This window comes from Lepisma saccharinum, chromosome 7 (assembly GCF_977018435.1).
Source record: "Lepisma saccharinum chromosome 7, izLepSacc3.1, whole genome shotgun sequence".
NCBI classification, from domain to species: Eukaryota; Metazoa; Arthropoda; class Insecta; order Zygentoma; family Lepismatidae; genus Lepisma; species Lepisma saccharinum.
The window spans coordinates 84791491-84905722 of NC_139235.1; the positions used below are offsets into that span (position 1 = coordinate 84791491).

Sequence of the window (114232 nt, forward strand, 5' to 3'; positions counted from 1 at the left end):
ACGTCTTGCCCAATGCATCCAGATAAACATTGCACTTTGTATGAAATTTGGAACATGTACAAGTCGATTAAGTGCGAAGATGAAAATAGTTTGAGAGTTAATTAATGTCTTTAATCAAAAAAGGTAACCAGGAAAAGAAAATCGAGATCTTAATGTTGCAGTTTCATTCAGTAAGTCCTTTCTCAGTGAAGATAGCCTCGATGAAATTGTGAATTCTATTATTATTATCCTGTGTTGTTATTAAACCAGCCTACCTCTTTGGGGGAAGAACAGTGACATACCGTCCTGCCCAAGCTTTGCAAATACAGGTTAACTGCTTTATTTTCAGATCATTTCTGAAAGCCCCAGTTACAACCATGCACATGAAACAGCACTGCTTTGAAGAACCAGTGCGTATACATTAGTCTGCGTTTTCCGTGTTATTTTTGTGTCATAATTAAAAGCTTCGCTCTCAGCACAGCTTCACCTTCGTGATTGTTCCTGGAATTCACACGCATTCGCAATGTTTAAGAATATCGCGTAAATTTAAACGTTTCCTTCCAATCATACCAGCAATAACAACACGCTGTTATTACGTACTACTACTGAATGTAATCAAAGATTTATCCTATATAGAGCGGCCATATTGGAAGCGACACTAGCGCTCATGTGGTAATTTTAATCGCGAATACACTTACGGTACGTTTGGCAACACACGATGTATCCGGCACTCACTTGTTTTTCTCGCGAGCAGCGTTCCGCTCCTTGAGACACGAACGTAAACGATGTTGGCCGAACACAACCGAACAGATCGCTGATTCGTTGCCTTTCAGCAACCAGTGAAAAGGCGGCCAGTACAAGTTTACGAGTAGTTGTCATACATTAGAAAGACAAGAATAATCATTATGTATCTTTATTAGGCATTGGTAGATAGAATATTCACAACTGAGTAGATGCAAATGGCCGAAAGATCAGGACTGTCTTGATTCACGTATGGCTAGTTGCTGCTATACCTGTTGTCATCGTTGGGATGGTAGTGGCCACGGGATAGCTGGGCGTACATGTGGACTCTGGAATTTACTATCTTGCTAAGTGGAGGTAGAAGGGCTGTCGAAAGTCTCTGACGTCATCTCAGAACTCGGCATTATGGAGAACCGTCCAGCAGTGGGAGAAAAGGGTAACGAGTAGTCGAAGTCATTTGCCCCAGAGGAGAAGATAGAGCAGTTGCCAGCTGTTGGTCGTGGATAAATTGAGCTATCAGGAAAATTAGAACTGTTGAGGATCGGCGACGAGCTGAATCCCGTAAGTCTTGGAGCGCCAGACGGGGTTACGATGAAACTCACGGTTCCCTGGGGAGTAGGAGCTGGCAACAGCTGCGGTGTGCTGGAGAAGTTCGTGTCAGTGAGGGGCATGATGGGAGGACCCACTATCCCAGCCGATCTGCTGCCATTGACGACGTAGTACCTGTAGATTGGAAAGTCGTAGGAAGGTGGTGGACTGTAGCGCGGTACATAGTGGAAGTTATTGTAGATTGGGGTTGATGCCATGGGGGGTGAGATCACTGTCCTCGTTGAAGGGGATAGGAGCGATAAATCTGTGAAATGCCTTTGGGGAGCACGGGAGGAGGCCAAGAAGCAGACGGAACATAAGTGGCTGCCTGAAAGAGAGACGTGGATTAAACCATCAACTAAATTCATTCATTTTTTTTTAATTCTCGTTAATTTTAGTAAGTTTTCTACTTCTATAGGTTAATAACAACAATGTGTACTATAGTGTTTTCATATTTTGCATTGGGGTTCTCCGATTTTGTAGTGATAAGCATGGACGTCCGAAAGGGAGGCAAGGGGGGCCCGTGCCCCCTGGAAAATGAAAGTCAACCAAACATTATATATTTTTGACATATAATTCCATTTCAGCCACAATAATATGGGTTAATTATTGCATGAATATGATAAATTCAAATTTAAGAAATGCTTTCTAAGGGAACAACACTATTATTTGGGAAAATATGTCTTGTTTGCCACCCCCTGGAAAAAAAATACAATCCTTACCCCTCCCTGAAAAAAAAATCCTACGGACGTCCATGCTGATAACACGGTCGCCTTGTAATCAAAGGGTATCGGGCCCGATTTCTGGCACTGCACAGTTGGTTTGGATTTAAACTGTATGCTCAGTCTCATTCTCAGAATAGCGTGGGCTTAAAAAATAAACTTCGGATATATTTTGCGTCGCCTCTCTATCTCTCCAGATTAACGAGGATGAAAGGTTAATTGATGAAGAAAAGAGGAAGAAAGAAGAAAAACGAACTGTTCATACCCAGGATTCGAAACTGGGATCCCTGGCTTCGTAGCGTGCTATGGTAGAGTTGGATCCATGAGTATTACCGTGCAAATTGTCCACCACCATGTTCGTGCACTTTATTCGATCCAATAAGAGCTTCAAGAATTAAAAATTAAAAGAAAACTCAAAACACGCCGTTGACAACTTCTGCGCCAGCATACATAAAAATCCATCGCTTAAAAACAAACAGGATGTAGCTAAGAGAAAAATTAATGAAAATAGTCATGGACAATTTGCACGGTAATACTAGTGGATCCCCGAGACTGAACCGAAATGGGGTCTGTCTTGTCGCACAACAGTTTTGATACCTTGTGTTTTGACGTCAGATGAGGAATACCTACGAGGTTAGGTTAGGTTCCATTAGCATAAATACAATGAAAAATTATGCTAAGAGAACTAAACATAGCTAGCCTATCCTAACAACGTAGGAATTTAGCCTAAAATTAAAAAAGCGCTTTCTCCCGTGACGTCAGAACACAAGGTTGCTCGAGTGTTGTGCGATAAGTGAGACCCCTAACCGATATGCAACACTCTCACTGAGAATTAAATTCGTGAGGTTGGGAGTCACCAAGAATTTATCTGGTGTTGGCGTGTCTTGATATAAAATTAAGTAATAGTAATTATTAATGCTCTTTCACCTGAACAGAAGCAAATGTAGTTTGCGGGACATAATATATATAACTTCCAAGAGAGGGTACTGGGAAGACTATTTAGATAAATCATGGATGCAACTGGTCACACACCTTATCCAACGCAAGCCGTCTTCTGACATCAGGGTCAAACATGGACGTCCGCAGGATTTTTGCAGGGAGGGGCAAGGAAGGTATTTTTTTCCAGGGGGGCAAACAAGGCACATTTTCCCCAGTAATAGTATTGTTCCCTCAAAAAACATTGCTTAAATTTGAATTTATCAAATTCATACAATAATTAATAAATATTGTTGTAGATACTTTTTATCCCACAAATAGCTATATCCATTAAACTGACTCATCCTATTTACAATATCTATATCAATTTATTTTCTATTCATAATTATTAACTACTATAATTGTAATAAATTATTAAACACTAACAATTTCAAAATAAAAAATAAATCAAAATGAAATTATATGTCAAAAATATATAATTTTTGGTTGAGTTTCATTTTCCAAGGGAGGGGGCACGGCCCCCCCCTTGCCCCCTTCCTGACGCCCATGGCCAGTCAAATGCAATCTTTGCGTTGTTAGGTTAGGCCAGGGATCGTCAAACCGTCGATCGCGAGCTACCGTTTTTTTTAAAAGAAATACTGTGTTTTGAACTCTCTTTTAGAAATGACATCAGAGAAATTAAGAATAATAATTTGATGAGATTTGATTTGATTTAAATTCTGTTATTCAGCTTCGCTTTTCTACATCTTTTGGCTAACGGGAACGATGAGAATGAGCGATGATATAATGAAATTGATGAAGGGACACTCACAAAAAACATTTGTTGATGCCGGGATTCGAACCCGGGCTCCCTGGCGTCTTAGTGCTATAAAAATGATTACATATCTTAAAAAGGTTTTATAAACCAACAAAAGATCGTAAAAAACCAAACCACACTTGGTAGCTCGTCATGTACTTGCGAATGTGGGAAGTAGCTGAGGGGCTCGGTGAGTTTGGAGACCTCTGGGTTAGGCACTGTAATTTTTATGACGTCATAAGTTGAAGGAGCAAGGCGGGGTTTAATAGTGTGTGTTAAGAGTGAGACCCGATAAATCATAGTCATATTGCTATGTTTTACTATACTCTTCACAGACTACTTCCTCACTTATGTTAGGCATCACAATCTTGCAGTCGCATGGTGGCCATTTGGCTGCAACTATAGTACTGATTAAACAGTAGTAGGCCCTATTTTCAGGGAAGAAAAGATTATAAGATGATATTGCAGAGCTATAATTCGTAGTTTTGCAATGCTCGCCATGTTAATCTGTGGTTTGTCACCGGTGGAGGCCATGCGCAGGAAATGTAGATGGGTTGAGAAATAGCGATTTTATGGCCAAAATTAAAGAAAGGTGCCATTTTAGTGTTTAAGAGTCCTGGTTGGCAACACTAACAGAACAAAATTTTGAGGCAACATCTAATTTAAGCTTATGAAGTAACTCACCAGCTGATCTAATGTCTGGTCTGGGAAGCCAATAGAATGGCAAGTCCAGAGGGCGTTGCAGTGTGTCATATTCTCTCAGGAAGGAGGCCAAAGCAATCTGAAATAAATAAACAAACAATAATGATTACAGTAATCAGTGATTGATCCACACATCCATAATAAATACATCTAGCAACACTTCTCAATTTTTCTTAATGTCTTCGGCCTGGAAATGTTTCACAAAGACAGTTTGTGATTACAATTTAGCACTAAATTGACCTTCACACCTTCCTTCCATGTATCTAACCTGGAATGAGAATTCTGGATAAAACTCTGAGTGGCATATATTAAGGAAGGTGCAGCGGACTAATGTTTCTCAACGCCGACCTCCGTGGCATAGTGGTTAGCATATCGCTCTACGACGGTAGGGGTCACGAGCATGGGCGTAACTTGAGACCTAACTTTGAGGGGGCAGAATCAAATTGGGCCTAATTTTGAGGGGGCAGAATTAAAGGCAGCCTAATTTTGAGGGTGCAGAATAATACTGGGCCTAATTTTTAGGGGGCAGATTTAAACGTGGTCCTAATTTTGAGGGGGCAGAATTAAACTGGGCCTAATTTTGAGGGGGGCAGAATTAAACGAAGCTTAATTTTCAGGGGGCCGTTAAAGTAGGACCTAATTTTGAGGCGGTAGAATCAAACCTGGAGCTTAATTTGGGGGAAGAAACTCGAAAACTTTTCCATTCCATATAAACAGCGTCCATGATTATTTGCTTAAAAACTGGGACGGTTGCGAATTTACAAATATTACTCTTTATTACTTTGCTCCCCAGGTCCCCTAACTTGTAAATTTTAATAAACCCGAAAATTGCTCCCGACAATTTACATCTATGGTCCCGGGTTCGAATTACGGCCTGGATATGGGTGTTCTTTGCGAGTTTCCCTTCATCAAGTTCATGACTCATCATCATCTTTGATTAGCCAAAAAAAGCGAAGTAAAATTAATCAACTCAATCAAGCAAGCAACTGGAGGGGAATAACCCTACAACTTCTCTTCTGATACTATTTGCATAGCATGCTACTTTTTTATTTAGTACGTTATCAAGCATGCAAAATTAACCCTGTACCAGCTAACTGTAGACCAGGCGAACGAGAACAAGTCTCTGCGCAAGTAGTGACGCGAGACGGCTCCACCAATGAACAGTGAGAGAAATGGATTGTGTAATGGGCGACGGGAGTTACCCGATTTCCCATGCTTCGCTCTGCAGCGTTGCAAACTTTTGAAAACGATAATACCGTACGCACGTGGCAAACGGACCGTATTTTTGCCTCCAGGTCCATACGCTTGGTATAGGGAAATATTAGGTATAAAATGGCAAGTGCAAATTATGACAAGCCGTACATTTAGCGTCAGGACAAGGTCGGTACCGTAAGTCCCTACATGCCATGAAATTTCCGTACGGTTGGCAACGCTACGCTTTCACCACTCGATTTCCCCCTTCTCCTCTGCCGCTATGCGCAGCCCTGCTCCACAGTTAGCTTGGACAGGGTATAGCTGTCGGTGCGACGTGAATTTATGACGCTTGGTTGCACACGTCCAGGATAAAACAAATATTTCCAAGGTTTTTAGCGCCGAAACAAGATCACAACTAGCAACGCGTTTTTGTCAGTTTTCTGCCAAGACATATCCTGTATGAAAAGTTGACTACGTTTAGTATAAGTCCACTCAAGGCACAGATAGATTAATCGGGACTGGATATACAGCTTAAAGTGGGATCCGAACCGTACTTCCGTCGGGAATCGAACCCAAAACCTCTTCCTTAACTATACACTTACCAAGATGCTGATGGTGACAACGATTAACAGAAGGAACAGCATCCTTCAGGCCTTTGGTGGACTAAGGCCCCTTTAGTTCTGCCGACAGCTCCATGGGAGGACTTCCCCTGCCTCCCCCTGTGGTTACGAGGAACATAGTTCCCTCTGCGGTTGCTTGAAACCGGCAGATCTGAGGAAGAGAAAACAGGGTGTCATCTGATGAAGTTGAAAACCACAACATGCTTTCCTAGAACTGTTATGGGCGAATTAGGTTTTCTTTATGGATTGAAGTAAAATTTATTGCGTGCGTCAACACTTGGGTTATTTGCGCTCCGTCCCTTATCGTAAATAAGATCAACATCTGTCTCCGAGGATTGAAATCTCCTTACTTGATTATAAGCTGAGGCTGTAAAGAGGCACTCAGCACCAGTGGCGAAGCGTGACAGTTTTACGTAGTCATCGCAAGACTTGCCAAACGTCAGGGTCAATCTTTCAACCGGGCGGGGGGCATTCCTACATTGGTAATGATGATAACAGTGTTCGTACATGACGTGTGCAGTAGAGATGGCCAAATCCATTTTTATTCTAGAGTATATGATCGTTAAAGAAAGGAAGACGAAACTTTATTAATAAATTGAAGACTAAAATTGGTAAATGCTGTAAATGCCACACTAATTCAAACACCGTCTTCCACGTTAAACTGTGAAATGTGTCATGCTTTATAATGTGGTAAACGTGAAATGTGGCTGGTAGCCCTCTAAGCAGTTCAAATGGCGTGTAAAGAGGTCACTAGTGTGCACGTTCTTGCGGGTTGATGTGCGGAACGATGCCATTTCCAACACTTTCGCTTTTGGCACTTACAACGTTTACCACTTTCAGTCCTCAATTCTACTCGAAAAAATGAAAAAAAAATGTTAAACCTCTCTCTCCGAAAGCCTGATTGCTTCCGAAATCCGGGTAGTAGAATTTGAGCATCGAGATTTTTAAATATCCGGAATCCTGATATTTTTGGCCATCCCTAGTGTGAAGGTAAGATGTGCTAGGAAAAAGGTTCTGTCTGAGTATGTATGTCTGTCACCTCGAGAACAAAAATCTTGATCAATCTTGATCAAAACGACAGGAAGTACTTCGTGTCTTGTAAAGCAAGAACAATTCTTTCCGAAATCAATATTTGAACCGCGGGATCCAAAAAAAAAAAAATAATAATAAATAAATAAAAGAAGAAATACTATGAAGATCCTAAAGTGTGATTTCAAAACATTCGATTCCAGTCCTATAATCTGGAAATGGTTGAACTACAGATTTACATCCCATGGGAAAAAATTGAACACCACCATTTTAAAAACATAATTTTAATATATTTGATTCCAGCGCCATCATCGGGAAATTGTTGAACTACAGATAATTTGCCTCCTTTTGGGAAATATAGTATACGTCATGTTAAAACCGTGATTTTAGGATAGTTGATTCCAGCGCCAACATCGTGAAATTGCTGAACTACACATTACTTACCTACGAGCGGCTAGGGACAGCATTAGCACCTTGGGAAATACATGCAAACATCACCAAACCTGGCCTGCCTAACCCATCCACGTATGCATATAATAGCTTAAATAGACAAAATTTAAACTGCCTAACATATTTACATGCTTATTTCAGCTATTGCATGCATGCGTGGATAGGTTAGGCAGGTCAGGTTTGGTTCTGTTAGCATGTATTTCCCAAGGTTCTAATGCTTATCCTAGCCGCTCGTTACTTACCTCCCTTGGAAAAAGATCGAATGCCTCCATGTTAAAAACGTAATTTTAATGTAGTTGATTCCAGCGGCACTATCGGGAAATAGCTGAACTATAGATTATTTACCTCTCTTTGGGAAAGGTCCATACCTCGAAAGGATGGTAGATCCAATGGCAGAATACAATCTTTTCCAAAGGGAGGTAAATTATCTGTAGTTCAGCCATTTCCCGATTATGACACTGGAATCAAATACATTAAAATCAAGCATTTAAAATGGGGGCATGCAATCTTTCCCAAAAGTAGTTAAATTTTCTGTAGTTCAGCAATTTCCCGATGATGGCGCTGAAATCAACTATATAAAAATCACGCTTTAAACATGAAGGTATCCAATCCTTTCTCAAGGGAAGTAAATAATCATTGGCGAAGCGTGACATTTTTAAGTAGTCATCGAAAGAGTTGCCAAACGTCAGGGTTAATCTTCCAACCGAACCGGGGGCGGGGGTGGGGAAGCATTACTACATTGGTAATAATGCTCGTCCATTTTTTTCTACAGAGTATATGATCGTAAAAAAGGAAGACGAAACTTCATTAATAAATTCTACTCGAAAAAATGAAAAAAAATGTTAAACCTCTTTCTCCGAAATTCTGATTGCCTCCGAAATCCGGGTAGTAAAATTTGAGAATCGAGATTTTTAAGATATCCGGAATCCTGATATTTTTGGCCATTCCTAGTGTGAAGGTAAGACGTGCTAGGAAAAAGATTATTTCTGAGTAAGTATGTCTGTCACCTCGAGAACAAAAATCTTGATCAGTCTTTCATTTGTAAGCATAGTAAACACAAAACAACAGGAAGTACGGTATGCGCCAAAATATACAGTACTGAAACTCGCGCATCTCGAACACGTGGTTGCGTTTGTCGACGGGGCATAGCTCCAGCTGCACGTGTTCGCAGTAGTGAAAAGGAAGTTGTGTTGTGCAGTTGTTGTTGGAAATGGGTCTCTCGACGGAGGAAAAAGTATTCATAGTTGAGCATTATTTCCGCTCATACGGAAGCGGTCGTGAAGGTGGACCGAGTTTGAAAAAGGTGACTGGTCTATATGCAACCCAAATGACAATCGCCCACTCCATATGCCCTAACCTAACCTTAGGTTTCCTGACAGTTATGCAACCCAAAAGGCACGATTGTTATTTGGGTTGCATATAGACCAGTCTCTATATTGTAACATGTCTTATACTTTTGTTCATCTTTTCATTTCAGTACTGTATATTTTGGCGCATACTGTACTTCGTGTTTTGTGAAGCAAGAACATTTTTTTTTAAATCAATATTTGAACCGCAGGATCCCAAAAAATTAAAAGAAGAAAATACAATCGATTCAGAACTGCTCTTTTTTTTCAGTTCTTTCCAGCACTAACCGTGGGGAAATTTATGCTTTTGCTTACTTGTATTTTTTTTATGCACCATTACTTTCATGTACGTATTCTGTGCAAGTTGTGTTGCGATGCTCTTCAATATGTATTTTTCTCTAAAAAGCAACAGCGTTGCATGATTTACAGTGCTGGACGTTCTGAGAAGTTTCATCTTGATGACGTCACAGAGACCCTGCCGTGTTTGTAAACAAGGGGGCTGAAAAAAGGACTCTTATGACCAGACCTTCAATAGCAGGGGAAAAGCGGTCGAAGGACCTTGGATTCAGAGACCTGCTGCGATGACCTGGGCCGCCTGACACCATTGCACTCAACAGAAAACGTAGCGGGACGGTTGGGCACGGGGGGTAGGACTTGGCTCTCCTTTCGATGCGCTAAGCTTAGCGAATCTATTGCATATTTCTAGCTGTTTCGTGGTGTCACGTGACTAATTTCGCGCAAATATGCGAATAGTCTGACTTATTAACCTCTTCTCTAAAATTAAAATATTTAAAAAGCAATATATTTAAAAAAAAAAATTGCTTTGTCATCGCCGCATCTCTCGATGATCGGACGCCTCGCCTCTGCTCAGCACATAGCCCTATAGAGGATCATACTGGCAGTAGGTTCAGATGCCAGAGCTTCGTTAGCCTGCTTTTTTTATAAGCAAAAAACAAAACAGAGTCCCCAACAGTACCGGCGATTGGTTGCCAACAGAGGCAAAAAGTGGGCTTCTCAGGACGGGAAGTTTTCAAGCGCGCAATTTTCAAACTTGCCACGATGTTCAGAAAAAAAAGTAACAAGAGAACTAATTGTCGTAGAAATATAATTTTGTTCTTCTTTTCAGAACAACAGAACCATTAAGCTACCCGTACATATACCGTGCCATGAAGGCACAATTTTAGCGGATGGGGGGAGGGCTCACACATTCTCGATCTAGGACACTTTGGACGTGATGTTATCAGCTCCGGCAGCCTTTACCCACCAGGGTTGCCCCCCAGTATCCACGGATTTGAGGCTGTGAGAGCCCCAGAGCCGCTTTATGCGAGGACAAGGCCGGAAAAATTCCGACCTTAGATCACCTTCATTTCTTGCTCTCTGATTGGCTGTTGGAAAGTTACTGTGCTCTGATTGTGAGAATATCTTATTTCCTATTTTCAGCGCAAATTTGTTGCTTTCTAATGTAACCTAACCTAACGTAACGTACAGCGCAAATAAGATATTCTCACAATCAGAGCACCGTAACTTTCCAACAGCCAATCAGAGAGCAGGAAATGAACCCACATTCACAAGTTGACTGGTAAAAGAAAAAGCGCCCCCTGGGTTTCTCGTGTGGCAGTCAGACGCCCTACCGACAATGATCACATCTTCTGCTCTTTATTTTGAAACGTCTGCTGCTGTATATAAAGTACTATACAAGTGTATAACACGCTTCTTATATTTATGAACAGATACAAATGCAGTAACTTGCAAAAAACAATAATTTTACATGACCACAAGAAAAAGCAATTCACTTTACCTTAGCAATGGATGAGTAACTATGCAAACGGTTGCAAACAATGGACTCTAATTATCGTAGAAATGTGGCTATTGCGAATAATGAGGAGTATGAAATGGACAGACAAAGTGAGAAATAAAATGGTGAAATGGCCAAGAAAACAAAAACAAAATTTCTGGAACACTGACGAAGAAGGAACTCAGGCCGTGTCCGAAAGGTGTAAGACCATACTTGAAGCAAGCATCCTCCGAGTATGGTCTTGAAGTTGTGGTCAGCGCCCACCCAAAAATTCCTCTGCCCACCCGAACAAATTCAAGACACGTTTAGGACAATATGAATGCTTCAATAAGAAAAAAAGTATATTCTTGTCTTGACTCCATGCACATTTCTCTCATGAATATTGTCGGTACTTGAAAGTGTCACAAATTATCATGTAAGAAGTTTCCCCTCATTCGCTGTTTTTCGATTTACATTACTTTACTGAGTTCGATAAGGAAAATCGTTAGAAATATGTTGATGAAAATTACCTGTCAAATTTTTCTCTTATTTAAAACTTGAAACATGATCCAGTTCATACTTCTGTAGCTAGAAGTAGTGCAATACAGTGTATCTGGCTAAGCCACAGTGCACGTTTACCGAGGTGGGGACTACAAAATCATATATAATGGAACAAATATCTTAAGAACAACCAAACACGTAAATAAAACACATTCTTCGCGTTACTTCCATTGGTATGAAAAATAATTTCAATTTATGGCAAGGCTTCCTTATCCTAGTGTTTTGGATCATGGATATCTCATTTCGATAGTCCGATAATCAGAAGGTGCCAGCTTCATATAAATATTGCCGGGGTGGGGGGACATAATTTTTGAGGAGTTTGGGAGAAGGCAGAAAGTCTCCCCGCAAAGTCGGCGACAATGGTGATAACTGAGTAAATGAAATTTTTCCAAGAGTTTTAAAGCGCTATGATCAAAAGAGAAGAATTGCTAGGTAACTACCATGATCAAATTTGATGACTTCTTTGGTGTAAATTAGGCTACTTTTCAAAATATAGTATGTAAAAATATTTGTTTTTCCAAGCGCTATGCATCAAAAGAGATAAATTATATAATATATTAGTAGAGTTTGGAATACCTAAGAAGCTTGTTAGTATGATAAAAATATGCACCAGTGAAACAAAAAGTAAAATTCGTGTGGGTATTAATGTGTCTGACAAATTTACAATTCATGATGGGTTAAAACAAGGAGATGCATTATATCCATTGCTCTTTAATTTTGCCTTAGAATATGCTGTTAGGAAGGTAAAAGAAACTAAAGAAGGACTAAAATTAAATGGTATGACTCAGTTGTTAGCATATGCAGATGATGTAGACTTACTGGGGATGAAGTGAATACAATTAAGAATAATGCTAAAATATTTTTCAAAACTGGTAAAGAGATAGGTTTGGAAGTTAACAAAGAGAAAACTAAATATATGCTTATAGGCCGAAACCAAGTGTTAGGTAATAATCAAAATCTAATTATTGATAACAACTCGTTTGAACCAGTTTCCAAATTCAAATACTTAGGAGTAATATTAACAAGTGAAAATTATATTAAGAGGAAATAAAAAGTAGGCTTAATTCAGGAAATGCATGTTACTTCTCTCTTCATAAACTTTTGTCTTCTCGTTTAATATCTAAGAAACTAAAAGTTAAAATATACGAAACAGTAATTTTGCCTGTAGTATTATATGGGTGTGAAACATGGTCCCTTACATTGAAATAGGAACATAAATTGAGAGTATTTGAAAATAAGATCCTTAGGAAAATCTTTGGACCTAAAAGGGATGAGGAGACAGGTGAGTGGAGAAGGTTACATAATTTGTATTCATGTCCAGATATTATTAGAATAATGAAATCAAGAAGACTTAGGTGGGCAGGCCAATGTGGCACGAATGGGAGAGGAAAGAGGAGTTTACAGGATTCTTGCTGGGAAACCTGATGGTAGGGGACCTGTAGGAAGGTCAAGACGAAGATGGAGGGAAAACGTTGAAATGGACCTAAAGGAAATCGGTAGGGATGGAAAAGAGTATATAGAACTTGCTCAAGATAGGGAAAGATGGAAGGCCTGTGTTGCTGCAGCCATGAACCTTCGGGTTTAAGAAGGCTAGGGAGTTAGTTAGTTAAGTGCTATGCATATTTTTATTGAAACCTATCGAGAAATCCCTTTTTCTGCATTGACCAGATGAAGATTTACAACAGTAAGTGATCACTTTTGTAATAGCATCAATTTTTCGATATTCATTTTACTCAAATTCCTTTACGATTAACATTTCTCAGTGACATCTTGTGTGAAAATTCTAGTTTTTATGCTGAGAAAGTTCATGCAGACTGAACAAAAAATGTGCGTTCCTTGCGTGTTTTAAAATATTCACAATAAGACATTAATTAAATGCAAAGATATATATGCGCTTAAAAGTAAAGTGTTCCCCTGTGCTTAGCACCACGCCATGAAGGCGTATAGGGGGTGTGGGGGTAACGCCCCACACTTTCTTGATCCGGCCGTGAGTGGGGGTGATGTGATCAGCACCACGCCCCTGACCGCCTTTACCCCCCAGGTTTCCCCAGGTACCCATGTTATTCGACGCTGGGTAGCCGCTTTCAACGTTAGAAAAGTTCCCGGATTTGAACCGGCCGGGGATCGAACCCGGGACCTTTAGCATGGTAGTCAGACGCGTTACCGACTGAGCCACCGCGGCCTATGCGCTTAACAATTTGGAAAACCCCAGTGAGCCAAGTAAATGGATAATTCATTAACTCTCATCCAGGAAGCAGAACTCTTTCCAGTTATAAAGTCATAATATTCTTCTAACTGGATATTCTAGAGCCTTTTCAATTGTGGAGAAAAAAAAATTACTGTTGTCGGTGTTTACATACCTTCTGTATTCTGTATGTACACGCAGCATAGCATGTGTCTTGTATTGAAAGAAGAAACAAGGTATTTCGTTTTGTAAAGGACGTTAATTGTGGCAAATAAAGGAAGGCTGTTGAAACTTGCGCAAATGTCAAATTTTGGCATATCCTGCTTTCTAAAACGCTGAAATTACAGTTTTTTGAGTTTTTGTTTTAAGTAATGGGGACTAACCTAACCGCTATGCATCTCCACCGGGTATGCTAAAATTACATTTAAAATATTTTTGTTGCTAGGTGACTTCCCTCCATGTAGTGCGAAGCCTTGACAATCTCCTACGGCGGCGCTGATGTCACAAGATGAATACTTCTTGTAACCTAATAACTTTTGCTGCCTTTTGCAGTGGTAAAGAATTTCTTCCATACTTTTCGTATGGATTAAACAGTACAGCCCGACTGTTATTTGCTACGTACAGTGGGATCCATGAGTATTACCGTGCAAATTGTCCATCACCATGTTCGTGCACTTTATTTGACCCAATAAGAGCGTCAAGAATTAAATAAAAACTCAAAAGAAGCTGTTGACAACTTCTGCATCAGCATACATAAAAATCCATCGCTTAAAAACACACAGGATGTAAGAAAAAAATAATGAAAATAGTCATGGACAATTTGCACGGTAATACTCATGTACACCTAATAAAGTAGAATGCGGAAATTTCCTTCGTAACTTGAAGGGACAATACAATATATCCAGTATGCAAAACCAAGTGCACAGTGAGAATTGAAATGAGGGAGAAGTAGGAGATTGACTCACACAGGAAGACAGAAGAAACGATAGAGAGGAGAAAACTCCGAGCAGTAGCAGATCTTTGAGTGATCAAGACAGGCACATAGCCAGAGGGAAGGCTATGGGGCTGAAGCCCCCCCCCTGAAATCCTACAAATAGCTATATAATTTAAATAGTAAACAGTGCATATTAATTTTACTTCTTTAGCAGGATTAAAGATCTCGTAGTTGTAATATACTGAGAAAATCCATCTTCAGGGCTTCTACCCAAGCACCTATCCAAGGGGGGGCTTAGGGGGCTCGAGCCCCCCCCGAAAGTTTTCATTTTACACTAGATAAAATGTGGTTTTTGGTTCCTTGTGGTGTGAAATAAAATAAAATGAGGATAATTTAAGGAGAGAAATAATTATCGAGAAAAGGCGAAGAATGTTCTGTATCCCTATTTTTGATAATAGCACGTATCCAAGTTGGGAATCAGGGGAATCGAGCCCCCTCCCCCAGGAAATTTTTCAGTTTACACTAGATAAAATTAGGTTTTTGGCTTCTTGCAGAATGTGACAATTATTTAAGGAGAGAAAGAATTATCGAGGCAAAACGGGGAATGTTCTATAGCCCTGTTATTGTTAATAGCGCGAGTAGAATCAAAAATACTTAGTGCCTAACAATGGACCTTTTAATTGACATTAATGGGTTTTTTATTCATTTTCGAGGGGTGACGCTATTGTTATTTAATCTTGCGCCACGTGTCGTGGGTGGAGGAGGAGATGAGTCATCGATGACTCATGCACACGTGTGAGTTTGAAATTAATGGTTTTCCATTAGTGCACAAAAGACACTATTATGTATTCCGTTTTCGGCCTAAGCTAACCTTTTGTTGTATATTATTAATGCGTTTCTGCCGGATATGAGTCACAGATGATTTATACTGACGTTGGAGTTTGGAATTAATGGTTTCTCCATTAAGGTACAAAAGACACTATTATGGAGTTCGTTTTCGGACTATTCTAACACTATTGTTGTATTTTATTAATGCGTTTCTCCCGGATATGAGTCACGGGTGCTTTAGGCACACGTGGGAACTTGGAATTAATGGTTTTTCCATTAATGTACAAAAGACATTTTCGACCTATTCTAAGGCGTCACGTCCGGCCATTTTGGCGTCGATGGTGAGTCATATTAGCTATAATTAAGGATCCGGATTTACCCGTATTCAACCGGTGCCGACGCGTTCGATCGGAGGTAGAAGGTATTATAACACATGTTCGCTTTAAAGGCGAAGAAATTGAACGATGTATCCTATATGAAAACGAAGTATGCGAGCAGAATCCATGTTATTAATATTAACCTGTTACGGAAGAACCTGTTATGTGGTTGCATTCATCGGCACCCCCAAACCGCGCGCGTTCATGGACACGGGAGGGGGAAGAAAAGTTCTCTATTGTTACGGCCCCCATCGCTTGGTCTTCTTCCGAAGTTGAATGGAAGTCAAGTGTCGCCAAATTTTTACACACGAGTATTGATTTTCTTTGAGGTTCCAATTTTATTTGGTGGAAGTAATCTACGCGGTATTTCTGCCGCCTTTCGTAACATTGCAAAGACTATTTAACCAAATCCGTAAGGAATTTGGCTGAACTAGGAACATTCAGTTCCAGTATCTACAAGTTAAAGTGGATGCGATCCACTATTTGCCCTTATTTCGGGGTTGCGAACCACAGTCCATTTGATTATTGCCTTATAAACATCAGGATTCACGTAAAATTGACCAGATGTTTTTACTGTTAGAGACAATATTTCGCATTTTTTGTGTATTTTTACTCAGAAAACGCTATTTGAACGATTCAAGCAAGAGTTCGCATGGGAATTTAGACACACAAACTGTGTTTCTTCAACTTTAGCTGAAATTTAGGTTTATTTTTTTACTCTAATATCACAATTTCTTCTATTCAGGCAACATTTTTTATTAAATTTTGGACTAACAAAGACATTTTTCAACTTTTAACTTGCTATTTTAAAAGTTTATTTCCATTTTTTACTCTAATATCACAATTTCATCTATTCTTGCAGAAGTGTTTATTGCCATTTTGACTTGCAAAGATAATTTTTTCAACTTCTTTTATTATTTTTTCTATTTATTGCCTTTTGTATCTTATATTTTTAATTCTTAACTTTGAGTTTTGTTCTTTATTTAAAAAAATTCTCTAATCACTAAGGAAGAGGTACTTTTAAGTAAAACTGTACCCACAAAGTTTATTATTACTATTATTATTAGTATTATTATTATTATTGTTGTTGTTTTTGTTTTGATGTAGTTGTTGAATCTTGTTGTTGTTGTTAGGGTTTATTGACTTCCACTACGCTATTTTTTGTTTGCTTCGTAGGAAAGTTTGTTTATTTTAGAGTTTCCTCGGTATTTTCTTACTGTTAGGGTAGGTAAAGTTTCCTAAATATATGAGTAGGGTTCCATATATTCTTGTTCTTGCATGTTTTTCATAGGATGTGATCACCACAACTCTCCAAGTGCTTTTACTGCATGTTTCCATTTTTATTGAGGCTTAGTGATTCCTAGAGCCACTTTATGCATGAGCTGAAAATTTCGATCTCAGATAGCCGTCAACCTTATGTCAGAGTATTTTCGAGTATATTTTAGTCTTATTATGGCCCACTAGAATATCATGGCTTGCTTATTTTTTAAGTATGTTGCGCAGTTATTGTATTTTTGCTTTTGCTTTCTAGATAAACTGTATGAAATGTTTAATATTTGTACTTTTTTGCACTTATAAGAGGCCAAACCTTTACTGTAACTAAAATTATTATGTCTCTAAGCACTGAAACCCCTTTACCAAGAGTACTATAACTGAATGTTTATTAATATTGTTTCTTTCATCCCTTAAATATAACAATTTAACAATATAATGACAAATCACAGGACAAGTCGATGTTAGCAGATGACTACGTGGCTCTTAAGTCCACCTGCCAAACTTTTCTTACCATGCTATTTACCTTTATAGTCTTTTATTCGGGTACGTTTCAAGTACTATTGACTTTTTGAGTGTTTGATTAATACCAGGGGTTATTTGTATCTGTTATGCTGTATTATTTGAGGCTTCTATTTTTTATTCTACATTCACTATATGTCCCTGAGAACTAAATTCCACTGACTGAAGCTTAAAGCTTAGGCTCTACAGCATGTTGAATGGTTAAGCACTGGTCAATATGAATTTTACAGAGGCTAGTAGGAGGCATAGGAACACACGCCAGAGCCTTATTAGCGTGCAAGAAGCACTTTCAGAGAGTACTACGAGGAAACGAAGTTGATTTTTTGAGGGCTTTACCAGTTACACAGCCAATATTTGCTATTTCAAGTAACTACATGTACCAGAACATTTTACAGCCCAACACTAACTAGACTTCAATTTATACTTTATTAGGTGCTAAATGTAGCAAGAACACTGATTGTACATACTTTTGAGAATCCAACTATTTCAGGATTTTTTCTATGTAAGCATATTTTTATTGATTACTAACTTTAACAGACCAATCAGGAAGACGCCAAAATTCACTAAACTTAGTACTATAGTGTATGTGATTGCATGAAAAGTAGAAATTATAACATCCACAAGATTTCGCTTTTTTTTGCTTTTGTGACTAATCGTGACGCTGAGGATGAATGGATGGCCAAAAATCTTAAGGACTGGATGTATTTTACCACTACAGACGCCTATGTAGAAACACTAGAGTACTGTTAGCTTTCAAAATTGAGGTTATACTGTACTGTTTTTTAAATATTTCGTATTTGGCACGTTACAGTTATATCCATTTCAGGACAAATATTGCTAAAACTCTCAAATTTACTGGTACAAGTTGATATTTCTGCTATCAGAGGAATTAACAACCCTATTTTACAAACAAATGGTATTGTTTACACTTTATTTACTTCAATCTGAGACTAATATTTTACAGTAATTGAATCATTCAGCCCTAGTCAATACTTTACTGCATCAGAAAGTTTGTTATTAATCTAATAAATATGCTATTTTGTGATATTCTAATGCAAACGTTGTTTAATTCACTGGTTATAATGCAAACTTTTGCACAAATTCGATATATTCACTACCTTCAAACCAAACAATTCTACTTATTTAGCGCATTTCATTTATATTTCTTGTAATTAACTTATGTTTCTTATAATTAACAAACTAAACTAATTACTTTGGCATGTTAAAAACCTTATTTTTTACTATTTCCTATTCTATCAGGTTCTATATTGCTGTTTTTATCAATTATGTAAGACCACACTCTGGTAAATGCACATATATTCTCTTTTATACACACACACACACACACACACACACACACACACACACACACACACACACACACACACACATTTACACACTTATACGAACATACATCTGACGTTTTTCAATATTTTGCTATGAAGTTTGCATCCACGCTATTCAAACAAGGGCAGGCAATGTAGTATTTATGAGTATTAGTAATCCCAAAGTGGTGTTTTTGGTGTCCAAGTTCAGATGAGAGGTTGTTATGTGCCTTTTGCAGGGGATTGCATGTGAAGTGTATGCATATTGAGCATTATTGAGTGTGTAGGCTTCCAAGTTTTGCTGTTATTTTCCTATAATTCTGTGAGACTGTAGAGAGTTCTCCCTTTTCAACCAGTTTTCTTTCATTGATTGGATACTTTTTGGGAACTTAGCAGTTTTTTATGTTATGAAGCAGATTGTTGTAGAATATTTTGCATGGTCTTTTGTGATATTGAGTGCCTGCTGTAACGGAAGTAAGTATCTTTCCTTCTTGTGTTGATGTTCTCGTGTAGGTTTCCTATTTTCGGTCAAGTTGCAGTAGGGAACTTAGCAGTTTTTATGTTATGAAGCAGATTGTTGTAGAATATTTTGCATGGTCTTTTGTGATATTGAGTGGGTGCTGTAATGGTAGTAAGTATCTTTCCTTTTTGTGTTGATGTTCTTGTGTAGGTTTCCTATTTTCTGTCAAGTTGCAGTACTTAGAATAATCGCTACTGTCTTATTGATCTACGAAGCTCCTTTGAATAATCATTTGCATGTGACCCTATACTCCACGCTGTACTTTGTTCTGGGAGCTATCTTTTGAAGCCTTGGCATTCTGCTAGTACAGTATTATTATCGTAGAGGTAAATTAGTTCGTGAAAATATGTATTTTTCTGATTAACTATAGTCGCTTAGTTGTTCTAGCAGGTATAAGTAGTTACTGCTGATGTTGTTAATTTTCTATTCGCAGGGGCTATGTATGATGTAGCGTATTTGTGTTGGCTGTCCCTTTTATTCCTATGTTGTTGAGTTTCTCCATAAGCATGTCCTGTTTTACTCTATTCTATGCCTTGTTGCTGCTAGATATCTGAGGTATGTTGCTGGTTCATATCTGAGGTAGCTTGTTTGACTATCTATTATTTTTGCTATGGCTGTGGCTATTGATGTCCCTTTCTGAATTCCATGTTGGTTTCTGTTTATCCTTGTTGCTGCTTGTTATCTGAGTTAGGTTGTTTGACTTCAGGACTATCCTTTTTTAACTTTATTGTTGATTGCTGTTTTGTTTATTTCCTTATTTGTTTTTATTTGTTTACTGAATCTATTTGTTTTGTGTCTTGTAATATTATTTACTATAGTAACAAAATTATTTTTAAAGATTGTTATTTATCACCATACTTGTATATTTCTTGTTCAGTATTTGTCAAAGTTTAATTTATTTTGTCCGCTATCTTTAGCAAATAACACTATTTTGAAATTTAATATATAAATTCCTGAAAATTTACTGTAATTTTATATCAACTAACATATTTATTTTAACAAAAATAACAAAATTGTACAAAAGTTCAAATAGCAGAAGAATTGTACTCTTAAATTATTAACTTTGAAAGAATAGTATTTTTAAAACATTAACTTTGTAAAAATTGTACTTTTAAACATTAACTTTGTAAAAATTGTACTTTTAAAACATTAACTTTGTAAAAATTGTACTTTTAAAACATTAACTTTGTAAAAATTGTACTTTTAAAACATTAACTTTGTAAAAATTGTACTTTTAAAACATTCACTTTGAAAAAAATGTACTTTACACCAGAAATAATCAAATATATGGGAAAGAAGGAGAAGTTCTGTTGCTCAGAATAATAAATGTGGGATGGAAGGAAAATAATTTTGTTACTATAGTAAATAATATTACAAGACACAAAACAAATAGATTCAGTAAACAAATAAAAACAAATAAGGAAATAAACAAAACAGCAATCAACAATAAAGTTAAAAAAGGATAGTCCTGAAGTCAAACAACCTAACTCAGATAACAAGCAGCAACAAGGATAAACAGAAACCAACATGGAATTCAGAAAGGGACATCAATAGCCACAGCCATAGCAAAAATAATAGATAGTCAAACAAGCTACCTCAGATATGAACCAGCAACATACCTCAGATATCTAGCAGCAACAAGGCATAGAATAGAGTAAAACAGGACATGCTTATGGAGAAACTCAACAACATAGGAATAAAAGGGACAGCCAACACAAATACGCTACATCATACATAGCCCCTGCGAATAGAAAATTAACAACATCAGCAGTAACTACTTATACCTGCTAGAACAACTAAGCGACTATAGTTAATCAGAAAAATACATATTTTCACGAACTAATTTACCTCTACGATAATAATACTGTACTAGCAGAATGCCAAGGCTTCAAAAGATAGCTCCCAGAACAAAGTACAGCGTGGAGTATAGGGTCACATGCAAATGATTATTCAAAGGAGCTTCGTAGATCAATAAGACAGTAGCGATTATTCTAAGTACTGCAACTTGACAGAAAATAGGAAACCTACACAAGAACATCAACACAAAAAGGAAAGATACTTACTACCATTACAGCACCCACTCAATATCACAAAAGACCATGCAAAATATTCTACAACAATCTGCTTCATAACATAAAAACTGCTAAGTTCCCTACTGCAACTTGACCGAAAATAGGAAACCTACACGAGAACATCAACACAAGAAGGAAAGATACTTACTTCCGTTACAGCAGGCACTCAATATCACAAAAGACCATGCAAAATATTCTACAACAATCTGCTTCATAACATAAAAAACTGCTAAGTTCCCAAAAAGTATCCAATCAATGAAAGAAAACTGGTTGAAAAGGGAGAACTCTCTACAGTCTCACAGAATTATAGGAAAATAACAGCAAAACTTGGAAGCCTACACACTCAATAATGCTCAATATGCATACACTTCACATGCAATCCCCTGCAAAAGGCACATAACAACCTCTCATCTGAACTTGGACACCAAAAACACCACTTTGGGATTACTAATACTCATAAATACTACATTGCCTGCCCTTGTTTGAATAGCGTGGATGCAAACTTCATAGCAAAATATTGAAAAACGTCAGATGTATGTTCGTATAAGTGTGTAAATGTGTGTGTGTGTGTGTGTGTGTGTGTGTGTGTGTGTGTGTGTGTATAAAAGAGAATATATGTGCATTTACCAGAGTGTGGTCTTACATAATTGATAAAAACAGCAATATAGAACCTGATAGAATAGGAAATAGTAAAAAATAATGTTTTTAACATGCCAAAGTAATTAGTTTAGTTTGTTAATTATAAGAAACATAAGTTAATTACAAGAAATATAAATGAAATGCGCTAAATAAGTAGAATTGTTTGGTTTGAAGGTAGTGAATATATCGAATTTGTGCAAAAGTTTGCATTATAACCAGTGAATTAAACAACGTTTGCATTAGAATATCACAAAATAGCATACTTATTAGATTAATAACAAACTTTCTGATGCAGTAAAGTATTGACTAGGGCTGAATGATTCAATTACTGTAAAATATTAGTCTCAGATTGAAGTAAATAAAGTGTAAACAATACCATTTGTTTGTAAAATAGGGTTGTTAATTCCTCTGATAGCAGAAATATCAACTTGTACCAGTAAATTTGAGAGTTTTAGCAATATTTGTCCTGAAATGGATATAACTGTAACGTGCCAAATACGAAATATTTAAAAAACAGTACAGTATAACCTCAATTTTGAAAGCTAACAGTACTCTAGTGTTTCTACATAGGCGTCTGTAGTGGTAAAATACATCCAGTCCTTAAGATTTTTGGCCATCCATTCATCCTCAGCGTCACGATTAGTCACAAAAGCAAAAAAAAGCGAAATCTTGTGGATGTTATAATTTCTACTTTTCATGCAATCACATACACTATAGTACTAAGTTTAGTGAATTTTGGCGTCTTCCTGATTGGTCTGTTAAAGTTAGTAATCAATAAAAATATGCTTACATAGAAAAAATCCTGAAATAGTTGGATTCTCAAAAGTATGTACAATCAGTGTTCTTGCTACATTTAGCACCTAATAAAGTATAAATTGAAGTCTAGTTAGTGTTGGGCTGTAAAATGTTCTGGTACATGTAGTTACTTGAAATAGCAAATATTGGCTGTGTAACTGGTAAAGCCCTCAAAAAATCAACTTCGTTTCCTCGTAGTACTCTCTGAAAGTGCTTCTTGCACGCTAATAAGGCTCTGGCGTGTGTTCCTATGCCTCCTACTAGCCTCTGTAAAATTCATATTGACCAGTGCTTAACCATTCAACATGCTGTAGAGCCTAAGCTTTAAGCTTCAGTCAGTGGAATTTAGTTCTCAGGGACATATAGTGAATGTAGAATAAAAAATAGAAGCCTCAAATAATACAGCATAACAGATACAAATAACCCCTGGTATTAATCAAACACTCAAAAAGTCAATAGTACTTGAAACGTACCCGAATAAAAGACTATAAAGGTAAATAGCATGGTAAGAAAAGTTTGGCAGGTGGACTTAAGAGCCACGTAGTCATCTGCTAACATCGACTTGTCCTGTGATTTGTCATTATATTGTTAAATTGTTATATTTAAGGGATGAAAGAAACAATATTAATAAACATTCAGTTATAGTACTCTTGGTAAAGGGGTTTCAGTGCTTAGAGACATAATAATTTTAGTTACAGTAAAGGTTTGGCCTCTTATAAGTGCAAAAAAGTACAAATATTAAACATTTCATACAGTTTATCTAGAAAGCAAAAGCAAAAATACAATAACTGCGCAACATACTTAAAAAATAAGCAAGCCATGATATTCTAGTGGGCCATAATAAGACTAAAATATACTCGAAAATACTCTGACATAAGGTTGACGGCTATCTGAGATCGAAATTTTCAGCTCATGCATAAAGTGGCTCTAGGAATCACTAAGCCTCAATAAAAATGGAAACATGCAGTAAAAGCACTTGGAGAGTTGTGGTGATCACATCCTATGAAAAACATGCAAGAACAAGAATATATGGAACCCTACTCATATATTTAGGAAACTTTACCTACCCTAACAGTAAGAAAATACCGAGGAAACTCTAAAATAAACAAACTTTCCTACGAAGCAAACAAAAAATAGCGTAGTGGAAGTCAATAAACCCTAACAACAACAACAAGATTCAACAACTACATCAAAACAAAAACAACAACAATAATAATAATAATACTAATAATAATAGTAATAATAAACTTTGTGGGTACAGTTTTACTTAAAAGTACCTCTTCCTTAGTGATTAGAGAATTTTTTTAAATAAAGAACAAAACTCAAAGTTAAGAATTAAAAATATAAGATACAAAAGGCAATAAATAGAAAAAATAATAAAAGAAGTTGAAAAAATTATCTTTGCAAGTCAAAATGGCAATAAACACTTCTGCAAGAATAGATGAAATTGTGATATTAGAGTAAAAAATGGAAATAAACTTTTAAAATAGCAAGTTAAAAGTTGAAAAATGTCTTTGTTAGTCCAAAATTTAATAAAAAATGTTGCCTGAATAGAAGAAATTGTGATATTAGAGTAAAAAAATAAACCTAAATTTCAGCTAAAGTTGAAGAAACACAGTTTGTGTGTCTAAATTCCCATGCGAACTCTTGCTTGAATCGTTCAAATAGCGTTTTCTGAGTAAAAATACACAAAAAATGCGAAATATTGTCTCTAACAGTAAAAACATCTGGTCAATTTTACGTGAATCCTGATGTTTATAAGGCAATAATCAAATGGACTGTGGTTCGCAACCCCGAAATAAGGGCAAATAGTGGATCGCATCCACTTTAACTTGTAGATACTGGAACTGAATGTTCCTAGTTCAGCCAAATTCCTTACGGATTTGGTTAAATAGTCTTTGCAATGTTACGAAAGGCGGCAGAAATACCGCGTAGATTACTTCCACCAAATAAAATTGGAACCTCAAAGAAAATCAATACTCGTGTGTAAAAATTTGGCGACACTTGACTTCCATTCAACTTCGGAAGAAGACCAAGCGATGGGGGCCGTAACAATAGAGAACTTTTCTTCCCCCTCCCGTGTCCATGAACGCGCGCGGTTTGGGGGTGCCGATGAATGCAACCACATAACAGGTTCTTCCGTAACAGGTTAATATTAATAACATGGATTCTGCTCGCATACTTCGTTTTCATATAGGATACATCGTTCAATTTCTTCGCCTTTAAAGCGAACATGTGTTATAATACCTTCTACCTCCGATCGAACGCGTCGGCACCGGTTGAATACGGGTAAATCCGGATCCTTAATTATAGCTAATATGACTCACCATCGACGCCAAAATGGCCGGACGTGACGCCTTAGAATAGGTCGAAAATGTCTTTTGTACATTAATGGAAAAACCATTAATTCCAAGTTCCCACGTGTGCCTAAAGCACCCGTGACTCATATCCGGGAGAAACGCATTAATAAAATACAACAATAGTGTTAGAATAGTCCGAAAACGAACTCCATAATAGTGTCTTTTGTACCTTAATGGAGAAACCATTAATTCCAAACTCCAACGTCAGTATAAATCATCTGTGACTCATATCCGGCAGAAACGCATTAATAATATACAACAAAAGGTTAGCTTAGGCCGAAAACGGAATACATAATAGTGTCTTTTGTGCACTAATGGAAAACCATTAATTTCAAACTCACACGTGTGCATGAGTCATCGATGACTCATCTCCTCCTCCACCCACGACACGTGGCGCAAGATTAAATAACAATAGCGTCACCCCTCGAAAATGAATAAAAAACCCATTAATGTCAATTAAAAGGTCCATTGTTAGGCACTAAGTATTTTTGATTCTACTAGCGCGTATCCAAGGTGGGGATCAGGGGCTCGAGCCCCCCCCTCTCCTGGAAATTTTTCAGTTTACACCAGATAAAATTAGGCTATTGGCTTCTTGAATAATGTGACGATAATTTAAGGAGAAAAATAATTATAAAGACAAGACGGAGAATGTTCTATAACCACCCTGTTATTGTCAATAGCATGTATCCAAGGTTGGGATCAGGGTGCTTGAGCTCCCTTCAGGAAATTTTTCAGATTACGTTAGATAAAATTAGGTGCTTGAATAATATGATGTTAATTTGAGAGTAATAATTATAGAGGCAAAACGAAGAATGTTCTATAAATTTATTATTGTTAATAGCATGTATCCAAAATGGGGATCAGTTTACACTGCATAAAATTATGTTTTTGTCTTCTTGAATACTGTGACGATAATTTAAGGAAATTCGTAATTATAAAGACGGAGAATGTTCTATATAACCCTGTTGTTGATAATATTGCACGTAAATCTTTCTTGCGCTTTCGGTGTTGTCGCAGCGAACTTTTTGGAAGCTGCACAACAAAGGTAGTGCCACAAGTAGGACGATTCGCTGTAATTTTTAATCTCTGGAAAGCGCGAAAGAGAACGTTCTTGAATAAGAGAAGGAGTGGAACTACTGGCAATATTAACGAATCGTTTTATCTGCGGAACGTTCTAGAATATAATGAGGATATAAATATGCGGCTTCAATTTACCGGTTGATCTGTACAACAGAATCGGTTAATGAGACTTCAAAATTTTTAGAGTATGGCAATTCATACAGTCGATTAGTGATCTGTGAGTGTCCATTGCTTGCTTTGTAAGATCTAGTGATTCGAAAATAAAAAGGACTGAATATCGTAAAGTAACGAAGTCTACTAGTTTGTGTTCAAAGCTGAAGACAATGACGACAGCGGAAGTTCCGGAGCCTCAGTGTAGTGCAGCTAGTTCAGGTCGAGAGCCGAAGGGATCGAAGGTCTCTCTCTCTAAAGTGAATATTTCAGCGGTTTATTAAAACAGAAATAAGCTTCACAGAGCAACTGAAAATCAAAGGTTTGAGTGATGATTTAGTTGTGCCCGAACAAAATTTCATGTATGCAGTCCGAGAATTTCATGGCATAAAAGAAATAATTTTGTTTAAGCCTACTGGGTTCGCACACACACAAATACGTAACTACCATGAAGGGACAGCCGAAAATTTTATGAATGTCGAGAAGAGAAACAAGAAGATGTTGCATACGTAGTTATTTTAACGGAAATTGCAGGCTCTATCAGGACCCGAATCAGGGCTCTGGCATACCATGCCATTGCTCTACCAACTGAGCCACCGAGCCACCACTGACTTCGACTGAGTTTGCGCTAAAATGTATAGGCTACATAGTACATGTTCTGTGTATGTCAAATTGTAAGATTTTACCAGTTTTATTAACAAGCACAGAAAATAAAGGAGAAAGAAGAGATCTGAAGGGCATTCCCATCGGTTGGGGAGACATTTTTCTTCGGTGGTCAATGCGAGCTACCGCTTCGAGGTGACGATGACAGTGGCCTACTAAGGGAGATTTCACACCGTGTTGCCTGAGGATTTCACAAGTCGAACGTTGGTTTGTGAGGCCTTTTGTGTCGCTACGGTGTGAAACGTTTTTGTTGATTGGCTCGTTCCATACGTCATGTATCGCGTATTCCTTCGGTCTGAAATCTACTTAAGTCTTGAAGATCCAAGTCACAAGGATGGAAAATTAGGGCTTTGTTAAGGTTAGGTGCGAAGACAGGCGAAAGCACCCTAAAGGATAATATCCAAACTTGCAGGAAGAACGCACTTTACCTAAGTCTCGAATACGAAATGATAAAAACTTCTGGTGAGTTGATTTTAAAAAATGTGTTCGAGATAAAGAATGGCGTACCCAGGATTATCGGTAGGGAGACGGGTTACGAAGTCAGTCCTCATTTTGCCATCTTTTCCTGTCTTTGAAGTTCCTTTTTTAAGGAATACTGGATCAAATGGGGTTATGAATCCACCAATCCTCCCTTGGGCACGTCACTAGAAATAAATAAGTAAGCATTTGATCATATTGGGAGACGAAACATTAGATGTGTTGGGAACGGAAGGGTTTTCAGAGGCCTGAATACGAACAATTTAGTGGGTTTCGGCTTTTATTAGAGCTGCAAACATGGGAGGACAAGACACAGTGGTGTTCAGGCTCGAATCAGAGAAATATTCGAGAACTGTCTGCGTCCACCTCGTAGCCGACAGTTTGAGTCTTGCGTTGTCGAGTGTATTGTCCATCCCGTGCATGGTAACGGCTTCGTAAAAACACGCATACATCATAGATGTGTTGATGCCTGATGAGAAGAAATGGACAAACACACACACTCAGATGGTTCTGGCAGACAATGTTAACGCATGGAAACAGGGGAGTCGAGTGGTAAAAAACGTTCCGATTTCATGTTATGATTAAAATGGCAGCCTTAAACAGTGGCAACCATTTAGGGGATAGTTACTCCCCATTTTTTTTGCCTCTTAATCCTAGGCCTTGTCTACCAAGAGAAAGTAAACTTTCCTTGCACTCCCCCCCGGTTTGGAACCCAATCGCCACCACAGACCTTAAACATACAATTGTGAGATTCTATATATACCCCTTAAAAATATGATGTTCAGCCCCCACCCCCCCGAAAGGAATTCCTGGATACGTGCCTGCTTCTACCCTCCCAATTTTTCAATCCACAGGCCGTATAGCGTTAGGCCGTGAAGATGTCAACATGCAAAACACTTCTCAGTTTTACCGAAGAAAATGACAGTTTGCAAAGTTCAAGGGCGGAAAGAACAATAAACACGTTCGCCGGTGCCGCAATCGTATCGACAAACGTTTTGGAATCGTGATTTAGGTCACGCTTTTGATGCACGCGACAGAATGCACGAATCGGAAGTAAATCACTTGCGTTGACTATTTGAAATGGCTGCGTCATTAGGAGCACGGAATGACCAGGACATTGGAACACGTGTGGCAACAAAACTGAATCCTGTTGGATAACATCAAGAAACGTTTGTAGGCAACTGCACAATATCCCAAAGCCGCGTCAACACAGCCATAACTTTATAACCCGATCGCAATTCCAACTGGCGGCTGGGAAACAACGAATCAGCGCTGGAATTCTCTTCATCTGACATCGGGCATTTTCGTGTCAAAAGGCACCGAAAGTTCCTGGCGCAGGGACGTCGTTAGGGAGGGGCCCGGGGGGGTACCGGCCCCCCGAAACGTTCACGTGGCCCCGGCAAACTGTTCTATATTTGCTAAAAAATTTACTTTCCTGACAAATATTTCAAAATAGTGTTTTAGTACATTTTGCTTTCAGTTTGAAACACTATTCTTGAATTTGAGTGGCCAGAACCCCAAACAATACATTTCTTTCTCGTTTTCCTGGTTCTAGCTATAGTGGATGTCAGTGTAGGAGCCTAGTACTTCGATGTTTCTCGGAATTTTTAGGGAGCGGTCTTTCAACCCCTCAGCAACAGGCAGGGTTGGGCGTTGGATGTTGCCGTTGCGTCCAAACAATATTTCGAGCTTGAGTAGTTTGTGACCAGATTGAAGAACAACCGCTTGGCAGCGGTAAACCACATATATGCAATGCAAACAGTTACAAGTGGTCCCGAATCAGAGCGCAATACACGCTAAAATAAGTACCATAATGGTGGCAGGATGCCTATGTAGATTATCATATCTTCGGGCAAGTAGTATTATTTGCACTAAATAACTATTCTACTATTGGGACAGTCTAAAACACACAACGTGTTGAAAGTAATTATCTTCACAAACTGTACGATTTCTTGAGTCGCATATTTTTCTCGATTTCGTGAAGATTTTGAGAATCCTCCTTAACAAACGATGCCTCCCCGATGGCTCAGTGATTGCCTCATTGCCTTGTAATCGAGGGGTCCCGGGTTCGATACATGGGTGGAGGCACATAGTGGTCCGGATCTTACTTCAAACTGTAGGTCCAGTCCCGATTAGCCTTACTGTGCATAAAGTGGACTTAAAACACCAACTCAACTCAACTCCTTAACAAACGTTTCGAAGAATCGAAAATTTAAACAAGAACAAGTAAATACATTTTTGTCATTTTGAAGTCAATTATTATTATTATTGTGGCTATTTTTGGTTCGTATGAATCTGCCACACACAGTAAGTTTATTTCATTGAGTCAAGTACAATACCCAAACCCTTGCAATAAGTCACTGGAAAGACATGTGTGGTTGCACATATATTTAAGCAACTATAAATAAATAAATAATTACCCGTGGTTCAACAGCCCTGGAAGGGCCTTGGCCTATCTCCCAACTGCCAGTCTCCCTCTCACAATCCTACCTAGAGGTGCGGAGGTCTTTAACCAGTAATGGCGTGACGTGGGGTCAGCACGTCGAACCCCCAACCGTTATAGGGGATATCCATAAAGAATAATTATATTCTTGTGGTAAGGAGTCGTTGTCATTTAACAAACTTTATTGATTTATTCCATCAGCATTATTTAAAAGAAAGTGCCATACTAAACTTACCAACTTAGCAAAGGCACATTGAATGCTTAATGAGACATTTTCCTTGTGTTGCAGAGCAGGTTCAGTTTTTGAGGTATTGCAATGTTTTACACAGTCCGTTCGAAGAATTTTAAGAACATTGATGTTTTGTCAGAGGGACCACAGCCGAATAAATATCTTTGGATGTTTTACAGGTTTCATCGTATTTAAGAAGGTAATTTTCAGGTGCAAATTTCCTCCGTACAACATGTATTTTGCCACTCAGACTGAAGAGCCGATTCATAGGTGAAACGACCTTTGCGATATGCACCATGTTGACAACAGACTCAAGAAGTCCCGCAACCGACAGAACTCGAAGCACTCGGATCGTACTGTGACATACACTTTGGTTGAACACAAACAGATGTGTTGTAGGAAATGCAGTGATTTTATGGACCCTCCGTTTCTGGGAAGTTGGGGACCTTTTGAAAACATACTTTCCCTTCATGCACACCAGGGGCCTAAGCCAGGTCACCCCCTCCCACAAAATCTTATCTTCATCTGGCTCTGTTTATCGGCCGCACACAAACAAGAAGATTTAGCTGCAGGTAGCTAGGACTTTCTTGGTTAATTACTTTATGGTTCAGGATGGACATAGGCGTTTCAATTTGCAAAGACAAAATTCTACTGTTTGTCCCCTTTCTGGAGGGAGATGAATGACAAAGATGACGCGGTTCCCACAGGTTCCCACACTCAACCCTTGTGCTCATAACCTGCAATGAAGGGAAATGCCATAATAAGCCTTTGTATTGTACCACTCATTTTCAAAAAAACATCTGCTTCTTTTTGCCCTACTGGGTTGATTGGTAGACAATTGATGATTGTCAGATAGTTCGAAGTACAGTTTGATCCGAGAAGTGGTTTCATAGTTAACTTCTGTAAACGCGAGATTCCGGTAGGATCACGGAGTTCTTGTGATCTCGTTTTCATGCATTGCGAGTGAAATTTCGATTGATTTACTTCGCTCCTCTGTCACATTTGGCTCATTGCGAAGATGGGGATTAGTGACGATATGATGAAATTGATCAATGGACAATCACAAACACCCATGTTCGGTCCGGGATTCGAACCCGGGACACATGGCATCGTAGCACGATGTGCCAACCACTCCACCACGGGGGCCGGCAAAGTGAAATCTCGAGTGTGAAGCTGCCAGCTTGTCGTCCTCCCGAAAAAATGATCGACCAAATGTCCAACATATTTACGTTCTAAATTGGTGTCCGACTACCACACAGGAGCCCGGGTTTGACTCCCAGGGTTGATCTCACATGTGATGAAGAATAAGTCACGTTTCATTTATGGAAGGAAACGAGGTATGAAGTAAACTTTTTATAGTAGTGTGCATGCTCTAGAAATATTACGTTTAAAAATTTTGCATATTTTTATGACTTTTTGTGATTTACCTTCATTTAGCCTCCACCACAGTTGTCAAAGGTCTAGGAACCCATAAATTCTAATGGGTTTTATTGGGTTCCGTTGCAGGACCGGAACATTTTTTCTCGCACAAGTTAAATTCGGTCCAAATAGTGTATTGTTTCATTAAGAAAAGGTTACTGGATCGTATTTAAATTGATCCGGAAAAATATTTCTGCACCCGCAAATGCAGACGCTGTGGCTGCTGCTTAGGCGGGAAAGTTGACTAGACATACAAATAGAATTAATCCGAAGTTATATAACAAATAATTGTTACTTACATAATAATATCATGAAATATGGAGAGCCAAAATACTTATCAAGCATTTCCTGTTATTTACCTCTAGTGGGGGTGAAAATCTTTTGCCCTTGGTGGTGAACTCGGTTCCTGCCAATTCAAGACGGCATTTTCTAATTTTCATTTATATTTGGGCCGACAACTCCGTGGTGGAGTGGCTAGCAGACTACGCCACGAAGCAGTGCGTCCCGGGTTCGAATCCCGGCCTGCGCATGTGTCTTCTTTGTGATGGTCCTTTCATCAATTTAATCTTAACTCATTCTCATCTTCACGAATAGCCAAAAAGTGTCAGAAAAGTGAAGTAAAATGAACCAAGTGAATCAATCATTTCTATTTCGTTATTTTACGCCGCTTTTCTACCTCTTGGGTTAAATGCGACGATGAGATTGAATGATGATTCGAAGGAATAGCGATGCGAGAGACATGTTGCAACCACACCTGTCCAAGGTCCGAACCTTGGACCTGTGGTTTCGTAGCGCGTCATGCTCATGCTTCTGGAGTGGAATCCTTTGAATGAAAAACTATAAAAGTAGGGTGAAAGAAAACAACATTGTACTGTGCAAAAAAGCCATGTTTAGGTCCTCTAAAGAAAACTACAATTATTCAGTAAAATTAATTTTGAAGGACAAAGCCTGCGAAGTGTTTTTCCATGGTCATCACATGGTGACGCGTGGTCATCACATCGAGTCCCATCTAGTTTTAAGAGTGGAATTCGCTTACATATTGATTTCAAGTAGCTTCACAATTGTCCATACGATGTTTGGCCATCACAGAACTTTTGGAGTTCCTACCAGGGATCGGACCTTGAACCTGTCTTACCAAAGACGAGAGCGCAATAACTTTAGAACGCGGGAATTTTGTTATTTCTATTGCCATCATATATTCAGAGAAAAAGAAGATAACTTTTAAGAAATTAGCTGTGTGCATAAAATTTCTTATATATCGTCATCATTCTCCAATGTGTACAGTACGACGCCACAAAAGACTCGGGCATGTTCCATAGAATAGTGGTTAACGGTGTCGCCTTGCACTAAAGGACGCCGGATTCGATTCTGGTATAAACCATATGCATGGGACGCCTATCTTGAACTCATTACACAAACATTTCATTTTCGCACCGTTGTCATACTTGTACACCTGTTTCCAGCACCCTTTCATATCTAAACCCATGGAAGAGAGTTTTCTCTACTTCTCAATTTTCTTTTCAGCAAATTTATAAATCTAAGGCGTAAGGACTAATGACATTGTTCTTGGTGTCTCAAATCTGACATAAGAGTAAATACATGGATTTTTAAAGACTGTCTAGATGCCATTAACTTAATGAGTTCAATCTGCATTTAGATTCCCGAATAATGGCCGTGGATTTCGCGAGTCTATATTCGTAAATTTTGGGGGGCTACAGGAGAAAATAATGTTCTCTTCCAAATAGATTATATATATATATATATATATATATATATATATATATATATATAAAGCAAACACACATACTGTACTTATTTGTAGGGCTATATGGTATATTAATAGTTTGTTAGTTTTTAAAGGTTTGATACAAAAAATCTTAAGCTTTGGGCCCCCCCAAACTGATCAACCTAGCTACGTCCCTGTCCTGGCGGGACGAAACGAAGCGTCGGATACACATCATGTTACTAAATCTATTATATATACGTATAAAAATGGATGTATGTGTGTGGGTGTGTATATATGTTTGTTCCGGCATAACTCTCGAACGCCTGGAGCAATTTCAACCAAACTTAGTACACGTATCACTTGAAATCTGGAAATAATACTTTTGGGGTAAGACACCCCTAGCGGTGGGGTGGAAAGGGGTGACATGTAAAAATAATCCAAAACGACGGATATTAAATTCCGCACAGACAGACATCCGTGACTCTATGCAATCCCGCACAACGATAGTGTTTCTCGGGTTGTCTAACATTCAGGCTGTGTTGCGAATGGAATCCATAGTTTTCGTGACACTCCCAATGCGGTTCAACTTCAACTTCATCACCTATCGGCATGGGGGTGAGATGGGGTGAAAAATAAAATACCACAAATGACCTAGATTAGTGTTGAATCCATAGTTTTCGGAGTCTCTAAGTTAATTGGTGACATTCACGATGAAATAAAATTAGTTACATTTTACACTATAGTTAGAATGCATTATTTTCCTGGCTAATAGAAGATTGGGATAAATAAATACCCGGGCAACGCCGGGTAATCAGCTAGTGTACTATAAAATGAAAGAGAGAGAGAGAGAGAGAGAGAGAGAGAGAGAGAGAGAGAGAGTGAGTTGATCAGAGCCGTTACTGGATAAAAGTTGTATAATATTACACAAAACACCCAAACACTGTACAAAGAGGGTAAATAAAACAACTGACAAAAGCAGACCTACGCTTGGTAACATTTGATGTTACCCCTATAACTTTTACAGCTTAGCACCACTAGCGTATGCAGAATTTTTTTCCGGAGAGGCTAGATTGGCGGAGTATGCGCATGTATTTAAAATGTATGCTGAACATAAACACTCACATGTAAAGCTGCAAGTCCAATAAAGATATATGATGATTGATGATCTAAATTTTCACTATCTCATTGTTGGCAAATGTCTCCATAGTAATGCGATGAGAGTAGACAACAAAATATGAAGTAAAGGAGTGTATTCAGGCATCGGGTATAAATTATAAACATTCAATGAGGTATGCCAGTACATAGTAATGTCATAAAATAACTCTATTGCGATTTTCCAAAGGAAGTACACTATTTTGGATGTATTTAGACGAATGTGATTCTATCAATCAATCATTAGTTGTACAGTAGCGGACACTAGTATTGTGTTGCAAGAGCACCATTGAGTTTACGAAGAACCCCCCACACAGTTGTTTTTGGCATAGCCAGTTCTGTAGCTGTACGTGCGACTGATTTATTTGGGCTATGCGGAAAACTTGTGTGAACGCATTGCACATCTTAGGTAAATAAAATTGGGCTCTAGTATTTCAAGAAAGTGAAACCGAAAACATATGGGAGAAGTTAATGACCATACTAACTTACTTCATAAATCTTGTATGCCCCTTAAAATAAAGCATAACAAAAACAACGACCTCAAAGATATTTATGACAAAATACGCATAACTAAGGAAAACAAACTTTGTGAATCATATAGAACAAAGGAAAAATGAATATAAAAAACTAATAAAATATGAAATACCAAACACCTCAAAGATAATATCAGAAATAATACTAATACATCAAAGGTAATTTGGAATATCATAAATGAGCAAAGAGGCAAAAAACCCAATAAGCGTAATGACAATACCACATTATTTGAAAATGAAGTAGAAATAACTAACCCTAAACACATTATTGCGGATACATTCAATAGGTATTTCTCAAACTCCTATGTAAACTGTCCCATTGACCCCAAAAGTGCCCAAACAACTAAAATTCAATGAAATACTGTACTGAACTCCATTTATTTAGATGAAATAACCTCAAATGAACTAGAAACTACGATAAACAATTTAAATAATAAGAAATCAGCAGGTCCAGATTGTTGTTCAAATTATCTAATTAAAAAATGTTCTCAATACATTACCACTACAGTATGCTATAAATGCCTCTATCAATAGTGGAATTTTCCCAAAAGTACTGAAGAAAAGTATAATCAAACCAATACTCAAAAAAGGAATGGAGACAGAAATATAAAATCTATAGAGCAATAACATAACTAGTCCACTACAACATGGTTTCCAAAAGTGTAAATCGACAAGTACAGCTACTTCTCAATTTATTGAGATAATTGTAGATGCATTAGAAGATAATGAGATACCCTGTGCTATTTTCCTGGATTTGTCCAAAGCCTTTGACTGCTTAGACCACTCTATGCTCATGCAAAAAATATACAATCTTGTCATTGGAGAAAATACATATAAACTGATAAAATCTTTTCTCACGGATAGACCACAGTACACCCAGATACTACATACTAAAAACTCCGTGGTTCACAAAATTGTATGCAAAAATAGGAGTCCCTCAAGGCTCCATACTAGGCCCGCTACTGTTCATACTATATACCAATGTCTTACCCACCCCAGACAATACAAATATTTTAACATACGCAGATGACACAACTATAACTTGCAGTGCAAATACACAAGAACAATTAGAAAGACAAACCTACATATCAGTAAATATAATAACTCGGCACTTAAATTCATATAACTTGAATATAAACTATCAAAAAACAATGTATATGGCTTTCAATCCTGGAAATAAACCCAATTTTGATAATATAAACTTACAAATAGATGATAATCAAATCAATTATGAAAATCCAGTTAAATTTTTAGGTTTAGTTATTGATGACAAATTAAGATGGACATATCATATTGACCATGAATGCAAACTTATATCTCCTGAAACCCCTAACACAATATCATGTGTCTGAAATAAACACAAATCTATACTATGGACTTGCATATCCATACCTAGAATATTCCATAATAGCATGGGGAGGAGCTGCGCAGGAATACACTCAAAGATTGCTTACTCTACAGAAAAGAGCAATACGGTATATGTTCAAAATACCAATTAGAAACTCATGTAGAGAATTGTTTAGAGAAAATAAAATTATGACCATATATTCCATATATATTTATAAAGTAATTGAATATGTACTAAAACACCGTAAATTAGATAAAAATTCGACCGTCCATCAGCACAACACACGTCAAAAAGAGAACTTCCACATGCAAGCACACAGACTTGCTCTTTCAGACAAATCACCTCATGTTGCAGGAATAAAATACCATAACAAACTTCCCACACACATCAAACAAATTACAGAAACTCACAAGAAACTGAAAGCAATTAAACAGTATTTAACAGACATACCTCTATATAATCTCAATGAATTTAAATAGTTAAACTGGATTAGTAAATTGAAGCATTTAAATTATTTTGATATTGTATGTCTCCTATATTTGGATTTTCTCTTTTACAAGTTTAGTATGTGTTTAACACATATGATTTATTTGTATTTTTGTGTTTTGCATTTTGTTCTTTTCATTGTAATCCTACTCCATTTGTAATACAGTAGAGCGTCGATTATCCGAAGTAATTGGGGGACATGGGTGTTCGGAAAACTGGTTTGTTCGGATAATCGAACTGTACATGTTTATTTGCCAAAAAGAAGTACTGTACAGTAAATTTATTCATAAAAACAGGCATCTCTTTAAGTATTACAAAGTAACGTACAAAGGCAACTTTAGTAGGAATATATAGTATGTGGTACAGTTTATTAAACAAAAATATGTACATATTACATACGCATTTTGCATGAACAATACACACAGTACACAAAATTAACGTTTAAAAAAATCCTTTATTTTGGTCTGTGCGAGCGAGTACACAGTTCGGTTAAGCGGTCGTTCGGTTGACCGACGTTCGGATAATCGACGCTCTACTGTATTTAGTATTGTATGACGTTTTCCACACCCATGGATATGGGTCTATGGAAATAAAGAATTTATTATTATTATTCTGAGGTAGTAGACAGGGAACCAGTTGATTTGCACTTACACATGCAACCTGTTTCACTAAACTGTTCATACTGCGCACAAATTGAAGTGGGTCCTTACATAATTTCAAGCAAAATGCACGTTGCATGATAATTGCAGACTTTGTTGCATGTAATTTCAACATGCAAGATGATTTATTGAAAGGTACAGCAGCAATTTTCACGAATGTACTAAAGTAGCTCCCCGTAGTGGCGGGCATGTGAACTACGACATGAGCGATAAAAACTGAGTTCCTGTTTTGATTGGTGCTGGTTTCGTTGCGGTAAGTGCAACACTCTTCTTGTAATAAATTATCCTAAACCCGAAGAACATTATGAAATGCCCTGTATATGCGTGACAATACAAATGAAGATTTCAACCTTTCGACTCAGAACGCTGTGTCCACTGCATTCTTGGAATTAAACTCATAGAGGGGCCAGTGATGGTATAGAGACGAGACTTGGCCCAGTGTCTCGAATTGTAAATATGCGACGTTAGTTGGACATTGTCCATTTCCTCCCGAAGTGAGTTCACCTGAAGACGAGAGAAGATGTGCTCTCTCGAAATGCCTGTTTGAATAAGAATAAGTAGTATAAGAGCTAGGCAATGGATAACATTGCATGCACATAAATATTGACTATTGTACATCACTTTTCTTCCACATTTGGCTAATCGCGACGATGAGGACGGATGGTGATAAGATGAAATGAAATTCCAGGTTACATCTTGGTAGGCACATTGCACGATCGTTCAGATTCCACATTAAACTGTATGCTCTGCCTCGGTTAACCTCTCTGAATATAAACTTTGCAATTTTCTACGGACTGTACCAGAGTGGTGTCATGTTAAGTGGCAAATTATTAAGATTGGCAACACTGAGCCGAAAAATCCCAGCGAAATTGTAATAGAGAAAGTTTGTCGAGACCACTTTATGCTCACACAGGCTAATCGGGACTGTAGCTGAAGTTGAAAATTGTATTAGAGACATTATCACAGGGTTCGAACATGAGATCCTTTGATTACAAGTCAACGAGTTTACCATTACGACATCCAGAAGGCCCTGAAAAGGCATTGCACTCTGCCATAAAGGCACATAGGGGTGTGTAGAGGTTGAGCCCTTACACATTCTCGATCACAGCTAGAGTTGAGGCCAGCGGCGTTACTTGGGGCTTACCTTTCGAAGAGGGCAGAACGTGACCTTCAGGTTGCAGGAGGTTTGCAAAACTGCCCTAATTTTTGGAAGAAGCTAGTGTCTCCTTGGTCCCCCCTCCCCAAAGTTAGGCTGGAGGTGGTGGAGTTCCCAAAGTTTCCCCCAGGTACCCATTGCTCAGAAGCTTGGAGAGACCTGAGAAAACACTCCGGGAATCGAACCCAAGTCTTCCACATGCCAGTCAAGCACCATACAGACTTAGTCACAGCAATTCAGTTGAGTGGAGTTGTTATTTTAAGTCCATTTTATGCACAGCAAGGCTAATCTGGACTGGACCTACAGCTTAAACTGGAATCCGAACCACTATGTGTCTCCACCGGGTATCGAACCTGGGATCCCTTAATCACAAGGCGAAGATGCTGCTACTGTGCCATTGGGGAGACCGTAATAAAAAGGGAAGTACTACAATCGTTGCAATTTTAAGTCAATGCTGACGGGGAACATGATCTGGCCACTAATATTAATAACTTCAAACACGTGGGACCCTAGAAGTTAGTTGTGGGTGCCAACAATGCTTCGACACTGTCCTCTGCGGGTTTGAAGAGACTAATTTCCCTATTTTCTGATTTCCAGACACTTTGGGAAAATGTTGTACCGTCGTTTAGTCTCAGGCAAGATAGATCCAGTTTTTCTGTTCACCATATGCATGGTAAGGCACAACTTTTATTAGACAATTTACCCTGTGTTTGATTCTTTAGATGCCGTATTGGGAGCCATTGCCCCCTCAGCTAACCCTTAACCGGGCAACCAGTGTCTATCAGACACTGTTGCTTATTTTTTTTGTCACATACTCCAAACGATACTTCCTGCGAACATGATATTTTTTGACTTTCTTTGTTTCTCTCTTTTTTCTCATTTCACAATATTTGACTTTGTTTGATAAAGAATGTCAGGCTTAAAAAAAATCCATTTCATTTACGTAAACGGGCAAGCAGTGTCTGTCGGACAAAGTGTGCAATTGCTATGTAAAGAAGTCTACTTGAATATGTATTAACAAATGTTTAATAAAAAATAAAGTATTTAATAAGACATCACATAAAAATATTACTAACGCTAAAATAGAAAAAATGAAAAATATATGAGCAAATAAAACAATTTCCTCACACTACCTTCCGGCCTAATGTTTCATATACTATTCTGCAAAAAATTACATGTAATTACGATGATGATGATGATGAATACAAGAATTATGGACATAACAATGATGATTAGGTAAAATATCATGTTACTCGATTGTTTCCACAGCGATGAAACATAAAAATCTCGCATTAGAAGGGCAAGATCCATTTAAAACAATACAGTGTCCGACAGATACTGCTTGCCCGGACATGTTACAAAAATAGCTTGCCTGGATAAGGGTTGAATCACCCAAGTCAGAAAGAAGCCTTGTGCGTGAACAGAGCATAGTAACAATACTAGAAGTTTTTGGATTTGTGTGTGTGTCCGCGAAATTGTGCACAAACCGCTAGCAGTGAGTCAAGTATTAATATGCCACTAGTTTTCATAAAAATGAGCAAATCAAATGGAATTTATTTGTTTAAAATGCATAGCTATTTGTAAAATATAAAAGATCTTAAACAATTACTTCATTTAATTCATCCGGTGTTGATTAAATATTGCTTTATCAAAAATTTTGAAAGTGAATGGGAAAATTCAATAAATATGCTTTCTTGGAAGTTACATATTTATGTTCATATTTTATAAGTTATTATTATGTACAAGATTCAGGTTTTAGCGAGGGTGCCACAAAAATGTGAGAGGCACATTTAATATGCTACTAAATACCATTAAAAATGCATATTTGGGCTTGAGAGTGCATTTATATATCACGCTTTTCTTGCTAGGATGGTGTCAAATCACCTGGTCCCATAACTGGTTTTAGTAGACAAATGGGATGCATCAAAATGTTCCACAGACCTTTTCAATTTTGTTATTTTTCCTTCTCAAAATTAAATATATAGACCTTACTGAAAAATATAAATATGAGAAAACAGATTATGATAACGTTGAAAAGAATCCATGTGATGGGAACTTGCTTCATTCAACTTTAGTGCACGATACTACTTTTAAGGAAAATAATATGTTTCTTTTAATATTTGAGTTAAAGTTGCATGCTAAGTTATTATTTCCAATTTACATGTGCATAGTTTTTCTTAGCGTTGCTGCTGCCATCTAGGAAACACCCTCACAAACTTTGAAAACTCACATCTGCTTGTACAGTGTCTCTCAAAAGTTTTAGGACAACGACATTTTAAACTAGGCAACCCAATTTACACAAGCCGTTGGTGGGTTGCGTCTAGAGTTAGGCTCAATTTCAGGGTTGCCACGTGCACAATAGATATTTATAAAATACGCGAAAGAAATATAAACAATTATTATTGTATAAAATTATTAAAAATATCACTATTATATCGCAAATGACAAAATTCTTTCTGAAAGAAAAAAAATAGGCGATATGAGACAAAAGCAGAACAGGAAGAGGGGAGAGAAGAAGGAGAAGCAACTGGAGAGAAGAGGTAGTTGCAGAAAATATCGTCTGAGCGTCAAGAATGGATGCATTGGTCAAATTATCGACATGAAACATTCAATAACATTTTGAAATGTATTGGAGAATATATTAGATCGGTGCTAAATGCCTTTTGGCTGAGTTCAGAGCAAATTAAAAATCTTACATGTAAGATATTTGAGTTTACCTGCGATTACACCACTAAACAAATGAACTTAATTTTTAATATTTATAAGAATGATTCAATTTTTCTCCACTTCTCGGTTCGTTGAAATTGAGATTTTGCAATTCAATATTTCCCCTCCCCCCATCATTAATTCCAAACTGAATCATTCCGTTTCACACGGCGTGGACAATGAACACAATGGGATATGTCTAAAACTTACGAAAATTTTCTGCCACCGGAAGGGTTCGAACCTACGACCATCAGATTGACAATCCTGAACGGTAGCCACTACCCTATAAGCTTTCGCTCCTTAAGCCAGGTAGAAGGAGCTGACCAATGTGAAATGTAGATGTAACTCTCCTGCATGTAACGTGCAAACAAGTATTGTTTGTAACAAAGAAAACGAAAGTAGTACGACTCGGCGAAAACATTTAATGGAGAATTGCACATGGTGAGAACTTTTCATTCGATATTTGCGGAGGTATCCTTGCATTGAACTCAAGTGGGAAAAGGGGTAAAATTAGCATGTCCTAAATTGCCACACATATAAATAGTTATTTCATTAATATTTGTCAATGTCTTTGAAGCAGTACACAATTATCGTTAGAGTATCATAATTCACGATCTTATATATAAAAATATCCCGTTGTGTCAATTCATTTATTTGTTTATTTTTTTTTTTTATATAAATTTCATATGCAGAACAATGTAGCCACTATATACTGCTATTACAAATAATGTTACCATGCTCTTGTTTAATGGAAGGGATTCTTTTTTAAGGAGCATCAAGTATGGAGGATCGAACGTGGGACCGCAATGCTTTCAAGAACTCTAACCAATACACTACGCCCTTTGTTTTCTTGGAGCTACAGTTCCTAATTATTCTGTCGCCTCAATATTGTAAACGTTATCTGCAAAAAAAGAAGTTAAATACTCAGATATAGCTCTGTACTTCTAGAATTACTTTATACACATGCATTTGAAACTTAACTCTGAATTTCTTTCTTCGTATTAGTATATCTAAGCTTGTGAATATATTTTATTTGTAATTTTATAACGGTTTCATGAACATCGCAACAGCAAATACATTTCATAAGACTGTTCTGGACACAATACTTGCATCAGTAAACAAGCATTTTGTCTGTTACAGTATCACGGGGAAAGAACATCGTCCTGTAATGTTCAAGCCTCTAGATATTTTCCATTAGTAATGTCTAATCACAATAATAAGTTAGAAGAAATAACTCGCATTTTCACAACTAGCAATATTCTCGTTTTTAATCACTTCGAAAATTATTTCTCGAAGATATCGGTTATACTACAAGAAAGCAAATCAAAATTGAAGTAAAAGTTCAACTACACGTATACCAAACGACATTTACAATATTAAAGGGACAGAATACTTAAAAAAAAATTGTTGTTTCATTCGAAGGTAAAGGCGTGGTGTAGTGGTTCTTCTACCTGGCTTAAGGAACGAAAGCTTGTAGGGTAGCGGCTACAGTTTAGGATTGTCAATCTGATGGTCGTAGGTTCGAACCCTTCCGGTGGCAGAAAATTTTCGTAAGTTTTAGATATATCCTATTGTGTTCATTGTCCACGCCGTGTGAAACGGAATGATTCAGTTTGGAATTAACGATGGGGGGAGGGGAAATATTGAATTGCAAAATCTCAATTTCAACGAACCGAGAAGTGGAGAAAAATTGAATCATTCTTATAAATATTAAAAATTAAGTTCATTTGTTTAGTGGTGTAATCGCAGGTAAACTCAAATATCTTACATGTAAGATTTTTAATTTGCTCTGAACTCAGCCAAAAGGCATTTAGCACCGATCTAATATATTCTCCAATACATTTCAAAATGTTATTGAATGTTTCATGTCGATAATTTGACCAATGCATCCATTCTTGACGCTCAGACGATATTTTCTGCAACTACCTCTTCTCTCTAGTTCCTTCTCCTTCTTCTCTCCCCTCTTTCTGTTCTGCTTTTGTCTCATATCGCCTTTTCTCGCATCTTATCTCCATCCCACTCTTCTCCACTCCTCTTATCTCCTTTCCTGTCTTAGATTTCCGACTCCACTGCACTCTCTTTTTTCGTTCTTCTCTTTTTCTCTCCTTTACTCTACTCTCCACTTCCCTCTTCTCGTCTCCTCCTCTCCTCTCGTTTTCCTCCTCTTTTCTCTTCTTTGTTATTTTTTCCTCATCTCTCCTCGAATCTTTTTCCATTCTCCTCACTACATCTCCTCGTCTATCCTATCTTTCTTCTCTCCTCTACTTTTCCTCATCTCCTTTCGCTTTCTCTTTCTCCTCTCCTTTGAAACCTTTCGTTTCCTCTCACCTCTTTTCCTTACTGTAGACTCATCAGCGATGAAATACTAGAAAACCTATTTTTTTCTTTCAGAAAGAATTTTGTCATTTGCGATATAATAGTGATATTTTTAATAATTTTATACAATAATAATTGTTTATATTTCTTTCGTGTATTTTATAAATATCTATTGTGCACGTGGCAACCCTGAAATTGAGCCTAACTCTGCACGCAACCCACCAACGGCTTGTGTAAATTGGGTTGCCTAGTTTAAAATGTCGTTGTCCTAAAACTTTTGAGAGACACTGTACAAGCAGTACAACAGATTCTAGAGTGAGAGTACCCCTTAGTTCACCACACAGAAGGCGAACACTGTTCTTTTCCCTTTTGAAACGCAGTCACCCATCCAGGAATTAGTTTGAGGGCAGAGTAGTCTTGTATTTACCGGAGTAAGACATATGAGCTCCATCAAACTCTGTGGTAATGTCAGTGAATAAACGTATAAATGAAAAAAAAATCACTTGGGTGTGCACACCCTCTGATTAGCGGGGAGGGGGAGCAAAAGGCATCATGAAAGTCAGTCAGGGAAAGAGAAATTACATTCCTTCTCCTGTTTCACAAACTCTGCATGAAAGCGTACAAAACAGGAGCACATCTAGGGTGGATCCAAACCAGCAGAAAATCCGTTTCTTGTGTATTTAGTGTAATTTGAGACTAAATTATGTAGTCTACATGTTACACCTCTGGTGTGGAAATGAAATTTAATTTCCAAGTAAACAAATACCAATTCTAAACAAAATTCACAGCTCTTTTTAAACTAAAAGTTTCACTACTACACGTGGTTGCAAATTGAATGCACATATATTTACAAATATTGGATAACATATGAAACATTATTGGCCCAACATCAGAATGAATTTGTCAGTCTTATGAAAATATAGAGCAGTTTTAAACACATCCGCTATGTCACAATTAAATCACATAAGAAATAATGTCTGAAAATGCTTAATCTTTTTTAAGAGTACAATGCTGTAATATTAACGGTAATAAAATCCTTCTATACAGAATTCTAAGTTAAAATATTATGGGGGTAACTGCTTCTCTCCCCCTCCCCATGTGCACACTTATGAAAAAAATATATTGACCTCTGTGGCTGAGTGGTCAGCACAAAGTGGGCTGCTATACTACAATTCCCAAGATCAAATCCTGGGTAAGGGATGGGTGTTTGCGTTTGTCTGTCCTAAATGAAAACAAAATAGTATTAAGTCTGAATGACATGCGAAGATGTAAAAAAATATGACGCAGAAGTGCTTTTATCCAGCTATTATACAAAAACAGCACTGGCAAAAAGAAAAAAAAAGTTTTAAAAAAATGATGTTATAGTAACTGCAAAAAGTAACAATGTTACTGGTTTCAGAAAGTAAGGAAGCTATTTGATAAAGTAAATGACCTGCAGTATTAGTTTTAAAAGAAATTTCCAATTGTGTATATTACAAATTACAGAGACTTTTAAATACATCATCTTATTATTTGCAGATAAATGCACTCCTGAGCAGCATAACCATCGAAACTATACAGGAACATCGATGGGGATGGACGGAAAGTGAAAGTTGCCTGCAACCTCTCATCCGAAAATTATTCCCTTTTCTCTTCGTTCCTCCAAGGAGGTTCTTAGGTAGGAATTGTGCTAAACAACATACAGTGTGTCTCACGGTCGACTTGTCTGCGGAGAGCTCGTCTGCCGGATGCAACATCCACGTTAACTGGAATGTAATGAAATAAGCTCATACAATTACATTGGCAGTTACAATTAAAATGAGCACGTATCTTGATACAAGAGTTGTTGGAAATGTTGTCCTGCTTCCACACATTTTCGGCATTTTTTTAAGGAAAGTTTCGCTAACATGCATCAGATTCTCTTCCGATATTGCTTCAATTTCTCTGCTGATGTTTTCTTTCAATTCTTGTAATGTATGGCTTCAGATTTTAAAAAATCTTGGTAGCTCGCCACGCAGACAACTTGGAAATGTCTGTTGCTTGTGCAAGGCTCTGGAGGGTTTTTTGAGGAGTATGCTCCAACGTCGTCTAATTTCTCCCCAGTAACCACATGCTCTTTAACCCTTCACTTCTTATCATCATCATTCCTCACAGATACGACCTAATACCAACTTCCTGTGTAAATTTAGAAATTAACAGTGTGAACTCTAAAATATACAAAGTGTGTAAATCCTCTCCCACAGCAAAAATGCTAAGCGTTAGTGAAATTGGAAGAGATGGCCACACAAACCATGGCCAACATCTGAACGGAAAAGGGAAAACGCTTCTGTGTGATAATCTCTATGCACTATTTACTAATACACAACCCTCGCAGAAATCAGTGTACCCTCTTAAGGAAAAACCAGAAAGTGAAGTGTGTGAAGTGCAGTGTGATACTAACCTCGTAACTCCAACCAAAAATGATGATACGGTAAAAGGTGAAGAAAAAATTAGTGTCAGTGTAGGCAATGTAACCACAATAAAAGGAAATGGTGCATTAAGATCCTCAGAAAGGGTAAAGCGTGTGCCCCAAAAATGGAATGAAGATTTTTTATGGTAAGTCGTAACAAAAATGAAAGAAAAACTACTAAAGAAAGCAAATGCTTCTTCAAACTAAAAGGTAAAACGACAAATCCAGAGTGTCTAACGCAGCCAAGTGGCAATTTTAGCGTCGCTCATTGTAATGTGCGGTCTCTTGTACCAAAAATTGATGAACTACAGTGTGTTACATTACTGCATGATTTTGATATTGTCGCAATCTCTGAAACCTGGACTGATGCCTACACGCCAATGGCATCTATCAACCTACCAGGGTATCAGATCGTGAAAATTGATCGGATGCATAAAACCGGAGGGGGCGTTGCCATTTACATGAAAACAGAACTGAACTTTCGCATTGTAGGTTATAATGACTTGGACAATGGCAGTGATGTTGAATATATCAGTATTATTGTAAATAATAATAGTAATAGAATAGGTGTGTGTATTATATATAGAGCACCAAACATAGCGTACACAAAACTCTCCATTGTAGAAAATCTACTCTCTGAGCTATACCCTTGTGTAGACACCCTCTTGCTGATGGGTGACGCAAACTGTGACTTCTTAAAACGCGAATCAGACACCATGTATTTAAAAGCAATTTTTAACACATTTGGCCTGACTCAAATAATCGACAAACCCACTCGAATCACAGCAAATAGTAGGACACTCTTAGACTTCATAGCAATAGATAATACTGAACTTGTTCACAGGTCGAATGTTGAAAACCCTATAGGCACCTCTGATCACTGTCTCACATATGTATCGTTGGTTTGTGAGAAGCCCATAAAGCAGGTGAAATACATTACATATCGTGACTTTTCTAATTTTGATAGTGATAAATTCGAAAATGATATGAAAGCCGTAGATTGGGAATTGCTGAAACCTATCCATGATATTGAAGACAAAATAAACTATTTTAATTCAAAAATCATCAGCGTCTTTGAAATTCATGCACCTACTAAAACGGCAAGGGTAGGTAAAAAATATACTCCATGGATCACAGATAATGTAAAACTAGTAATGAAACTCAGGGATAATGCCTTACGTAAATTTAAACGAACAAATAACCCACACGACTGGCTACAATACAAGGACCTGCGTAACTTCACAACGTCAATTACAAGGCAGGAAAAGAAAGCATATTTCACATCCCATATAAACAGCAGAAATATGAACACACGTGGTACCTGGCAAAAATTAAAAGATTTAGGTATTGTTGATAAAACTACAAATAATATTGATGCCCTTCCATCTAATCTTAGGGATGCAGATGTTATAAACAACCATTTTGTTAGTGTAACACAGAATCTGAATTTTTCTGAAACACTTATCCAAGAACAGTACAATTACTTCATGACAAACAGGAATGAGAATACCACAGATTTATGTTTCGCAATTAAAACAATAACAGAACTTGACATATATAAGGCAATACATAGTATACACTCAAATGCAGCTGGAGCTGATAAAATCACAGTTAAAATGTTAAAGTTATCGCTTCCCTTTGTACTACCTGCACTAACACAAATCATCAATTTCTCTATTTGCACTGGAGAATTTCCCTCCATATGGAAGGAAGCTCATGTAATCCCACTAGCAAAGAAGAAGAATATTCAAAGTCTTGATGACCTCAGACCAATAAGCTTGTTGCCTGTTGTCTCCAAAATTATTGAAAAAGTAGTGTGTCAGCAACTCACCAAATTTGTTGATGCGAACAATATTTTACCAAAATTACAGTCAGGTTTTCGCAGTAAACATAGTACAGCCACTGCACTCACAAAAGTAGTAGATGACTTCCTTCATTTCATGGATGAACGGTGTGCAGTTATACTAGTCCTCTTAGACCTCAGCAAAGCCTTCGATAGTGTACGGCATGATCTACTTTTAGCTAAACTCAGATATTATAACTTCAGCCCATTAGCAATCAAGTGGTTCAACTCTTATCTTACAGACAGACACCAGAAAGTACAAATGCCTGGCACTCCACTATCATTTTCAAAATCTGTGCCAATAAAAACTGGGGTGCCTCAGGGATCAATATTGGGGCCACTACTGTTTACTTTATACACAGCAGACTTATCGAGAGCAATACAAACATGTACATACCATTTCTATGCTGATGACACACAGATATACCTACCTACCACGCCAATTACAGTTAGACGTGATGTTATGGTCCTCAACGATGAATTAAAAAGAATTTCCACCTGGTGTGACTCCAATGCACTGATATTAAATCCCAAAAAATCCACATACATGTTACTGGGGAACAGACAAACAATTACAAACGACAAGTATAACGACATAGTCTTGAAGATACGTGGGACGTGCATACCGCATAAAACAACATCTAAAAACCTGGGTTTGGTGATTGATAGTTCTCTCACTTGGACAGAACACATCAATGGACTGTGTAGAAAATCATTCTACATTCTCAGAAATTTATATAGGTCTCAAAATTATCTAACGGAAAAAGTTAAACTGAAGCTAGTTGAGCTCTTATTGTGGTCACTCTTTGATTACTGTGATGTAGTTTATGGTCCTGGGGTCTCAGTCAGAGATAAAAGGAAAATTCAGGTGATGCAAAATTCTTGCATACGATTTGCATTGAACATAAGGAAATATGAACATATCCTGCCTCATTTGAACACAAAGAAAATATTAACAATGGACAGAAGAAGGCATCTGCACTATATCACCTTCATAAACAAAATTTTGAAAGTAAGTAAACCAGATTATCTATTTAGAAAAGTTAAAGTAGGCACTCAAATACACTCACACTTCACGCGAGGGCATAACAAACTTTTTACATATCATCACAGTACCGCCTCCTTCAAATCATCATTCTCGGTAAATGCAGTTTCAACCTGGAATAAATTGCCCATAACAATAACTAACCAATCAACACTGCATGCTCTTAAATCCACAGCAAAGGACTATCTACTATGTAAACAGTTTGAATCTAGAAGCACACACGAATAAAAATACATCCCACAATGTATTAATGTCAATGTAAGAATTTGATATTACTTCATGTCAAATATTTCTATTCTTGCACCATCAAACATTACCAAATATGCATTTATGTGTACATGTGTGTGTGCCTATATATATATATATACTTAAAATTGTATTTAGAATTTAGTTTTATGTATTTTTTTCTTTTTGTGTATACATATACTCATTAATTGTATCTTTACAGTTCTTATTTGATTTGCATTTTTTTTTTCATCTTTCTTACTTATTTACTATTATTTGTATTATTATTATTATTATTATTATTATTATTGTTTTTCTTTCTTTTTTTCTTATTGGATATATATACCGTTTGTAACTGTAGACTGTATTCTGACAAGGGTTAGGTGGGAGAACAGCGTACGCTGAACCTCGCCCGCTCAATAAAGATATATTATTATTATTATTATTATTATTATTATTATTATCAAGAACAGACCCTGTTTTCCTAATTTCTTCACAAGTATCTGAAAAAACGCACTGTGTAGAACTGGAACATGCTGCAATATTTATTTTAACTTCCCTACAAGAATTCGTAATGACGTACAAGTCATGCATAAAAATTTATTGTTTAAAATTCTATGTATAGCGTGGCATTATTAAAATGCAGAAAAGCACTAGTAATACATAAACTAAAACAAAACAGTCTAAAACACTTGTTAACATTGTAACACTTCACAAACAAACTGGACACCAGCTATCTGAATAATGTAGCACTGATGCGTCCAGTAGCAAGTCAGCGTACAGCTGTGGGTTTAAATGCCAGCAGATGCACTCTCACCATCCGACATGCTGGCAGCCGCTCTGCAGTCAAGTCGACCTTGAAACTCGCTGAAATTATGACACTTCTGCAGCACATGTATGAATAATGGAAAAGATGAGAATAATAATAGTAGAATTCACCATAAATGTCCACTTAGTACAACGGAAGAGCACACAGGGCATTTACATTAAACTTTGCTCCACAGACATTTACTTTTTTTTTCCAAATTAGTTCACACACATATGGTTGGAGCCCAGAAATAGCATGGCCTGCTTGCGTTTGAACATTAAGCTCTTCTATGCCGAAAAACTCCTAGAAGCACTACTAATGCAAACACTTCAAGGAACACGGCCACAAAGAATCAAACTTTCCATGTCACATGTCTATTTTGAGCCACATGGCATCAATAGGAGAAAAAAGTCATAACATACTGGTGGACACCGACCCTATCAACTGGGATGCAGGAAGCTTTGGCATTGACAGTGGCTGGTTTTCACTGACACAATCCTGTACAGTTGTCTGTCATTTGGCAGGAAGCACATACATTCACAGACCTCTTTGAATATCACTAGTATTGCTACAACTCGGTGTGGCCGTGACTGTTCAATTATGCCATTTGCGCTATAGACTTTTAAGTCAAAATGAAGGATATAATAATTGGCAGTGAATAATATAAGAGTGCATTTCTATGAAATGCTAGCAAATATTTCCTTTATAGTAACCTTGTGTATGTGCATTGACAGAGTAATCCTTCAGGGATCTACGTTAAAATACATAGCTTTACACCATGAACCAAATCAGTTCTGGGGAACTTCCTTGGATCCTCGGGGGGAAAAAAAATATCATCCAAAATCCCACAGAAAATTATTAAATAAAGCCCTTGGTATAATTTCATGGCGTGGTGCTAAGCACAGGGGAGCACTTTACTTTTTTTTTTACCTTGGTATAATTTTGAGTCAATTCCGAAAAGTTCCCCAAATAGTGGAAATTTGTCACAAACAGTGTGTGAATTAGTTTCCATGAAGCATTATAGGTGGCAGCACAAATGCAAAAGTGTGTAAACCCAGCTAATCATGAAATTTCAACATATGTACTGGGATCCATAAATGCCAGCTAGAGAGACCACAAAATAAAGGGCTCCCGAAGTAAGATGCTGTGTCAAGTTAGTCACTTTTGAAACACAGCAAATCATGGCAGTGTGTGTGTGAGAGCGAGAGAGAGAGAGAGAGAGAGAGAGAGATGGGTTGGGGACAAAGAAGAAGGAAATAGTTTCTGTGGCCTAAATTAAAAGTACCATATGATCATTTGAGTCCCGCACTGTGGTTGTGCAGTCTAAGATGCAAGCTTTGGGCTCGGGCTACAGGACACGTGTAGGTTTGAGTCTCTTGTGGAAAGCGTAACAACTATTCTATTGAAATGTCACCCTGTGTATGGGACTGCTGGCTACCCACCATCGTGAGGAAATTGGGAAGCTATGAATGAGTAGCATAACCCGGTCACGGAAACCTATGACGACTGGGGCTTCGTCGTGCTAACCACATGTCACCCCGTAAATGGTTGGTTGATCATTCATCTCTGCTGATACATGTGGGAGTGAAGCTGGCAGTCGGTAGGTAGGGCTTGACCCTTTAGGGGCTGTAACACCATGGGTTGTTGTTATACTTATTATATGTGATAATTTGTCTGGAGTGACTGAAGATAACCATAGAAATCCCTGTCAAGACGGATATGCATAAGAATGGGTGATATACCGCCTACTGTACATAGTTTCAATTCTATTTTCAAAATATTGTACGTTATGTCAAACTCAATAAAATAAACTGCTACCACTAATGAAATACTTGTTCACGTTTGATTCTCTCTCCTACAGAGTTCCAGCTCAAAATTGACATTCTAGATGTTGGATCAGCACTGATTTCATCATTGCTGTTAGTGATGGGAGAATTAAAGGTACGTTTTCAATTATATACTGATAACATAAAACTTAATAAAGATTATTTCGAAAAACAGTAGACTTTAAGATGTCGAAATTATCACTCCTCAATGCAGGAATAAGCTATTACAACAACATTTATTAAATTTCTATTATCATCTCCGTGGCTGATTTTACAAATATAAAAACTTTTTTGAAGATATCATTGCAACTGTCAAAAAAAATATATTCTTCAGAACTGGTCTTTAAACTGTTACACATTGCACCAAAGTCAGTAAAATTAAATAGGAGTTAACCACTATGCTACCTGAGCAAAATATTTGAATAGTACAGCATGATTAAAAAAAGATCGGCTCAATTTTGTACTGCTACATTTCATGAATGTGAATGATCTACATAATATTTGAAAGAGAAGGTCCTGAAGTTTCAATTTACATTTGATTATACTCACAATAAAGTTTAGAAATGGTCAATGTGCCCCCTTCTGGTTATATGGGTAACATCTAGATGGTAACTGAATTCGTCCAGTTGTGATACATTTTATGTACCATACATATTTGGTATATAAACTCCCTTTTTTTTTTTAATGAATCCCCGCAAGAAAAAGTCACAGGGTGTGAGATCAGGAGATGACATCTTCAGTCTCCATGCAACGTATCCATCATTTGACAAATGCTTTTCCTCAATGTTGAAACTAAGACAAAACGCATGCTGCACTGCAGTCAGAGACTCAATTTTAATGAACTCAGGAAAGAAAAACATCTTGCGCTGCTTAGCAGCCATTCTTTTCTAAACTGACGCTGTTTCACAGTTGTGCAATAGAAGAGTACTCTAATGGTGGTATTAGAAACTTAGGATCTCCTCTTTCAAATGATATGTAGATCATTCGCATACAATTTATAGTTCACGAAATTAATCATATGAAATAGAGTCTAGCTTTTTTTAATCAAACTGTGCTCAGTATTCCAGGAATGCTGCATAATTTAAGGCTGCCAAAAATAGCTATTATATCTTTAATACTGTCATGAACCTTGTTTTTACAAAACTCCACAAAAATTCATTTTTTTATTTTTCCAGAATGAGCCTTTCATGTTTGCCCCCTGGCTCCTGTTCACCATGAAGGGCTTGGTTACATGCGAAGGCCCTTCCATCGTTTATATGGGCTTCTGTGCTCTGGAGGAGGAAGGATTTAGGGCTTGTGGGATGGTGTTAATCTGTTTCTTTGTTTTCGGTAAGTGTAGCTTAGAGTGACTACCTTTGTAAGAGGTCTGTCCAAAAAGAAACCAAACTTTCTGAAAATATCTCTATTTAATTCTTGCACAACTTAATCAGATTTATTCCATTCAAAGTACGTGTTAGTTGCCTTCACTATAAATACACCACTCCCAGCAATACGTCCCCTATCATCTGGAAATGGTTTCCCTTGAATGTGGTGTTTTAACCTTGGAAACAAGAAGTCAGCAAGTGCCAAATCAGGTGAATAGGGGGCTGTGGTACAGTCATGTTCAAAAAATCTGTCGCATGGATTTTTTCTAAGTCCAACGTCTTACGAAATTATGTTGGTAGCTCTGAAACAAGGAAGTGTTGTGAAATATACGATCCTCCAATCAGAGTGAAGTTCGATTCAGAGGAGCAGGAGGCGTGACTCACGGTCTTGTCCACAGGAAGTTCAACCAATGCAGCATTTCCAAATATGAGATAACGTCCCCATTGGTTAAATATTGTTTCAATAATGCGAATCGGCAGAAAGATTGAGCAAAAGTTTACTTTGTCGTTTTAATTGCCTTTAATCGTTTCAAATTAGTATTAAATTGTCCCAATTATAGTTCACGAACTTAATATAATGTATTCATGTATGTGTTTGACAATCATATATCACTCATTACAACAATTTTCACATTTTTTTCACTACGTGAGATGACATTTCATTTACATTTACGATAAAATAGTGGTTTGGGTGTAATAACAGTTTTCATTAATTAATTTAGAGATGCATTTTTATTTGTTGAGTTAATGATTAGGTTAATTCGTTATTTCTCGCGAAAAGAGGGAACCACAGCTGAAGGAAAATACACAACTTGTATTATTGAGGTCAAGAGTTCGTTTTAACATACTTTTTGCACACATAGGCTAATCACGACTCGGGATACATTTAAATTGGAATCTGAAACATTATGCGACCTGACTGGAACTCGGAAAAGGACACACTGATTACAAGACGTCGATACATTACCACTTGGTCTGGCGAACGCCAATAATAATGAGGGGTTTTGGGAGTGGGAGAGGGGTGACGGAAAGTAGAAAATAAATAGTATTTTGGGGGGTATTTAATGTTATATTTATACACATACAAACCTAAGAAAATATTTATTTTGATACATGTGTGTGGGGGGTGGGGAAGGGGGAAAAGAGAGGGACAGAAATATATTGGGAGACATGGGACGAAGGGGTGATTGTGGAAAATGTTTTATTTGACGTTCAGTAATAAAAACAATCAAATCAATGATGATTATCTTATAAATACCATATTTAATGTAAATTTGTTTTAAAAATGGGGGCGGGGAGCTGTTTGTTTTACGTTCAGTGCAGGATAACAAGTGGAGACACATAGTGGTTCGTATCTCACTTTAAACTGTAGGTCCAGGCCCCATTAGCCTATCTGTGTATACCGTGGATTTAGAATTCAGTAGAAAATAACGTCGATCTAGTATTTTGGATTTTAGATGCGTTGAGACCACTAAAATTTCCAATTCTTATAATAAGAAACCTGTCCTCATATTACCATTTTGAAAGAGAGAGAGTTAATTGTATAATCTTTCGTTGTTAGTTTCAAAGAAGACTAATTCAAATAGTAACAATCGGAACGAATAAAGCTTACGAAAAGTTTTTGCCACCGTGGGGATTTGAACCTACGACCATTAGAGTGACAACCCAGAGCGATAACCACTACCGCACGAGTTCGTTGCTTCTTACGGCATGATTATGAGTTAAGACCAATTCGTTCAATATGCATTAGAAATATAATCCCCACCCGCCTCTTTATAAACAGCACACCCAAACGCTCCTTTGTAGCAAATGAAATAAAGGTGGTATGAATGTCACCAAACATTTAAGCAAAATCTACTATATTTACGACGCAATCGTTTTACATGGAGAGGCTACAGCTTCGAAAATTGAGGTTGTGGTTTTACTGTAATTGTAGGATACCCCATAGGTATCCATAAGCCAAGGCTCTAGTGTGCACTAGATTGGTTTATTTGTAGTGACGTGCTCAGGAATTTGTAAAGAGGTATGTGAATATAAAAATGTGTTAATGCTTATTTTTTAAACAGTGAACTCATAATATAATCTCTCTCTGTGCATCTCATTATCTCTCTTAGGAACTAATTAGTATTGCAGGAGTCATATAGAAAAGAAATCTCACATGACAATGACAAGAAATTAGATTTACGGAAGGAATAGTTTTCATATTTTAAAACCTCGAAGGGCCTTGGGCAATCTCCCGACTGTCAGTCTCCCTTCCACAATCCTACCCAGAGTTATCTTCAACTTGCAACGAGGTGACGTTGGTCAGCACGTCGAACCCTCAGCCATTATAGAAGATATCTCAAACCAGGTTACACCAGTCACTCGTAGCTCCCCAATTTCCTCACGATGGTGGGTTGCCACCGGTCCTATACAGATAATAGGCCGAGAACACAGGACGACTCAAATCCATGCCGTCCCGCTGCAGTCGGAGTCCTAAGCACAGAGGAGGAGGAGAGTTTTCATATTTTGTTTCTTATAAATGTCGACAATACATTAAATATATTACGCACCAATAATTAGTGTCAAAAAATAGCCGGTTCTATAAGAGATTCGAACCTTCGATCTTCACTCAACTAGGCCGCTATTTTTAACAATTTCCCATTTTCTCACTCAATAGCCTTCGTTGAACGTTTGTCTTAAGAGTTAGCAATCTTGTAAACCTTATTAACCTATCTGCTGTCTATCACAAATGTATTTTACAACCTGGAGTAGATTTTGATGTCTGCAATTTAGAACTTGACTTTCGTGGTAAGTAATTCTCTACCGTCTACTATAATAAATAAATCAAAGTCTACATATCTCATATTTTGTAAATGCGAAATGTCATTGTTAAATGTTACAAACTATTTCTTATTCCACCGTTAGTTCCAGATTTAGCCACAGCATTCTGGAAACCAGCGTGAAACGTGTTTCCCACACTTCCAAGGTCAGGTGAACCCTTATCAGTTGTATTGGATGCCTGTGAACATGTTACTTCATACGTCATGGTACTGTGGTGGATTTCTTCCCCTTCCCCTTTTACCTTGAACGGTAGTAATCCCCGACTGGGCACGACGAATCAATCACAGAAAAGCAGACTGTCTAGTAAATCGCATGCCATGTATTATTTCGAGCTCCTAGGTTTTGGAAAGTGAAATAAAAAAAAGTATGTAACATTAATTCATAATGGTTGACTTCTTTGGGTATTATTTCATGACTCTTTTCTACTTACTCCAATGAAACTTTTGTCTACTGTTTTCAGTAGATCAATAGGTGATTTGAAACATCTACTGTGTTCAGATTTTCAAAAAGATATCAATACAAAAAGTAATAAGGGGGTATGAAATTAATATTTACAGCCAAAATATTAAACTTAACATATTATACACTATACTGAATAAATTAATTTCACTTGCAGTCTCTCTACTGTACTGGTTTCAGTAGATCAATAGGTGTTTTGAAACATCTATGTTAAGATTTTTTAAATTTGAATTACAATTTGTGTGCCTGAAAACTTAGGCTATACGGGTTCGAGCCCCTTATCATGACAAAAATAAAAGCGTGTCTGAAAACTAAAATATCCTTACCTGGGTTAAAAGCTGAGCCTGTAAAGCGACAGACAGTCAGCACAAACAAGGACAACACACACGCAGTCCTACAAAGATTATACTAACAGTAGGTCCAGTCACCAGAGCCTCGTTAGTCTGCAAAATGCAGTTCAGGGTGTACTACATGGAAGTGAGGTTGGCTTAAATTTTAAATAGATATAAAAACAAATTGTTAGTGAGGAGGAATAAAATGTTATATTTACAGCTAACATGCTGAGCTAAACACACTACAAGGATGTAAGGGATGACCTTCCACGAAGTATGTACACCCAATTGCTGCTTCCACGTAGTACACCCTGGACTTCAGTTTGCAGACGAACGAGGTTCTGGCGACTGGCCCCATGGCCAGTATAATTTTCTGTGTTGTCCTGTGTTTGGTCCTTGTGGGTGCTGAGTGCCTCTTTACAGCCTCAGCTTTTAACCGAATTCAGAGTATTTTAATATTTTAGTTACAACACGACGTTACAGTTATGTTATTTTAGTTCTGGTAAGGGGCTGGACACCGTATAAAGTGACAGGTGCAAAATAGCCTAAGTGCTGACGCACCCAAAATTTTGAATTCAAATTCAAACACACTAGATGCAATATTACATGTAGTACTGAAGAGAATATTTCACTTGTAGTTCCTCAACTGTAATTACACATTAGGCCTACTGAAAGTGTTCAGTAGGAAATCATTGATTTTGAGTAGATTTCCGAGAAACACAGTAGAGTACTACAATTGATAACAGTCGATTCTGTCTACTGTAAACAGTAGAAATTATGTAGGTTTATAACGACGATGAGAATGAAACAGAGGTAAAAACAATGATAATGAAATGCAGATGCGACCTGGAGCAAACAGGAACGTAGAATGTCTGGCTGCGAGACGCAAGAGTTGATCAAGCGATTGTAGCGTCAAATTTAGCTTAGAGCTCATAATTGATATTTCTACATGAGCTCAACATACAAGTTACATACAATGAGAGAATTGAATTGAGTTTACATCTCACGTGATATGAGTCGAAACTATTGTTGCACATTGAACTGTGAAGTGAATCAATATTCAATTTGATTAACTAGTGAATGGTGATATGCTGTGATTTTGTAACGAGATGTGCCAAATGGCTGACAGTATAATAACTTATGGACACATTGATTTAATATATTTGAACAATCTTATAACGTGCGATTTTGCATGAAATTTTATGACTTGAATCTACATCACTTCATTGCAAAGGCTACAAGGCATTTTATGGGTTGTAAAATTCTGTGTTCGATTCACCGTTCTGTTAACTCTGCGATTTTTATTTCTTATTAAACCGAAAAATTATTTATTGCATTTTACTTATTACGAAAATTCGTATATTATTTGCTTTGCGAATGTAGAGAATATATTGTTTTTCATGCTTTTTACAAGACTACAACTATACATGGTGAACAAAAAATAATGTAAAATAAATACTATTCACAAAAGGATGTCAATAGTATTTATTTGTTTTGTTTCTTGATAATTTTCCCTAAAATAAAAATGTATAACTTTCGCTGTACATGACATTTCGTCGAATATGACACATGGATCATTTTTATGCAAATCCTAGTAAAATTATGAGAAATTCAAAAACATATTCTGAAAAATTATTTTCAAGAATAACATTGAAAAATCATTAGAAAGGATTGTTATTTTTTTAAAAAAATATAACATTTTTATTTCTTTAAATTATTAATTAAATACAATTGTTAGTTGCTATATATAATAATAATAGGGGTAATCGAACAGAAGTCAAACCTATAATCTTCGGCGTGAAATACTGATAGCCTATCACTTTACAATCATAAAAAAAAAATTGAAGTTTTTTCTCGGAAATTAATGGCTAGTGCACGCTGGAACCTTGCCATACGAATATCTACCCTACCACTACAAGAAGCCACGTCACAACCTCAATTATCGAAGCTGTAGCCTCTCCATGTAAAACGATTGCGTCGTAAATATAGTAGATTTTGCTTAAATGTTTGGTGACATTCATACCACCTTTATTTCATTTGCTACAAAGGAGCGTTTGGGTGTGTTGTTTATAAAGAGGCGGGTGGGGATTATATTTCTAATGCATATTGAACGAATTGTCTTAACTCATAATCATGCCGTAAGAAGCAACGAACTCGTGGGGTAGTGGTTATCGCACTGGGTTGTCACTCTAATGGTCGTAGGTTCAAATCCCCACGGTGGCAAAAACTTTTCGTAAGCTTTATTCGTTCCGATTGTTACTATTTGAATTAGTCTTCTTTGAAACTAACAACGAAAGATTATACAATTAACTCTCTCTCTTTCAAAATGGTAATATGAGGACAGGTTTCTTATTATAAGAATTGGAAATTTTAGTGGTCTCAACGCATCTAAAATCCAAAATACTAGATCGACGTTATTTTCTACTGAATTCTAAATCCACGGTATACACAGATAGGCTAATGGGGCCTGGACCTACAGTTTAAAGTGAGATACGAACCACTATGTGTCTCCACTTGTTATCCTGCACTGAACGTAAAACAAACAGCTCCCCGCCCCCATTTTTAAAACAAATTTACATTAAATATGGTATTTATAAGATAATCATCATTGATTTGATTGTTTTTATTACTGAACGTCAAATAAAACATTTTCCACAATCACCCCTTCGTCCCATGTCTCCCAATATATTTCTGTCCCTCTCTTTTCCCCCTTCCCCACCCCCCACACACATGTATCAAAATAAATATTTTCTTAGGTTTGTATGTGTATAAATATAACATTAAATACCCCCCAAAATACTATTTATTTTCTACTTTCCGTCACCCCTCTCCCACTCCCAAAACCCCTCATTATTATTGGCGTTCGCCAGACCAAGTGGTAATGTATCGACGTCTTGTAATCAGTGTGTCCTTTTCCGAGTTCCAGTCAGGTCGCATAATGTTTCAGATTCCAATTTAAATGTATCCCGAGTCGTGATTAGCCTATGGGTGCAAAAAGTGATGTTAAAACGAACTCTTGACCTCAATAATACAAGTTGTGTATTTTCTTTCAGCTGTGGTTCCCTCTTTTCGCGAGAAATAACGAATTAACCTAATCATTAACTCAACAAATAAAAATGCATCTCTAAATTAATTAATGAAAACTGTTATTACACCCAAACCACTATTTTATCGTAAATGTAAATGAAATGTCATCTCACGTAGTGAAAAAAATGTGAAAATTGTTGTAATGAGTGATATATGATTGTCAAACACATACATGAATACATTATATTAAGTTCGTGAACTATAATTGGGACAATTTAATACTAATTTGAAACGATTAAAGGCAATTAAAACGACAAAGTAAACTTTTGCTCAATCTTTCTGCCGATTCGCATTATTGAAACAATATTTAACCAATGGGGACGTTATCTCATATTTGGAAATGCTGCATTGGTTGAACTTCCTGTGGACAAGACCGTGAGTCACGCCTCCTGCTCCTCTGAATCGAACTTCACTCTGATTGGAGGATCGTATATTTCACAACACTTCCTTGTTTCAGAGCTACCAACATAATTTCGTAAGACGTTGGACTTAGAAAAAATCCATGCGACAGATTTTTTGAACATGACTGTACAACGGTTGTATTATGCTTTGCCAAAAACTAATTATGAATAAGGTGTGATTTTTCAGCACAATCACACATGCATGTCATCACAATGTTCACTGCACTGCAGGTTTTGCATCCTCTGCAATGTAGCCTGATTTGAAATAGTTAATTGTCCCCATAAGCTTCTTGCAAGTTTCAGAGTTTTTGCAAATGTCTTGCCAAACTCGAAAACAAATTTCACATTAGCGCATTGTTCTTCAAGATATTAATTATCTTATTATTAGAAAATCAGAGCATGCACGAAACTTGACCTCACTCGAACACTTGCAGAATGAAAATGAAATGACATAGAATGACGCAGCAAAGGGCATGTTATTTTGTAGAGCTTTCCACTAAGCAGAGTAGTGAATTTAGATACATTGGCAGCCTATTTCAAAAGTTGTTTCTTTATGGACAGATCTCGTACACTGCAAGTTAAAAGTATATACAGTTGGGACTACTTTATATAACTCAGTTCTCCGTAATTCTGTTTTATACGTAAATTACTGTAGGTCCCGGTAATATATAATTTAGAAACATGTTAATTAAACCTTAATTGTACATAATGCATTTATTACAATGTCACATAAGTATACATTTCTTGTCTCTACAAAAACACAAAGTGAGTTTCAAATACGAAACACGATAGGCGGACATGGCGGTGATTGGTCTCGAGTTGCGAGAAAGTTGACTACGATGAGGTGCTGTCACAGAGAAGGCAAGGAGAGGCAGCATGTGGCACGAAATCAGAGGAGAAAAATTTGCCGCAGTTGTACAGAAGATGAGACATAATTGCGACATGAAAGTACATATTTTAAAAAGATGCCGATAGCTGACATTGCTGTGTTCCATACTGAACACAGGACAGCGAACATTTTCACTTGTAACTGGTTGACCATGGAGAACAAGTGTAAAATGGCCACCTGTGCTGTATCTGGAATTTTCTCAATAAATAAAAAAGTGGAAAAGTTACATGCTTGATCAGAAAGTAAAATTTACATGGGAATTGGATGCTAATCCACATGAAACTAAAACTTAAATAGCTGCAGATTTAGGCATCACTTGTACCACACTTTGCACAGCCATTAGTAAAAGAAACACTATTTCAGACAAATTTTTAAAATTGGGTAGTAAATCAACAAACACAGCTGTCAACAAGAGGGAAGATATGCAGATCTGGAAAAAGAGATTCTTACCTGGTTAATGTATTTAATAGGGATGGGCTGATACCGATAAGGTACAGATATAAAATTTATTAATACCGATAACCGATCCGATATAACTAACTAACTCCCTAGCCTTCTTAAACCTGAAGGTTCATGGCTGCAACACAGGTCTTCCATCTGTCCCTATCCTGAGCAACATCTATGTACCCATCCCTACCGATTTCCTTTAGGTCCATCTCAACATTATCCCTCCATCTTCGTCTTGGCCTTCCTACAGGTCTCTTACCATCAGGTTTCCCAACAAGAATCCTGTAAACTCCTCTTTCCTCTCCCATTCGTGCCACATGGTCTGCCCACCTAAGTCTTCTGGATTAAATCATTCTAATAATATCTGGACATGAATACAAATTATGTAGTTCTAAATTATGTAACCTTCTCCACTCACCTGTCTCCTCATCCCTTTTAGGTCCAAATATTTTCCTAAGGATCTTATTTTCAAATACTCTCAATTTATGTTCCTCTTTCAATGTAAGGGACCAAGTTTCACACCCATATATTACTACAGGCAAAATTACTGTTTTGAATATTTTAACTTTTAGTTTCTTAGATATTAAAAGAGAAGACAAAAGTTTATGAAGAGAGAAGTAACATGCATTTCCTGAATTAAGCCTACTTTTTATTTCCTCTTAATATAATTTTCACTTGTTAATATTACTCCTAAGTATTTGAATTTGGAAACTGGTTCAAACGAGTTGTTATCAATAATTAGATTTTGATTATTACCTAACACTTGGTTTCGGCCTGTAAGCATATATTTAGTTTTCTCTTTGTTAACTTCCAAACCTATCTCTTTACCAGTTTTGAAAAATATTTTAGCATTATTCTTAATTGTATTTATATCATCCCCTAATAAGTCTACATCATCTGCATATGCTAACAACTGAGTCATGCCATTTAATTTTAGTCCTTCTTTAGTTTCTTTTACCTTCCTAACAGCATATTGTAAGGCAAAATTAAAGAGCAATGGAGATAATGCATCTCCTTGTTTTAACCCATCATGAATTGTAAATTTGTCAGACACATTAATACCCACACGAATTTTACTTTGTTTCACTGGTGCATACTTTTATCATACTAACAAGCTTCTTAGGTATTCCAAACTCTACTAATATATTATATAATTTATCTCTTTTGACCGAATCATATGCTTTTTTGAAATCAATGAATAGCTGATGGACATTTTGATTATATTCCCACTTTTTTTCAAGTGTGTGTCTGATGTGAAAAATTTGATGTTACGTTTAAATCCACAATGATAATCACTTATAATTTCATTAGCATATGGGGTTAGTATTGTTAAAAGAATGTTAGATAATATTTTATATGTTGTTGAGGGTAGAGAAGTTCCACGGTAATTATTGCATTTTATCACCTTTTTTAAACACACAAACAATTATGGATTCTTTCCACTGTTGAGGGATTTCTTCTTTATTCCATATTAAACAAATTAATTTATGAATTTGACATAGTAATGAATTTCCACCATATTTAATTAACTCAGCTGGTATTAAATCAATGTTATTCTTTATCCTTTTAATAGCATCTTTAACTTCAATCAAGTTAGGTTCTGGAAATAAAGGTTCTGCTGTGTACACTTCATTTACTTCTGATTTATCTCCTACATGAACATTTAAAAGGTCATTAAAGTAGTTCTTCCATCTATTTAGAATATCGCTTGGGTCAGCTAGAAAATCACCAATTTTATGTCTTCTCTCTTGTCTAGAAGAAACACATACACAACCGATCCGATAAAAAAAATAGAAATGGTCCTTGAAGAACCTGAAAGGTTCATTGACCTAAATAAATTGTTTCAAGGTGACTGCTGTGCAAAAGAAGTTGCATATTTAGACATTTACTATTGTAGAAAGTAGAGCATGGAGATTATCCATAAAAATTACAACAAAACGGTAGAATTGTGTACTAATTTATCAGATATTTATTGATATATCGGATCGGTAAAATAATCGGTAATTTTACCAATAAACCGATATGCCTATATTGGCCGATACCGATAGAGTACCGATTAATCGGTCCCATCCCTAGTATTTAAGAATCAAACATTTCGATTCGTTAATTTACCACTTTATGACAGAAATAACCTGTATTATACTGTATCTTGTTGCTCAAAATAGATACAATTACAGTCTTTTAATAATATGACATGGTAACTAAATCTGATTTGTACGTAATTCTCAGTTACATGTATTATTTTCTCTTCACCTTGACATACGTATAACCTCCAACAAGAAGTACCTTGTAATTCACACACACGTAGAACAGAATGACAGAAACATTACATACTATGCATATCAGCTGCATACACTGTTCTGGAAGAAGACAAGATACACAGACTATTGATAGCTACAAAACATTTTACATATAGTGTTTCATCTCTTGACTTCATGCGTTGTTGCCATATACCAAAAGCATTAGAGGAACTTAACAACTTATTTTATCATGTTATATTGGTAACCACTAACTTGATGATCTTAATATTTTAAGAAAGGATTAATGGGCTTTCCTAATAAAGCACTGGTGTTTATTGCCATCTCTTGTCTAGAAAAAACACATAAAATGCTTCAATTGTTTCTGACGAAAATAGCATATGTTGTCACAAAAGTACAAGGAGATTGAAACTGCAGAACTTGAGAGTAGCTCAGTTTTATCAGGATGCCAAATACTCAGTTCGATCTCTGGTTGAGACATGATGTTCAGCTGAGGTTTCAAAAAGTTGTAATATTTTGTAAGTTTGCACACAAAATCATGAAATATTTCCTACTCTCAACTAGGCTAAAGAAAGTGCAAACTGCATACAAAAACATGGTCAGTAAAAGTAGCAATTGGGTGATATAAGAAGAACAAACTATTGATTGATTGATTTGGTGTTTTAAGTCCATTTTATGCACAGTAAGGCTAATCGGTACTGGACCTACAGTTTAAAGTGGAATCCGAACCACTATGTATGTGCCTTCACCGGGTATCGAACCCGGTACCACTGCGCCATCGGGGAGGCCAAGAACAAACTATTAAAAGTTATCACAACTAATATTACTTAACATTTTACACAAAATACAACAGCAAGTCAAAAATTATCCACGCTTTCTTTCGGTTGGCCACGCTGCTTTCAGTGCTCGCATGCTGAAAGGTGGCAGGCACTCTTGTGGTTAAGTGGCTATATCTTAACCTTTAGGTGCCCAAGCATCTCGATCGAGATACCCAAAAGTAACCCTCAATTGCCCAAGCATCTCGATCTGGCAGTGTGCACCAAAGGAAAACAGAGATCAGTGATCTGAAGCTTGTCGTGGATGATATCGCACACAGAACCATGACTAACAATGGTGTGCCCATAATTTTTGAAAGGGGAGGGGGTTATGTGTACTTTTCCAGTAGTGGCGCCTCATTTTGCCATCGTACCCTGCCTTTGATGCTATATTCTTGAGGAATACTGGGCCATAGGGGAGGGGGTATAACCCTCACCCCCCAACCCCTTGGGCACACCACTGATGACTAATTTGCAGAGAACATGCCGCATCATCGACTGCCACTCTGTAGACCAGACGATTCGTCAGAAACATCTCTCGAGCTTGTTGAATCTTCCTGTCAGTGGTGGAGGTTGATGGGCATCCTGCTCGCGCTTCGTGCTTCCCGCTTGTTCAGTCATTTTTAAATCTCTCGATCCACACACTTATACGTGGTAGAGCACTGTCCCCGTATTGTACTGAATTTCAGCCCCTGACACACCTTCAGACCAGAGAAACAGATCACACTGATCTCTGTTCTTTCTTGGTGCACACTGCCAGCAGAGCGGCCATGTTGAATCTTGTTGCAAAAGAAAGAAAAATGGAAGCGATTAATATGAAACCTCAGCCATGTAACCACAAGAGTGAAGTGTGACCAAACTAAAGAAAGTTATGGCGAAAGTGAGGATAATATAATTTTCCCTCACAGTTAATTGCTGTTTAAGCATGTGTTTGGCATATTTACACTTCTGTACCTAGACTAAATTGATGCTCGATAAACTTCTGTAGTTTTATTGTTGTGGCATTTAAACTTCTGTATCTACATCAGATTGGTGTTAAACTTTACATGTCTAAAATCATGAATTTCATATCTTGTAAATGCTCTTTTTTCCACCTTTTTTCAGTGGAGGAAATCTGCCTTTGGAGCGAGGTTCTGAATGTATTCAAATCATCCTGGAATGTGTACCAGAAAAGGCTTACCAGCTCCGAAAGCCATCTGCCGGAAGTAACCAAAATAAAATGTGATTAGGGTGCAAATATCATAGTTTCATGTCAAACATTTGATGCATATTCATGCATTTCTTTCAACGAACAATTCTTTCTGTAACACTCCTACTAATTTTTGTTCCTGATGTCATACTTAAAATGCATACCTGTAATACTGCCTTGAAATATACCATAAGTTCTTAGCTTTAAATCATGGACTTGTCTTTAAAGTACTCTTTGGTTACGGGTAGGGATGGATGATATCTGAAATTTGATATTGCGGTATATAGTCAAGAAAATATCGTCACAGATGATACAATATGATATTTTTTCCACATTATGATAACGGTGATATATAGTGATGATATATCGCCAACATGATATATATCACCAAATATCATGACGAAATATTGCAACACGATATATATATGATATATATTGCCAAATATTGTGATGATATATCACAGACACGATATATATCGCCAAAATATCATGATGATATATTGTCTAGTAATAATTTTCTATATTGCCTGGCTGATATTTTTTCAATATTGTGATATATCATCGGACAATATATCACCCAACACTACTTACGGGTTGTAGTAGGGTTCTTGTACTTCTTATGTAGTAAAATCTGAAAAAAATATGCTTTAAGTGCATGCGCATATGCATTCCCATTGCAATTCCATTGCAATTATCAACATCTCAGAAGCTTTAGAGAAATAAATTGGAGCTACATTTTCAGCATAAATCACGGCAGAAAACAGACAGAAAAATTTGTGTAGAATCAAAGAAAATATGCCATCAACAAACTCTGTTATGCTCTCCACTTACAAGAATCTGCAACATCATGTTTGAAGTAGTGAGTAAATGCCACATCACGTTTAGACAAGATTGGGAGAAAGATAAATACCAAGTTTCTTTCTTGATGTCCAGGACTGTAGACATTTTATTCTTCAGTGTGGGCAACTCGGAAAAAAATTCACAGTGATATCAAGAAAAACTGAAATTTTCTGTATTCAAAATTTTATTTTCACATTTGTACAAACAGCACTGCACAAACGCAGTCTTTTCTAATTTTCTTTTCATGTCTCAAATGGCAGCAAGTAAATTTATACATATTAAATGCTACCAATGGAATTAATCTTCTATAAACAGAAGACATTTCATATACATTACCGATTTATAAACACTGCCTACGGAACAATGAATGATAAATCAGACAAGTTTTAACATACACAGGTACAGACCAACACTTACTCAATAGGGAAGTGATAATTAGACATAGACTATGAAAGTCCTAGAATTTTTTGTTATTAACTCTCAAAATACTTTCAATCGAACAAATCATCAAGAAAAATAACACAGCCTACGTCACTGCTATCAGTCTACATTAATATTTACACAAGCATTTCTTCATTCACCAAAGGCTGGTACTGTTATTGTAAATCCATGTGAACTAACAATAAAAACAATGGTAATTTTAGTCATCAACTTGTACTGGTCGCAGTGTTTTGCATTACCTGAATTTCTGCTGTACCTACTGCTTCTTCATGGCAGTTACTACAATAGATCGTGCTGTCCACTAAAGTCTCTACTTAGCGAAGACCTGCTTCATTCTGTTAAGGGCACTGCCAGCCTTAAACCACTCAATCTGTTGCTCATTGAACGTGTGGTTTAGAGAAATAGTTTCTTTTTGACCATTTGTATGCTTGAGTTCTGCAGTGACGGGCTGAAATATGGAAAAATAGAAATTCTGCAGTAAACCAACTTTTTTTCATATATATATCTATACATTTAACTTTAATATAGGTAATTCCTCATTACGTATGGTGTAAACTTCTAAACCAGAATTTAAGTAAATTATTTAAAGAACTTCAAGACTGGTTCATGTACACCACTGATCGTTGTCCACATCACCCAAGGGAGTCCAAGCAATTGGCTATTTAAAAATACTCTACCTTCTACAGCTCCAAACAGTATTTTTATCATCAGGCTGTAACAACATATTTTACACATTAAATATACAGGGTATTCATAAAGTCCCGGTACCATTACAATGTACATTACATTTGTAATGGTACCAGGGCTTTATGAACACCCTGTACTTTTAAATACGATTAAGCACATACAATTTTGAACCAATGGCAACGCTGATACTTGAATATTGCAACAGTTCAAAGTATAGTAGTGTCTCGTTTATCCGACATACCACCGAAAAAAAAAATCATCAATCAGCAACAAGAACTGCAAGTTGTGAGCGTAGTCTATTTTTAGGTCAGACAATTCTGTAAATGTAAGTTAATTTTTCGAGTTAATTTTTTCTGTATTTTTGTAAAACATGATTACTGTATTAGGTTCGTAATGTGTAAAATTATAGTTTGACGTTTCATAGGCTTTTTCTTAATACCTCCCTATTATCCGACATTTTCGCTTATCCGACGTTCTGCCGGCCCGTTTATGTCGGATAAGCAAGACTCTACTGTAGTTTATACAATATTTATTAATTTTAATATGCAAGCATCACAATGAAATAAAATATTCATAATTTGACATAAGATAATCATTTCGTCACCTAATTTATTTTCTCTCCACAATGTTGCTGCAAAAATAATGAAAATTTTCAAGATATACACATTATGCGAAAGTACCACGTGACATTTTTACGAACTTCGAGAAAGTAAAAACTGACATCGGCAATTACATTCAAATGAGTACATTGGCATTGGATCAATAACTTTCAATAACAATATTAAGGCTCAGCTGGACTTCTGACATGAACAGCGAAGCCATTTTTGAAATTTCTTCTCCTTTTGGAAATTCAATATGATATTCCAAATCTTAAAAAAATACATCTGATTACAATTTCTTTGAGAGCATTCATGTGAATCTTGACGTGTACTACTTTCACTGTTGTCTAGATTTTTGCAACAGTTTAATAGACTTACTTACGCCGCAAGAAAACTATTGCAAATAGCTAGACAACAGTCATAAATTATCCCAAAAAAATTCTAAGCAGATGTAATTTTCAGAAATTGGAATATCACATTGTTTTTCGAATGAGAGGAAACTTCGAAAAAGCCATTGCTAGTACTGCCCAAAGGTCCAACGAAGCACTGAACTAAAGTAAGGTAAAAATATCACACGCCATGTGTTGTTAACATCATAAAATGTGCAAAGATTATTGACTAGACATGTACCTTTCTATATTTCCAAATTTTAAAATCCACCACAGTTCTTCATCAGTGAAGGGAAGACGATTAAAATGTTTGGAAACATTTAAAAGGTACATATCTAGACAATAGTTCTAGTACATTTTGTTACGTCAAAAAGCACAAACATTGCTACAAAAAATATGGTGCTTGTTGAGGTTTTTATGGAAGTGAAATTTCTCTTCTTCATTCACTGTAAATACTCCATGCAAGGGTATCCATCTATTACTTTAAACAACTAAAATTCTGAGGAAAAATATACCTGGCCAGGTGCAAGCTTGCTAAGTCCCAGCAAGGAGATTTTGTCATCAGGCTTAATCTTGTCGTAGTCTGATGGGTTTGCGAACGTCAATGCCAGCAGGCCTTGCTTCTTCAGATTGGTTTCATGGATGCGAGCAAATGACTTCACAATGATTGCCCTTCCTCCAAGGTGACGGGGCTCCAGAGCGGCATGCTCTCTGCTACTTCCTTCACCTGTAAAATTTAATTAAGTAATTAACAGTAATTAGCAAGTAAAAGGGAAAATATTGGAACTATAGTGGAGCTGCTATGATTCTTGAATCAATACATGAAGGATGTAGCAATTTAACCTTGTTAAAAATACTGGAATTGGAACTCTACGGCATGTTAAGTTTAACCTTTGGTCGAAAAGTCCCAGGACTGATGTAAAAAACAATAAATGCAACTCAACTTGGTCCTGTCAAAGTAGTCACCTCTGCTATCCATACATAGCTGCCGGCATTTCTGAATGTCTCGGAAGCAAGCAGAGAACGCTTCTCCTGGGATGCTTCCCAGCACATCTGTCGCACATCTGGAATATCTTGACATTGCTACCTAGTGATGTGCCGAAGCTGAAAATTTACCAATGACAATGTACTCGCCGATAATTTTTGGAATCTATACCGATGCCAATATTTCACAGATTGTGATACATAAGATTACTCAACAGAAATGGAATGTTCTTATCACCATGACAAAATTAATTTGCTATGAGCATTTCTAATTGCATATTAAATATATTATATACATATGTATTCTGAGAGATTTAACATTAGCACACAAGCAGTTCTTTGAAATGGAAAATGAGTTCCTGTTCTTAATATTGGAAATTTAATGCTGGCAGATTCAACTTCAGAAACCGAAACAAAGTTTTGGAAGCATTTCTGGAATAACCTACTTCTCTTATTGCAAATCTGCCCATCAACATTGAACACTTGTTCTGACGAAGCAGGTATATCCAAATATTTTCTCACCACATGCTTCAGGTTTTGATACTCATTACACTGTATTGCATATCCAATACAACAGCGGATTCTGGTAATGTCTAATAATCAAATCAGCAATATACTGTTCTATTTCTGATTTTGAAGTAGGTTGATTCTCTGAATGAGAGTTTGCAAAAATTGTATCACAAAAACTCCACAGAGATGAAGATCCATTAACCTAACTTTCAATAAATCTTACAAAATTAAAATATATACTTTATTAGAAGGTTAGTAATATCTAGTATTATCAGTACCAGTTTAAATATCGGGTTTTTGCTGATGCTATGTCAATTTCTGCCAATATTCATACATCGGTAATTGGATTCGTCGCTTCCCTATCAGTGGTATTTTCACATGGGAACACAGATTGGGTAAATATGGAGGATGTGGAGAGCAACGATACGATGTACCAACAATCAAGACGAGCACCAACAATTTGCCCTCTTTGGAACTCTGGTATGGTCCCCATTTTACTGTGCGAAACCAAATATTTGAAGTGCAGTCCAGCTACTACCATGCCAACGTGACTGGCAGGCACACACCTACGCATTCGAATGGCTGCTTCGCTGTGCATGACCAACAGCTGGCGCAGGCGAGCCCTCCAGCAGCATGTTTTATAATCACCGGTGTCTCAGTTTCAATGTCCACCACTTGTAACTATGCATTTAAAAATGGCAACAAAAAAAGAGGCTATAAATGCAACAACTGACAGAGAACTTGACTTAAAGTATTGACAGACTCACTTGTAAGTAGCACTGAAATAGCACAAGTTGTTTGAGTTTGGAAAATATTAGTTACTTACAGATACCAGTCAATATTTCTTTAGAATTTGGGTCATTTGTATGATGACCAAATGCATTAATTTTCATTAATTTTATATCATTGTCTCATTAAATAATGTCTCTCTATCTTTATAATTATTTCGACCAATTATTATTTTTAGAAAATTCAAGCATTATCAGTCCAATTCTAGTTTTAAGAAAAGCCAAATTTGAAGCATGAGACACGCTAGTCATTCATTAACATTGGCTCATACATGCATATCAGTGTTATCACTGTATCTGTAAATTCATGATAATTTCTCATCATTAACCCTATTTTACCCATGCCATGTGAGAAACTTTACTTACCTGAGACTTACTAAAATTCAAGAAACCATTTAATTATTGAATCACTGAATCCTTTGTTGATTATATGTGTAACTAACTAACTAACTCCCTAGCCTTCTTAAACCTGAAGGTTCATGGCTGCAGCAACACAGGCCTTCCATCTTTCCCTATCTTGAGCAAGTTCTATATACTCTTTTCCATCCCTACAGATTTCCTTTAGGTCCATTTCAACGTTTTCCCTCCATCTTCGTCTTGACCTTCCTACAGGTCCCCTACCATCAGGTTTCACAGCAAGAATCCTGTAAACTCCTCTTTCCTCTCCCATTCGTGCCACATTGGCCTGCCCACCTAAGTCTTCTTGATTTCATTATTCTAATAATATCTGGACATGAATACAAATTATGTAACCTTCTCCACTCACCTGTCTCCTCATCCCTTTTAGGTCCAAAGATTTTCCTAAGGATCTTATTTTCAAATACTCTCAATTTATGTTCCTCTTTCAATGTAAGGGACAAAGTTTCACACCCATATAATACTACAGGCAAAATTACTGTTTTGTATATTTTAACTTTTAGTTTCTTAGATATTAAACGAGAAGACAAAAGTTTATGAAGAGAGAAGTAACATGCATTTCCTGAATTAAGCCTACTTTTTATTTCCTCTTTAATATAATTTTCACTTGTTAATATTACTCCTAAGTATTTGAATTTGGAAACTGGTTCAAACGAGTTGTTATCAATAATTAGATTTTGATTATTACCTAACACTTGGTTTCGGCCTGTAAGCATATATTTAGTTTTCTCTTTGTTAACTTCCAAACCTATCTCTTTAGCAGTTTTGAAAAATATTTTAGCATTATTCTTAATTGTATTCACATCATCCCCCAGTAAGTCTACATCATCTGCATATGCTAACAACTGAGTCACACCATTTAATTTTAGTCCTTCTTTAGTTTCTTTTACCTTCCTAACAGCATATTCTAAGGCAAAATTAAAGAGCAATGGAGATAATGCATCTCCTTGTTTTAACCCATCATGAATTGTAAATTTGTCAGACATATTAATACCCACACGAATTTTACTTTCTGTTTCACTGGTGCATAACACCAGTTATGCACCATATGTGTGCAGTTATTAATTAATACTACTGTATTTACAAAAATTACAATCATTAATAAAAAAATAATAATACATATACATAATAAAATATCACACACATATTTAACCTTTCACTACAATGCACAAAAACCACAATAATATTTTGCTAGTGCTTTTTTTGTTTATAGAGGGGGCAGTTGCTTATTAATTATATGAGGGTGGATCAAATGAAAATGGAACAGGGGCCCCAGAATGAAATCAATACGCTTTATTTCAAACGTAATCTCCAAAGTTACACAAGCACTTGTCCCACTGTTTCACCAAGCGGTGAATATCCTGCTTGTAGAACTCCTTTGCCTGAGATCGGAACCACTTATGAACATTGTCTATGACTTCATTGACCGAGTGGAAGTGCCGGCCCTTCAATGACTTTTTCAACGGATAAAAATATGGAAGTCTCATGGCGATAGATCAGGGCTATACGGTGTGTGTTCCAACACTGTCCACCCAAATGTCGCCAACATGTTCTTTGTAACAGCTGATGTATGTGGCCGCACATTGTCATGCAGCAAAACCACCCCAGAAGACAAAAGGCCAGGCCATTTGGCTTCGATACTGGCCTTTGGATGATACTGCCTACGCATATCACGTGCTCACGTACTGTTTGACCAGCGATCCGAGAGCTCCAGTTGGCAAAGTGCCAAGAAAAAGGGGAAGTTGGCGATAGGAAGGCAGGCGCGAGAACGCCGCTCGCGGTTGCACGTTGAACAGTGTTACCAATCTGCGAGGATGCTTATCCACCAGAACATAAGTAACGAAAACCGAGGGACATGCACAACCATGCCGTTTGTCAATTTTAGGTTCACTGTTGGTATTGAAGAGTTGAATCTCGATTAGTGTTATTGTGCTGTGCTATTTTTTATATATAATATAAAGACCTTGTGAGTAAAATTGTCGCAGTGAATGAATAGATGTCTAAACACTGCAGGCAAAAGTGACAACATCGCTTTACGGAGAAACAGGTGGTGGCCATGGACGTCCGCAGGATTTTTTCCAGGGAGGGGCAAGGAAGGTTTTTTTCCAGGGGGCAAACAAGGCACATTTTCTCCAAAAATAGTGCTGTTCCCTAAAAACACATTGCTTAAATTTGAATTTATGGTGATCATGCAATAATTAACACATATTATTGTGGTTAAAATGAAATTATACGTGCGAAATACATAATTTTTGGATGACTTTCATTTTTCAGGGGGGGCGTCTCCCCTTGCCCCCCCCCCCCCCGCTTCCAGACGCCCATAGTGGTGGCTCGAAACCAGATACGGGTCCAGTCGGCTTCCTCTGGGGTTGGGTCAAAGATGCCGAACTGGCGCTACGTTCAAGACTTCAGCTTTTGCAAAGATGCCTCTCCACGGCCAGAGCACTTCCAATATCTTGTGTCAATATTCTCCGGTTGGCAACATTGCTCTCTTTCCCCACGTGACACTCGCGTTTCAGAGAAGCGGTTCCGCAAACTCCCCCAATTTACGACTGGACTCTTCTACTTCGGGCATGCGCAGAAAACTCGAGAGCTCTCGGATCGCTGGTCAAACAGTACGACTATCTAGGGCAAGTCCATTATGCAGTAGGGGTTTCCTTCCTTACCTCCAGCTCTACCTCTGCACAGGGTTGTCGCCACACACATATATACATACATACATAAATATAACCCAATATATCCACTGTTCAGTTTTCATTTCATAAATAATAATTACAAATATTACCATCATTACTAAGTACACTGTCACTGGCATGAGTGTCTTGACTAACAAGCATTCAAAGATTTTGCCTAATAGGCCCACAAAGTGAATTTTGTCCATTATTTACATTACATTTATGCTTTTATGAACAAAAGTAATACAGAAATATTGAGAACACCCCAGGGAACAATGTAATTTATTTTCAATGTTTTACAAAAATTTTCAGTTGAAAAATAAAAAAAAATAGGTGGTAGGTCTGACAGGTAAGCTACAGTTAAACCTGATAAAATAACAACAGTTAATCCTCTACAATCAAATTTTCAGTTCTACAAACTGAATATTGGAATTAATTTTTAAGTATCAGGTTTGTACAAATTCTGATACTGTTTCCAATATGACAATTTTGAATTTGAATTTAAAATTTTGGGTGTGCGAGTATTTAGGCTATTTTGCATTACGGGCTCCAGTACCGTACCAGAACTGAAATAATGTAACTGTAATGTCGTGTAGTAACTAAAATATTCTGACATCGGTTAAAAGCTGAGGCTGTAAAGGAACAGTCAGCACAAACAAGGACAACACACACACAGTCCTACAAAGATTTTACTGGCTGTAAGTCCAGATGCCAGAGCTTTGTTAGTCTGCAAAATGCAGTCCAGGGTGTACTATGTGGAAGTGAGTCAATCCTCATATATTGGATATTAGCTACAGACAACTCTGTTGGTAACTGATGCAAAATCTGTTCAATTTAATAAGAAGGGAATGGAAAAAAACAGTGCTCATGCAATTTAGGTAATAACTTACCGTAGTTTTCATCTCCAACCACACACCACCTAATGCCCTTTTGTTTGTAGTATCGTGCAGTGTCGGGAACTGCACCGTAATCGCCGGTCACAAGGTTCTTAACTTTATTAATCTCTCCGTTCTCAGCATTCACAGCCCTGGAAGAAACAAAATATATAAAGCTAGAGACCCTTTCGGTATACAAAATTATACACACACACCCAATCAAATTGTACCTGGAATATAAATGCTTTGCAGGAAAAAACAAGCCATTAACACCTGTTTTAAATGGCGGAGTTAAGGGAGTACAAAGCCTTTTTTTCCACTCAACCATATATACATAAAATTATACATTAATATATTAAACACAAACTACATATATTCATTTCACATATGTCCACACACACAAGTGCATTGAATGCATTGAATATAACACACAAAATACGAAATATACAATGCAAAATTTAAAATTGTATTCAAGTAACAAGGTATTTTAAGAATTAATTCACTTGCATATGCCTTTCAGTCTGCTTGACAGGGGAAGATCTAACGACTACTCTGAAGAGAGTGGCAAACACGTCTGTTGAAGGAAGCGATGAATCTTACTGTTCTGGTGCATTCTGGCAACTGATTCTACAGCCTTACAGCCGATATGGAGAAAGAGTTGGAAAAGAAGTTTGATTTGTGTACAGAGATAGAGTGGTATGCAACTTTTAAGAAATTAGTTGCACCAACTGATGACTGGCAGCACTATGGTACAGACCCGAACACTTCTAGCTTGTAACTACTGCATTCATTTTCAATGGCATAGTTGCAAACCAGAACTATCTGTGACTGTACATGACATTTGAACAGGAGTTTATCCAGACTTTCCATCTGAGGGGCTGTAAGGCCATTCTTAGGGGATTATAAGGGAAAATTAGGTGTCAAATGATGATAAATTAGGCTTTGTCAAACATTATGGGGAGGGGGTTTAGGGCATGCGGATAAACTATGGCATTTGAAAACTACCAATCAAATTGATTCATTTGGTTATTTTACATTGGTAAATGCATGCATATTCCATTTTTGACGGAAACATGAAATGTGAAATAACACAAAGTATAACACCATTAAGCCTTGTTTCCATGATATGAAAAACTCAATATGCTGACTAAGGCAGAAATTTATTTTATTATAAAGGTAAAGGGCTCCCCTGTGCATAGCACCACACCATGAAGGCGAATAGGGGGTGTGGGGGTAACGCCCCACACTTTCTTGATCCGGTCGTGAGTGGGGGTGATGTGATCAGCATCACGCCCCTGACTGCCTTTACCCCCCAGGGTTTCCCCCAGGTACCCATGTTATTTGACGCTGGGTGGGTGCCGGGGCAGCTTCCATCGTTAGAAAAGTTCCCGGATTTGAACCGGCCGGGGATTGAACCCGGGACCTTTAGCAAGGTAGTCAGATGAGTTTACAACTAAAAGTAACGTTTCAACCTTCTAGCAAGGTCTTCTTCATACTCTGTACCAAGTACAAATGTAACAAGGTACAAAACAGGATGATATTTATACACAAACATTACTCCCCTCCAGACTATTAGAAAGTTCTTCTGGAACATTCTAGCAGGTGGCTTTCCCTTGTCAACTGTACTTTCACCTAAAAGGCTAAACATATTTTCTTCCATCTAGAATGTGGTTTACTTTCCTGTAGTTTACGGTTATTACAAGCATAAGAAAACAGTTTTTCTTTGTCATGTTTCAGGAGAACACACGCTCCCTTCATCAGACATTTATTTTCATTTTGACTAAAGATACAGTTATAACAATGGTTAGTAATTTTTTAAACAAAAAGAATCCGTTATATAATGGATGTTGTCAATGTTATATTGTAATATAGCAACTTGACTGAAAAGAAGCAGTCTGTTTTATTTTTATTTCACATTTTTTAAAATTATGAATCCCAAATATAATCAGGTAATTCAAATTCATCATTGTTTTCACAAAGTCTCTTGATGTTTTCTGTTACATTAAATTTTAAAGATGGTGGCTTACTCCATTTGTGAAAAAGAAAACTCCATATTGGATCTATGTTACCATTTTCATTATTTAATTTATTCTAGTGTTCTGCAATGAACGAAGCTTCCCAGATATTCAACACAGAGTATATAACCATTGTTATAACTGTATCTTTAGTCAAAATGAAAATAAATGTCTGATGAAAGGAGCATGTGTTCTCCTGAAACGTCACAAAGAAAAACTGTTTTCTTATGCTTGTAATAACCGTAAACTACAGGAAAATAAACCACATTCTAGATGGAAGAAAATATGTTTAGCCTTTTAGGTGAAAGTAATTCTACAATGCAAGCAATGCGTACATACAAGAAAAAATAGAATGTGGTTGGACACACTATCTCACACTCTTTTTCCTTCATTCTTCTTCTTTCTTCTCTCCTCTTTCTCTCTTGTCCCTTCCACTCTTTCTAACACCTAAAGTGCTAGAATGTTCCAGAACACCTTTCTAATAGTCTGGAGAGGAGTAATGTTTCTGTATATATATATCATCCTCTTTTGTACCTTGTTACATTTGTACTTGGTACAGAGTCTGAAGAAGACCTTGCTAGAAGGTTGAAACATTACGTTTAGTTTATGTTTTATAATAAAATAAATTTCTGCCTTGGTCAGCATATTGAGTTTTTCATAACACAAAGTAATGTTAATTTTTGTGTTTTGGAAAGGTGTGAGGTACATTTTCCTACCATGGTTTGCCACAAAATAATGCAAAATGCGAAATAAACCCTTAAAAATGAAATTTAGTCTAAACTATGGACATTTGTGAAATATCTACAATATACACGCAACACCTCCTAACACAGTCAAGACAACAACTTACCCAATAAACATGTTGTTGGATATATTGTCAAGGTGACCTCTGTACTTCAACCATGGTCCAGCTGCAGATATATGATCTGTAGTGCATTTCCCCTTGATCTATGAATGGAAAGAACAAAATCAATAATGAATTAATATAACAATGAAGAAAAATCACTGCATATAAATTTCCTCCGAATGTTTGAGATGGAAATATTTTGATGTACATATAACTTTCTTAGAATACAAGTGGTAAAAAGGAGTACTCTTGTACTGACGTAAAGTGAAAATAACAGCTGCAAGTTTCTGAAACTACAAATTTCAAGTTACGACTTGTGCTGAAAAATATATTATTATTCACCATTTAAATTAGAAACGGCACATTGGTTCATGATGGATGCGGTAAACAAGGTTTAAGTATTACCTACATGTTTCCACATAGCACAATTAGATAGTTTCCTTCCTGATTAACTTTGAAGGTTCATTCACTAAGGGTACTGCATCTGGAGCGGAGATCATCTTCAAAATTAATCGGTAAAAACTATCCAATTGTGCAATGCAGAAACTTCAAGTAGGTAGGACATTGCACTGGTTGTTTTTACAACAGGTTAATGTTTCACAAACTTCATGTTTGCATCTTCATACTCAATGGGGTTTGTATAAAAGTACATGCATGACAGTGACATTTAGTATCATATGTCATACAATTTATAACTAGATGTTACCGTCTTGATTGTACGTAGGCACTCATATGGATGAAAACATGATTGTTTTTTCTTCAGACTCAATTGGGTCTGATGATGTACACTCTGGAAATGTATGTATCCGACTGCTCAACCATATTCATTGTAAATAATTCACCTGTGCAGACTAACCTTGAGCAATATTGTCATCTCGGTGAGATCCTTTCCATCCCAAACATCGAAAGGTTCCAAGAGCTGAAGCCTCTGAGACTGCGGACTGACATCAATCTTGACGCTACCACCATCTCCTGGAGGAGCTTGGTATGTGTCCTGGCCGGGGTCAAAACCTGCAGCAGGCAGTTCATCGCCACAGGGGGCATCCAACAGGAATTCCTGGCCTGGAAATCGGAAAGCAAGCTCTTGAAGTCTTTCCCAGGCCAAATTTATCAAAATTCCAATGCTAAAGCATGCACATGTGTATATATATCCCCTTATGTTAAGTAAAAGGTAAAAGGTAAAGTGTTCCCCTGTGCTTAGCACCACACCATGAAGGCGTATAGGGGGTGTGGGGGTAACGCCCCACACTTTCTTGATCCAGTCGTGAGTGGGGGTGATGTGATCAGCACCATGCCCCTGACCGCCTTTACCCCCCCAGGGTTTCCCCCGGGTACCCATGTTATTCGACGCTGGGTGGACGCCGGGGTTACTTCCAACGTTAGAAAAGTTCCCAGATTTGAACTGGCCGGGGATCGAACCCGGGACCTTTAGCATGGTAGTCAGACACGTTACCGACTGAGCCACCGCCCTTATGTTAAGTGCCTAACCATTATGGTATTGAAAGACATTTATTTCAGGATACATTAAGGGAGAGGCTAAGATAAAGATTCAAGTATAATTTCAGATTTTCAAGGTGCAATTTCTAAAATTTGAACACTAAAAATGGAATGAAGACAAAGACGTTCTTTTAATATTTTGTGACTACCAGGTGTATAAGTATGAAACCGGAATTTGTTTGCAAGAAGTAAATGGCTGGTGTTTGCAACTGAGAAACAATATTTTATTCAAAGTAAGCTCCATTGCGAGTTACACATTTCTCCCACCTTTCCGGCAGGTTATGAATGCCATGCCAAAAAAAAACGTTCTTCTTTTGAAGCGAACCAGTCCGTGAGCCATGTTCGTACATCTTCATACGAATTGAAGCGCTGTTCTGCAAGAGCGTGTCCCAGTGAGGCAAATAGATGATAATCAGAAGGAGCCAAGTCGGGAGAATACGCCGCATGCCCTAGTATCTCCCATTTGAACGCCTCGATCGTTTCCCGGACCCGTTTTGCTGTGTGTGGTGAGGCGTTGTCATGGAGCAGGATGACCTTGTGTTGCCTTGATTCATATTCCGGCCGTTTGTCACGTAATGCAAATGTAAATTGATCATTTGCTGTTGGTAGCGATCCGTGTTAACGGTTTCACCGGGTTTTAGCAGTTCATAATAGATGACGCCCCGCTGATCCCACCAAACACAGAGCAGTGTATTTTTTCCAAAGCGATTTGGTCTTGCAGTGGATGTCAATGGTTCGCCTGGATTCACCCACGATTTACGACGCTTAGGATTCTCCAAATATATCCATTTCTCATCGCCGGTCACTATGCGATGGAGAAACGACTTACTTTTGTATCTGGCGAGCAGCATTTGACAAGTGGTCTTGCGGGATCCTTGCTGTCTTTCATTCAGTTCATGCAGAATCCATTTGCCCGCTTTGTGCACCTTTCCCATAGCTTTCAACCGTAAGCTTCGACGAGCATTTGATGCGATTCTGCGGCGGTTTTCTTCAAATGATAACAGAACACCAATGCTGTCCGCAAATCGTAGTTCGTAGGCACAAAACTCGACATGTTCCGGGTGTGCAACACCTTCCTCTGTCTGGCACTCGGGTTACTGTGTTTCGATATAACATCCTCGGGAGTGGCGGGCAGCAGCTGGCACTGCTTACGCAATCTTCCGTGCCCTCCACTGCCGGCTAGCACCATCTATCGGCCAATTCCGGTTTCATACTTCTACACCTGGTATCAAGCTTTTAGCTGTTTCCAATGTAGACAAATATTATAATGCAATGTTCTTACACTTTCTAAAGCATTCTCCTTAATTCGAAAGGAGTCCACATTCAGAATTATTCTTTTGTTGTATAAACTGTATTCTATTTCCTGTTAAATTGCAACTGTTCCAGAGTTTGAAACTTACACTGCATTAACTTTAGCCCTAAAACACTAATATGATTTTATTGCATCACTAAACATTTATAAATTTGACTACTTGAAATAACTCCTTTTCCTTCTTAAATATTTATTTATTCGCAAAAAATAGGAACACAAGACAACAAGAAAAATCATTTCTTAGCCAACTGTAACAAAAATAGAGCTGCTCACCAACTGAGACTATCAGAGACATCAACCAACAAAGTGAACTGAAATTCCAATGTATTTGTCACCACAGTAAAATTCAGTACATATCAATTTTAGTGTTCTAGGGCTAAAGGTGAAATTAACAAAATAAACATTATGGGTACTTCCATCCTCCAACCAACATAAAGACACATAAAAACTTTTAATGTAATATCATTTGCATCCTCTGTCTATATTCATGAGATTTTTCAAGTTTATAAAGAAAATTCACACAGAATTCATGCATAATTCCAATTCAAGAAATTCCTGATGAGTAGACACACTGAATAAGCACAACACAATAATTACAATGAACATAATGCAGATAGTAGGCATGACATAAAACAACACAATTGTGATTTTACTTTCCCTGTCAACAAACAATATGATAAAGACATATTCAATAAGAGGAACATCAATTATATATTTTTCATGGGAAACTGTACAGTCTGGGAAATTTTCATGGGAAACTGTACAGTCAGGGAAATTTTCATGGGAAACTGTAGTCTGGGAAATTTTCATGAGAAACTGTACAGTCTGGGAAATTTTCATGGGAAACTGTAGTCTGGGAAATTTTCATGGGAAACTGTAGTCTGGGAAATTTTCATGGGAAACTGTAGAGTCTGGGAAATTTTCATGGGAAACTGTAGAGTCTGGGAAATTTTTATGGGAAACTGTAGAGTCTGGGAAATTTTTATGGGAAACTGTACAGTCTGGGAAATTTTCATGAGAAACTGTACAGTCTGGGAAATTTTCATGAGAAACTGTACAGTCTGGGAAATTTTTATGGGAAACTGTAGTCTGGGAAATTTTTATGGGAAACTAGTCTGGGAAATTTTCATGGGATACTGTAGTCTGGGAAATTTTCATGGGAAACTGTAGTCTGGGAAATTTTCAAGGGAAACTGTAGTCTGGGAAATTTTCATGGGAAACTGTACAGTCAGGGAAATTTTCATAACTTGCTACAGTGGGATCAGCAATGCAAAGTGTATAAAGCAGGGAAATGTAAAATTGGGGTTGCACTGTAATTTACCACTATCACCACCAACAGGTATACCATTATGTCTCATTACTATTATTACTGCAGTAATAAAACTTCCGTGCCACAAGCTATTCAGATCAATTTGTTTAAATGTTTAATTCCACTTTGGAAAGAGTTGTCAAACTGCAAATTCTTCTAGATTTTGCATTTTATATTCTTAGCCAACAACTTCTGGAAGGCTCTGTTAGCAGACACAATCATTATCCAAGAGTTTTTGTGCTGGTACAGATTCAGACTGCCACACAGGGGATTCCAATTAAAATTCTGAGGTCGTGAATGTGTGCAACTTTATTTTTACCTGGACTGCCCCCATGGTGCTTTTAAGGTAAGACAAAGTTAGCCCGTGCTTATTGGACAGTGCAATCCAAGCACATAATCTCTGCAGTTTTCTTATTTGAGGTGATGTGATCAGCACCATGCGTGTCTACCTTTAGTCCTACCGCAGGCCCTGAGAGGACCCAGAGCCACTTTATGCAGTGACGAATTCACACACAGCAGGAATTAAACCGGATCACTTGCATTCAAGTCAGAGAAGAAAAATGTTACCCTTCTACCACAGATACAAAATTTACATCAAAATTACACATATACACACCTTTGGAATCCTTCACCTTGTCTGTCCTGGGATCGAAATTCAACGTGCCAGCAATAGACAAGGCGGTAACAAGCTCAGGAGAGGTAACAAATGCATGCGTTGCTGGGTTTGCATCGTTCCTGCCGGTGAAGTTCCTGTTGTATGATGTTACTATCGTGTTCTTCTCGCCCTTCTTCACATCTTGTCGGTCCCACTGGCCAATGCAGGGGCCACAAGCATTTGCTAGAACGGTGCCACCAAATTTCCTCAAGAGTTCAGCCTACGAACAGAGAAATAAAAAAGAATGATAGCATTGCTACAAGTTCATGTATTTACTCTTCAGCATGGATATGATGAACCTACTAGTGAACTGTGATGCGTGGATAATGTAATAATGTATGTTTATTGCAAAAACTACATAACTTTACCATTATGATAGTTTTATGTGTAGTCTGTAATACATTAGATGTATCTGAACTAAAATAAACTAAAAAGTAAACTCTATGGAAGAACAGCATTCTGAGGGCCAAAACCTGTCAAGTGGCTTTCACTGGATGACGAGTGGTCAGTGCATTGTGTCTCATTACCACAATTCTCAGACTTTTGAGACAGGAGCCTGTTACTTCTTCTTTTCAAGTAGCTCCCAAATTGTCCTCATGATGCTGAGTCAACAGTAACATTTTTGAACTCCTGCTGGGAATCGAATCTAGGACCTTTTGCACCAAAGGGGAGAGTGCTAACCATTTGACTACAAGGGAAGCCTATAAAGAAAATAGCCTGAGTGCATTTAAATATTTGCAAATTATCCATGCAGCCACATTTATCTTAAAATAACAAATCCAAAATTATTGACTTTTCATGACTTTTCTTGACCTTTTTTTCTTTACTTAGGAATAGTTGGAAATTCAGAAAATAGAATTATTTTTATTTAATGAAAAACCCCTACTACAGGATCGGTTAAGATGAAAACTGAAGCTGTACTTTAACAAGAGATTTAGACATGCTTTAATTTTATTAATGCATGTAAAAATTGATCCTTCAGACTTCATTCTGGATGAGGAATGGCAACATTACCTAATTTAATATTTTTACACAACTTGCATGCAAGAATGAAATTCTTAAGAAACAAAGTACACAAATCATAACCACAACGCAATGCAATTTGTATTTCCAAATATTCAATTTAACAAATCCCTGTACAGTTATATAACAATGTACATTCACTATACTGTAAAAAAATGCAAAAATTCTTGACCACAAGCATTTCTTCTTGATTTTCTTGACCTACCTGCTGATTTCTTGATATTCTTGACTGGTAGACACCCTGAACAAGAAGTTTCTGTTTCTCCAGTTGCTGAAATTATTCAATTTGCTCAATGCACATGCTCCAAAAGAACCTTAAAAAAAAATAATTGAAATAATGAGCAAATTCAAGAATTTCAGCAACAGAAGAAAAAGTTCTTAGTTACTTACAATGCCATCTCGTTCTATGGTAGCTCTCACTTGCTCAGACCCAGGGGTGACATTGAATGGTATTTTCGACTTGATTCCTCGATCCAAAGCCTGCTTCACAATGCTCGCACAGCGACCCATGTCCTCGTAACTGGAATTAGTGCAGCTTCCAATCAAACCTGTAGGAAAACAGATGGAAGTTTAAACTCAAGCTATCAGGGAATTACAAGACAATAATTATGAGTACAAGACACTTAGCAGAAACAAAAATTAGGACACGACCCTCAAAAGAAAAACCCATCATGAATAAAACATGTGCATTAAAAAATCATGAACTCAATTTCTGAAACCAAAATTTAAATTCTATAACTCAAACTGTCGTCTAAGGACTAAAAGCTTCGTACTTTTGATAAAAGCATGATCACAGCATGATCACACACACATGGATAAGCACAGGACAACATTCAACAGAGAATAATATTAACTATGGGTCCAAATGTCAGAAATTCATTGGCCTGCACAAATTTAGTTACCGGAGATACTCTGTAGAAGAGATGTCAACTCAGTGCCTTCAAAGTAAAAAAACACAACAAACCTTCACACTTCACAAGACAGTAGGGATGGGACCGATTAATCGGTACTCTATCGGTATCGGCCAATATAGACATATCGGCAAAATTACAAATTATTTTACCGATCCGATATATCGATAAATATCTGTTAATTTAGTGCAAAATTCTGCCATTTTGTTGTATTTTTATGGATATTCTCCATGCCCTACTTTCAAAAAAGTAAATGTCTAAATATGTAACTTCTTTTGCACTGCAGTCACCTGGAAACACACGTCTATTAAGGAGCATTAATTAATGAACATTTCAGGTTCCTCAAGGACCATTTCTAATTTTATATCGGATCGGTAGAATATTGGTTTTTGGTATCGGTAAATTTTATATTGGTAACTTTATCGGTATCGGTCAAAATTTCACATTGGCCCATCCCTACAAGACAGTAATTATGCCTGCAGTTGTGTATGTGGAACTATTGTCCCCCACACCAAGAGGAATATAAATTAGGTTTATTTCTCTTGCAGTTTACAGTTCTTATAAGCACATGAAACAAGTTGTGCTGTTATGTTTCAAGAGAACACATGCTCCCTTCATCAGACATTTATTTCTAGTTTGAATATGTTACAGTTATAACAATGAAATTCATCTAACAAAAGCATAAAGAATAATAATACACTGTTTGAACATAACAATTGAACTGTGAAAAAAGGCAATTTATTATCATTATTATTTTTAAATGAAGTTGTCAAATTTTAATTATGGTTCCCAAATATCATCAGATACACCAAGCAATATGTTCATGAAAGATTTTTTTTCCAAATACAATGTTAAAATATATTTTGACCTAAAAAGAGAGAGAGATTATTAGCGAGCTGTACAATTATTTGCCTCTTAAGTACTTCCATGATGCAATTTTCTTTGACATCTACATTATTTCGATACTTAAAATCATTATTAATAAGTTGAACAGCAAAAGGCTATGAAAACTTCTGGGCTAATCATTGAATCTTGTCAACCAGATTCATTTTTTAGTTTAACAGAAAATTGGGACTGTTGCATTATAAGTAATGGTGTTAATTGAACATAGGTGATCAACTGTGTACCAAACTTAGAATGCACATAGTATAGTACATGGTTGAAAGCAATGAGTTTTGCAAGAATTTTCATTATTTCTATTCCAATTATTAAATGTTCTTCTTGCCCCTTGGGTTAAGCACAATGAGAAAGATGGATGATGAACTAGTGACATAGTGATGAGACAAACACAATGATACATTCATGGCTTAATCAGGGTTCAAATCTGGGTGGTCTGGTTTCATAGCATATTTCACTGACCACTCCGTCATGGAGCCCACAAAATTTTGAGTACTGCCAGCGATTTTGGGCAATTTCAAAGCTAACACAGTTATTTCTATTGATTTTATCTGCGACGTTTCATTCTGGTTTCCCAGAACTTTCTCAGAAGTGTAGAGGGACTATCCATGTGAGGTTGTGTTTTTGTATGTATATCTTAGTGTAGCTTGAGAAAGTTCTGGAAAAAAAGAATGAAACATCACAGGTAAACTCAATAAAAACCACTAAAAATAACTGTGTTAGATTATTTTGCATATACAAAAAGTGGTTATGTGAACCTTCAAGTTTCATCATGTCAAACAACAACAAACAACACTGGTTGCCACCAATTCCAACCACAAAACATCATCAATGCATTTTCTGAGCACGAGAAAACTACACGTTGAAAGATTACTCACCGACTTTGATGTCAGCTGGCCAACCGTGTTCCTTTGCCCTTTTTCCCAACTCTGAAATCGGATGAGCCAGATCTGGCGTGAATGGGCCATTCACATGGGGCTCCAGCTGTGACAAATTCAGTTCCACTGTCTGCATGCAAATACACGAATAGCAAGTATAAACAACGACAAAGACATGACATTACAAACAAATGGTAAGCATTGGATCGAAACCCTTCTCAGCTTCAAGCATGCACCACCGATGAGTTTTCGTCACTCCCTTACAGAAAATTCATATTAGACAGGTTAAATATTTAGTCGTACAGTCACGGACACTGCCGGGTTGTAGCAATTGCATTGAACGTCTATGTATTCTTTACAACCCGGCAGTGTCCATGACTGTACTACACAGGGTTTATTCAATAGTCCAAGAAACATGAAAATAACTTACTATTGTTTTACTATTGATAAATAACGCAGCCACAATTATGTAGTTGAAACTTCCATATTAAGGTAAAAATTCAAGCATAAATCCAAGTTTTCAAGGTGAAAAATAATAAATTGAGTGATTGTTTGTAATGTTTACGACAGGCTGGGAAGTGTGGGGCCAGTGACTTGTCTGACAGCTTGAAAGGTATGTTTCCAATCTGCGTTATTCAGATATGACTTGCCCAATGCAATGCAAAGAACAAAAGTAGGATTATTTAGCACAGGACAATCTGGTTCAAGGGTGCATCGAGTATTCCATGCCCTACGATGCAAGCAACATAAATAGAATACCAAGTCGAAAAGTCTGGTCCCTTGGTTGTAGCTGATAAGAAAACCTGTATGGGAACCAGTGGCAGATGTTATCATCACGGAAATCTTGAACTCCAAGAGCAGCATTCTCTCCAGCAAGCAGTGTTAAAAACGAATAACTGAACTTTTTTCCTTGTTGGGACTTAACTCGTTGAACGTATAATTGGAAAAAATGTATATCTGAAAATTGTATAACTGAAATATAATAGTACGCAGCCTTAAGGAAATTGGCAGGGATTGCCAGGAAAAAACATACTAACGAGAAAGAAGTACTATTGCGAAACGTATAATTGAGATTTCACTGCATTAATTTGCATGAATTTGTGGATAGTTCCTTGCACATCTTACTAAATATGAAAATAATGTATGACCTACCACACCAAAGATATCGAACACTACCAACGGTTAATTTCCACGATATCATCAACTCCACGAAAAGAGTCACGTGGCATTTTGTGGACTCCGGAAAAGTATCTGCTTGTACTGATGACTGATAATTTTTGGTACTCATATCACTGCACACATGCCTATAAATCATCCCTAAAAAAAGATCATGTCCCTCATGACTCATCTAGAAACAGAAAATAGGCATTAATGTAGGCCTACGGGTTAATGCCACTTGATAGTTTCAAAAGCTTTTAAGTGATAATAAACTACTCATTAGAAAATATTGATTGATTGGGGTTTATTTTACTTGAATTTTCTGCCACTTTTGGCTAATTGCAAAGATGAGGATGAGTGAAGATATGATGAAGGGACATTCACAAAGAACTCCCATGCCCAAGTTGGGATTCGAACCTGTCAGCCCATCTCTGTCCCACATGCCATAACTTCAGTTAATGAAGGCAGTGGTCCTTCGAAATTAATCGGAAAAAATAATTCCATTTGCAAAGCAGAAACATGAAACATCAATAATACAATAAACATGGTTATTTTTCACTTTTGTACACAAAATTCACGCATAATCCCCAGTGCCAAAGATTCATGCACAAAACCCTGATACTAGGTTAGTAGGTCCGGTCCGTTAAGTATCCTTTACAAATTCCAACAAGAAAAGACAAATGGGGTTAAATCCAGTGGCCACTGCATTAACACCTCACCACTACCTCCTCGGCTCCATTTTTGATACTACTGCCTCCTAGAGGCAACCTACATGTGGGAGTTAATACAGGAACTTGTATGATAGGTTTTTGTTTTTTCATTCTTTTGGTGTAAGAATTACTACTGTCCATTGCATAGTTCCAGAAAACTATTTTTTTTTAAAAAAAAAATTCAACGCACTAATGAATAACCCTGTGTAAGTATCCTCACAATTAAAAATATCCCCTTTCATACATTTCCCATTAATGCAGATTGGAATATTAGAACAGCACAATATCAGTACATCTAATTTTCATATTGGCACATACTACAGTAAAACCTCGTTAATCCGGACCGCAATAAGCCGGACAGGCAAAAAAACAACAAAAACAATGCAAGGTTTCAAATGTGGGAAAAGTCAACAAGAGAACCCAGGGAAAGGCAGTCAACCACTGATGAAATTCTGTTTCCTGCAGACTTTGTACTGTATAGTGTATTTAGGCCTATGCCCTTTAAATACACCATAATAAACGTGTTTTGTTGCTATAAATGGAGTTTCAATGCACTTCCTACTGTTCTTTTAGGATATTTCAGTTAATCCGGACTTTCGTTAAACTGGTCAACTTATCCTCCCCATTAGCCTGGATTAACGAGTTATTACTGTAATTACTATTGTTTGTAGATTGGTTATTTAATGTCAAATTAATAATAAAAGGACAAATGTAGTGGAACACTCATGCCCTAACTGTAACCCATTCACAACTTTTCATGTTAGTTATTGTTATTAAAACATTTATCTGCTGCGTATTGGAAATCTTGTAAAGTGGGAATCAATATCCCAAAATTGGTGATTATGTTTGTTTAGATGAAATCACTTGTATCTATTATTAGAGCAATTCATGCTTCAGGGAACAAAAATGTTGCGACGTTAATATACCTAAAACAAGTACCATATCTACGTATCAAATTAATAATAACCCGTGGCACAATAGCCGCGAGGGTCAGGGCCTACCTACCGACTGCCGAGGTGGGAGATCATTCAACCAGTTACGGGGTGACGTGTGATCAGCACGACAAACCCCCGGTTGTTGTAGGTTTATGTGACCAGGTTACGCTACTCATTCATAGCTCCCCAATTTCCCCACAATGATGGATGGCCACCAGTCCAATACACTGGCCAAAATCTCATTCCAGAGGACTCTGCTACGCATGATGCCTTATAGATTCTACTTATTAAACGTAAAAACAAAAATATAATAATCAATTTAGCACATTGTTATAATTAATATATGACTGCACAGCCACGGCATGGGACATGTATCTATCTTATTGTCATGATTAAAAAAAAAAATAGGACTATTTTTACAAGGATAATTGAAGTGCTTAAATGAAGCGACTTTTAAAGCTATAAATTTTGATATGTGAAAGAATTTTAGCCTTACTACAAGGTTGCAGATATTAATTAATTTTTGTACAGAAGTACATTTTCGTAATTAATTTTTTGATCAACCTTAAAATGAAAACAAATTTTGTGTTATTTTTCAAGAGGATCAGACGGCAGATCAGGTATTGCAAGAGTACAAGAGCATGATTGATATTTTTGGAAACAGTGAACAAACGTGCAGTAAACACTGTAATGAACATGAATTAGAATAATAATTTAAATTAGGGATGGGCCGATATGAAATTTTGGCCGATACCGATAACCGATATTCTACCAATCCGATATACAATTAGAAATTGTCCTTGAAGAACCTGAAATGTTCATTGATCTCCTTAATAAATGTGTGTTTCGTGGTGACTGCAGTGCAAAAGAAGTTGAATATTTAGACATTTACTTTTTTAGAAAGAAGGGCATGGAGATTATCCATAACAATTACAACAAAATGGCAGAATTTTGCACTAAATTATCAGATATTTATCAATATATCGGATCGGTAAAATAATCGGTAAATTTGCCGATATGTCTATATCGGCCGATACCAATAGAGTACCGATTAATCAGTCCCATCCCTAATTTAAATGCTTAAAATAAATGATCTTCATGGTACACATTATAAACGGTAAAAAAAAATTATACTACTACATAAAGTGTTCTCCTGTGCTTTGCACCACGCCATGTACACCCCATAGGGGGTATGGGGTTAGGGTCTCATACTTTCTTGATCTCGGCCGAGCTGGGGGTGATGCGATCAGCACCATCCCCTTGGCTGCCTTTACCCCCCAGAGTTTCCTCTAGGTACCCACTTTATACGACGCTGGGTGGGTGCCCGAGCAGCTTGAACATGTTGAAAAAGTCCCGGTTCTCCCCCACCGGGGATCGAACCCAGGTTTCTCGCATGGTAGTCACACACCCTAACGAACGAGCTACCATGGCTCGCATGCAAACACAAATTGACAAGTACTTGTTTTGGGTATATTAAGAGAAAAATAATTTTCATTACATTTATGAACATCCCTTAAGAGTTACAGTCCAACCTCCATTATGTTTGTCAGGGATTTGAGACTAAATAATTTCCAATGCAGAAAAATGTAAAATCTGGTTCCACTGTACACCTACAATGCCTCCTGTTAAGTGTTACACTATAACCCTTCAGGTTAGTGATGAAAATGTACACAGAATTCATGTGTTTAATTCCCAGTGCCAATAATACCCACTCAATTCACATTGGACAAGAAATCCTCACTTCTGTTTATAAACCACATCAAACACCTGATCGTATTTCGCCCCTTCGTCAGCCGTAAGTAGAGACTTGTTAAATTTATCTGCAGCCTGTGCTATCTCTTCCCGTCCGGTTGCTTCCAGGAAATCTTTCATCCTGTTGTTGTATGGGAAGATCGACGTAGTGGCACCTATTTCTGCTCCCATGTTGCATATGGTAGCCATTCCTGAGGGATAGTAACGATAATACACTGTTAATAAGTGGTGATCTCTTTTACACGGTTCATACACATTTGGACAAAACGCTCATGTTTGAACTCAGGTTGAACCAATGGTGATACCTGTGTATCAGTATTTTGTACACTTATAAATTATCGAGTGTAATTGTGTAGCAAGAGCCACATACTTATGGTGAATAAAAGATCAAGATTTTGGGCATATTTTGAGATAAAAAACAGTACATGAAAATGTATTTCGGTGTTAAAATGGTGAATATAATCCTAAATTTGCTTTTAAAAATACGCTTATTATTACACAAAACAAACTTTTTCCTTCTAACACATTAATGTAGTTGCCAGAGTATCTGCTTTATTCCTGTGTAGTGCAGTCCATTCTTGTTTCTCAAGTATGTAAGCAGAATTAATAAATTTTTCATGATTTGCATAACTCATAGGATAATTGAGTCTTCAGAAAAGAGTCGTGTCAGTCAATAAACTCTAAATCTGTACGCAGCTAATTTTGCGACAAAATGTGATAGGAAAATGTACCTCACACCTTTGCAAAACATGAAAAATGAACATCAGAGTGTGCTATTTCATATTCAGTGTTTTGGTCAAAAACTAAATATGCATGCCCCTATATATAGCACATGTTAATGTATATAGGGCAAAAAGCTAGTTAGAAAATCAGTAGAAAGTAAATGATAAACTTAACTGTAAACCAACTGGAAACAACAAACAATTACATAACCAATTTATTATTTATTCCACACTCATAAAAAATTTCAGCCTGTTCTGACAAAATCAAGTACTCCTATCATTCAAAATACACAATTATATGTACTATTCTTTTTTTATATACACGAGGTGTGGCAATAAAGTTTCCGGACTCATGTTGTAACTCCTTTATTGAAAAAAATAAATAGACAATCAAAATGATGTACCCTTCAATGTAGTCCCCTCCTCGATCCCTACTCCGCTCCACGCGGATCTTCCATTTTTAGAAGCAGTGTTGCAGGTCATTTTCTGATATGTTGTTCAAGAGTTGCGTCGCTTTGGATTTCACCGCGTCCACAGACTTGAACCGGGTCCCTTTTAGTCTAGACTTGACTTTTGGAAAGAGAAAAAAGTCGCACGGAGCTAGGTCCAGCGAGTACGGTTCATATTCCAACACTGGAATGTTCTGTTTTACCAAAAAATTCTTCACAGATAGCACGTTGTCCTGATGAAGAATGCATGAGCCATTCTTAAACATGTCGTCCTTCTCACCCGTTCGCAAAGGGTCCCCAAGATTCTTATAATACAATTGATTGACATTCTGACCTTAAGGCACCTAATCAATGACCAATTTTAGTGACCTTCTCGATACTGACTTGAGTTTTCGAAGAGCAAGGGTGGCCTGATCGTGGATCGTCCCTGACACATTCTCTACCCTCTTTAAACTTCTTAAAACTACTCAAAAACTAGTGTGCGAAGTAAACACTGATCCCTAACTAAGTTTCCATGGTGGATTTCCCAAGTTTTGTGACATTAACACGTTGTTCCACTTTCGAACTTAACATAATTCCAACAGAGCTCAGATGCACAGTCCGCTTCTAACAAATGCTACAGGCAACCTGCTCCACGCATGTGCGTAAAAGTTTGTGCGCAGGCAGAGGAGAGTCCACAGGTCAGTATCCTACCCAGCTCTTTGTTATCGACGTAACCTGAAATATATAAGAAAATCAATCCGGAAACTTTATTGCCACAGTTCGTATTTAGGCATGTTCACATACAATGCAGATCCAGTTCCAAATTGTATTCAGCTTGTCTGACTGAAGAAGCTGCCTGGTGGATTTAAACCCTTAAAAATGGACTGTAGCGCCACAGTGTAATTGTCGTTATCAACGCATCAGCGTAAACAACTACATTCCCTACCTGTACATGAGATGGAGTCTACACCAGGTCCATAGTATTCAATGATGGCTCCAGTTCCACCTTTCACGGTAAGGATGCCGGCAACTTTCAGAATCACATCTTTTGGAGACGTCCAGCCACTTAGTTCACCTGTCAGCTTCACTCCTATCACCTAGTGGGCAAAAGAAAAAACATAACAGTATGTTTGTCAAGGGCAATACATGAGAGAGAGGCCTACCCGATGGTGCAGTGGTAGCATTGTTGCCTTGTAATCAAGGGGTTCTGGGTTCAATAGCCGGTGGAGACACATAGTGGTTTGGAACCCCTTACAACTGTAGGTCCAGTCCCGATTAGCCTTACTGTGCATAAAGTGAACTGAAAACACCAACTCAAAGAAACAATACATCAGAGACTATAAAAAGATTAAATTGTTGTTTTAAGTCCACTTTATGCACAGTAAGGCTAATTGGGACTGGACCTACAGTTTGAAGTGGGATCCGAACCAGTATGTGCCTCCACTGGGTATCAAACCCGGAACCCCTTGATAACAAGTCAGCAACATGACCACTGCAGCATCGGGGAGGAACATAAAGATTAAAGAAAAATATTAAAACTCTATACATGAAAGTATAGAATTTCAATCTCTCTTCATAGCTATTTTTACATTATATCTTCCACTCGGTAATTTTACATCAGAAAACCCAACATTTCAATTGGGGGGTGAGGAAATTCCACTTTTTGTAATGAATAAGTCAAGTATTCCAATCCATGTGTTACATCCAGGCATCTAGGGACATAAATGTTGCAACCTTTGAATTACTTGGGAGTGGGATATGATTGACCTGGTTACTTTACTTCACATTTCTGCCACTTCTTGGCTAATGGTGGTGATGAGATAAAATTGACGAAAGGACAATTACAAGCATACACAGATAGGACGTAACACAAACCCCCACAGAGGGATATAATGGGTATAAGCCAAGACATCAGAGCCTCATTAGTCTGCAACAAAGCATTCCACAGTGTACTACGTGGAAATGAAGTTCGAAGTTCGCACTTGATGGCTTCTGAAAAGGTCACTCCTTACACACCAAGAGTGGGATATGCTCTATAGTAAACAAATACCTTACACAAATCTGCAAACAAATAGAAAACAGCCCATAGACGACTTCCATGGGTGCATAAACTGAACTATGCTGATTTCTATGCAGGTGAATGTGAGATGTCAACACTGAAATCAATGTTCAGATGACTGCGAGTCACATTTAGGCTGCTTACATTTGATTTAAGGTTTATTTCACTTTACATTTATGCTACTTTTGGCTAATCGCAAAGATGAGGATGAGTGATGATATGATTAAATTGATGGACACACAAAGAACACGCATGCCCAGGCCAGGAATCGAACCTTGGCATGCTGTGGTAACCACGTTGCCATGGAGGCCGGCATGGTTTAACAAATATGTATAAATAAAAGAAAGCACATGTTTGTTGCATTTGCATGCAAAACACGAGACAATGTCCCACCCCTTGATACATTCAAGGACAATGAATATGGCAAGACAGGGCACATAGGCACGAGCGAAGGGGATACAAGAGCAGAAAACAAATGACTATCCACGTAGTCGTGGCATGATCTCTCTTTTTCTGGGACAACCATACAAATAATACATTTTCCCAGATTACTGAGGGGGCCCCTCCCCCTCCTAATGCCATCTGTGATTAGTAATATACAATATTCTTCAATTCCATGTTCTTTCCTACCCATAGTTGCATTCTGTTAAAATTCTTCAATCTCATTAAAATCAAGAATTACTAGGTGTACAAATTAATTCTCAGTCCCTAAATTAATTCGCCTATTTTACTGCTGCGATTGTTCTAATTGGAAATTTACTTGCCATGTTTGGGTACACCGAAAACGACCTTAAAGAAAGTAAGGTACCCGAGTTGAGTTGGTGTTTTAAGTCCACTTTATGCACAGTAAGGCTAATCGAGACTGGACATACAGTTTAATGGGAGATACGAACCACTATGTGTGGTACAAGACCCCTTGATTACAAGGCGACGATGCTACCATTACGCTATCGGGGAGGCAAAGTGGTTTCCGTAATTCCGGGAGGGCATCAACAGCATCCTGGACAGCCAAAGAAAGTGGTGGATGAAGAACTGGAGTAACTGTTGAACAAAAGTCCAAAAATCAATGGGAACTGATTCGTTTGAGTAACGAAATTGAGTGGGGGGAAAAAAGCATTTACTGGCAGTGGAACAAGGCAGGTAATACTGCTGCATGATAATGCCAGGCTGCACATGGGAAAAAGGGAAGTAAGGAGATGCTCAACCTTCACAAAGAGGTGAAAAATAGCATTGTTAAGTTTATAGACTCTAAACCACTGTCCTATCACCAGGGAATTCATAAGCTGCCTAGAAAGATGAAAAAAACTTTACAAATCAATGGAGACTACTTCGCCGATTAATTTTCACGAATAAATATTTTCTTTCTTTAAAAAAGGTAGGCAATTAATTTTTCTCATCTTTGTTCGGGGGGTCCTTTCCTCTTTCTAAAGGAAAATAGATAAAAGAAAAGGGAAAGAGAAGATAGAACATTCATCTATATAGGAAAAAAAGAAGAAGAAAAAGGAGGGGGAGAGAGAGAGAGAGAGAGAGAGAGAAGAATGAAAGACATAAAAGAGAAAAGTATTATTTGTACACCTAATACTATTTTACTTCCCAAACTTCAATTGTATTGAATATATTTATTGACAAATTGCCACACTGTATCCATCGTCTTCAAAGCACCTACATACCTTTGGACACTTTAGTTCCCATGGGATGTTGGCCATCACATCCACAGCATCAGCTCCTCCTACTCCAATGCACAAGCAGCCAAGTCCTCCACCATTAGGGGTGTGAGAATCAGTCCCGATCATCAACAAACCAGGAAATGCGTAGTTCTCAAGGATGATCTGAAAAAAACTTTATATTAGGAACATGACGAAAATCATAAACATTTGTGATGTTTACTCTAAGTATACATTTCATTTTCCCTCCTAGTTTTTGTTTGCAATGTGGAAAAATGAAACAAACTTTTTAGATTAATTTAACTATCTCCATTTAACTGCCAAACAAATATCTTTAGATATAATGTGACTTGTCAAGTTTTCTCATGATTAGAAAAATGATCCATATAAATAATGAAGCCAACTGAAACTGTAAACTGAAGAAGTAATAGGCCGAAAATATTGATGCCGTATTGACAAAATATATTGGCCTCTTTCGTCAAAGAAATGCTACAGGGTTATAAAACAATGTCCTTACGTGAAGCATTAGTATTCTGGCAGAACTGTTCCAAAGAGACTCCCCAATGGCACAGTGGTAATGTCATCACCTTGTATTCACGGGGTCCTGGGTTCGATACCCGGTTGTACAGTGGTTCGGATCCCATTTACAACTGTAGGTCCAGTCCCAATGATCTTTTCTGTGCACAAAGTGGACAACAATTCAACAACTGTTCCAAATGCTGTCCTTTCATCTCAATGCATATTTTTAGCCCTTTATGCACAGAGATTCCTACCTTGGGGTATTCATGAGCAGACATTAACATTTTTTCATCTCAGTTCTGCAATGGACTCAGGGTTTTCTGAATACATATAATTATTTAAAAACACTTGCAACCAATTGTAGAATTTGAGTTGTGCATGGTGAGAACAGTTTATCAAAATAGCAGTGACTGACTGAGTACAAACATTCAAGGAAGGATGTGAGGAAATAAAAGTTCTACTACATCCGGATCAACAAAACACACCCCGAAATACTTTATCTATGATAATGCCTGTGTTCAGAATGCATCTGGCAACAACGTTCAGCATAATAGCACCGATATGTTAATTTTTGATTTTGTGAACCCTTGAAGAAAGTTATATAGATTCTATGAACAATGAAATGAAGACCATGGCACTCAAAGGTTCAAAAAGGAGGAATGTTTTTTTTTTTGACAATATCCCATGCCTCCTTACACAATGAGAATGCGCTTAGCATCATAAACTTGGAATGTGCTTGCAGTCACATTCAAGGTTAAGACAGTATAGGTTAAAATGCTCCCAACTCCAAAGTATTTTAGAGTAAATTAAATGAATTTATTTGGTATGCACATAAAAAAATAAGGGACAGTCTAATGTATGTATTTAGTAATGACTTAAAATAACATGTGAACTTTCTTGTTACACTCAATAAGAATAGACATTACAATTATGTGTCAAAGCATACTGATGTAATTTCATAGTACATGGTTTCCCTAAAGTCCCTCCCACATTTAAATTCACTATAACTTTGTAATGAAAAGAGACATTTCGGTGAACTAAAGTTTGTACTGCATAGCAGTCTTTAAAGTTTAAAAAAATATACTTTAACACTACAATAACACGAAAATAATGATTACCATGTGTCTGGCAAAACTGCACGTTGAGAGGATCACGTCGATTCAGGAGAAGTCAGTGTGTTTTGTGGTATGCAGAGCTGATATAGTCCATTCTGGTGTGCAAATTCCAAACCTACGAGAGGGATAGCCCAAAATTGAATGTGTGATGCTCTGTGTCAACGGATCACCTAATCAAGCTTTTCTTCTCCGAGGAAGATATCGTGACACTACTGACCTCAACATGTTGAAGACATTCTTCCTTCCCAGCTGTTTGCACTTGTCATCAAGGATGACGTGCACTTCCAGCAAGACAGGACACCTCCCCATTTCGATCTTGCAGTTAGAAACTTTCTGGATCAAGAATTCAGAGGCAGATGGATTGGCCGCAGAGTAACCACATCATAGACCGCAAGCTCACCAGATCGGGTTCCATGTGACTTTTGACTGTGGGGATATGTCAAGATGGAAGTGTATGCGGAAAAGCCAAGAGGTCTGGATGACCTCAAAGCAAAACCTGCAGTCATCACGGAACATTTTAGATGAGCAGCTCCAGAAAGCCATTCTGGGTGTCACGACGAGATGAAAGAATGCATTGATGTGAATTTTGCCCTGTTGGAAGTGGGGCGATGAGGACGACAGATATGCAGTGTTTCCCAGGTAAAAATTTAAAGACAGCTGTGAAGTACAAGCTTTATTTCACTGAAATATCTCTTAACTCTGATAAACTTACTTTTCATTTTTCCACGTAAATTTTTCTCGCAATCAATTTCGCTACCTGTCTGGTGGCTTCATCATGCGTGTACTGTCTTGCTGCGGGCGGCGTGGTTCCTTCTTCTTCCGCTTGTGCTCATGGTGGCACTGGTTGACACAGTCCTTTCACTTTCTGCCGTTCCCGTGTGGGCGTAGTGCTTCCTTCTTTTACCGCACATTGGGGTTTTGGTGCTATAAGCGGCGGTTTCCACTCTCGTCATCTGCTTTCGTGGAGCGGCGCTTGTTCGCTTGCGCAGGCAGACTTTTTTGCGAACGCTTGAGGTCCGTGCTTGGTTTCTTGTCGTGGGGGAGGAGCAGGTTTGGTGGGTGCACATATTCCTGATAGCGGGAAGCCAGGTTTTATTGAGGGCCCCAGGGTTAGTGTTGAGGTTGGCGGACATGGTCACTATTGCATAAGTTTCCTTTGAAAACCTTTCCAATGTGGATTTTGCTTGCATGACTTTTTTGGTAGAGTCTGTGTTATGGTTTTCGTCTATGAGGTGGCAGGAAAGGCCTGTTCTTCTCATCCCAAGTCTGTGGTTAGCATCATGCTCCTTGAGCCTATCATCGAGTCGGTGCTTTGTCATACCTACATACTTGCCTCCACATGTGCAGGTGATCATGTACACGCCACTTCTTGCATTGGGGTCGGTGTAATACCGTTTGAAATGGGTTAGGTGGGAGGCTATGGAAGGAGGGGGTTGGTCTGCTATCTTCAAACTGTGCCTGGTTAGAACTTTTTTAATTTTCTTGGTTAGATCAGGATGTCGAGGGAGGCTGATCCATTTTTCCTTCGTCTTTTCTTTCTGGGGGCGTGGCTGGTTCATTTTTCTTCTTTTGGTAGTGTCCAGGAGATGGAGGAGTTCCTGTTGTCTGTACCCATTGCGGATGCCAAGGGAGATGATATGATCAAATTCAGTTTGCAGGTCTTCTGGTTTCGAGGTAAGGTTGATGGCCCTCTGGAAGAAGTTGATCCAAATGTTTTTGTGTCGTGCAGAGTTAATTACCTATCTCCGCGTAACCGCCAAACAGATATCTTAAGATACAATGTGAAATATCTCTGTTCGTTACAAAGTTACAGCAAATTTAAATGTGGGAAGGACTTCAGGTAAAACCCTGCATTAGTACATCTTTAGAGAGAGCAAAGTAAGTATGTCATATACGTCACACACGAATCTCGCCAGAGAAGTGAAAGCTGAAGAGCATATTGTAATTGAAGACAAGAATATTACATACCTGATGAATAATACCTGACCCTGGTTTCCAAAATCCCACTCCATATTTGGCTCCTGAGGTCATCAGAAAGTTGTAAACCTCCTTATTTAAATCCTGAGCTCTCTGAAGATCCTTGACAGCCCCAACCTGAAAAATTAACATTTGGAAAAAAATGCTCATTCAAAATTGCCACTAGTTTACACAAATTTCTTAGCATTTCATCAAGCAACCCAGTACACAATATACTGTAGTACATAAAGAAAATTACAATGTTAATATAGTTTTAGTGGCAAAAAATATGGTACCCTTGACCAAGGATTGATTTATATTAATTTAAATCACATTAAAAATAAATAAATTTATGGAATAATGTACATAAGGATTTTGTAGATATCAAAATCACTTTTGGTGAAAGTACATTTAATGAAATCATTTAATGGTGTTGATTAGGCTCTAAGAAAGGAAACAAAATATATGTACTGATGGGGTGAAGCTCATACGAAAGGAAATGTAATATGTAAACTATAGACATGCTTAAATGTCTCTTCATTTAAAATTCAATAACTTTATAGGCAAAATAGCAAACATTTTGTGTAGAATAATATACAAAATACTAATCTTGTTAAACTGTAAATAGTGTCATTACCATTAACCTTTACTGGCCCAATGCTACCATATGGTATCATCAAAAGTAAGTTTGTCCTGGCCCAATGATACCATATGGTATCATGGTGCTGATTATGAAATGGATGTGCTTTTTGGACCTTCATACTCTTATGTTTGGGTGGAAACTCTGACACAGGTCTGGAGCAAGCCTGGGAAATTCACATTGATGACCCCCCCTACCCCTCTCCGCAACATATCCATGCCACATTTCCAAACAGAGTTTCACATTTTGGCTCATTATTCAACTTCTATTCACCCAGGAACATGAAACATGTTTCATTCTCTTGAGAAACGTCCATTCTTTGAAAAGAATACTAAGGTTTGCACCTTCTTTCCAAAATAACAGGGGAAGAGGGGGGCAAACTCCAGATTTTTATGATTTTTTTTCCATTGAAATTCAGGGTGTGTGCCACTCTTTTCTTTTTTCCGGGGGGGGGGGGGGGTGCAATTTTGCATAATTTCCAAAATAATTAGAATCCGTGACAGTGTAGAGCGACATTCTTGCGGACCTTGTTGGCCGATACTGATGCATCAGCATCAGCTAAGCCCTAGTGGTAATGGTATCAATTAAAAAAAGAATGCCAAAAATCACAAAATTTCACTAATGCCTTCTACATCACTTTTTGCTTGCAAAAGAATAGTGCCAATATTAATTATATACTAGTAGAACAAAACTATGCAGTTTTAACTTAACTGCATTGACGGCTGGAAAGAAATCAATATGGTCATGCTCACCAATTAGCAGAATGCAGTCCTCAGAATGCTTGAATTCTGTAATCGCGTTGAGACACACACAAATTATATTATATTTGAATGCCATAACAAACAACTACTTGGACCTCGGGAGAGGAACCGCAGCTGACCGAAATCGCTTGCGCGCATGCCCTTTTCAAACCACTGTGGTGATGTATGCGTCAGTGTAGATGCTGTCAAAATCTCGACCAATCAGAGAAAAGTACTGCCTAAGAAGAATGGCACGACTTCCCACGTAACGCAAAGTGGCAGGAGCTTCTGCAGCAGACGATGTTCCCATTGCAAAGGTACTGCTTTGAACGAGGAGCGTGACTGTGCCGTGCGCCTGAGAAAAACCGAGAATTCGAAGGAAAAATAAAACAAAAAATGATGTCACAGTATGGATTTTATATTTTCATGTTAATAAGAACAAATACGTTTCATTTTGCTGTAAAATAGGTCATGCCGAGCACGACCGTCAGAGCCGCTACTGCTATCTATATGAAATAGCTTGTGGCATATAGAGGACATAAGGGTCACAAAAACTTTCAAAGTTAATCAAGTTGTAGAAACTGAGGGAGACTAGAAATTGGTTTGGAATACCTTTGGTATTTTTAGATCAACTTCTTTGCAAGTTATAATGTCTTCCTCAAAGGATACATTTTTGGAAGCCTAAAAGCAGATACCCTTACCTGAGCTTCAATCAAGTGGTCACAGTGTATAGTTGAAGGCACAGCGACGCGAGGCAGACCCGACGAGATGAACTGCAACATCGCCATCTGAGCTGTGGCATCCTGCATGGCCACACGGTCAGGCCGTAGTCGCAGGTACGTAGTGCCCCTTTCAATATCTTGCGTAGATGGCTCATCTAAGTGGGAGTATAAAACCTTCTCGGACAGGGTAAGGGGTCTGTTCAGTCTAAAACAACAAGAATTGCATTAGACATACATTAGAAATTATGTTTGCTTAAATACTGTTCCCATGTATTTACAGAAGCATATATTAATTAAAAATAGTTTTAGAAATTCACATATAAAGATACCAAGATCGTCAATCTTTTATTTCTACATGTAGCCTACAATTTAGTGAACATTTCTGCAAATTTCATACATTCTAGTTATCAAGATAACTGATGATTGGAGGGAATTGATAAAGGGAAGATCTATATCCTGGTCAGGACTTCCATGATGGAACCTTTATGGCAACATTGTAACAACTATTCAATGCACAAAACCTCACAAATACAAATAGGGAGGGACCTTCATATTCCACTGAATAAGTGTTGATGTTTTATTTATTAAATCAATACAATTCGTTTCTTGTTCGAAATGTAACACTGGTATAAACATGCAGCAAAATTATGTAATTTGAAGGAAAGTTTTAAACATACACCACACATTTTGCAAATTTAGGAAATCAAACTTGCTAAATTAAAAATTCAAATTTTGAGAGAAATAACACTAAAAATAAAAAGTTAGTACTTATGAATCTACATCGGGCTCCCACATGGCCATGTGGCTGATATTTTGCATTGGGGGCAAGCACACTCAAGAGTCAGGTTTGATCCCTACTGGGAGTTCCAGAAATTTCGATGTTGACCCAGCATCCTAAGGACTATCGGGGAGCTACTTGAAAGCACTAACAGCGGCAATGTGGCTTGACCACATCAGGGTTCCCACATGAAAGCTAAAATTATTTTCTGAGATTTCTCCCAGTTTCCCATTTTTCCCAGAGAACATAATGCACAGTACAGTACTATTTTAAATTGATTATTCAATCGCCTCCTCCATTTTCTCTAATAGCTATGCCATCCTGGCCTTTTTTTTATTATTATTATTATTACTACAGATGATGTTTGCCAATGCAAGTATATCAGCGTATCAGAAATTTTACCAATAGTTTTACCAATCTTAATATATTCATAAATAGCCTACAATTTAGTGCAATATTATGCCATTTTGTTATTTGAATAAAAACATATAATTCATATGTCATGGTTTAATAAAATAAATGTTTAAATGCACACTTTGTTATTCAAAGGCAAATTCCAATGGATTCACTTACTTATGTAGGTGAATTAACCATCATGATCTTCAAGAAACATTTGCAATTTCAGTAAAATATTAATTATCAGTATCAGTAAATTTTATATTAGTAGTTTCTCACTATTAGCAAAAATTTAATATCAGTACACTTTTTGATAATAAAAACAAAACTACAGTTACAGGTTTTTGTAGGTGTTAAATATTTTTTCCAAATTGTATTGGGGCATTCCAGCGTTAAGTGTGTGACATTTCACAAACATAATGCAAGGTTCTAGACATGAGACTGGATTAAAATATTTATAATGAATCATAGAATTATAAAACACTTTGTGGTGTCTGCTAACAAATGAAAACAAACCTGGGTATGATGACATAGCGTGAATGCATGAAATGCATTACCAAAAATTTGCCAAGTGTGTGACGCTTTAAAAATGTAGCAACATGCATTTGTCTGTGAAGCATATAGGCTACAGGTAATAGTAATTTTTGTTCATGAAATATGCAAATTATATACATTCACAAAATGTCAACCTTAAGGGGGAGAAGGACAATTTCCTCTAGGTTTTTCTCACTGGGGCAGCTGCCAATCACTGTTGCCAACTTCGCTCTTTTGGAGCCAGATCTGGCTGTTTCATGCACTCATTTAGCTGTGAACTGTAGCACCCACCTTCTGCCACCACTGGCCCTGGCCCATAAAGACCAACTTTTGCCATGAGTGTACATTTTGCACATGACGTGATATTCATATATACCCTGCGTCAACCATCCCCTCTTACCTCCCCAGCAATTTTTATATATTGCGCCATGCATAAGATGAAGATGAAAATATTGTTATCCGGAAATCCTTTATTTTTGATTTCATATCAACATCATTGGAGTATTGAGATTAAAGGCCTGCACAAGACCTGGAGCAGACCCGTTCGCGAGACATCGCTCCTGAAATGCCATGCAACCTGCGCAACACCCTCGCTTGAGCAGCTTGTATGCCCACCTGCACAGATCGTTCCTGGCAGGCATTGTAGACCCGCCGGGTACCCGCAGTCTTACGATACCTAGTAGGTCTCAGTTCGTTCTTTCCATCAACTGCAGACCCCTCCCTCTGCATGACGTAGTTGCTTCGAGTAGAAACTGCACCTGGCCCACACCGTTCTGCAGTGTTGCCAACTGCAATAGATTTTCACTACTTAAAAAAGGGAACTCGAAGCTTCGTAAGCCACATCACCAATGAAATGAGATTTACGAATGTTGCTACCCCCCCCCCCCCCCACACACACATTGAAATAGGTTTTCCGTGGCACAGGATCCATAAGTATATGTCGTAAACAACCAATATACGTATATATAGTGATATAGGACAGGACTGAAACATGTCACGTTCGACGCTGAGGTCGCGAGTCGAACAACACACTGTTCTACTGCGAACACCAGGGCCGTAGCCAGCCAGGGCCATTGCCGTTACCCTCGTTTGGGGGGTAGGGCCAAGTACTTGGATAAACGTGCCAACAAGAACAATCACAATAATAGTAATAAAGTAGCATGAAAGGCATTATAATCCTCATAAATCACGCAAAAAGGGGGTAGAAGTCGGTTCTCACGCGCATTTGTGTTGAAACAGAGGATTAGAAATATTTTTTTTCAACACGTCAATTTCACATTAGCTAATAATGGAAAACAAGCACACAAACTGTTTTTGAAAGAAAGAAAGTGCATGATAAATGCATTCCGAATGTACAGACATATGGCATGTAAAATTTCCATCTACAATATTTTCTTTTCACATGGAGCGACGTATTACATAATCAATTCATCCAACTCGTAACAAACCAACATTAATAGCAAATAATATCACGGGCAGCCATAGCATTCTCTGTTTTAAAACTTTTCTCACTTAGATCGTTCGGCGCTCAGGGCCGACTCCCGCTACCCCTTTGCTACGGCATTGAACTTGATGAGACTGGATAATATTTTATAATATATTTCTACTTTCATAAAATTTGAAATCAAGGGGTTGCAATTACTCCTCCATTCCCCCTCTGCAGGTGCCCTTGGCCGTCTGGAAGGAAAATGCAAGAAAAATATGAAAATTAATTCCATCTTGAGTACCCTTTAGCCCTGCTACTCTTAAATTCTGCTAGTCTGTTTTTTCTTGTACTTTAATGTTTGACCCCCACCCTGACCCTTCCGCTAGACTTAATTTCCGTCCAAGCTTGTGAGCAATGCACCCTACCCCCTCTGGTTGCGCCACTGCGTGCCTGGTTAAGGCACCATGCAATGAAAAGCAATTAGTTTTCAGTGAGGAGATTTTTGTTTGCTCGATCATTCATTTAAATAAATGAAGCTGTAATACTGCGTGCATTTCCTGGCAATAAGATAAAAACTGCTTACGCTGAACTGAAATCGCTAAGTATATAAATTCTCCTTGGAGGAGAGAGCTCCTCCTAGGACCTCGTAGGATTTACAACCTACGTAAGTAGGCAACACTGGCTGAAGCTGTCCACGTGGTGATGAAACACCTGGAGCGACACGCTGCCGGAGGGCTGTTTCCTTCCAGCAGGTTTTGCAGGCGCCCGGGTCTTGTTGAATGCTCAGTTACCTTGTAAGCGCAGAGCACCTGGAAGACGAAGAACCCGGGTAAAGACGCAAGTCGACTCATTGCCGTGGGCAGGCGAGCAGGTATACCTGTCCTCGCGGCAAGCGGGCAGTGGGTAGGTAAAATGCACATTATGCTGGCCTCTGATTGAGATGGGTGATGCCGCCAAATCTAGGTGGTGAAAACTAAGAATAAATTGCCATCACTTTAAAGCTAACGGTAATAGCTGCAGCAAACAACCCCCCTCCCCTCTGACACCTAAAATTACCCTAGGAGGCACTTTATGCAGCCTTCGTTAGTCTAGGTCCTTAAAAGTAATCTTTTAGCTCTATTAACAATGAAATTTAGCTCTTTTATGAACATCAGGTTTGGCAACACTGCCAAGATGGCCGTAGGAGGTAAGGAGAAATGCATTAGGCTTATAGGACCATTATTTTATTCGTTCTCTTGGGAATATCAAACATCCAATGATGTAGAAAAGTACATGGATGGGAAAGGACACATTGAACTATGTCATAGTAGAAGGGAAAGTCGAAACTCCCATTTGATTAGGCGTAACTTGAAGTTTATTTCCCATAAATAATACATGGGATTCTGTAAATACTTATTAATCATATTTTTCAAACATCGTGTCTAGCTTACTAATAAATTTGAAAAACAGTTTCACTTGCAACATTGAGAGAAATTCATACTCCCTCGCATACTAAACCCTTTTTTAAATAGCAGTGCCCAATCCGACAATATTGAAATAAATGCACAACTGGTGTGTAATTGTCCCGCTTCGCCATAAAGCAATGAAAACCACTAATAAATGTTCAGATTAATCAATTTTATTTGAATGGAATAGGACCACTTTTTGTGGAATGCCCCTATTACCAATATATTTACACTTTCAACAGAAGTTCACAAATTGACACAATATACATGAATCTCTAATGCAAATTAAACATAAAAGTCTATAGCTTGTGTAAATCAAGTTAATGAAGTTGTAATTATCAATCACACGTAGGAGCATATTCTAGTCATTGAGATGTGCTTCACTGGGACTCGTTGATCGATAGATTATTTTCCATGAGATGTTAATTAAACTTCATTTTTTTATCAAGCCCCCTGAGGTTTTCAGGTGTGTACGAAATGTATACACAGGGGTGGAAAATAATCAAGTGGTCAAAATTACTGATTTAAGTGACCAGTTTATTTACACTATGTCAATAAATTGCCATCCTATAAGTAAAAGTAGGGTATCATAAATATTAATAATAATATTATTATCTGGCCTCCACCATCCCCATAGCCAGCCTTCCCACACCTATTTATTCAAGATAAAACAATTTTTCATTATTGTGCTAATAACATTCCTTATTTAAACAAAATAATTGAAACAAATTCATCTCCTTAAGCAGTCATCATGTATCCCGGAAAATGGAGCTACAAAATTTTAAAAAAATGCAAATAGTAGTCACATAAACATAGAAATACTGGCTTTACTGACAGTTTTTGAAAAAAACTGAGAAATTACAGACCAAGATGAAAAAAACTGACTTTTACTGATCATTTTCCAGCCATGTGTACATGAAAAGTCACTTGGCAGGCCCTGGGGCCCTCGACAGGCTGTTGCTAGTTTTTATGAACCACCTTGGTTTCCACTAATACCCTCAAACCAATTTCTTCAATTTTCTGCATTTTCAAATGCCATTCAAGAAGTGAAATTAAAAATAACCTTACCTTTTTCGCACGACTTCCAAGTTCTTAAGGAGGCTATCATATGGCAGCTTTGCATTCTTGTCGAATTTGCTCATAGGAACATTCAACTGTGATGCAACTGCAGTGAGGTGGTAGCATCTTAGTTGCTGCAGTTGAAAGGCTAGTGACCAGGGTGCCTGGAAATTCAGACAAAAGCACAATTTAGAGATGATAGGTTACTCCCAGGAGAATGCTGGAATGGCTAATATATGTCACATGTTTTTATAACTTTACGGCCCGATTGTATAAAACAGCTGATCCTCGATTAGCCAGTAAAATTGATCTGCAGTCACGCTGAACTCTGATTTTGTGTTGTATAAAAGTTGAACTGAGATTAAATCCCTGTGATCTGTGATCAAAGTTGTTCTGCGATTTTTCTCCAATCAGCAGACATTGACCATAGTTCAGCTGTTGTAACATGGCTGTACCATGGACTGTACTAATGGATATTTGCTTGTAAAATGTGTTGCAAGTGAACGTATGCGGCAAAACGGGAGAATCAATTCATAAAATCCTGTTTCCATAATAATAAAGAAGAAGCATCCACAACGAGGTGAACAATGATAAATATTTCTTCCATTTTTCTTTGTTATTTACTGTTTGAAATACCATGTATTTTTTTCTTGCAATTTGCCTTAAATGACTGCAAGAGCATATTGTAACATTGTTTAATTGCACGATCAGAGAAAAGTAATTTGAGAACAATCGAGTGTTGATACAAACCGAAAATATGACCCGCTTACGTTTTCTTGTTGATATCATTGGAAAACTTGCATTGGGATGAAGAGGGAGTATAAAAATATTACCATTTCGCTTTACTGCATCCAGCCAAGTGTTATTGCAATTCCATTTTGTCCGCAGAATGCAACAAAGCATATAACTTTGGCTGTAGTGTATATATCTACTGCTATATGAACCGAGCACGTCGCATTTTAGTTGGTTAAGCTTTCTCTCCTCCCGATATATAAATAACACATATTTTATTTCGAATATTATTTGTTTTGGGTATAATTTACATCCGAGAGACAAACGCCGTTGTTGTTTCAATATTTCTTTCCATTCTGGAAAACGCAAACACACTTTACCTTTCACAACGTAGGTTACTCAATTAAGTACAAGAAAAATTTTGTATACTACTTACAGGAACTAATGGTCCACCTGTAACACTTTATCGTGCAATCACAAAATAAATATAATAAACATCTCCTTAACATGAACAATAGCTCTAAATCCGAATATAAGAAAGTTGTTTTAGCATTAAAAAGAAATACAGATTTTTTTAAAAAAAAATTATATTTATGCCAGCACATTTTTCTCCCCTTTGCAACCGAGAGCCGATAGTTGCTTTCGTTGTCAATGACAAATCATCCACATGGAACTCGCACAAGCAATAAATGTCAGTCAAGTATCAATTTACATGATTTTACTAAATTTGCAACATGTTTGAATATTTACTACGTCCAGCACCTCAGATTTATTCTTTATTCAAATATTAAATACATACAATTTCCGAAACAGACTTTAAATTGTTTGCTGTTCAGTGTTGGACAATTGGCAACATAACAGGCACACTAGCGACATGTCTGGATTTGCCACGTTGCCAAACGTATTTCTTTGACCCAAGATCAGGATCTGATCTAAGATCGACAATTAGCTTTATACAACATGATAGAAGCTTGAACTTAGCTCACTCCTGGATCATAGGTCAAATCTGATCTCCAGTTAGTGATGTTTATACAACCGGCCCTACAGGTGTAACACACAAGTCTTGGATTGGTCACTTTTCAGTCTTGAGGGCATACATATGATTTAAGAGCACTAGTGGTGTAGTCGGTAAAACATGATGAACTATTGAGAGCATTTAGGGATGTTACTTGAATGTTAAGAGCCCTAAACCTGACAATGAAAGCATTTAGGGGTGCTATGTTAATTCTGAGCAACTATGTATCTATTACAAGTATCTCTGAAATTGTAAATATTTTCGCCATGCTACGGAAAAGTACCAAATAGCTCAATGCAACGTAAACATGCAGATTCAGAAAACTCCTTTGCACCTCATGCATGACCCCTTCATACTCCATGACCTAGATGGTAGCAGCAGTCCATACCGGTAAATGTTTACTATCCTTCGGACACCTATAACTTCTGAGTGTCGTTAGTTTTTGACATTCGTATTTACCTATCTGCTTCGTGGAACATTCCGTGAATGATTTTTGCACCCAAACTTTTAAATTTGAAGAAATCCGTTTCCATGATACGGAAAACTTACCTGAATTTCACACAAAACACCTTCCCGATGTTAGACAATGCTACAGGAACTTATTTCAGTAAGTAGTTTCTTCTGTAGAACTGAAGAAATGTGTCCGAAGGATAGTAAACTAGTACCACCATTAATACGTTCATATTATATTTATTTGAAAAATCATGCCTTCTTTTTATTTTGTAATCATTCACGTGCTGTTAGGCCACCTACATTCAATCTGTAAATTTGAGACAGATCACTGTTATCAGAGCAAGGGGAAAGTATTCATGAGATAAATGGAAAGCTGTGAATGTGCTTGCCGAGAGTTCACCTGTCTAGCACAAACCATGCAATGCTGTTGCTATGCACCGAATCAGTCCCACATTGTGGGGAAACTAGACTGAAAATAAGCTACATCGGATTGCACAAATGTACAAACAATGCTATAAATACAACAGAAACTTTGCAAAATCAGAAAATTTGAGTAGTTTCCCGGAGATTGAAATTTTAATGTATTAACCCCTGTAATAAATAAATAAAAATTTGAGGACTAAACTTCTAAATAGCAACAGTAAATTGGTAAGTATTGCTGAGCTGATTTTTATTTGATCGTCACTGTCTAGCATATTACTACAATTCTAGTTTCTGACTGATACAAGAACTGTTAAGCTGTCACTAGTGTAGAAGGACAATATTTTAGACAAATTGCAGTTTAAACATGTATGTAAAAAGCTTGTAACATAACATAAAATCAGGAGTGGAGGGAGGGGGAGCCTGTGGAAATGAGAAAGATGAGCATAAATCAAAATTGTACATTCAGTTTGGCAATTTTACTACTTTTATGTATGAATGCAATGCGCAAGGTCAACAACTTAAATGTGGTTTTGTAAACTCATACTTTACTCACTCTGGCATGCAAATAAGCAAATTAAACAATGTATTATAATACAAGTATCTAGTTTCCTTTTAAAATCTTGCAGAAATCTTTCAAGATTTATTTCTATGCATTATTAACATCACAATGCTGCAATTACAAAAAAAGGAAAATTAACATAATTGGAAAATCTGATTTTTATGCAATGGGGGAAAAATATGAATCAAAATTAGTTTTATTTCACGTTTTAACTGGTATAGGAATTAAACTCTGACAGCAACATGATGGGAGATTCATTGGTTGATTTGGTGTTTGAAGCCCACTTTATGCACAGTAAGGCTAATCGGGACTGGACCTACAGTTTAAAGTGAGATCCAAACCACGGTAAATTTCTCGTATCGGACAAACGGCTGAAATTTGCTAGTTCATTTAATTTGAATATTCGTACTTACGTATTCTGCATTGAGAAACATCGCTGAAAGTGGCATTTTACTTATTTCACGGAAATAAGCTCTATTTGCGACATATCGAGTAAGTTTTCTTCGTTTCTTTTTGCCTTCGGTAACACGCAAAATGGCGGTCACAGTTTCACTACCGTACTCGGCATGCAGTGTTTCCATCCCACTGCACCCAAAAATACCTACGTAGCCCCACAAACCATTGACGCATAGCCCCACGAACCATTCATACATAGCCCCACGAACCATTTCCGGTAAGGTTAGGTTAGGTAGGGTCACTATAGGTTACAATAGTGAAAAATTTGTTTCGAAATAAATATGCATAGCCCCACACACCATTCTCGCATAGCCCCACGAACCATTGACGCATAGCCCCACGAACCATTGACACATAGCCCCATGAACCATTGACACGTAGCCCCACAAACCATTTGCGGAAACGTACCTTCTTCAGTTACAAAAACACGTGTTTGGAAACACTGACCGGGATTACGTCATCGGACACAGGCTACATCCACCTGGAAGTAAATGGATGCAAGAGCTTTCGTGCATCGGTCACACATTTATATCGAAAAATAGATGATTTACCGGCAAAATTCAATGAACGATGCGAGAAAACACTTCCCCGAGCTTCCACAAGTCTAAAGAAACTGCATTCGGTAAGTAATTTCTCCTGTAAATTTGAAGAAATCCGTTTGTCCGATACGAGAAATTTACCCCAAACCACTATGTGCCTCCACCGGGTATCGAACCCGGGAACCCTTGATTACACATGATAGGAGAAAGGTCACATTGTAGGTAACTGATATACTCTTATGTGTGCTAGAAAGGTTAAAGCTGGCATTACTTATTACTCCCTCTGTCCCGTAATTATTGTCCGGTACACTTTTTTGTTTGTTGTCACAAAATACTTGTCCGATATTCAAACTGTGACACTTGTGTATACAGAAGAAGAAAATGAAACACGGGAAGGAGTCATACAACGTTATTACTCAAGGATCAGTACAAATTGGCCGATCAAGTATCCAAAAGAACATAAATAAAAAGTTACCATTTTGACATACCGGACTATAATTATGGGACAGAGGTAGTAAAACATTTCAATAAATTATCATGTCCACATAAGGTTACACAAAAAGTTCCATGCATTACGTTGTATTTTTTTTATGTCGTTTCTCAAATGCTTTCGTTTACTCGCGAGGATGAGCATCATCGAGGAATTTTTGAAAATGCCCAAAAGAATCACAGCTAGGTCTTCTCAGATACTGAAACTGGAACCCCCTTGCTTCGCAGTGTGATATGCTAAACAATATATCACCAAGCCGGCTTTTAATAATTGCATTTCCATGCAAATAATTAATTACTGAATCAGCTGCTTATAATGCTCAATCTATGCAGGTCACACTTCTTACGGCTTACAGAGGTGGCCACTCTTTTTCAAAAAGTAATAGAACAATTCTAAAAATAACAAGTGAAAAATTAGATTTATGTAACAGTCTTGCAAACTTTTCAGCTGTTGTACTGCTTACGAACCGGTGAAGTTGGTGCACATTTTTATTGTTTATCATTATCTAACATCCAGCAGCATGTGAAATAATCAATATAAACATTTCAGATAACAATTTAACGTAATAAAAATTACCTGGCCACTTATAGATCTTATAGCATACGCCATCTTCGCATAAGTAGGGACAGAGAACAGATGCAAGGGAACAGATGAGCGCTCTGCGTCGACTGCCTGTGGCCTTCTTTTTCTTCTTCAAATTTTGTACTTGCGTGATTGACTCTTCCATCTCTTTATACACCATGATTTTGAGTTACAATCTAATTTATGAATTCAAAGATTCTAGTATTTTTTTTTAGCCATTAAACGAAACTGTAGCACGGAGTGTATAATAATATTTCGAGTTGTAGTTTCTCAGTACACATACTATACTATGCTCCCTTTAGTCAGTCATTCAGTCTCGTTTGCTGCTTCGTAAAAACAATAAATTTGGAGATTCAATTAACTTTTACCCCTCCCCGTCCAAAAAACACACACCTTAAAGTAAGTTTAATATACAGTGTGTCCACAATGAGACTCCAACATATTGAAAGTCTATAACTTTTTCATTTCAGATTGTACAGCTGTGATTCCGGAAGAAGCAGAAGCAGAAACTCAAAAAGTTTATTTGGTAACGTTTTAGTGCGCGCAATAGCCGTAGTGGCGCTGCAACAATCGATTGTTTGAAAATGGAGGTTCCAAACGAGCGTGCACAGGTTGTGTGGTGGTATGCAGAAACAAAATCAGTTATTCAAGTGCATCGAAACTTTCGTCGTGTGTACAATAAGGTCCTCCGACATTCAAGACTATAAAGAAGTGGTGTGATCAGTTTTTGGCGACCGGCAATGTTTTGAAAGGACACGGTGGTGGTAAACCCAGAATCCAGGAACAGGTTGTAGAAAATGTGTGGAGGTCATTCGAAAGGAGTCCAGAGACGTCAGTAAGACAAGCAGCGAGAGAACTTGGCATGAAACGGTCGACAGTTCACACAGTTCTTCACTGCTTGTCTTTCTGACTTCTGTGGGCTCCTTTCGAATGAACCTGTGCACGCTCGTTTGGAATCTCCATTTTCAAATAATCGATTGTTGCAGCGCCACTACGGCTATTGCGCGCACTAAAACGTTACCAAATAAACTTTTTGAGTTTCTGCTTCTGCTTCTTCCGGAATCACAGCTGTACAATCTGAAATGAAAAAGTTATAGACTTTCAAAATGTTGGAGTCTCATTGTGGACACGCTGTATATTGGGCAACTCCGTTCTTGGTGTACATAGAGAAAAATGAAAAGGAGAAAGTCTTTCGAAAATGCCATGTTGCCACATACTTAGTCCAGAATACCTTTGCAAAGACACCCCAATGTCAACCTCCTCTCTTCCACGTAATGCATATGGTAGTACACCAACGAGGATCTGGCGTCTAGACATACAGTCAGTTAAGTCAGAGAGTATAATCATGGTATAATCTTCTGTGGGGTATTGTCGTCCACATACGTATGTTTTTGTCATTGTGCCTTCATCCATTTATTATATTTTTTTTTAAAATAAAGGAAATCTATGAAATTAAATCGGAATATCTTACGTCATCGCACTGTACTGGGTAATTTAAGAATTGATGACGATAATTACAGGCAAAGTAAAAAAACGAGAAAATGTGACATGCTCAGGTATATAATAATAAATACATAAATTATTTTTTATTCATTGTAATGATGTTAGTACTGCGATAATATAG

At 37.4% G+C, this 114232-nt stretch overlaps 3 protein-coding genes across 3 annotated transcripts; 1 reads left to right on the forward strand and 2 right to left on the reverse strand.

The window, feature by feature from the left end:
- Nucleotides 1-904: 904 nt before the first annotated feature.
- On the reverse strand, nucleotides 905-10923 carry LOC145990309 (uncharacterized). Its single transcript, XM_083126003.1, has 4 exons — nucleotides 10902-10923; nucleotides 6261-6429; nucleotides 4447-4543; nucleotides 905-1636 (listed from the first exon to the last, which is right to left on the reverse strand). Exons 2-4 carry the CDS (start codon nucleotides 6300-6302, stop codon nucleotides 1068-1070), a joined length of 708 nt encoding a protein of 235 aa, XP_082982129.1. The 5' UTR covers nucleotides 6303-6429; nucleotides 10902-10923; the 3' UTR covers nucleotides 905-1067.
- Nucleotides 10924-34653: 23730 nt separating this feature from the next.
- On the forward strand, nucleotides 34654-66231 carry LOC145990310 (uncharacterized). Its single transcript, XM_083126004.1, has 6 exons — nucleotides 34654-34743; nucleotides 39386-39461; nucleotides 45329-45467; nucleotides 52021-52100; nucleotides 53161-53314; nucleotides 65965-66231. The coding sequence occupies exons 1-6, from the start codon at nucleotides 34739-34741 to the stop codon at nucleotides 66087-66089; spliced, it is 579 nt and encodes a 192-aa protein (XP_082982130.1). The 5' UTR covers nucleotides 34654-34738; the 3' UTR covers nucleotides 66090-66231.
- Nucleotides 66232-67055: 824 nt separating this feature from the next.
- LOC145989981 (putative aconitate hydratase, mitochondrial) lies at nucleotides 67056-112709 on the reverse strand. Its single transcript, XM_083125539.1, has 15 exons — nucleotides 112603-112709; nucleotides 107369-107523; nucleotides 101701-101926; nucleotides 99632-99757; nucleotides 96036-96194; nucleotides 93253-93403; nucleotides 91169-91344; nucleotides 86599-86728; nucleotides 84303-84460; nucleotides 82851-83109; nucleotides 78973-79178; nucleotides 78120-78217; nucleotides 75270-75406; nucleotides 69521-69732; nucleotides 67056-67778 (listed from the first exon to the last, which is right to left on the reverse strand). The coding sequence occupies exons 1-15, from the start codon at nucleotides 112633-112635 to the stop codon at nucleotides 67641-67643; spliced, it is 2364 nt and encodes a 787-aa protein (XP_082981665.1). The 5' UTR covers nucleotides 112636-112709; the 3' UTR covers nucleotides 67056-67640.
- Nucleotides 112710-114232: the final 1523 nt, after the last annotated feature.

Excerpts from the sequence above, each read along its gene's own strand:
- LOC145989981 (XM_083125539.1), bottom strand. The coding sequence starts at position 112,635 with ATGGCGTATGCTATAAGATCTATAAGTGGCCAG. Across the intron at positions 101,927-107,368 it reads TTGGAAGTCGTGCGAAAAAG|ACTGAACAGACCCCTTACCC; the intron begins GTAAGGTTATTT and ends TTGTTGTTTTAG. Across the intron at positions 96,195-99,631 it reads GGTCAGGTATTATTCATCAG|ATCATCCTTGAGAACTACGC; the intron begins GTATGTAATATT and ends AGTTTTTTTCAG.
- LOC145990309 (XM_083126003.1), bottom strand. The coding sequence starts at position 6,302 with ATGCTGTTCCTTCTGTTAATCGTTGTCACCATCAGCATCTTG. Across the intron at positions 4,544-6,260 it reads TTGTCACCATCAGCATCTTG|ATTGCTTTGGCCTCCTTCCT; the intron begins GTAAGTGTATAG and ends TATTTATTTCAG. Across the intron at positions 1,637-4,446 it reads ACCAGACATTAGATCAGCTG|GCAGCCACTTATGTTCCGTC; the intron begins GTGAGTTACTTC and ends TCTCTCTTTCAG.
- LOC145990310 (XM_083126004.1), top strand. Across the intron at positions 52,101-53,160 it reads TAGTGATGGGAGAATTAAAG|AATGAGCCTTTCATGTTTGC; the intron begins GTACGTTTTCAA and ends TTATTTTTCCAG. Across the intron at positions 53,315-65,964 it reads AATCTGTTTCTTTGTTTTCG|TGGAGGAAATCTGCCTTTGG; the intron begins GTAAGTGTAGCT and ends ACCTTTTTTCAG.